At 37.6% G+C, this 144179-nt stretch overlaps 3 protein-coding genes and 1 non-coding gene across 38 annotated transcripts in view; 3 read left to right on the top strand and 1 right to left on the bottom strand.

Annotated features, from left to right (window-relative positions):
• NBEAL1 (neurobeachin like 1) overlaps positions 1-23477 on the top strand; it is a 179402-nt gene extending 155925 nt beyond the window's left edge. For all 3 annotated transcript variants that reach the window (XM_032404324.1, XM_032404314.1, XM_032404334.1), the window contains 8 exons: positions 3100-3209; positions 4679-4851; positions 7245-7339; positions 10781-10897; positions 11751-11912; positions 13467-13615; positions 15097-15232; positions 17965-23477. In XM_032404324.1, coding sequence (XP_032260215.1) covers positions 3100-3209; positions 4679-4851; positions 7245-7339; positions 10781-10897; positions 11751-11912; positions 13467-13615; positions 15097-15232; positions 17965-18066 — 1044 coding nt within the window. In that variant the 3' untranslated portion in view covers positions 18067-23477. The remainder of the gene's footprint in view (positions 1-3099; positions 3210-4678; positions 4852-7244; positions 7340-10780; positions 10898-11750; positions 11913-13466; positions 13616-15096; positions 15233-17964) is intronic.
• A 14291-nt stretch (positions 23478-37768) lies between these two features.
• LOC116637939 lies at positions 37769-37873 on the bottom strand. Its single transcript, XR_004300565.1, has one exon. It is a non-coding gene; the product is annotated as a U6 spliceosomal RNA (small nuclear RNA).
• Positions 37874-42605: 4732 nt separating this feature from the next.
• Positions 42606-117942, top strand: LOC116632343 (cytochrome P450 20A1). 7 transcript variants are annotated; one of them, XM_032404270.1, is made up of 15 exons: positions 42910-42999; positions 43396-43714; positions 51146-51195; positions 51972-51976; positions 52074-52138; positions 55212-55354; positions 77364-77531; positions 83983-84061; positions 96192-96307; positions 97094-97148; positions 99846-99966; positions 103772-103883; positions 105086-105150; positions 115290-115379; positions 115517-117942. In XM_032404270.1, the coding sequence occupies exons 6-15, from the start codon at positions 55229-55231 to the stop codon at positions 115665-115667; spliced, it is 1083 nt and encodes a 360-aa protein (XP_032260161.1). In that variant the 5' UTR covers positions 42910-42999; positions 43396-43714; positions 51146-51195; positions 51972-51976; positions 52074-52138; positions 55212-55228; the 3' UTR covers positions 115668-117942. The 7 variants fall into 7 exon arrangements, with proteins under 7 accessions (XP_032260143.1, XP_032260161.1, XP_032260152.1 ...); XM_032404261.1 differs by having other exon boundaries at positions 43396-43718; XM_032404292.1 differs by having other exon boundaries at positions 42912-42999; positions 43681-43714.
• A 20515-nt stretch (positions 117943-138457) lies between these two features.
• ABI2 (abl interactor 2) overlaps positions 138458-144179 on the top strand; it is a 123501-nt gene continuing 117779 nt past the window's right edge. For 11 of the 27 annotated variants that reach the window (XM_032404230.1, XM_032404221.1, XM_032404114.1 and 8 more), the window contains exon 1: positions 138460-138846. In XM_032404230.1, coding sequence (XP_032260121.1) covers positions 138730-138846 — 117 coding nt within the window. In that variant the 5' untranslated portion in view covers positions 138460-138729. Of the gene's footprint in view, positions 138847-144179 lie in introns of all 27 variants that reach the window. The other 16 variants (XM_032404213.1, XM_032404148.1, XM_032404204.1 and 13 more) reach the window with 3 other exon arrangements.

The following is a 144179-nucleotide window of genomic DNA, read 5'->3' as shown; positions in this document are numbered from 1 at the left end:
TTTTTTAAGTTTTCATTTAAATTCCAGTTAGTTAACATACAGTGTAATATTAGTTTCAGGTGTACAATATAGTGATTCAGCACTTCCATGTATCACCCGGTGCTCATCAGAGCAGGTGCACTCCTTAACCCCCTCCCCCACCCCCGGTCACCTGTTTAACCCATCTCCCCTCCCACCTCCCTTCTGGTAACCATCAGTTTGTTATCTATAATTAAGAGTCTGTTTCTTGGGCGCCTGGGTGGCTCAGTTGGTTGGGTGACTGCCTTCGGCTCAGGTCATGATCCTGGAGTCTTGGATCGAGTCCCGCATCGGGCTCCCTGCTCGGCGAGGAGCCTGCTTCTCCCTCTGACCCTTCCCCCTCTCATGTGCTTTCTCTCTCTCTCATTCTCTATCTCTCAAATAAATAAATAAAATCTTAAAAAAAAAAAAGAGTCTGTTTCCTGGTTTGCCACCCCCCCTTTTCCTCTTCGCTCCTTTGTTTTGTTTCTTAAATTCCACATATGAGTGAAATCATATGGTATTTGTTTTTGACTGACTTATTTTGCTTAGCATAATACTGTCTATCTCCATCCATGTCACTGCAAACAGCAAGATTTTATTCCTTCCTATGGCTGAGTAATATTCCATTATGTATAGATGGATGGATGGATGGATGGATGGATGGATAGACCGACAGACCACATCTTTATCCATTCATCAATTGATGGACACTTGGGCTGTTTTCCTAATTTGGCTATTGTAGTAATGCTGCTATAAATATTGGGATACACGTATCCCTTTAAATTAGTGCTGGTTATCAGTCTGTTCAAATTTTCTGTTTCTTCCTGTTTCAGCTTTGGCAATTTATGTGTTTCTAGGAATTTATCTGTTTCTTTCAGGTTGTACAGTTTGTTGGCATATAGTTTTTCATAATATTCTCTTATAATTGTGTTTCTGTGGTGTTGGTTGTTATTTTTCCTCTCTCATTTGTGATTTTATTTATTTGAGTCCTTTCTCTTTTTTTAAGATTTATTTATTATTTTAGAGAGAGCAAGCGAGCAGGGGGAGGGACAGAGGGAGAGGGAGACAATCTCCAGCAGACTCCTCACTGAGTGGGGAGCCAGATATGGGGCTTGATCTCACGACCCTGAGCCAAAATCAAGAGTTGGAAGTTTAACCAACTGAGCCACCCAGGCACACCTCTTTTCTTTTCAATTGAGTCTCTCTACAGGTTTATCAGTTGTATTATTTTTTTCAAATAACCAGCTCCTGGTTTCATTGATCTGTTGTATAATTTTTTTTAGCTTATCATTTATTTCTGCTCAAATCTGTTATTTCATTCCTTCTGCTCACTTTAGGCTTCATTTGTTCTTTTTCTAGCTCCTTTAGGTATAAGGTTAGATTGAGATTTTCCTTGCTTTTTGAGGTAGGCCTCTGTTGCTATATACTTCCCTCTTAGGACCACTTTTGCTGCATCCCCAAGGTTTTAGACCGTTGTGTTTTCATTTTCTTTTGTTTCCATATATTTTATTTCTTCTTTTATTTCCTGGTTGACCCATTCATTGTTTAAGAGCCTGCTATTTAACCCCCATGTATGTGTGGTCTATTCCAGATTTTTTTCTTGAGGTTGACTTCTAGTTTCATAGTGTTATTTAAGTAGTTAACTGTAATTCTAAAGTTTATTTGGAATAATAAATATCTGAAAATACCAGAAAATTTTGTACAAGAAAAATAGGATATAACATCATCTGTTACAATATATCATAAGGCAGTAAAAGAATGAAAATAAGAAATAATACAGAATTGATTAAGGTATACACTCAGGACTTGTTAGTGAGTGCTTTACGTGAATTTTGTAATTTAATCCATCTGACAATCCTGTGAGATAGGCACTATTATTATTTCCTTTGTACAGATGAGAAATTAAAACTCAGAAGTAATTAATTTGCTCATAGTTGCAGAGCTAGCAAGTAAGGGATCTGGGACCCAGGCACACAGACCAAACCTAGGTCTGTCTTATTCTCATTTTGTCATGTACAAATTATAACAATAGAGTATAGCACAGGGAACAGTAGAGATTCCAGAATTAAACCTCTTAGAAAAAAGGTCTAGAAAGATATATCCAAAAAAAAAGTGCCTTTCAATGGTAGAATTCTTGTGATTTTCACCTTTAATACCTGTATTTCTTTAAGTTATCTCTTTGGTAATCTTTTATAATCTATGAGGGGATCTTTTCATTTTTCAAAAGAATATTCACTGTAGGGGGCACCTGGGTGGCTCAGTTGGTTAAGCCTCTGACTCTTGATTTTGGCTCAGGTCATGATCTTAGGGTTGTGAGAGAAAGCCCTGCGTCAGGCTCCATGCTCAGAGGGGAGACTGCCTGGGATTCTCTCTCTCACTCTGCCCCTCCTCCCTGCACTCACTCGCTTGCTGTCTCTCAAATAAATAAATCTTTAAAAAAAAATGTTCACTATAACTGTCACTAAGAAGAGAGAGCTTCTTAATTTCTTTTAATGACTTTTAATGTCTTCTGACTGCCAACTAATAGATGCTAGTAAACTTTGAGAAATGAGGAAAATTATCTCACTAAAGAAAGATACAGAGGTGCCTGGGTGGCTCAGTCAGTTAAGCATCTGACAGTCTCAGGTCATGACCTTAGGATCCTGGGATTGAGCCCCACGTTGGGCTCTCCACTCAGTGGCGAGTCTGCTTGTCCCTCTCCCTTTGCCCCTCCCTCTGCTCATGCTCTTTCTCTCTCTGTCTCTCAAATAAATAAATAAAATCTTTAAAAAAAAGATACATTGGACAACTTTTCTTGCCACGAGATATAAGATAAACTAAAAATAAAGATAAAAATAAAGAGCTTTTGACTTTATGCAGGGTACCTGGCTGGCTCAGTCAGTAGAACATATGATTTCAGGGTTGTGAGTTTGAGCCCCACTTTGGGTGTAGAGATTACCTAAAAATCTCAAAAAAGAATTAATGAATTTTGTGCTTTAAGTACATAATCCCACATTATTCCTTAAATGATAAATGATAACATCATGTGAGCATTTGGTTATTTTGTGCTGCTTTCTTTAATCTTTTATTTCATTTTTGTCTTCATGTGTTCTTTTCCAGATAACAGTAAGCATGAATTACATTGTTGGAACCCATGGATGGCTGCCTTATGACAGAAACATTTCTAATTACTTTACATTCATCAAAGATCAAACTGTAACAAATCCAAAGTAAGTAAATGAACATTTAAAGCAAAACAGGTGCAGCTGGTACCTTATTGCCAGGAAAAACAACTAAATTGATTGGTGTCATCTTGAAAGTAATACAGTAGACCTGCAGATTTTCTTCCCTCTTTCCCTCTTCCTGACTTGAATACTGGCTTAAGGATAAAACAATTTCTATAATATCATTATAGAAACAGAAATTAGGGATACCTGGGTGACTCGGTTAAGTGTCTGCCTTTGGCTTGGGTCATGATCCCAGGGTCCTGGGATTGAGCCCTGCATCAGGCTCCTTGCTCAGCGGGAGGCCTGCTTTTCCCTCCACCTGCCGCTCCCCCTCTCCCCCTGCTTGTGCGCTCTCTCTCTGACAAATAAATAAAATCTGAAAAAAAAAAAAAAGAAACAAATTATTAGGAGTAGTTTTTAGGCTTGATTGTATTTTTGTTGTACAATGTTACTTATAAGTAAGCCTTGTGTGTTTTATATAAGAATTTATTATTTACCTTAGTTTATTTTTTAATTTTTAATTTTTTAAATTTTACTTTATTATTTTTTAAAGATTTTATTTATTTATTTATTTATTTATTTATTTATTTATTTATACCTTAGTTAATTGTTTAAATATCCAGAGGTTACATTTTAAATTAATGTTTCCCTTACTCTGAGTTGTTTTAGCTGTATGTTTATTAGGAGCAATGTCTTTTTTCCTTCGTATTCCCACATAGGCCTTAGTATTGTTGTGCTTGGCACAAAGCATACCTTCAGCAAATTAATATTGAATAATAAAATTCTAGAGCTGAACTGTCAGAATTGGCCCTCATTCTCTGTACACACACTGAAGCGCAATCACTTTTTGTTTTTTTATGTTCAATTAGCCAACATATAGTACATCATTAGTTTTTGATGTAGTGTTCAACAGTTCGTTAGTTGCATATGACTTCTTTGTGTCTTTTTGCAAAATCTAGATTGGCTGACCTCACGGGTATTTATTTAAGTGGAAAGCAGATAAAACCCATATGCTTGCTTTGGTTTGAGTGAAAAATGATCTTCATGAATATTGTTAGATACACATTTATCTGCCTGTGCAGTAGATTCCTGGTTTCAGTTGATTCCCAGCTTTCCTCATCCTGTCATATCCTTATCTTGTCCTTTATACTTTGATACTACCATTTACAGAATTGACAATCTTCCTAAGTTGGCTTTGAAAGGCAAGATTTAAATCTTCTCCACACCTTCACCAGTCTCAACTTCTTTAGCTTAACCCTTGAGACTATTTGTTATGTATCTTTTTATGTAATGAAAAATATGAATACGATTAATGTATTTTCTGAAAGTCGTTATCATTCATTAATGGACATTTCAAATTGAACAGTTGAACAGATTTATTTTTCTTTATTTTTCCGAGAGATTTAAAAAATAGTTGATACCAGTCTAAGTGGTCTTTTAAGGAAAAGTCTAATATTTAATTGTGTTTACAGAACTCAGCGTAGTATGAATGGTCCTTTTGCTCCAGGGCTGGAGATCACTTCTAAGCTATTCATAGTATCACATGATGCGAAGTTGCTTTTCAGTGCTGGACACTGGGATAATAGCATTCAAGTGATGTCACTTACAAAAGGCAAAATTATTTCACACAATATCAGACACATGGGTAAGTATTAACTTTTTTTCCCCAAAAAAGAAGTTTTCTCTGTTTCTTCTAACTACAGAAGTAGTACATGCTCCTTTAAGAGCATTAAAATTTACCTTCAGAGCTAAGTAAACTTTCTGATAGAGCAGTGTTATGAACATTATGCTTTCTTTATGAGTATTTAATGTATTTAGGTTATACTAAATACCATACAAATTAAATAGAGCTTCATAGTATCTGAACGATGTTAGGCTAAGTCTTTTTTTAAAAATTAGGTGATACAAGGTGCCTGGGTGGCTCAGGCAGTTGAGCATCCAACTCTTGATTTCTGCTCAGGTCATGATCCCAGGGTGGTGGGATGGAGCCCCACGTTGGTCTCCACAACTAGCAGGGAGTCTGCTTGAGATTCTCTTCCTCTCCCTTTACCCCCGCCTCTCTCTCAAGATAAATAAATCTTTAAAAAATAAAAATAAATAAAAATTGGTTGATACAAATAAGAATTTTAAGACAAAATGGTATAAAAAAAAATCTGTCGTAGTTGAATAAGACATCACCTGCCCTATTAGTTAACAGTTAATCATGAGGGAGGTAAATTACTGCATGTAGTTTAACCTGGTGCTCCTTAGTGTTTCAGCCTTCAATATAAGAATAGAACATTGTGGGAGTGCCTGGGTGGCTCAGTAGGTTAAGCATCCAACTCTTGATTTCAGCTCAGGTCATGATATCAGGGTTGTGAGATCAGCCCTCATCGGGCTCTGCACTGCGGGCTCCGTGCTGGGCATGGAATCTGTTTAAGATTCTATCTCTCTCTTTTTCTCTCTCTCCCTCTCCTCCTCTCCTTTGGTCCCTCCCTCCCCCCACACTCGCTGTCTCTAAAAACAAAATAAAACATCCATCTTCTTGATTTTCGCCTAGTAAACCTATTAAGAAAGGGAAATGGAATCTGCTCCTACTTCTATACTGGTGGCTCCTGAGATGCCACTTAGCTCAGGTTTTTACCGTTTAGCAAAAATGTTTTTCATATTGAGAATTTGTAGTGTATTTTGTACTATTTTGGTTAGGGGCACATATTCCACAGGATTGCGGTTCCTAATGGGAGTAGAACGTGAATGAAAATGAGAGAGTGAGAAAGCAGAGAAGCATATCAAAACTTCCTGGGGATCCATTCCAAGCCACCTAACCCACTGCCAGGACTCCAACAGACACTTCCCTGTCCCGTGTGTATTCTTCACTCTCAAAGCAGGGTGTCCTCAAAAAAAACTCTCCTACTTGAGTTTAATACTGCTTCTTTCCTGGGGCGCCTGGCTCAGGTGGTGGAGCATGTAACTCTTGATCTCAGGGTTGTTAAGTTTGAGCCCCACATTGGGTGTAGAGATTACTTAAAAATAAAATCTTTAACATATTTGTGGGTTTTTTTTAAGATTTTATTTATTTATTTTAGAGAGGGGGAAGGGTGGAGTGGCAGAGGGAGAGAGAGAATTCCAAGCATACCCCATGCTGAGCACAGAGCCCAACTCAGAGCCTGATCTCACAACTCTGAGATCACAACCTGAGCCAAAATTTGGGGTCGGGGCATGTACACCCAGGCGCCCTAAAAATAAAATCTTTAAAAAAAAAATACTGCTTCTTTCCTGTGTCACCCTTTTCCAGTGCTTTTTCCATTGCCATTTACATTTCTCCTGCTAAACAACTGATTGAGTAATAGAACATAAACTAAAATTGCCCTTATAGTTCTATTCCTGCAAAACCACACCATTTTCATTCTTTGTAATTCCTTTTTTCTTTTTTTCTTTTTTTTTTTATTGTTATGTTAATCCCAATACATTACATCATTAGTTTTAGATATAGTGTTCCATGATTCATTGTTTGTGCATAACACCCAGTGCTCCATGCAGAACGTGCCCTCCTCAATACCCATCACCAGGCTAACCCATCCTCCCAACCCCCTCCCCTCTAGAACCCTCAGTTTGTTTTTCAGAGTCCATCGTCTCTCATGGTTCTTCTCCCCCTCCGATTTCCCCCCCTTCATTCTTCCCCTCCTGCTACATTCTTCTTCTTCTTTTTTTCTTTCTTAACATATATTGCATTATTTGTTTCAGAGGTACAGATCTGAGATTCAACAGTCTTGCACAGTTCACAGCGCTTACCAGAACACATACCCTCCCCAGTGTCCATCACCCAGTCACCCCATCCCTCCCACCCCACCCCCCACTCCAGCAACCCTCAGTTTGTTTCCTGAGATTAAGAATTCCTCATATCAGTGAGGTCATATGATACATGTCTTTCTCTGTTTGACTTATTTCGCTCAGCATAATACCCTCCAGTTCCATCCACGTCGTTGCAAATGGCAAGATCTTATTCCTTTTGATGGCTGCATAATATTCCATTGTATTGTAATTCCTTTTTTCTTACAGATATTGTGACTTGTTTAGCTACAGATTACTGTGGAATACATTTGATTTCTGGTTCCAGAGACACTACATGTATGATATGGCAAATAACACAACAGGTAGTTACACATTGTCTTCCTTTCTGGTAGGACTACTAAAAATTACAGATTTATCATTTTTATCAACTGTATTGTACTCTCATTATAATGTTGCTTCAAGGAAGTGTCTTTTTTCTTTATGGCTTTTAGGTTTTCTACTTAGCTTAACAGGCTTTCTGCTCCTCCAAATTTATTAAAATAATTACCTAAAAATTTTCTTGTAATATTTTTCTTGCTTTATTTTTTTTACATTTTAATCTTTAATCCATTGGTAATTAACTTTTCTATAATTTTTAATATAGAATAAGTATTAGATATATACTATGTAGCTATATATGATAGAATATAGAGAGAGTATATAATATATATTTTATAATAATATAGAATATTAAAATATATGATTTTGTTTACTTCTGGGTGGAAAGTCATTTATGCAAGCATAAATGATTGCCCACTGGATTGGATCTTTTTCTAGATTCCCCATATTTTTACACTTACCTATTTCTATGGCAACAACAAGATGTTTTTATTTTAGTTAGGTTTAATATTTGGTAAAACTAATTTCTCACTGTGTTGCCTTATAAAAAATGTTCTCAGCTATCTTATATTAGTGTTTATTCTTCCATATGAACTTTAAAAATATTTCAACCATATCTTCCTCAAAAATTCCATTTTAGTCTTGATGAAATTATATTTAATTTATGTGTTAATTTGGTATGGGTTGACATTTTTATAATCATGCCTTTCCAGAAATAGAAAATGTCTTTCCATATTTATTTCAGTTCTCTTTTTAATGTTCTTCAGTAAAATCTTATAGTAATTTTTTTCTATTAGGTTCTGTACTTTTTAATGTTTATTTCTAATTATCATAATATTATTTTGGTGGGATTTTTTAAAATCATTTTTACTTCTAATTGATTATGGTTACTGTAAAAAAAAAAAAAACTATTGATTTCTATACAGTTATCTAATTGGTTTACCAAATCTTTTTATCCAGTTCTTACAATTATTAGTATTTCTTAGATTTTCCGAAAATAGATACACAATCTTATGATGAAAATAAAGGTGGATTTATCTTTTCCAGTATACTAATGATTTCATATTCTTATCTTGTTACATTATTAGCTAACGCAGTAGGGTAAAAAAATTATAGTGAGCATCCCTGTCTTATGTCTGATTCTGATGAAAGTGCCTTCACTGTTGTGCCATTTAGTGTAGCATTTGCTGTTGTATTGCACTGTACATTGTTGTTGGGTTGTGTTTTTTTATATTTAAGTAGTTAACTTCTGTTTTTTTTTTTCTTTGGTAGCTTTTTAGTAAAATTTCAGTACAAAAATACTACAGTTTTGCATTTGTGTTATTATTCTCTTCTGATGTCTTTCTCACAGCATCTTTTTTGGGGGGGGGAACAGTTTAAAAGTTGTAGGGGCACCTGGCTGGCTCAGTCAATAGAGCATGCAACTCTTGATCTTGGGGTTGTGAGTTGGAGCCCCACTTTGGGTATAGATTACTTAAAAATAAAATCTTAAAAAAAAAAAAGGTTGTAGATATTATGTTCTTTTACCCCTAAACACTTCAGTGTGTATTTTCTAAGAACAAGTCTTTTTTATATATAACCAGAGTTCAGTTATCAAAATCAGAGCACTTAACATTTATACAATATACAATACAAATTATCTAATCCACAGTTCATGTTCTGATTTTGTCAGTAGTTCCCATAATGTCCTTTTCAGCTATTTTTCAGTTTCTCTTCCTTTTTTTTATTCATAGCTTTTCTCTTTTTCTTAATGTATTATGTTGAAAAGTCTCCTAGGTTTGAACCAGTCTTGAATTCCTATAATAAACCCATATAATTCACGACATATTATATTTTACTACAGAATTATATTTGCTAGTACTGTATTTCTCTACTCATATGTGAAATAAATCTGTATTTGTTCTGTCTTTGCCATGTTTAGTGTAGGGATATGCAAACTTTATAAAATGATTTTGAGAAGGGTCCATCTTTCTCTGTAATTTGAAATCCTTAAATATTATAGGAATTACCTGATTTTTATAAATTAGAGTGCACGAAGCATTCAGACTGACAATCTTAGAGGAAGACAAATGTGTCCCAGATAGGAGTATTGATGGGAATTCATCTACATTATATAGCACAGGTAAATGTTATCTACCTATCCAGAGTTATCTAGGATAATTATAAACAAATACCATGGCAACTACTCATTCTATATCATAGAAAGTAATGTACAAACAAAACATGCTAAAAACAGGTGAAGACAACAACTCAAGTGTAGAGAGATTCCCTGCAATAAAATTGTGCTATTAGAAGAACATAAGAATATCAATTCAGTAAAACAGGCTTAAGGACCTCAAAGATGAAATTATATAGTGGCATAGTAAGATGAAAAGGAGAGGTGCCTGGGTGGCTCAGTTGGTTTAGCGTCTGCCTTCAGCTCAGGTCACAATCCCAGGATCCTCGGATTGAGCCCCGTGTCAGGATCCCTGCTCAGTGGAGAGTCTGCTTCTCCTTCTCCTTCTGCCCCTGCTCGTGCTCTCTCACTCACTCTCTCTCAAATAAAAAAAAAAAAAAAAAAAAAGATGAAAAGGAGTGTCACCTGGGTGGCTCAGTAGGCCAAGGGACTGACTCTTGATTTTGGCTCAGGTCGTGGTCTCTGGGTTGTGGGATGGAGCCCTGCGTCCATATCCACACTCAGTGGAGAGTCTGCTTCTCTCCCTCCTTCTGCCCCTCCCCCCCACTCGCTCATGCGTGTGTGCTCTCTTTCTCTCTGAAGTAAAAATAAATCTTAAGATGAAAAGAATGATTGCAGAAGAATCAAACCAGTATTAACACCAATACCATTATAAATATAATAAACTCAAAAGTAGAAACAGTAAGCAACAGATTTGATGTGGCTGAATATCAAATTATTAATATGAAATAAAGATTTAAAATAATTAAGTTCTATAAAATAAGTCACAGAAATACAGCATAGGGAACATAGCTAATATATTATAACAACATTGTATGGTGACAGATGATAACTACACTTACCGTGGTCAGCATCGCGTAATTTATAGAATTGTTGAGTCATTGTTGTATACCTGACATTGTATGTCAACCAAAAAAAAAAAAAAAGTATTCAGAGAAAGAATATGAAGTTTGTTTGTAGTAAAGGAAGAGCAAATCCGTAGATGAAAAGGGCAAATAATATACCTGTTAGAATTAATCCAAAGCAATCAACTTTGGAACTATTCAGATTAAGTTTTAGAGCTTCAGAAGACTGAGAATAATTTGAGAATCCAAGGAGGAACATAAGAATGAGTCCTGTTATGAATGGATGCTGTGGTAAGAACTAGTTGCAATGTTACTTTGTGATTAGACAATTTAAATATAGTATAAACCTTTTTGCAGAAAATAGCCTACTAGAAAATTAACCTTTGCTTCTCTTTTAACATTAGGGAGGTGTTCCTGTGGGCTTAGCATCTAAACCCTTTCAGATTCTGTATGGACACACTGATGAGGTATTGAGTGTTGGCATCAGCACTGAACTAGACATGGCAGTGTCAGGATCAAGGGTAAGATTTCACCTTTAAGAAATGCTAATTTTAAGGGTGCCTGGGTGGCTCAGTCGGTTAAGCATCCGACTCTTGATTTCGGCTCAGGTCGTGATCTCAGGGTCATGAGATTGAGCCCCACCTTGGGCTCCATGCTCAGCGGGGAGTCTGCTTGAGATTCTCTCTCTCCGTCCGCCCCTCTGCCCCCCACTCTCTCTCTCTCTAAATATAAATAAATAAATCTTTTAAAAAAATGCTGATTTTTTCTACAAATCGAGAAACAATATATTTAAATATTTTCATGCTTGCTTTGGAGGCACATGTGTTAAAATTAGAATGATAAATTTTTTTCTAGGGGCACTGGTAAAAGTATAGCAATTCTTTATTGTTTGTGTAGGACTTTGCAGAAGTAGCATAACACAGAAAGAAGAAACTTAAAGAGACTGGATTCTATTTTGGTATTTTACTGGTCTTATTAGTTAAGGAAAGAGGGCATCTTATGAAATAAAATACTATTTCAAGGGATGCCTGGATGGCTCAGTTGGTTAAGCATCTGCCTTTGGCTCAGGTCATGATCCCAGGGTCCTGGGATCAAGTCTTGCATCCAGCTCCTCGCTCAGTGGGGAGCCTGCTTCTCCGTCTGCATGCCGCTCCCCCTGCTTGTACTCTCTGTCTCTGACAAATAAATAGATGAAATCTTTAAGAACATAAAAATAAAATAGAATACTATTTCAGATTTCAAGGTTGGAATTTTTCCTAAGATACATGTGTCCTTGGTAGAATAATCATTTTCTGAGTTCCTTTCCCGTATTTATTTATCTGGCCGCCTTTTTTGTTGTTCTCTTTTTCATATTCTAATATTATCTCTGTGTAGGATGGCACTGTCATTATACATACCATTCAGAAAGGTCAATACATGAGGACTTTACGGCCACCTTGTGAGAGTTCTCTGCTCCTGACTATTCCTAATTTGGCTGTATCTTGGGAAGGACATATTGTCATCTATTCCAGCATTGAAGAAAAGACCAATCTCAAGGTATTATATATATAACAGTTACATGCAGTAGGGCTAGACTATAAGCCTGTCTTTTCCTTTCTATATTATACTGTATATGTGAGGCATTTTGATGAAGAACACCATTTTTTTGAAAAGGATATTTTCCTTTTATCTTTCAGTTTGTTAATTCCTTATCATTAAATGGACCCCTATCACAGTCTTGGCCTCCTGTTTATATTTTGTTTTAGGGATTTCTATTGACCTATATAATAAATGATTTCAAAAAGAATTTCTGGTTATGTGGGACTTCAGAAGCTTAAGTGGAAATTATAACCAAATTAAATTCTTCTTATACATGCTGTGTATAAATAAGGCATGAATTATGTTCTCTTTCTTTCCATGATAAAGCTTTTTAAAAATTAGAGCATCAGTGGGGCACCTGGGTGCTCAGTTGGTTAAGGTCATGATCCTGGGGTTCTGGGATTGAGCCCCAAGTTGGGCTTCCTACTGAGCAGGGAGTCTGCTTGTCCCTCTTCTTCTGCCCCTCACCCAGCTTATGCTCCCTCTGTCTTATCTCTCCCTCTCTAAAATAAATAAATAAAATCTTTAAAAAATTTTTTTAAATAAATAAAATAAAAATTAAAGAATTGGGGGGCCTGGGTGGCTCAGTCAGTTAAGCATCCGACTCTTGATTTTAGCTCAGGTCATGGTCTCAGGGTCGTGGGATTGAACCCTGCATTGGATTCCCTGCTGAGTGGGGAGTCTGCTTGGGATTCTCTCTGTCTTTCTCTCTTTGCCCCTCCCCCGCTTGCGTGCCCATGACACGCGCGTTCTCTCTCTCTCTCTCTCTCAAAAAAAATTAATCCTTAAAAAAAATTTAACGGAATCTTGGCTGGCTGAGTTGATAGAGCATGAGACTCTTGATCTCAGGGCTTGAGTTCAAGTCCCACATTGGGCATAGAGATAACTTAAAATAAATAAAAAATTTACAAAGAACTGTAGCTTTAAAAAAAGTTAAGAGAATCTTTTTGTTCTGTGTTAAGAATGTGGGGTTTAAAAAAATATATTGTGAGGTTTTTTAGACTGGATGAGATTTTCATTCTTTTGGAGAGATGAGAGTCCCTGTTTAGTATTTATTTACTTGGCAATTATTTATTTAAATATTTTCTTAAAATATATAATTACTTCTCATTTAAAATCACTTTAATAATATTGTCTACACACTTTCTCTTTAAACATAACTATAGGGGCGCCTGGGTGGCTCAGTCATTAAAGTGTCTGCCTTCGGCCCAGGTCATGATCCCAGCGTTCTGGGATCGAGCCCCGCATCGGGCTCCCTGCTCAGCAGGAAGCCTGCTTCTCCCTCTCCCACTCTCCCTGCTTGTGTTCCCTCTCTCGCTGTGTCTCTCTCTGTCAAATAAATAAATAAAATCTTAAAAAAATAATAAAAAATAAAAAAATAAACATAACTATATGTTTATTCCAAAATTTTAAATCCAGTATTTATTCTGTTATAGTCACAGTTTTAATTGTCAGTATTAAAACTCCATTTCCATTTGAGATCATTAAATTTTCTTCACCTAATCTTTACAGGATAAGAATGCATTACATCTGTTTTCCGTAAATGGCAAGTATCTAGGGTCCCAAGTCCTGACAGAACAAGTATCGGATATTTGTATCACTGGAGAACATATTATCATGGGCAGCTTACAAGGCTTCCTGTCCATAAGAGATCTCCACAGGTAAATAATAAGAATCATTGAAGTCTCACTTAAGAAAAGGTCGTAATAGGGGCACCTCATTGGCTCATTGAGTGGAGCATGCAACTCTTGGTCTTCAGCTGAGTAGAAATCAGCAATCAAAGATTTCTAATCTTTTGGTTTATCATTTATTATGAACATGTCATTTTTGGCAACTCTGAAAAAAATTTGGGAAGCTAAAGTATTTCTGGATAAGTAAATGAAATATAGATGTACATTTTAAAAATGTAGAAAATTTTATGTTATGTGTATTTTACCACAGTAAAATTTTAAAAGCCAGAAAAAGAATTTTCATGGTGCCAAACCTGGATTATGGATTTGGAAATTTGTTCAATTATAGTTTGAATTTTTACAAACTACAGTAAGGGCTTAAAACTTTTTTTAATTGTGGTAAAACAAACTAAAGTATTTTTAAGGCTAATGTATCTGTTCACGATTGTGTATATGTATTTGTAAAATTGGTGGGGAGTCTTGTTATTTAAACCAATGAAGGAAAAGGATGTTTAAGTAGTGGATATATTTTTAGGTTTTATATTATTCATATTTGCTAACTTATATACACAAAGCATTGTTATTCCTTGTATGCCCAAATACATTCTTTTCTTCCATTTTTAAAAAATTTATTGTGGTTTATGTTAATGCTTATATTCCTGAGACTATCTTGGCCCCTCCCAAACCTTTCTTATAAATCATTTCCTGATTCCAGGGTGTTCTCTCTTACCACATTCATATCAGAATCACTTCTCTACCAACATTCCTTTCCCTATTTTTGTATTTCTCTTCTCAATTTTGTCATTCTCCCCCAGTAAAGCACTGAGTCCCTATTTGAGTTATATCTTTCCAACATTTTCTTTTACGGTATTGTTAAGAGAATCCCAGATCAGTGGTAAGGAAAAAAAAAAAGAATGCCAGATTCTAAAAATGAATGAGATCTTTTAGCAGGTTAGTCCAAACATAGTGTGTACATCAGAGGATTCTTTGTTTTCTAATCCTAAAAGCCATGGACATTTTCCATAATTGAGTATTATGTCATGTTTTTATATCATATTTTTAAATATTTATTATGTTTTATATTATATATTTATATATTACATCTTCTAAGACAAGGCAGATAGAACAGTTTTATCAACCTTACCCCCCAACATGCACACACTTTTTGAACTTTTGCCCTTTTTGTCCTACTGTCACTTTTTAATCAACAAGGTAAAAATCATTTAGTGAGAGATCATATATATGGTTAGAAGAAAAACAGATGTTGAGAATAGAAAAAAAAAAATGTATTTTAAGTAATGCTATTATGTGGGCCCTTGTGTGAGGCATTCAGGCTTCCTGAATCTAAGTTACACATCTGTAAAATTAGAATGCGGAATCAGATGATCATTAGGTTATCTTCCAAGTACAAAATTCTCTGAATCTATTATGTATCCATGTAATTATGTGTGTGTGTTTTATTTCTCTTCTAGTTTGAATCTCAGCATGAACCCATTAGCCATGCGAATGCCTATCCACTGTGTGTGTGTAACCAAAGAATACAGCCATATTCTTGTAGGATTAGAAGATGGCAAGTTGATTGTAGTGGGTGTTGGCAAGCCAGCTGAGGTAAAACATAGCATCAAGAACTTCTTTTCCCATACTATTGGGGATTCCTTTGGTTCTCCTTTGTTCCAGCTGAATCAGAAGTCTCCATTATGGATGAACAAATTGAAAACCAGGTTTGATTTTTCAAAGGGCAGTAAATGAAAAGGGGATAAAGCTAGTATTCAAGAGTGATGTTTTTATTATGATATAATTGAAAGCACACATTTGGAGTTTCTATCACTCTATATGAATAAGAAAGTTCTTTTATTATCTATCTTTCCAAATCTAGATTCAAGACACTACTTGGATTTTTAATACATAAAAGCCTTTATAAAAAATGAAATACAGACTCAAACAATAAAACTATGTATTTTACTTTCAACAAAAATACCAGAATTAGCAGAACAAATATGCTAATTCTCAATGAGTTTCCTGTACTTACCATAGATTTGCCAATGGTTTATCAATTACTGAATATTCAGATAGCATAAATCTGATATTGTTCCTTCGAAAACTTAGTGGCTATATTCCAGGTAATTTAGTGATTCTTTTAGAAATTTCTTTTATTACATAGAGTCAAATTAAGCATTATAAAGTTGTATTGATACCATCAGTCTTTTCTGAGAAATCTAAAATACGGCATCTGTTGGAATTGTTTCCAGAGAAGACACTAGTGAATAACACACTGTCACTGGTTTTAATAAATCTACCAAGGAGATATTTTAAGATTTTGTTAGTTCTTATTCTCTTTTTCAAGATATTATTATAACACAAGAGAGGTCTTATTAAATTGATTGTGACATTTACCTTTAGTGTAATAGTCCCCCACACAATGTCAGCAAGTCCATATCTTGGTATTTCACTTATATTTAAAACATTTTAAGCATTTTTTCTCACTATGTTTCAGTTTTTTATTTTACTGATTTTTTTTTAAATGAAGTGACCATTATGTGCACACATTTTCTTCTAAAAATTGATTGGGAAAAAATGCCTAAAAAGCTTCATTTCTAGGCCTCAATGTTTTGTACTACTTACTAAAGATTTTTGTCTTCGCTGAAAGATTTATGTAGTCTACAACACATGGAATCTGAATTGTGTGTAGATTTTAAATAAAAGTATTTATCTTTTTACATCTTTGGATGTATCAGCTGGAAGTATGGATCTACTTTATTATATAATTGAATACTTAGAATCTTGCATAATTAAAATATAATTGTATATGACAGTATCAAAATTAAATCAAGATTTAGGTATGAAAAAATTTTTATTTCAATATCTGAATTTATCTAAAAGATCAAAATCTTGATTAACATGTATTTTAAGTCATGTATCAGTTTTATATATTACATTCTCAGTACAAAATTTGTATTTATAAATAAGATCGTAAAGTGGTAATAGATTAATGGAAATAATGTTTCCGGAAATACATCTGGAAATGAAAATGCATAACAAACATGCCAAAGTGTCTGTGCATGAGGCTTGATTTTTTTATCCCTTCAGTAAATGTACCCTAGAGAAGGGTAACCATTGAAAAAGGGTGGCAGACGAATTGCCATTAAAAAATAGATTGCTTGTGTTCCCTCTCTCTCTGTGTCTCTATCAAATAAATAAAAAATCTTTTTTTTTTTTTTTTTTTTTTTATAGGTAACATTGCTTCTTTTTTTTTTTTTTTTTTTTAATATTTTATTTATTTATTTGACAGAGAGACAGTGAGAGGGAACACAAGCAGGGGGAGTGGGAGAGGGAGAAGCAGGCTTCCTGCCGAGCAGAGAGCCCGATGTGGGGCTTGATCCCAGGACCCTGGGATCATGACCTGAGCCGAAGGCAGACGCTTAACGACTGAGCCACCCAGGCGCCCCAATAAAAAATCTTTAAAAAAAAAAAAAGTAGATTGCACTTGGGAGAGTAATTCTGACATCATAATCATATGCTTAGACTGAGAAATGTTTCCCACATGGGTTCTTTTTTTGCCCTGCCTAGAAGTGTAAGCACTTTTAGAGGGGCATTTATTCACCAATTGGATTAATATTTAATTAATAATTATTGTATGCTGAGAAGTGTGCTAGGTGGTATAAATTAATGGTGGACAAAATGTGATTCTTACCTTCAGAGACCTTAGGCTATTCTTGTTTTCTAAATTACATTTTATCATTCTATTGTTAAATATTATTTTTTGAAATTCTTATATCAAAATATCCTAAAATTTTTTTCTCTTCATCCGAACATAATTTTACTTTCTTCTTATCCTTGTGATAAGCATTAATATTATTTTAAATACAAGAGGAGAAAATCCTCAAACTTAAGTGTCTTATTAGCTAAAGTATAATTTCAGAAGATTATTTTAATGAAGTGAAATATATTTTTATTTTTTAACCTTTTTTTATGATGTTCAGTTGGCCAACATCATTAGTTTTTGATGTAGTGTTCAATGATTCATTAGTTGCATATAACACCCAGTTTTGTTAATTTATAAAGAAAGGGACTCTGGTAATTTGGACAAACTGGGACATTTAATTTTAAAATTAACACTTCAGCATTAGACCTTTCTCAATTGAAAGACAACCAACATAGAGAAGCCTTTCTTTAATTATTATTAATCAAGAATCACTAAAATGTTAATTATTCTGCTAACAAAATTTATATTCTGCATTCTACAAAATCAGTGTCTTGCATATCAATTTCACGTATTCTTTTTTTTCTTTCTTTTTTCTTAATAACATCTATTCTTCATTTCTCTGGATTACTTTAAACAGATGCGTTCAGGTCAGCTTTCTCGAAAATTGTGGGGATCTAGCAAGCGACTCAGCCAGATTTCAGCTGGAGAAACTGAATATAATACTCAAGATTCCAAGTGATTACTATTTCCATCTTTTGTCATGGATAAATGAAACTTGATTTATTGCTTTGTCACTTTAACCACATCTCTCAACTATCTGAAATATATCAGGGCTTTTATCACTGAAAATCATTTAGTGATTACCAAAATTCAGTGTGCTATGTGTGTATAAAGACACAGGTTGTATTATTATCCACTTTAAAAATTTCTGGTTAATAATGAATCCAGTCTTACTAGTTCTTGATCTACATCAAGGTGGATTTGAGAAAATACAATTGAATTAGATTTGTGGTTCATTCCTAAAGATCATTAGAGCCATTGGGGGAAGAAACTTCCAAAAATGAAGAAGTTGGATATAATTCCATTATTATTCTAAACAGCAAAATTTAAGGTATTTCTAAGAAGAGTACAGATGATGGGACAGTTGAGAGACATGGCTTTTAATGTATTCTTTAGTTAATCATTTTCCTATTTACTGACCACCATATTTAAAAATATATAAGCTTATTTATGGAACTCCTGATTGGGGTAATATTTTAAAGGTATCTGTTGCACACTTGGATTTTCAAAACTCAGTGTAAATTCCAGGTTTTCATGATAAGTTGAATATAAGACAGTTGAAACCGGTACATTGGGTCATTCCACTACTACTTAGCATATTACTAATGAGAACTTACTGAAATACATTATTATGCTTAAATAATAAAGGTTAAGTAGGAATAAGAGAAACTAGAGATACATTTTGCAGATGTATTTCATTAGTAGTATAATTAAGGAAAAATGCTGATTATGATTTTGACAGGTGGACCCTTTAAGTATTAGCATTTGCAACACAATTTATATCTGCAAAGTTCACATTTTCTTGGCTTATTCTTTACTAAGCAAATACTTTGTCTTTCCCCATAATTAGAAATGTTAGCAATGATACCCAAATACATTAACATTTTGACCTACAACTTCCATGTGATTGATAAATGAAAAGATATGCATCACTTAAACTAGTCATTTAGATATAGTAATTTTTAAAAACATTTCTATTTCATGTTATGTATAACTTTTAAGATAATAATTAATTTTATTATACATAGTTAAGTATTACATATGCTTAATGTTCAATATTTTAAAGTAAAAAGCTGATAGATTTATTTTGGAATTCAAAGAGATTGTTAAACCTAGTGCTTTTATAAGGTCATCTTTTGAGTTAGGTCAGAGAGCTTTTACAACTACAAGTGTCCTTAAACTGAGATTCCATGGGTTTGGGGGAATTTATGAATCCCCTGAAATTGTGTGGAAATTCCATGTGTTAACTGCATTTTTTTCAGAAGTGAGTGTGTGGCTTTCATAAAGGGGTCTGTGATCAGAAGGAAAAAAAAGACTTCTCACAGTAATAGTTTCTTATAAAATAATAATATTCCTTTTTATTCCACATAGATTTCCTTACATCTGGTTGTCTTCTCAATGGCATCTTTAAGAAACTTTCCCTCTGTAATTCTTCTCTTCAGTTGTCCACAGTATCCAATACCATTCTCTTTATAATCCTATGAGTGAGTAAAAAAAATTAAGAGAAGTACAGGGTTCAGTTTAGGGAAGCTTTTTGAATAGGTGTGATCTGTTTGAGTCAGGACTAATAACTTATAGAAGAATTTTCCTTCCAATTATTTAAAATCCCCTGTTTTGTTCAGTAAAAAAGAACCAAACAGTTATGTTTTAGGTAAATAACACTGAAATAAACTGGTGCAGCAAGTGTAAAATAGAGCATATGTAAATGTAAAGATTTCCTTTTTAAGGACTTCAGAAATTTGTGATGAAAATGTCTCAAAACAAGTCAATAGAGATAATTATGATTTATTGAGATTTGTTGCTTTTATTTATTTAATTCTATTTCTGTTTTTTATATTACATTTTTTAGGAGGTTTCAAGTCATCAGAACCAACATGATTGACTTTTGGTATTTTAAATGTTGATTTTTTTAAAAAACTTTCCTGAATCAAAATTTTGGAAATTTTTCTTTTGCTTACTTACCCAGAGATTTTGGTATAAGGATGCCTTATTTTTAAGGTTACTTAATACTGGCTTTGGAATTATTTTGGATGGATGCTTACAAATTACAAAGAAGTTTAACTTATCAGGGCAAAATTCCTAAATTTATGGTGTTTTACTTTGCTGCTCTTTAGATGGAAGAACTGAACAAGCAGTATTCATTTTAAATTTAGACTAATGTCACTAATGGAAATCTTTTAAATTTAAAGACCCTTTGTTCACAGTAAAATAAATATCCTACCTAGACTAACAGTAGATGCTCAGAACTGTGGAATTCTTCCTATATTACTTTTTCCAAAAAGTAAAAACCAAAAATGTAAGGTTTTCAGGAAAATCTGAGAATACTAGCATTAGTCTAGAGGAATGGAACTTGAGTTTATCTATTAAAGTAAGCAAATATAGTAGAACCATTAGCTGAAAAATATAAGCCTCTTTTAAACAGTGTAGCCCACTGAATTAAAAATGACTAGATAAAATCACTGGAAAGATATACTTTGGGGGATTCTGGTGTATTTAGATGTTATCCGTAGAAGATGTTTCTATTTATATAATGGGATAAATGAACAACAGTGTGATTAGAATGGAATAACAGGTGATTTCAGTTGATCAGTATAATAACTTAGTATAATAACTTAGCTGCTATGAAGTTTGTTATGTAAAGAAATTTTCATCTGCTTTTGTTTCTTGACACTGGTGATGATGGAAATAAAAAATCTGGTGATGGGGAGAGATTTATACTAGGATAATGATTTTGCTCTTACAAAGTGAGGTCTCAAGTATTAAAACATAACAATAGCTGTGTTCGTTTAGAGAATAAAGAACCAATTTTTCACTCTCCAATCAGTATTCTGTTATAATTAGATAGAATTGGAGGAGAGAAGAAAAAATAGATCAGGGCATGGAAATTAGAAAAGTATATGATGAAAATAAAGCTTGTCCAGTTGGCTTACAATCTTTTAAGCCTGTGAAGCTCGTGTCAGCTATTAATAAGTTTCTATCTATTAGTTTCCATTAGGTCACAGTGCTTTTTTTAGGTCACATCCTTTTTGTAGAGGAGAAAATGCCGGGTATTCATGTCATTAGCAAGGAATGTCAGTGAGGCTTCCTTTTTTACTCAATGTAAGGCATATAACAATTATCCTTAAAGAACTGGTATTGAAAATCAGTTTTATGCATCTGAAGGAGTAAGTGTATCCTCATAATTAATTAGAATTTAGATTTGAAAGTTGAATCTTAACCTAAGATTGTTTATATTTTACTTGAATAAGAGTAGGCAGAGAAAATTTTAACTTGAATACCAGATTTTTATTTAATGATGATAGACACATGGCCTTTGCCTTTAGGTATATTTTTATTGTTGTTACTAAAGAAATCACTAATGGAAATCTTTTAAATTTAAAGAGGTTAGCCCCTTTTATAAATATTTACATTTATAAAAATGAGTAGCATTGTTTTTATTACCCTTCCAATGAAAAGATGCAAGTGCATGAACTATATTAAATATAAATATTAAATAATATATATATAACATGTACTATCATAGGGTGTGTGTGTGAATGAGTGAAGGTTGGTCTCTTCAAATACATTAATACAATTGTCTTCCATAAATAAGTTCTTAAACCTGTCTGTGGGATAAAATTTTTGACTGATAAAAATGCATATATATTCTTTTTCTTTTCTAAATCGAATCTGTTGTTTTCCTCTATCACCCAGACTGCTAGCTTGTCCTAATTATTGTTCATCAGTTGACTGTTCTTTCCCAGTAAGTGGCCAATCTTAAATATTTTTATTACTCCCAACAAATATCCATTCTCAATATTCTTTTTAACCAAATTCCTTTATCATATATATGCAACATTTGTTTTGCTTTAAATTTAACCCCATCCAGAGCATTGTTCTAAAGAGCTTTCCTATATCAGAGTCCTGGTGGTGCTTTTTCTGATGACATTACTGCAACAACAAATATAATGTTATCACTCATCATTTCAATATTATTAAAATGTTGGCCACAACTTCTTTAATTTGAATCTAGCATTTCTAAGCCAGTGTTTCTTAAAATTGAGATTGCAGATCAGACTTGTCCATGAAGTTCTATAAATATACAGAAGTCTAGGCACTACTCTGGACTTTCTGAATTTCTTTACTTAGTATAAAAAAAATTGTCTCAGGATTCTTATATTAAGTCTTAAAATATTTTCCACTATGGAAATTATATCCATTTTTATAAATCAGATTGCTTATTCACAGACATATATGAAAATAGGTTTAATCATTATCCTTGGAGACATTTTTCTAAAATTTGCTTGGAATGGCTTTCTTTGTTTTGCTTGCCACTGAAACAACCAAATTTCCTTTTCAGTTGCATTATTATTATAACTTTCTTCAGACCTTTCACATTTGAATATTACAACTAACATTTGCTTCCAAAAAAGTGTGTTTGCTTTTATGACTTCCTAGTGAGTCAGTGAGTATTTGCATATTTGAATTAGGTAACATTTTAAAGTATTAATAAAAAGCATGAGTTACAAAATGCTAGGTTTAAAAATAGAATTAGGTCTTTCATAGCCTTGAAGGTAGTAATCAATAGAATTTTTCTAATTAAAAAGCATTGGATATATTCCCTAAGTACTTCTGATGACTTCTCAATATGGAAATAATCTTTAATTTTTTCATATAAAAAGTCCTAGTATTACAGAAAATAAAGGATTAACATTTAAAATATTTAGGCCTATATTGGAAATGATGTAATTTTCTATGTTAAAAATATAAAGCCATCCTACATATAGGAGTTATGTGATTTTCTTCAGTTTAAGAACCCTGTCTAAAAGTGGCTATATTATCATAAACTTTTGGGCTAGATTGTATAATTCATCAGACATATCTTAGATTATCTCACTGACATTTGTCACATGTGGGTGATTTCTAAACACATTACAAGATTTGGACTTATGAAGCTAATGGCTGTAGTGAAAAATAAAAGGACAGATATACAACTGTATTTACTTTTATCTTAATGCCTATAATCTTATAAACTGAAAATTCAAGGGAAAAGAACAAATAGAAAGTCACTAATCTAATATTCGTTTTTTGTGGTATAGATTTTTAATGTTTCCCTGGAAACTTATTTTGCAAATATTACCACAACAGCACAGTTCTGTCACTGAATTACCCATTCATTTTTCAAAGTTGACTGTTAGTGGAGTTTTGGGTGTATTTTTGTGTGTTTTTCCACTTATAATATGATGGCTGTCTCATTTAAAATTTAAACCTATTTTTGAATGTACAAATGATTAGTTACTTGTAATATTACAATGTAGCACTGTAATTTAAGAATAAAAAATTTAGGTAGGGTTGAAAAATAAAATTATATTTTTTTGATTAAAATACAAACTTTTTTAAAAAGTCTTACTCCAATTGGACCTTTTAAAATTTTATTTTGGTAATAATATATTTCAAAATAATAGGTATTAAAACCAGAGGTTCTCTGGTAGCCAGGGTACTAACTAGTTAATGTTAAAATGCTATTTTTGATGTTCCTTCCTTTGGAAACATTTCATACACTATCCAAACAATGTGTTTTAAGATTTAGTGGGCTCAACCTATACAACAAATGCCCGTCTTGAATTTTGAAGGAAAAAAATTTACCTGTGATTGGCATTATTTTGCTCTTCAGAATGTTAAAATTATATTAATCAATAAACACTTTAGAAGTGGTTCTGGTAAGGAGATATTGTCAGACCTAACTGAAAAAAAATCAACCTCTTAATTTCTTATATAGGGATTAAAGAAAATAACTTTATTTCTTGTTTGGGATTTTGATTGCTTTTAAAAGTATCATAGTTTCTACCTTCTTCTGAAATTATGACATATTACAGTAGATCTTGCTGTCAAAGATCTTTTACATTTTAGACTTTTTTTCCCCCTCTTCTAGCATTTTACTGCTCTCTGTGATTCAAAAATACTATCACCAAAAATATTTGTGGATACTGTTTATTTTATAATTAGCTTTCTGTAAGAAAAATTGTTAGCAAACTGTATGGCTGGTCTTTTCTCTTCAGAAACTCCTAAGGAGTATGGTTTTCCTTCCCCCAGTTGTTTGCTTTTATATACTTGGAGCAAAAAATTTAGCAAAAAATCAGAGATTTAGCTAGACATTTTCTATCAGGTGCATTGCTAGAGAAATGAATCCATTAAGACAGAAAAATATCAAACACACATGATTTGTCTCTTATGTCAGTTTTTCTGGGACCCAGATTAAATAGGAACATTTCAGTGTTATCATAGAGGGTGACAATGACTTGAATGCATGTGAACACACATAGAGGAGGATAGCTGAAAATTCAGAATTACTTGTTTAAAAAAAATACTTGCGAATTGTGCTGCTACTTAAATATTTAAGGAATTCAAAAGTAGTTATCATAAAACGTTCCTGCTCATTTATTCTGATGGAATTGACATGAAAAAGAGAATATTAAGCCTTATTTATATCTAATTATTGACTGTGCAAACTGTGACTCAATGAATATTTGTATGCCAAAAAAATGGTCTTAAAGTTGAGAAAATTTTAGATTTAATAAAGCTGTGTAAATAATTTTGATTAGTCTTCTCCTTATAATGAAGTTACTGTTAATTTGGTGCAATACATTCTTTCCTTCTTCATCTTTTTAAGATTAAATATATAAGATGTATGTTTTGTTTTATTACATTGGGTGTCTTAAAATTTTTCACTGTGTGTATATGAGCTAATATTTGATTTGTTTCTGTATAGCATGATCGAAGATAATTGAGAATTTTGCACTTTTTTTAGTCCTTTGGAAATTTGTATTCTAACAGTTTTGAAGAATGTACGTTTATTTTGTACATAATACATTAGCTTTGTATATGAAAATGGGTTTAAATCAAATAAAAAAATGACGTTACTTTCTTCAGTTGATTTGTAATTCTCACTTCATAGTCTGATTAGAATTTAGCCTTGGCTAAATTATTTGAGTAAGCAAGAGATTAAATACAGTTTTTGTTAAGCAGCAAATTGATCACTGCTTTCGTATGAGAACTTCTTCTGCAGCCCTGTGTGTACAAGACAAATGTTAGGTTAATTGACCAGTTTTTGTCATATTATATAACAACAGATATTAAGCCTTTGGTTTTAAAGCCACCTCAGAAACATGTTACATTTCTCCCCTCAGGAAATGATCGTAAGCCAGAGATATCCATTTGTAATTCACTGAATAATACATTAAGCTGGGCTTTTTTTTTTTTAAACTTTTCTTTCCTTTCACATAATTAAAATCTTTTATTCATCAACTTTTGACAGTCTAAATGTTGACCTAATCCTCGTGTGTTTGTTAAGGTTAATAAATCCTAATCCATAATAAAACAGAATCCAGGCTCTGTTCCAGGTTCTTTCTAAGTACTTTTGTCTAGATCCAGAGTAACAACACTGCAGAAATGAACATTAACCTTTTTCTAGCCTGATACCGTCTATATATGATGCTACACTTTTATTGAAGACAGTGCTAGAATTGGAAATTTCCTCATTAATTTCATCTGGTGAGATTTCACAATCACAGGACAAAGCCAGGTCAGTAAAAAGCTTAATTAAGACTGCCTTGCTAAAAAAAAAAAAAAAAAAAGACTGCCTTGCTTTTGTGAAACCCATCCATAACACCATACCAAGCAGTATATTAATTTCTAGTGGTTTTTTTTCTTAAGACAACCTTCATTCTTGGGGCGCTTGGGTGGCTCAGTTGGTTAAGCAGCTGCCTTTGGCTCAGGTCATGATCCCAGGGTCCTGGCATCGAGCCCCCCATCCAGCTCCCTGCTCGGTGGGGAACCTGCTTCTCCCTCTCCCTCTGCCTGCCGCTTGCCCTGCTTGTGCTCTCTGTCAAATAAATAAAATCTTTAAAAAAAAAAATCAGAACAAGGAAATGAGGGATCATTGCCCTGTGAGTGTAAATTGTAAGCCTGGCATATTGTTAATCAGAGCAGACATAGACAGTCATCTGAAGAATGATGGTTGTTAGGTAAGTTGTCATTCATAAGATCATAAACCAAAAATTTTTTTAAAAAGGAAATATACCAGGGGCGCCTGGGTGGCTCAATTGGATAAGCGACTGCCTTCGGCTCAGGTCATGATCTTGGGAGTCCTGGGATCGAGTCCCACATTGGGCTCCCTGCTCAGCGGGGGGTCTGCTTCTCGCTCTGACCCTCTTCCCTCTTGTGCTCTCTCATTCTCTCTCTCAAATAAATAAATAAAATCTTTAAAAAAAAGAAAAAGGAAATATACCATTGTAAAACACAATTTTAATTTCACTTTAATGAAAGGCCAATTGACATATTGGTTATAAGGATCCAGATTATTGCTACATATGTTTAAACGTTGGGTAACAAGTATGGGGTTCTTCATAAAAATGTACTAAAAGGTTAATAATAAATTATAAATTATTAAACAAGGGACTATGTGATACATATTATGCTATGGAAACAGAATTTAAAATACAGAGACAAATCTTATTCAAGGAGCTCAGTGCTTAGATTATCTTTCACAAGAAATCTCTATACTTGGCAAGGAATAATCTTAGTAAGAGGGGCAAAGTAAGTTTCTTTGAAGTGAATAGCTGATACCTTGAATCTAATTACTTTTACTATGAAATAGTATTTAACTGATGGATATTATTGATCACAACATTAGATAACTTGTCTCTTCTCCCTTTATGTCATTTCATTTAAAGGGCGATTATACCACATTCCTGTTGCTGCTGTAACAAATTTGCACAAATTTAGTGGTTTAAAATGACATAAATTCCCCCTTACAATTCTGGAGGTCAGAAATTCGAAATCAATTTCACTGAGCTAAGGTCTAAATGTCAGCAGGGCTGATTTCTGGAGGCTCTGTGGGGAAAATCCGTTTCCTTGTCTTTTTCAGCTTCTCGTGGTCATCTGTGTCCCTTGGTTTATGGTCACTTTCTCCATCTTGAAAGCGTATCACCTTAACCTCTGCTTCCATTCATCTCATTGCCCCCTTCTCTGCTTCTGACTCCTCCTGCATCCCTCCTATTAGGCCTATTGTGATTATATTGAGCTCACATGGATAAACCAAATTGATCTTCCCCATTTCAAGATTCTTAGCATAACTGCCTCTACAAAGTTGACTTTATTTTACCATGTAAGATAACATTCACAAATTCCAGAGATTAGGGTGTGGACATATTTGGGTACCATTATTCAGTCTGACACTGTAATGAACACAAAAAGCCAATAGTACATACCAGTTTGCATTCTTTCCTCTTTTGCTACCTGAGCCAAATCATTTCCTTACAAAATGATATAACTAGTTTAACTTTGCAATTAGTGTTCTTATGCAGTAAAATGGAGATTTGAAATGGGAATGTGTATCATTTATGAAACATTTTGTTTTTAGCTAGTAAGCCAGCAAGTTAACCAGCGTGAAAAGGTGTTTGTTAAAGAAAATCTGAGGGTTTTTTTAAAGATTTTATTTTTTTATTTATTTGGCAGAGAGAGAGCACAAGCAAAGGAAGCGACAGGCAGAGGGAGAGGGAGAACCAGGCTCCTGATGCGGGGATTGATTCCAGGACCCTGGGATCATGACCTGAGCCAAAGGCTGACACTTAACTGACTGAGCCACCCAGGCACCCCAGAAAATCTGAGTTCTATCAGTATCCAAAAGGCAGAATTTAATTTTGAGTATTTTAAAAGATATGAGCTATTTGGGATGCCTGGGTGGCTCAGTCGGTTAAGCATCCAACTCCTGGTTTTGGTTCAGGGTCATGATCTCATGGGTCATGAGATCAAGCCCCACATCAGGCTCCACACTCAGCAGGGAGTCTGCTTGAGGATTCTCTCCCTTTGCTCCTTCCCCCACTCTCGCTCCCTCTCTCTCACTCAAATCTTTAAAAAATATAAATGATATGAACTATTTTACTTCTAGGTTTTTGGAATCTGAAGTAAGTAAAATAGTGATCAACTACAAGGAGCTCTTACCATTTAACATTTGCCATAGTTGGTTCTGTTTGCACAGATCTTTGAAAAGACTACACACTTTAGGGATGATAGATTGAATATAAGTAACTGTATTTAGTTTTGCTCCATATTAAAATTCTCTCAGAACAATAGTAAAGGCATAAGCCAACAAGGGCAAAAAGAAAATAGAGAAGATAAGCAATAAATTTTGGCAAGTGGAGCCACTTGGCCAGCTCAGTTGGTGGAGCATGCAACTCTTGATTTCAGGGTTGTAAATTCAAGCCCCATGTTGGATGTAGATTGCTTAAAAATAAACTCTTTAAAAATATTTGGAAAGTAGAAAATTAACAGATGAATAATAAAGCAGACCCAAATGGATGAATCTGGATTACAGAGTGCCTAAGATAATGATAGGTATCCAAAATCCAAATCTCTCCACATGCTCTCCAAGAAACCATACAGTTAAACAAGAACAAATAAAACCTCAAAAAGCCCATGACTTCAAGATACTAGAAGACAGCACTACAAACTTCAAGTTCCTTAAAAATAGAAATTTAAAAAAAAATTTCAGCAGAGTCATCTCTTAAGTCTCTACAGTAATCCTTTGTGGAGAACAAAGAGTCCAGAAAAATTGAGAGAGAGTAGGTAATTAGAGGACCTAGGGTTGGGCTAAAAACAAGACTCCTGGAAAGGGCGCCTGGGTGGTTCAGTCGGTTAAGGGTCTGCCTTCGGCTCAGGTCCCAGGGTCCTGGGATCGAGTCCCACGTCGGGCTCCCCGCTCAGCAGGGAGTCTGCTTCTCCCTCTGCCTCTGCCTGCCACTCTGCCTTCTTGTGCTCTCTCTATCTCTCTGTCAAATAAATAAATAAAATCTTAAAAAAAAAAAAGACTCTCGGAAAGAGAAAGCTCATCCAAAGTGCAAAAATATTGAAAAAGAATTTCAGTGGATCAGAATACTGTATACAAAAAACTGGACTTTGTGTGAAAGTTGACGTAGCAACCTCAGAAGTTACTGCTTCTTGAGTATGAAAATGTGGTCACTCGGGAGATTGAATGGTGAAGGAAAAAAACAAAAGGGAAATTTAGGATTTAGGATCCTGCACGCAATAGAGAAATAAAAATATTGAAAGACATGTTATCCTACCCCCAACTCTCAGCCAACAAATAGAACAAAATATTTTAATTTTGAAACAAAATTTTTTAAATTTGTTCATTAGCTATCATGAACAAAATTTTTAAATTTGTTCATTAGCTATCATGAACAAAGACACAAAATTCCTTAAGAGAATATTAGATCAATTCTAGCAATGTGCAAAAAAGATAACATCCTCCCCAAGTGTGGTTCATCTCATGAATTTAAGATTGCACTAAGATTTAAAGTCGCCTGTTCAAAAATTCTCAGCAGACTAAATATAGGAAGGAACTTCTTAATGAAGTATTTATGAAAAAATATATAACATAATATTTAATGGTAAAAGACTGAATTATTTCTCCCTAAGATCAGGAACATGGCAAGAATACCCATTCTCACTACTTGTGTTCAACATTTTACTGGAGGTGCTAGCTACTGCAACAAGGTAGGAAAAAAGAAACAAAAAACAGTATATATTTTGGGAAGGAAACAGTAAAAGTATTCTCTTTTGCAGTTAACATAATGTATATGTATAAAAATCCTAAGATTTCTACACAAACTACTAGAATGATTGAGCCTAGCAAAGTCACAGGATACAAGGATGATATTAAAAAATGGGCTGTATTCCTATATAGTAATGAAGAATTAAAATTCAAAAAAGACAATTTACAATAGCATGGAAAGTATGACATACTTAGGGGTCAACGCAATAAAATATTTGTAGGACATGTACACTGAAACTATAAAATATGGCTGGAAAATTTGAAGAAAATTTAAATCAATGTAGATTTGAAGAAACTGAAAAACCTATTGTAAATTTTATAGGGAAATGCAAAGGACCCAGAATAGCCAAAACAATTTGAAAAAGGACAAAGTTGGAAGACTTATACTCTCTGATTTCAAGATTTACTATAGCACTATGGTAATCTAGACATTGTAGTATTAGCATAAATATAGACACATAGAGGGGCACCTGGGTGGCTCAGTTGGTTGAGTGGCCAACTCTTGATTTTGGCTCAGGTCATGATCTCAGGGTCCTGAGATCGAGCTCTGTGTCGGGCTCCACACTCAGTGGGGAGTCTGCTTGAGGATTCTTTCTCTCCCTCTACCCCTCCCCCCGCTCTCTCTCTAAAATAAATCTCTCTCTTTTTTTTAAGATTTTATTTATTTGACACAGAGAGAGTACAAGCAGGGGGAGTGGCAGAGGGAGAAGCAGGCTCCCCAGTGATCAAGGAGCCTGATGTGGGACTCGATCCCAAGACCCTGGGATCATGACCTGAGCTGAAGGCAGCCGCTTAACTGACTCAGCCACCCAGGCACCCATAAATAAATCTTAAAATAAAAAAAAACATGTAGATGAATGGAATAATATAGAAGCCCTTTAGATATATCCATATATAATATGATGAATTAGTTGTCTACAAATGTGTCAAAATAATTCAGTGGGGGGGGGGGGCGCCTGGGTGGCTCAGTCGTTAAGCATCTGCCTTGGGCTCAGGTCATGATCCCAGGGTCCTGGGATCGAGCCCCGCATCGGGCTCCCTGCTCGGCGGGAAGCCTGCTTCTCCCTCTGCCACTCCCCCTGCTTGTGTTCCCTCTCTCGCTGTGTCTCTCTCTTCAAATAAATAAATAAAATCTTTAAAAAATAATAATAATAATTCAGTGGGGAAAAGAAGTCTTTTCAACAGATGGTGCTGGAACTAGTTATCCATATAGAATAAAAAATCTCTCACCTTTACCTTACAAATTATCTTGAAGTGAATGATAGACCTAAATGTCAAACCTACAACTGTAAACTAGATGAAATCATAAGAATACATTTCACAATCTTATGTTACAGCTGAAGAATCTGAGTTTAGGAAAGTTGAATCTTTTGTAATGAGCTACAAGAAAACCTGTCTGACCTTTGCCCTGGAAGGAGACTTATACTGATAAGTAAGCAAACCTGCCTTCTATTCCGAAGGAAGACTATCTTTACCTTCTAATGTTGTTGCTGTACAAACATCATTGAAAAGATATGTCCAGAACAAAATGGCAGTTAATACCTTTCTTGTAAAGACTCAGTGTGCCGATACTACCCATCATCGATTTTAGGTCTTATTAGACCATCAGGTCTTAAGGACCACAGGGCAGAGGCAAGTTGCATGAGCAAGTAGCCTTGATCCCCAAAGTATCCACTACTGCAGTACCAGTGCCCCTTCCTCAGCTGACACATTTTATTTTATAGGTGATCCTGTATGACCAGATGGAGGAAGAATAAAAAGCCTAAGCCTGATTTACAGATGAGATGGCTCAGGATATGGGTAAAGCCAAAAATGGGTAGCAGGTGAATTGAAACCTTACTTATGGGTGGTCTTGAAAGACAATGGCAAGGGAAAACCATCTCAATGAACAGATCTTCAGTGGTGCACCTTGTCATTCACTTTGTGTAGAAAGAGAAGAGGCCTTAGGATTGAATAGATATGGAATCATGGGCAGCGATGAAAGGCCTGGTCAGCTGGTTAGAGGCATGAATGGGGAAAAATTTTAAGATTGAGGACAAAAATGTCTGCGTTAGAGGTATGTAGATGGACACATGGGAGTGGGAAAGAAGTGTTAAATCTTTGAGTCACATATTAACACTAAGAGCACACCCACCATGAAAGAGGCATTAAACAATCAAGTGGACAAAACAACCATTCCAGTTAAAGTCAGGTAGCCCGTGCATTGGCCACTCCAGCGTTGGCACAATGGGTACATGAAAGAAGTAGCCACAATGATAGAAATGGAGGCTATACATGGGTTCAACAGCATGAACTCTCCATTTACCAAGGCTGGTCTAGCTATTGCCACCACTGAATGTCCAACTTATCAGCAACAAAGATCAATGCTTAGCACTCAATATCATTCCTCAAAGAGCTCAATGAGCCACTTGCTGGCAAGTTAGTTATTTTAGGTCCTTTCAATTCTGGAAGAGCTACAGATGCATTCTCATAGGAACAGACATGTATTTTATATATTTTTACCTTTTCTGTCTACAGGACTTCAGCCAGCACCATTGTTTTAAGGGCCATGGAGTATGTGATTCCCTGGCAAGGGATCCCACATAACATCACCTTGGACCAAAGAACCCCCTTGGTTCTGGTGCTGGACACTTTGGTTTTTTTTTTTCCTTTTAATTTTGGTTTCCTTGTTTAGGGACTACCAGCCAAGGAGTCACTATCTTGTGAGGAGTAATTGATCCAGATCATTAGGAAAAGTTACAGCTGGTATTCCATAATGGGGACAAGAAGAAATATGTGTAGAATCCAGGTGATCTACTTGGGCATTACTTGGACTCCTTTGCTCAATTGTGACTGCAAATGGACAGAGAAATTATAGCCTGAAAAGTATATGGTTACCAGAGGCTCAGGCAGTTCAGAATAATTCAGTCATTCTTTAAGACTAACCACCAAGCATGGGAATGCAAACTAGTGCAGCCACTCTGGAAAACAGTATGGAGGTTCCTCAAAAAGTTAAAAATAGAACTACCTATGATCCAGCGATAACACTACTAGCAATCACATACTATTTACCAAAGAATACAAAAATACCAATTTAAAGCATTACATGTACCCCAGTGTTTATAGCAGTAGTATCTACAACAGCCAAATTATGGAAACAGCCCAAGTACCCATCAACTGATGAATGGATAAAGATGTCTTACATATATAATGGAATATTACATATATAATGGAATATATATATAGTGGAATATATATACAATGGAATATTACTCAGCCATTAAAAAGAATGAAATCTTGCCATTTGCAACAACATGGATGGAACTAGAGAGTATTATGCTAAGCGAAATAAGTCAGAGAAAGACAAATACTATATGATTTCACTCATACGTGGAATTTAAGAAACGAAACAAATGAGCAAAGAGAAAAAAAGAGAGAGGCAAACTAAGAATCATACTTTTTTTTAAGATTTATTTTTATTTATTTGAGAGAGAGAGAGAGAGCGCACGTGAGGGGAGAGGCAGAGAGAGTCCCAAGCAGACTCCATGCTGAGTGATGCAGAGCTCCATCCTACAACCCTGAGATCACGAACTGAGCCGAAACCAAGAGTTGGACACTTAACTGACTGTGCCACCCAGGAGCCCCAGAAACAGACTCTTAACTGTAGAGAACAAACTGATGGTTACCAGAGGGGAGGTGGGTGGGGGGATGAGTGAAATAGGTGATGGGGATTAAGGAGTGCACTTGCTGTGATGAGGACTGGGTGATGTATGTAAGGGTTGAATCACGATATTGTACACCTGAAACTAATATTGCACTGTATGTTAACTAACTGGAATTTAAATAAAAACTTAAAAAAAGGGGCGCCTGGGTGGCTCAGTCATTAAGCGTCTGCCTTCCGCTCAGGTCATGATCCCAGGGTCCTGGGATCGAGCCCCACGTTGGGCTCCCTGCTCAGCGGGAAGCCTGCTTCTCCCTCTGCCACTCTCCCTGCTTGTGTTCCCTCTCTCGCTGTGTCTCTCTCTGTCAAATAAACAAATAAAATCTTTAAAAAAAGAAAAAAAAAAGACTAACCACCACCAAGCAAGCCCCGGGACTTGGTAGCTGAGTAAAGGGAATCTAGCAGGGATAGAAGAGAAAGATTATGAGTATCAGTGGTGGCCCTGAGACAAACTGCAGAGGCTAACTTTTCCCTACTAAGTTTTCCCTCAGGAAGAGAGCAAGGTGGGTGCTTTAAAAAAGGCCCAGCAATATCTAACCCTCATGGGTAATTCTCATTCCAGAACTCCTCACTAGTTTGGCCAGGGAGTTGCTGGGCCTGCATCATAGTTCCATTTCCTTCCTGCATCTTAAACTCCATCCCAGAATCTGCTGATGCCATGTGCAACAACCCTATACCACTGGAACTCTAGAAACTTTATCAGTATGACAGACTCCTAAATAATTTTTGTGAGATTTATCTCCCACCTTCTGGCATGCATTATTTTACTTAGGCATCCAGGAAATTTCTACTTCATGCTCCCTAGGTCCCAACAGTATAATGTCATCAAAATAATGAACAAGATGTTGTATGGAATTTCATAATAAAAAGTAAGAAACTTTATTTTACTGTCACAGAGGAGGACTGACATAGCCCTAGGATAAAATACTAAAGGTATAATGCTATCTCTACTAGGTAAGGGCAAACTGTATCTGATTGCCCTTATTCATTAGAAATGAGAAAAAATTTTGCACCCACCCAACAGATAAGTTAATGGGGATAATAATTACCACGTGGATGAAAGTCCAAGCAGGAAAGAGATGACATACTGAAATTGAGTAATTTATTTTTTTTTTAAAGATTTATTTATTTTAGAGAGAGAGAGAGCAAGCGAGTGCATGGGGCAGAGGGAGAGGGGGAGCAGACTCCCCACTGAGTGCAGACTGCATCTCACAACCCTGAGATCATGACTGAGCTGAAAACAAGAGTCCCACACTTAACCAACTGTGCCATTCAGGCGCCCCCTGAAACTGAGTAATTTAAAGATTTATGAAGATGTGGGAAGGGTTTAAGGTATCAGTAGCAACAGAGGTGAGCTGTCACCAATCCTGGGCCTGAAGTGATAAGAGGAAGAACTCCAATTCCTAGAAAGGGTATCTACATGGAGAAGGCCTATGACAGGAGCGTGGCCAACAGTGAGTCCACAACATGAAAGCCAAGAGAATGAGTATCTTGAGTTTACTTTCCTGTCATCCTCTTATCTTATGCTACTATTTCTGATTGGCCAAACTTACCCAGAAGTCAGAGGGCTAGGGAACCCACTGAATATCCTTGTATATAGACAGTACTACCTGTAGACCAGAGCAAGGCAAGACCCACCTTGGGTGCCATGCTTGAAAAATATCCACATACCATGAATCCATTAAAAAAAAAAAAATATTGGGGCGCCTGGGTGGCTCAGTCGTTAAGCGTCTGCCTTCAGCTCAGGTCATGATCCTGGGGTCCTGGGATGCAGCCCTGTGTCTCGGGCTCCCTGCTCAGCAGGAAGCCTGCTTCCCCCTCTCCCACTCCCCCTGCTTGTGTTCCCTCTCTCGCTGTGTCTCTCTGTCAAATAAATAATCTTTTAAAAAATATTAAAGAACACATGGATAAATCAGGATTTGTGCTATCAGGATTTAGTGGTCAGGATTTAGTGGTCAGGATTTGTACAGTGAAACTAAACTTTCAACATCCACTCTCATAGTGAATACTGCTCAGGCTTTTGGGAAATACTTCACATCTCATGTCTCTTATCTTTGAAATAAAATGTGGGTGCATCTAAATGCTATCAAGTTTGTAGGTTGTGCTCCTGCTAAAGTTGGAGAAGAATTATGAGTGGAAAGAGGATTTGAGCAAGTAGATAAAATAGATAAATTAATTTGTCAAGTCTTTGTTCTCGGTAGCATAAACACAATAGATTCTTGCATAATGAAGTATCATTTCCCAGCAGTGTTGAGCAATCATTTTCCTCTTCTCTTCGGGTTCCAATTAATGAACTAGAAGCACTCAAGAATTATTGTGGTGACCACAATGATTACAACAGGCAGCTTAGGAACAATTTTCTATATTAAACTATTCTTACGTTTTAAATAGTATATATGCAGATCTAGACATAATATAAGCAAAATGTGGTACCAGTTCTCTATATTACTGCACAGATACAGTTATTGCTTTGAGAAATGGTGAAAAATCACAATGTAAGTGATACAACTGTTATGAAGAATTTAAACTATTTTATAATATTTCCTGAAATAAAAATATTACCATTTGCAATAATTCCATTACAGTCGAATACAGTAGGTAAAATTCATGGTTCATTTCTGAATCTAAATATTACTTTTAAAATTTTATTGATAGGGACACCTGGGTGGCTCAGTCGATTAAGCATCTGCCTTCAGCTCAGGTCATGATCTCCAGGTCCTGGGATCGAGCCCAATGTCAGGCTCCCAACTCAGTGAGGAGTCTGCTTCTCCCTCTCCCTCTGACTCTCCCCCCTTGTGCTCCCTCACACTCTCTCTCTCAAATGAATAAAATATTTTAAAAAATAAAATAAAATTTTATTGATAATTCCAGTTGCTATTGACTCAGCAGAGCAAAATTTCTCGAATTTAAAAGAATTAGGGGCACCTGGGTGGCTCAGTCGTTAACCGTCTGCCTTCAGCTCAGGTCATGATCCCAGGGTCCTGGGATCGAGTCCCGCATCGGGCTCCCTGCTCTGCGGGGAAGCCTGCTTCTCCCTCTTCCTCTGCCATTCCCCCGATTTATGCTCTCTGGCTCGCTCTCTGTCAAATAAATAAAAATTTAAAAATAAACAAATAAATAAACAAATGAATTTAAAAACTATCCTTTATATGAATTATGCCTCAATAAACCTGAAAAGATTATTTTAAAAAAATCTATCCAAGAAATACTATGACCCAAGGCAGGCTAATTTGGCATTAGTGCCAATAGAACATAAAAGATGTGAAAATCTTGATTATAAAAATAGGGATATTGCTGAAATGAAGGGAATAAAATTAATTTTATAGAATAAATAATTTATGAATTATTTGTCTATATGTGTCTATATTTTGTTTTTTGCCCAAACAAAATGAGTGTTTATAGAACACTCAGACATGTGGCAATAGTTAAGTTCAGCTGTTTTTGTTAGTTTATTGACTTTCAATCATAAAAACCATAGCTTTACATATGTTTTAATTTTGTCATTATGAAGGTATATTTTTAGGGCAGAAAGATAGAATATCATTTATGTAACAGTTTGTTAACTTCCTTTGTGAGTTGTAAGTATTTTGACATGTCAACAAAATCCATACCAACATCCCCATCTCCCTAAACCTGCAGACTTCTTTCCTCTACAGCAGGAGCCCATAAGCCTTTTCCTATAAAGGACCAGATAATAAATATTTTAGGCTTTGAGAGCCATATGGTCTCGGTCGCAACGACTCAGTTCTGCCATTGTAGCGTGAAAGCAGCCATAGACAATACATAAATAAATGAGCATAGTGTCTTCCCATAAAACTTGATTTAGAAAAATAGATGGGGCCCCACAATCCTTAGTTTGCTGACCCCTGTAAAACAGTATGCCAGGATACATCTGGCATCTCAACTAGAATGTCTTGGCCAGTACTGAATCCAGGCTTCAGTTAGCCAAATAAGCACATTCAGATCCAATATCAGGTGCTCAAGCTAACACTAAAATCTCAAATCCTGAATGAATGAAACTATATAAATATACTTGGCCCTTACTAGCCTTTATATTTTCTTTTTTTTTTTTTTAAGTTTTTACTTCAAAAAAACTTAAGATTACTTAAGTAATCTCTACACCCAATGTGGGGCTCGAACTCACGACCCTGAGATCAAGAGTTGCATGCTCTTCTGACTGAGCCAGTCAAATGCCCCTGTTTTATTCTTTTTAAACAGATATACCTAGAATCCATCCCAATACATGCTTCCTAGGTTCTCTCTGACACAAGATCTTACCCTTTGTTTGATGCATAAGCCAGTGTTCTGCCCCAGGTTCAGACAAAAGGGGGTGCACTGTGTGTAGACAATTTTATTTTATTATTTTTTTAAAATATGGAATACTTCACAAATTTGAGTGTCATCCTTGCTCAATGGCCATGTTAATTTTCTCTGTATCATTCCAATTTTAGTATAATGCTCCCGAAGCAAGCAAGCAAGTGTAGAGAATTTTAAAGCAATAATAAACCAACTAAATGTCTTCTGCTTTTTTTTTTTTTTTTAAGATTTTGTTTATTTATTCATGAGAGACAGAGAGAGAGAGGCAGAGGGAAAAGCAGGCTCCCAAAGAGCAGGGAGCCCCATGCGGGACTCGATCCCAGGACCCTGGGATCATGACCCGAGCCGAAGGCAGACGCTTAACCATCTGAGCCACCCAGGTGCCCTGTCTTCTGCTTTTTATTATCACAATGTGCTGGCAATTGTAAAAATGTCGGTAATAAATTCCTCCATTCTGCTGGGGGTGCTCCATCAGCAGCCTCTTTTTCTTGAAATGCCACTGTTAGGTTATTTCCTCTAGGAACTGAACAGGCATTTCTCTTCATGGGTCATGAGGAGTTTAATTTTCTTTATGGGCCTGGAGATAACGAGGGGAAATGGGAGTTCTTCTTCAGGATAATAGGCAGTCCCTTGTGATATAACTGACCCAAGAGAAGTTTCTGAAAGACTTTTCTGTGAGAAAAGGTAGCTTCCTCGACAAGAGGACAGATAGCGAGGTTCAGAGGAACTTGGGGTTTGGGCTCTGTCTTGCACTGACCAAATGTCCTGATCTCAGAGTTCTATTCCTTTTCCAACAGTGCTCTAACTTTAGAATAAGAGACTTTGACACTGTTGTGCTTTTAAGTAGGAATTGAAACTCTACAACCTGTACAATTAGATTTTGGGGACTTATATTCAGCCATATCAGTCCTGCAGCTGCACAAGATAAGAAATCCTTTTGAGAGCACCATAGAAGGTTTCCGGTTCTTCATCTCTATCTTATTTTGAGAATTCATGGCCTTAAGTTTATTTTTCCCCTTTCATAAGATCTGTAATGCAGTTAGAAATAGCCATCCACTTCACAGTCTTTTGTAATCCCTACTGTTGTCATCAAGAGTTATGTGACCACCCAAAGTTTTATCCCCTACCTGCATTCCATCCCATGCCACCATCAGTGATAATCTGAATAATCTTGTTGCCATTGCATTCCACAGACTATCAAGGGCGGATGTCTGTCATTCATGAGGTTGTCAGATATGTGTTTAACCTGGCCCAGGATTGATGTTTCAAGGGGCCATTCTTGTTTTGAAAACAGTATTTAACTCAGATGGTTCAAAAGATTTTAATGAAGGAACTATATACAGAGGTGTGAGCAAGGTTAAGAGACAACAAGGGATGCTGAAATATCCAGAGACTAGCAGCAGGGGAAACCATTATCAATCCTAGATCTGAAGGGTCAAGGAGAGAAAATAATAGTACTGTTGCTCAGAGAGGGCTGGAGGATCACAGGAGGAGACTACCTCAAAAGCTGTAGGCAGAGAGGGATATGGCGCCTGCGGGATAACATGGCTCAGAGCTGAGTGAGGAGCAAAAAGGAAGCTTCTAAACCTGCTTTCTTCTCAGCCTCAGCGTACTGATGCTTCTTATAGGTGGAACCCAACTGGAGGCAAGTTTATAAGGGAGACCAGTTGGTGTAGTCTGCAGGAATTAGCTCCAAGTCACAATACAGGGCAAAGAATGCAGAGAATGCTCTGAGGATATGTGGGAGGGTGGAGAGTGGCGAACAATCAGCCAAAAGATGTTTCCATTTCTAATTCTTTCTTTTCAGTAAAAGAGAAAGAGGACCTAATTGAGATGTGAAGGTGAGGTAACAGACCATTAAATATAATATAAACATGGGGCGCCTGGTTGGCTCAGTCGGTTAAGGGTCTGCCTTCGGCTCAGGTCATTATCTCGGAGTCCTGGGATCGAGCCCCACGCCAGGCTCCCTGCTCAGCTGGGAGTCTGCTTCTCCCTCTCTCTCTGCCTGCCATTCCCCCTGCTTATACTCTCTCTCTCTCTGTCAAATAAATAAATAAAATCTTAAAAATATATGTATATAAAATAAACATAGTCATATATACATAAAATTCTAGTTAATCTTATTTTTATATGATTTTTGGTCTGTCCAAAGTACTGCAAAAAAATAATGTTGCTATAAAACAAATAATGTTGCTATAAAAATGTCCCATCTTATTATTTTTGTGAAAAAGTTTTCTTAGGGCTTACATGTATTAAAACAAAAAACGGGAATAGTTGATATTGAATCATGGCTAATATTAGCAACAAACAATATTCACTCATAAATACACGAACTAATTGAAAAGGTGCCCATCCATCTGGAGAGATGCATTTCCAATAGAATTTTACTTACATTTACTACTTTATCAAATTTTGTTATTATTTTTTTTACCAATTGTCTAACAAAATTGTAATGACAGCTTGATCCTGAAGAAATATTTAAGAGTTTTAAGGGGTGCCTGGATGGCTCAGTTAAGAGTCTGTCTTAGGCTCAGGTGCATGATCCCAGGGTCCTGGGATCTCTGCTCAGTGGGGAGTCTGCTTCTCCCTCCCCTTCTGCCTGCAGCTCTGCCTGCTTGTGTTCTCTCTCTGTCAACTAAATAAATAAAATCTTAAAAAAAAAAAAGAGTTTTAAAATTTTAAATATTTTACATTTTAAAATATTTTATTCAAAACTTTAAATCTTTAAAAAGTATTTCCTTAGAGTTTTAAAACACAAGTTTAGGGGAGCCTGGGTGGCTTAGTTGGTTAAGCGACTGCCTTCGGCTCAGGTCATGATCCTGGAGTTCCGGGATCGAGTCCCACATCGGGCTCCCTGCTTAGCAGGGCGTCTGCTTCTCCCTCTGACCCTCCTCCCTCTCATGCTCTCTGTCTCTCATTCTCTCTCTCGCAAATAAATAAAATCTTAAAATAAAATAAAATAAAACACGAGTTTAAAGTCACAGAATTGAAATGTATTTTAAAATTCAAAATGTATACATGTTGAGAACTATGACTGGTGATGAAAAAATTACTTTAAAGAATAAACATACTTTAAGATAAAACTCTGTAGGATAAGTGAAATGGAAATAAGTTCAAAAAAAGGAACCATGGGGGGAAAAAATGAAAGAAAAAGGAGGCATGGAAAATTTCCAGCTCTTCACAAAGAATGTGTGTATTTAAAAAATGTTTGATGATAGTCATCACATCACTATAGTATTTAAATTCCTTTTTATACATTTAAAAGAGAGATATAATTTTAAAATGTGAATATTTATAATATACTGGAAATTTAATCCTTTAAAGTCAAGATAAAAATTTTAGATGTCAACACCAAAATGTGTGAAAGTATACACATGGTTTCACAAAATATTTTTAGGTAGTATCTGGGCAAAAGTTTGAACACAAGAGGAGGTAGTTGCATAATTTGAGAGACTCAATCTCTAAAATATTGTGTGTCCTGCTCAGCCTCTGTAATCTTTGTCTCTTTTCACAGACCCTCAAAGTTCAGAGGGTCTGTGGCAATATAAAGGTTAATTTAGAACCTAAAGGGGAGTCCAGATATCCTTGAATATTAGTGTCTAGGATTACTGTTACTTAACTCTACTAGGCACTTAAAAAATCTGATGTTTACTGTTTTGAAAACCTATTTGGAATATGATTTACACGGGAAATGTCTTTAAAATTCCAAAGAAGATACTTAAAAATGAACGATGGAAACACATCTGTACACAGGGAACTAGAGTTAAAAGTACAATTTCTGCCAAATGAAATATCACATAGCAACATTTTGTTCCATTTGCTATAGATGCCAAAAGAGTTGGCATTTTCAATGAGATATGTTTCATGCTTAAGCAGTAAGTCATTTATCATAGATGTTCTAAAATGCAATCTCGAATGATTTCTCTTACCGAATTGCTGCCTTTGTGTGTGAGACAGAGAGAGAGAGACAGACTTTATACCGTTAAAACTATATACCGTTAAAACTTTGTACCGTTAAAACTATAAAATCTGTACTTCTAGGAGCGTTCACTAAATGGAGCACCAGTAAGTAATGGGCCTTGCTTTACATTATCCATAATCAAAACTTGAATCCTGTGACAGAGAAGAGGGATCTTAGGGTATTTTTATGCTCAGAACAACTAGTGCTAAATACTAACGAGTATTTTGCCAGGAGCTGTGCTAAGTACTTTTCATAAAATATCCGATTTATTTCTGCGGGCAACTCTGTGTGGTATTATTTCCATTGTTTTACACGAAGGAGATGGAAGCTTAGAAATTTCAATTTCCTGCAACTCTAGCGGAAGTTACCCATCACTGAACAGTTCACTGCCTTCACTCGAGAAAAAGTGTCTAGGAATCACATTTATTAGCACATCAAATAAATTCTTTCGCGAAACAAGGAGCATCTAACAGCGCTTGACTCTGACATTTCCCAGCCCAGGTGAGCTTGGGTCAGTGGTTCTCACTAAGGTCAACAGCTTTGTTAAATAAAACACACACCCCTCTCGCTCCCAGAGTCCGAGTCCGTAGGTCTGGGATAGGGTAGGGAAATCAGCGTTTCTAGCAAGTTCCCCGGTGCTGCTATTGGTGCTGTTGTTCCGGGGGCCACACTGTGAGAATCTCTGGTTTACGGGTTTTTTGTTTTTTACAGATTTTATTTACTTATTTGAGAAAGAACATGGCGGGGGGGGGTCAAGGGAGAAGCAGACTCCCTGCTGAGCAGAAAAGCCCCACGCGGGACTCGATCCTGGTACTCCACGATCATGACCTGAGCCGGAGGCAGTCGCTTAACCGGCTGAGGCACCCAGGCGCCCCTGGTTTACGGGTTTTAATCTTAAATCCACTGGGAAAGTGTTGGTCCGGGCAGAGCGATGGTAACCGCTAACGTGTTTTAGGAGCCCGGACTCCGCTTTCCCCTGCGGCTCCGACCCCAAGGCCCGGGGACGCGCCGTGATGCCGCGTCGGCCGTCACCTCCGCCCTGGGGTGCGTCCCCAGCCTCGCCGCCCGCCCTCGGCGCTCCATTGCTCTCCCCGCCAGCCCCGCCTGTCCCGGCCCCGCCCCCGGCGGCCCATTGGCTCGCAGGTCCACCGGGCGCCTCCGCCCACACGCCCATTCCGCAGAACTGGCCAGGCTGAGGCGCTGCTCCCCGAGCGCGGGATCCGAGACGTGGCTCCCGGGCGGAAGAACCATGTTGGACTTCGCGATCTTCGCCGTTACCTTCCTGCTGGCGTTGGTGGCAGCGGTGCTCTACCTCTACCCGGTAACCGCCGTCTCGGCCTCTGGGGTTCTGGCCGCTGCCCCAGCCTTTGTGTTTCCCGCACCCACGTCGCTCTGCACGCAGTGGGCCGCAGGGGGTGGGCCGGAGGGGAGGATTCCCGCTCTCGCTCCGGCTCCCGCTGCGCGCGGGGGCAGCTCCCGAGCAAGTGACGCTTAGCGGGCGCGCGCGCGCGCGGGCAGCGCTGGGAAGCGCTGGGAAGCGAGCGGCGCGGGCTGCCCCACGACCCCTCAGGCGCCGCGAGCTCGGAGGCCGGTGGCCGCCTGGGTTCTTAGTGCCCGGCTCCCGGAATTGCCACGCTTCTGTTACAGCCTGCGCGAAATGTACTTTTGGGTGGTTTTTTTGGCAATAACTGTGCCAAACCCAAATTATATTTTCCAGTGTGTCTGGGAGGAAACTTGAGGATGCTCCTCTCCTTTGTCCTTTCCCGAGGATTCTTCCAGCATTTTTTTGCGGCTTCTGCCTTCCCATCCATCTTTTCATCTGTTTATGACCGAAATCCAAAGTCCTTAAGGTCCAGACCGGTCTTGCTCTTCGCAGGGCCTCAGAAGCAAATGGAGCCGTGGAATGAGCATTGCCGTGGGTTAGTGCGTGAGCTTGACGTAGCAGCTGGGCTTCAGCTCTGAATCTCGTTCTAGCCTCCTTTTCTCTGCTTGCCTTTGTCAGCCTCAGAGGGTGATTCTGAGAAAGAAAGGAGCTGGTAGGTGAGCAATCATCTCTTCGCCTGTCTACAAAACAAGGGGGTGTTTTTGTGGAAAAAGTTGTAAAGTAACTGAACACGCCAAAACATCACTGATAATGACCTAACACCTTCTTAAATGTCCTTTTCAGAGCTGGTAAATAGATCAGATTGGAATATTGCAACTACACAATCCGGAACATCCGGTATCTTTTTTTTTTCCTGAGAAACGAGACGTTTAATGGCTCCAGATCTTGAATTTTTTATAATCTTTAAGTGAGACTGTCCTTTGATTAGTTAATAGAAGGCAACACTGTTTATTTCAACCAAATACGTGTGCCGAGTATGGTTCCATGTACTGGGAGTACAGCAGTGACAGCCAGGCAGGAAATTCCTGACTGAATGTATATTCTGGTGAGAGGAAATAGGTAATCTAAACAAGAAACACAAATGGTATTTTAGTATTAAGCATTATGGAGCAAAATAAAGTTGGCAACAGGTAGGGTTGTTACTTTAAAGTAGGACGGTCAGTTTTTTTAAGGAGCTCCATACTGTTTTCCAGAGTGGCCACACTACCTTGCATTCCCACCAGCAGTGCCAAAGGGTTCCCTTTTCTCCACATCCTTGCCAACACTTCTTTCTTGTGTAGAACTACCCTGTGATCCAGTAATTGCACTACTGGGTATTTACTCCCAAAATGCAAAAACACTAGTTAAGGGGTGTACATGCATCTCTATTCTATAGCAGCATTATTTATAATAGCCAATTTATGGAAGCAGCACAGGTGTCTGTCAATAGATGAATAGATAAAGAGGATGTATATACACACAAATACTATTCAGCCACAAAAAAGAATGAAATCTTGCCATTTGCAATGACATGGATGGAGCTAGAGGGTATAATGCTAAGTGAAATAAGTCAGAGAAAGACCTACCATGTGATTTCACTCATATGTGGAATTTAAGAAACAAAGCAAAAAAAGAGAAAAGGAAAAGAGGAAGGCAAACTAAGAAACAGACTCTTAACTATAGAGAACAAACTGATAGTTACCAGAAGGGAGATGGGCAGGGGGATGGGTGAGATAGGTGATGGGGATTAAGGAGTGCACTTGTCTTGATGAGCACCAAGTGTTGTATGGAAGTGTTGAATCACTATATGGTATACCTGAAAATAATATTACACCGTAGGTTAATTATACTGGAGTTAAAAGAAAAAGTAGGATGGTCAAGAGATAAGGAGAAATTTGAGTGGAGACCTGAAGGGGATGAGGGAACAAGCCATTCAGGTATCTGAGAAAGCATTCCAGACAAAGGGAATAGCAAATGCACATCTTCAGGGGGAACCATACTAGTGTGTTCCAGGAAGACAAGAACGAGTGTGGCTGGAGTGGAGTGAGGAAGAGACTAGTCAGTTAAAATCAGAATGATGGGGAGGGAGGGCAGATTTTTGTGGCAGGCTGGTTTATGGACTTGGCTTTTATTCTGAGGTAAGCCACTGGAGGGTTTCAACAGAAGAGTGACATTTTAAATGTAAGGGAATTAAAATTTAGTTTTACTAGTTAAATTTTAAAAGAATCATTTTGACTGCTATGTTAAGAAGAGACTTAGGGGCCTGGGGCAAGGGTAGAAGTGGGCAGAGTAGTTTGGCTGTTATAATAATTTTGGTGAGATATGGAGCTGGCTTGGACCAAGGTAGGGGTAGCAGAGTGGTAACAGAGATAGAGGTAACAGAGGAGCAATGAGGGGAATGTTTCATTTGAAGCGTAGACAGTTCATCCACAGTAATAGGAAAGAGGGCGGAATATATGGGCACACATGTAGGCAGATGGTAGTGTGGTGTGGAAGTTATCTCCTGATTGCTTTCACTTTTTCAATGGAATAGAAGCAAGATTATCAGTTAATGGTGAGGATAGGGGATTTAAAGAGAGAGAAGGAGCAAAATAGCCATCTAGAAGATTATGGAGTGGACTAGGGAAGTGTATGACTTCCAGGCAGCTCACTTGAGGTTCATGAAATTAAAATAAGACTCTTCAGCGTGGTTGTGTTTTTTTCTTCAGCTCTGTGGGTTCAGGGGCAGTTGATCAAATGTTGGATTATAATTAGAATTGGTGTTTTGCTATGATACCAGGATACAGGGCAAAGTAATGTTTCTAATGACAGACCATGGAATCTGAGCTGGGTAAAGTGGAAAATGAATATATGAGTGGGTGATTTAAAAGTACTTTTGGGGTAAAAATAGTTTTTGGAGTGAAGATACTAAAAATAAAATAGTGAGAAGGAAAGATAGGAGGTGCTTGGAGATTTGGATGCTTGATGTTAAAACTCTGGAGATGTTGAAGTTTTTGGTCATGTCAACCCTGCACCCATCCTTTCTTCTTCTTTTTCTTTTTTTTTTTCCCTGAATGTACTTTTTCTTAAACTAAGATTGTAGAATTACAAAATCCCTTCAACCTTGGAACCTTAAGTAGGATGCCCTCAAATGGACTGATTTTAGTCCTTAGGGAGACAATGCGTGTTGCTGCCTGTTTAAATACAGTTCAGTTGGAGCCCCAAGAGTGTCAGTGTACTGCCTTGCTTTCCAGATGCCTCCTTCCTGAGCCACCGGGAGAAGTGGGCACCTGAGCAGGGACCTTCAGGTGACTTAATTTGGTTCACCATTGCCTACTCAGTTGAAGAACGAGTTTTCATTCTTGAAGAAACTCACGGAAGGGCATGTTTCTCACGGGTTCACATACCAATTTCTACAAAAATGTCCTTGGTGCAGCTTATGCCAAGTTATTATGGAGATTGTTCTTGAGTATTGCATGACGGCTACGAAGTTGGAACAGGCAAGCCACGAGCGTGAAAGTTTTAATTTATCTACCTCATTTATTTTTTATTTTTGTAGCCATAGTGTCTATTTTCCTATTTTCTGACCACTGAAGTTTTCTGATGTCTGTCTTAAACCTGAGTTGATGTGTGATGGGAGCAGCTGGACGTTTAAGATATTTTCGTGATTCTTTTTTTTTTTTTAAACTCCCCCCTTTTTGTATATGTAGTGCTGAAACGTGGTCTAATGGTTTAACAAGGAAGGAGAAAGAAGGACCTTAATTTCTGAATGGAGAAGTCTCTCTCTTTGTGGAAAAGTTGATCAAGACTGTTATCAAAAGTTTGTCTGTGTTATTGCATCTGACTTTAAGATCCAAAAAAAAATTTTTTTTTTTGCTACATTGTGCCTTTTCTCCTGGAATTGTAAGCGAACACAATGCTAGTACCTGTTTACACTGTGCAGTGGATATTGTTACAGAGAACACACCCGAGGCTTTCTCACTGTTAAGGAAATAATGCCCTTGTGAATGTATGCTCTATGGAGAAACCCCTGTAGTTTTACCTGCTGACGCTGTCTGTCTTGTTGAAGAATAAATTTTGGATGTTTTTTTCCTCCCCACCTCCAAAAAAAATCTAATGTATGACCATGGGAATGTTGCTGAGGTAAGGTAGAGGCTTGAGTAGGGGAGAGATGGATCAGGGAAAGAGGATAAACTTCTGTAGGAATAGGAGTGCGGGATGAGGGAAGACCTGGGGATGGTAGTCCTGGCCTTTGTGTGGTGTCTAATATAAATAAGGAAAAAGGTCATAATAACATTGTGGATGGTCTCAAGGCAGATGGTAGGGTGAGGCTATGAATTGGGGAGATTGAAGTTTTGCAGGGTCTTGTCCGGGTACATGCCAATTCTGGGATCCCTCTCATCGTTTTGGCTCTTTGGGAGATGTGGATGTAGTAAAGGGCAGGAGAGCATTTTACCTGGCATTCTGGGGTTCACTCTTCATTTTTGCTGATGAAGTGTAGATAGAGGTTGATCTAGGAGCCATTTTATCCAGAGTCTATACAGATTTCTAAGGCTCCCTCTTCCGGTTTGCTGATGGAGTTGTAGAAGGCAGTATTAGGCTAGCGGGGAAGGATTGTACTTAGTATTTCCACATTGTTAGAGTTTATTCACTCCTGCCTATCAGTAGTTTTTTTCCAAATATTTCAACATTTCTGTCATAACACTACTTTGTGAAGCTGTCCAAATATTCAAAGGCATCAGTTGCGTTTTCTTTCCCATGAACATATCCATTCTGGAGCTTTCCATCATCCTTTCCCAGTTGGTACTGGTTACAATCTCCTTCAGTTTAGCTCTTGTCCTTTCACTGTCATTGTGGGTATTCTCTTCACCTGTGTTGTATACCCTATTTCCTATTTCACTACTGTAGGTGCTGCAGCACATCAATTTCCAGAAGCTTCCTAAGGACGTGTGCATGGAAAATACATCTTATGAGACCTAGCTTGTTTGAAAATCTTTCTGTTCAAGCTTACACTTCAATACTAGTTTGGCTTGGTATAAAATTCTAGGTGGGAAATAATTTTCCCTTAGAATTATAGGGACTACCACCCTCCCATCCTGTTTTTCCTGAGTCTGGAATCTCGAAGTCTCCTTCTAGACAGTTGGTAATCACAGGAATGGAGAAAGACACCTAAGATGTCTCAGGGATCTGTACACCAACTTTTCAAGAATTGTTAGAGTCTATGTCTTGCCTTGTGTCTTACCCTGTCTTTTGGTTACTGAGAACAAATCTGATTGCTTTTTTGTAGGAATGCTCCTTTCTCCTCTGCAGACCCCCAGAGGAGGCCTCTCAACTATGTCAGTTAATCACTTCTCCAGCAGCTTAACACTTCCAAAAAAAGTGTTGAATTGTTCCTCTCCCATTCTCTTTATCCTTGTTTTCTCCTTTTTTATTTCTTCACTTTCATTTAGTGGGATTTCAGGAGGAAGAGATAGTTGATGAATGTTATCAGTCTATCATGTTTGAAGAGAAATCAAGAAGCTTGTTTTGTTTTGTTTTAAAGATTTTATTTATTTATTTGACAGAGAGAGACACAGCGAGAGAGGGAACACAAGCAGGGGGAACGGGAGAGGGAGAAACAGGCTTCCCGCCGAGCAGGGAGCCCGACGTGGGGCTCGATCCCAGGACCCTGGGACCATGACCTGAGCCGAAGGCAGACGCTTAACGACTGAGCCACCCAGGCACCCCAAGAAGCTTGTTATGTCATTAATAATTTTAGCCGGGGGGAAAAGTAGGATTTTTTTTTTTCTACCACTGACTTTATCTTTCTAATTATGGAGTTCCTTCCATCCTTTTCCCTACTATTTATAAAATTAAACTTGACAAGTTTCCGTCATTGATGAGACTGTAGGACAGAATACAGTGTAGATTTAATTATCAGTTAAATACAAGTTACACATACTGTTATCTAGATAGCATTCTTGTAGCATTTAACAGAAACAATAAAACTCTTCAGTTAGTACCATTCAATCTAGTATTTCTCTTTTGGCATACATACCCCAAAGGAGGAAAAAAGTAAAATTGTATAAAGATTTTTATAGTACTACTTATATTAATGAAAAAACAAAAGAAAGAAAATAAGTAGCCCATAATGATGTAATGTATGGTGATTAACATAACAATAAATTTTTTTTTTAAAATAGCCCAGATGTTTATAGCAGTATAGTAGGAAAATGATTAAGCAATTTCAGCTACATGATGGTACATAGTTTAGCCTTTAAATGTTCAAGTATGTTGAATCAGCAGCACCTGGGTGTAGCAGTTGGTTAAGTGTCTGACTATTGGTTTTGGCTCAGGTCATGATCTCAGGGTTGTGAGATCGAGCCCCACATCAGGCTGCATGCTCGGTGTGGAGTATGCTTGAGATTCTCTCTCTCCCTCCCTCTCCTCCTCTGTGTGCATGCATGCATGTGCCCTCTCTCTCAAAATAAATACATCTTTTAAAAAAAATATGTTGGAGCGCCTGGGTGGCTCAGTCGGTTAAGCGGCTACCTTCGGCTCGGGTAATGATCCCAGGGTCCTGGGATCGAGCCCCACGTCGGGCTCCTTGCTTAGTGGGGAGCCTGCTTCTCCCTCTCTCTCTCTCTGCCTCTGTCTCTCTGTGTCAAATAAAGAAATAAAATCTTTTAAATAAATAAATAAATAAATAAATAAATAAAAATATGTTGATTCACTATGTTGTACACATGAAACTAATATAACACTATGTTAACTGTACTGGAATTAAAATTTAAAAAAAGAAACATTTTCCTTTCATTAAGATATAAAAAAATAAAATGTTCAAATAAGGAAATACTTATTCATTTACTTATATAATGTTAATTAGGTAAAAAAGGGCAGAATGCCAGATAGGTAAACTCTGATTAGTATTAGTCAAAATTACTGACAAAATTCAGAATTGATTCTGGAGTAAATATTTTAGGTTATTTTCTCTGTAAATATTTAGTTTATTTAAAAATTATTTTCTAAAAATCCTATTATAAGAATAGTATGATTGTCATAAAGTTAAATAAAAAATAACATTGATCCCAAACACAGCAACTGTAAACCCAGTACAAAATTGTTAAATATTAAAATTCCCCAAACTTTTCCCCAGTTCATTTCTTTTTTTTTTTTTTAATTTTTATTTATTTGACAGAGAGAGAGACAGCGAGAGAGGGAACACAAGCAGGGGGAGTGGGAGAGGGAGAAGCAGGCTTCCCGCCGAGCAGGGAGCCCGATGCAGGGCTCGATCCCAGGACCCTGGGATCATGACCTGAGCTGAAGGCAGATGCTTAACGACTGAGCCACCCAGGCGCCCCTCCCCAGTTCATTTGTTAGAGGTTGTTACTTGAACAATTTGCTATGAATTATTTTGTTATTTGTTTGCATGCCACACACCTCCCTGACAATAATGACTACATTAAAGCAAAAGATGAGTATCATATTGTATTTTGGTAAATTCTTTGACTAGGAAGAGGAGAACTATTTTAGGAATGAATCTGTTGTAAGCATGACATTGATTTTTTTTTTAAATTTTATTTATTTATTTTTAAAGATTTTATTTATTTATTTGAGAGAGAGAATGAGAGAGAGAGAGTATGAGAGGGGCGAGGGTTAGAGGGAGAAGCAGACTCCCCGCTGAGCAGGGAGCCCGATGTGGGACTCGATCCCGGGACTCCAGGATCATGACCTGAGCCGAAGGCAGTCGCTTAACCAACTGAACCGCCCAGGCGCCCTGATTTTTTTTTTTTTTAAACTAAGACAGATGGGACCATTTATAGACTCAGAAAAACAATAAAAATGGTGCTTAATTATGTACTGGTTGATGTAGAATGGATGTTAAATTTTTCGGCTTGTTAATTGACACAGGAAGGGTATTAAGATTATTCTTTTATTATTCTTTTAAATACAACGAACCCAGTTTTTGTATTTTAATACAGAAAGCATTCTTGAGATTCAACGAAATTAGAAAGTCATCACTTAAGGTCCTGCAGATGTCTTGGCAAAACATATGATTTATGGGATATACGATTATGTATCATATACTAAATTATGTATTATATACTAAATCATTATACTAAACTATTTTTAAATTTCTCCCAAGGCTTCTAGACAAGCTGCAGGAATTCCGGGGATTACTCCAACTGAAGAAAAGTGAGTAGTTATTTTTTTGGGAATTCAGTAGAGTTAACTCTTAATTTTTGGGATTAAAACTAAAACCTATTTTTAGATTACAGAGGTTATTTAATTCCATTGTGTACTCTAAATTTATCTCTGGGCATACAGCCTGAACTTTGTTAAGAACAGAAAAGAGGGCTGTATAAATAAAAAAACTTTAATTGCTTTTGGGGTATCTGGCTGGTTCAGTCAGTAGAGCATCCAACTCTTGATCTCGGGGTCGTGAGTTTGAGCCCCAGGTTAGGTGTAGAGATTACTTATGAATAAATAAATAATAAAAGGTTAAAACACACACATAAATCTTGAAAAAGTTTAATTGTTTTCACTTTCTCTAGCCAGAGAGTATTAAAAATGGAAAAATAAGATAGAAGGAAAGAAGAAAAGAATGCCATAGCTGATCTGATATTTTAAATTAGCCTATGATGATGTTCATTGCTTTCTCAGAATGAGATGTTGCAAAAATTAGATCGTTTTCCATTGTCTGAGTCAGATGTTCCTTGTGTATCTTTCTTACTTGGCTTGAACTGTTATAAATCCTCAAAATATCAGACAAATCCATATCTGAATATAACCACAGAAACGAGAAGTCAAATTTAATTAAGTTTGGGATTTTGCAGTAATTTGTATTCCATGCACCTCTGCTCTCTTCTATTGACACAGTTAATTCAGAATCAACTATTGTTTTTCTGATTCTTCCAAGTTAAATTTCTTATTTTTCCAAGTTATTTTGTCAAATGTTGCTCTTTTCTCAGGGATGGTAATCTTCCAGATATTGTGAACAGTGGAAGTTTGCACGAGTTCCTGGTTAATTTGCATGAGAGATATGGGCCTGTGGTCTCTTTCTGGTTTGGCAGGCGCCTTGTGGTTAGTTTGGGCACCGTTGATGTACTAAAGCAGCATATCAACCCCAATAAGACATGTAAGTTTAATTATTTTTCTAATTAGCTGATCCTTATCTTTTAAGAATAAACATCTGGGGATGCCTGGGTGGCTCAGATGGTTAAGCATCTGCCTTCGGCTCAGGTCATGATCCCAGGGTCCTGGGATCGAGCCCCACATTGGGCTCTGTGCTCAGCAGGGAGCCTGCTTCTCCCTCTCCCTCTGCCTGCCTGTCTGCCTACTTGTGATCTCTCTCTCTCTCTCTCTCTCTGTCAAATAAATAAATAAAATCTTTAAAAAAAAAAAAAAAAGAATAAACGTCTGTTAGGAAGAGCCATACATTGTTCATGGGTAAGAATAGCTAACATTTGGGGCGCCTGGGTGGCTCAGTCGTTAAGCGTCTGCCTTCGGCTCAGGTCACGATCCCAGAGTCCTGGGATCGAGTCCCACATCGGGCTCCCTGCTCCGCGGGAAGCTTGCTTCTCCCTCTGCCACTCCCTGCCACTCTGCCTGCTTGTGATTCCTCTCTCTCTCTCTGTGTCAAATAAATAAATAAAATCTTTAAAAAAAAAAAAAAGAATAGCTAACATTTATTGAATGCTTTATATTATGTGCCAGGCATTATGCTAAGGTCTTTGTAATTATTACCTCATTTAAGGCACAGTATTGTAAAATGATTATTTTTTCCTTCAGTTTATAGGTATATTGTAATGTAAATTCCAACAATGTAAATTCCAACAGAATTTTTTTGGAAAAAATAGTTCCAGGGTGCTTCTGTAATAGTAAAGGTACTTGAGCAGTCAGGAAACATCTAGAAAAGAATATTAATGAGGGGAATACTTGTACCATCAGGTAGAGCAATGTGCTATAAATCTAGATTAATTTAAAGACTCTTGTACTGTGATAAGGCTAGACAGATTGATGGAATAGAGTAGATAATCCAGTTAGACAAACCAAGTATACATGATAAAGAGAGCATTTTATAATAAAGGGGAAAAGTAATACATGGTTTTGGAAAACTGGTTAGCTATTTGGAAAAAATAAATCTGCATCCCTGCCTTACTCTTTACATCAAAATAAATTCCAAATGATTAAAATTTGAAGTCATAAAAGTATTAGAAGAAAACATGGTTAAGTATTAAATTGGGGGTGGGTGTTGATAAACCTTTTCTTACCATAACTTGAGATCTAGGGGCCATCAAGCACAAGACAGGTAAAGCTGTCTACATAAAAATGAGAAATTTCGGTACAATAAAAAACACCTTGAAAAGGGATGAAAAAGAGAGAGGTGGGAAAGTGTTGGCCACATATTACTACACATGATGTGTAGTAGTTGATTACTGTATTTCTATAACATAAAGGTACCATGACAAAGTTTATAAGAGAAATGGGGAAATTATTTACTACCCATATATATAAAGTAAATAAAAACTAGTGAGAAAATAAAAATAAAATGCAGTTGTAGAAAAATGGGCAAAAACAAGTTAATTAAGAAAGAAGAAATAAAAATGCCCAGTAAGCAAATGAAGATTTCAACCTCATTAGTAATTAGTGGGATGCAAATAAAAATGAGAGTTTTACCTATCTGACTGGAAGAGATGGAAAATATTGGCAAAACTCATTGTTGATGAGGGAATGGAGAAACATGGGATGTAAATATTTTACAAACCTGGGAGAGAAGGTTGACAGGATCTTTGACTTAGCAGTGATATCATAAGGAAGTTATAAATTGATATTCATGTAAATGAGAAAAGACATATTAGTATTATTTACAATAAAAATTTGAAGCAAACTTAAATGTTTTTCAGTGGCTGAGTAAAAGAATATATTCAGGCTTTAATATGATGACATGGATTTATTTTGTTTATCAAATATGCCTACTGTATGCCAACGCTGTTATAAGCCATTTACACATATTAACTTATTTAATCCTTAGGACAACCTTATGAAATAGATATTAATGAAAACAGAGATACAAAGAGAGTAAGTCATTGGCCCAAGGTTACACAACTAATTAGTGATGGAGCTAGGACTTGAAGGTAGGCAGTCTGGCCTAAGTTTGTGCTCTTAATCACTAAGTTTTCCACAACATGGAAGGATGTCTCTGTCAGGAAATACAAAGATGAGTAAAACCAGACATGGTCTCTGCTTCTGTGGAGTTTATAGTGTAATTTGGGGAGTAAGGGAAGCATGTAAACATTATTTAAATGATCATGCTAATGAACTGGTAAAGTGCGCTGAAAGAAGGGATTGTATTCTTTGCAAGATTTGACATACGTTTTGTCTGTCTCTGTCTCTTAAGTAATGTTGACAGCTATAGAAAACAATCTTGAAAATGTTTAGCGGTATCTCTGTAGTGACATTTAGATGAATTTTATTTTCTTTGTATTTTACTGTTGTTTTAATTTTTTTTTTTTTTAAGATTTTGTTTATTTATTTGACAGAGAGATAGAGAGCAAGCACAAGCAGACAGAGCGGCAGGCAGGGGGAGAGGGAGAAGCAGGCTCTCTGCTGAGCAGGGAGCCCGATGTGGGGCTCCATCCCAGGACCCTGGGATCATGACCCGAGCCGAAGGCAGCCGCTTAACCGACTGAGCCACGCAGGCGCCCCAGTGTTGTTTTAATTGTTAATGTTAATTGTTAAATTGTTAATTTAATGACAATGTATTTTTTGTATGAAAACAATAGTCATTAAAGAAACACTTAAAAAATGGAAGAAGAAGAAAGAAGAAATTTCTGAACTCGGCTAAATAATTTTAACTGTAATACTTGACCATTACACACAAACAACAATTTTGCTTTAAAATCAGTGGAATGAGCTTTTTATAAAGTCAAAGATATGGTTGTCATGTAGGTAGAAAATTTATGTAAGTATTAATGATTTATAGTGGAATTACCAATCAGGATATTGTATTCTTGCCAATTTTTATTGCCTCTTGAACTGTTCATACATAGGAAAGATAGTGAGAGGAGTTGGGAAGAAAGTTGCCATGCTCTCAGCTGCAACCCCCTACCTCCCTGATCTGTTTTTCTGCTAGAGTTTTTATTGTTGTTGTTTTGTTTGTTTTCTGAGTGATTACTTTGACTCAGAAATGTTTAATTTGTCTGTTTCAGCGGACCCTTTTGAAACCATGCTTAAGTCATTATTAAGGTATCAATCTAGTGGTGCAAATGTGAGTGAAAACCACACAAGGAAAAAATTATATGAAAATGGTGTGACTAATTCTCTGCAGAGTAATTTTGCTCTCCTGCTGAAGGTAAGGTGATAAGTTTGGCCCAGAATTCTATAATACAGATAAGGGTATATCTTTGACTATTAGTGTATCTTGTCTTTGGTACTTTTTTTCTTACTTGTCTTTTTTTTTTTTTTAGATTTATTTATTTATTTTAGGGGGAGGAGCATGCATGTCAAGGGGGAGGGGTGGAGGGAGAGAATCTCAAGGAGACTCCTTGCAGAGCTTGGATTCCCACTGCCAGGCTTGATGACCTGAGCCTAAATCAAGAGTCAGATGCTCAACTGACTGAGCCACCCAGGCACCCCTCTTACTTGTCTTTCCAAGCTGATTTTTATTCTCCTGAAGTTCTGAAACAAAACAAACAACAACAGAAATCTTAACACCTATACTCCCTGTGTAAGTTGGAATGATGGGATTACTGGGCGTTTGCATAGACAAACTGAGTCATACTGCGAGAGGGACCTGACATTTTTAAGAAGTTCCACAAATTATATACAAAGATTGAGAACAATACTAATCCATACTATTTTCCTTTTGACCCTAAAGATCCGTGGCTGAGCCCTGTGTGCTACCTGACAGTTCTCTGTGTCCCAATAGGACTGTTCCAAACCTTCACCCTTATTTTAGTATTGCCAGTCCTAACCAACCCCTTTCCTTGTTATAGGTGGCCTTGCCTCCTGCTTTGCTGAGACCATAGAGTCCCTTACCTGTAAACTTCCCCACCAACAAACTCTATCCCTCTCAATCTTTTGTTCTTACTTCTCATTTTAAATCTTAAAGAATCCTTTCTTCTCTCCAAAACTAATCCATCCATTTGTGCCCTTTAAAAATAATGGAATTTATAAAATTAATACATGGTTGCTGTAGAAAACACGGAAAATCTAACTTTAAAGAAATCATCCATAATTTCACTATAGATGTATATATGGATGAAATCATACTGTATGTACAATTTTATATGCTTTTTCACTTTAAAACATATCATAGGGGCACCCGGGTGGCTCATTTGGTTAAGCAGCCGACTCTTGATTTCTGCTCAGGTCATGATCTCAGGGTCCTGGGATTGAGCCCTGCATTGGGCTCCACACTCAATGGGGAGTCTGCTTGAGGATTCTCCCCCTCCCTCTCCCTCTGCCCCTTCCCCTGCTCGTGCTCTCTCTCTCTCTTTCTTTCTCTAAAAATAAATATATCTTTTAAAAAATATATCAGAAACATTTTATCATGTCATTAAAACTTTTCCAAAAATAACTAAAATTATGCTTACTTTTTTTCTGATAGTCATTTATAAACTATGGAAAAATTAGGGAAGTCTTAAGGAAAAAATAAACATTTTTAATGCTATCTATTACTCAGTGATAACCATGTTTAACATTTTATTTTATTTTATTTTATTTAAGATTTATTTATTTGACAGAGAGAGACACAGCGAGAGAGGGAACACAAGCAGGGGGAGCGACAGAGGGAGAAGCAGACTCCATGCTGAGCAGGGAGCCCGATGCAGGGCTGGATCCCAGGATCCTGGAATCATGACCTGAGCCGAAGGCAGACACTTAACGATTGAGCCACCCAGGCGCCCCCATGTTTAACATTTTAAAATCCTTCCTATCATTTTAGTCTTTTATGTACACGTAGAATTTTGGTCAGCATCATACTATATGGATAGTTATAGACTCTGCACTTTTTTTTTTTTTAGATTTTATTTTTAAGTAATCTCTACACCCAACATGGGGCTTGAACTTACAACCCTGAGATCAAGAGTTACATGCTCCACCATCTGAGCCACCCAGGCGCCCCTATTCAATGCAGTTTTAAAGAACATTTGTGATTTAGCTTGCCTGCTTTTCCAGTCTCATTTCCCATTCTCGTTTGCTTATACTGTAGCCACACTGGTTTTCTTTTCTATACCTGTTCTTTCCCATCTCAAGACCTCTGTATATGCTGTTCCCATTACTTGGATTGCCAGTTCTAACCACCCACACACCTAGTAAATGCATGTTCATCTTTCAGCTCTTAGTTTGAATGTCACTTCCGCAGGGAAGCTGTCTCTGATCATTCCACTGTCCCTAGGTAGGTCCCCTTTTAGTTGCTGTCATAATAGTCTGTACTTACCCATCACAACACTTTTCGCTTGTTAATTACATTTTGTGTAATTCTTTGAATGTCTGTGCCCTAAATTGTATGCTCCATAAAAGGAGGGTCTATTTTAATTATGTCTGTATACTTGGCTCTTGGTGTAGAGTAGACCCTCAGTAAATATAAGTCTAGCTCTTTTCTTTCAAGAAACATTTTTCTCATCTTGCCTGGCTAACTCCTCCTCTAGTCCCCAGTTTAGTTACGTACCCTTCTCTATGCACCTTCTCTAAACTACAGTAACAACCTGAACATACTTATATGACAAAATTAAATGGATTTTTTTCTCTCTCTCTCCCTTCTTCGATTGTGTTTTCCACCTACTTTTTCCTAATGTATGTGCCTCACGCGAAGTTATTTATTTTGTTGTATGTTTAATGAAGTTCATTGGAAATAGCATTATTTTATAGTGTGAAGATTATGCTTGGGCACGAAGCTTTGAATTGAATCTTGCTTCTGCCATTTAGTGTCTGCATGATTGTGTGTTACTTAGCCTTTGTGAGCTTTCATTTCCTCATCTCAATAACATCTACATTACAAATTTGCTGTGGGGATTATGTGAGACGATGTAAAATACCTAACAACAGGTCTTAGGACACAATAGTTACTCAAGAAATACCTCTCCTTTTTTTTTCTTTTTTTTTTGCTTGAGAAGTAGATTTTCCTACCATTTGTTTGCTGTTCATCCTCCTCCCCAATTCTTCTGTTCTCTTAACATTTCTCCTTGCTTATGTTTTTCCTGCCTCTCTGAAACACTTCCTTTTTAATGTTTCCAACTTTCATAATGCATTCCCTCTTTTATGTGAGTTGTTTTTGTTTGTTTGTTTGTTTGTTTGTTTGTTTTAGTAAGCTCTATGCCCAACATGGGGCTTGAACTCATGACCCGAAGATTGGGGTTTTATAGTTGATGGGCCTATATCTGTCTCATTTGGAGGGTTATATAGAAGTCTTTTCTGTTCTGTAGAGTTTAAATCCACATTCACTCCCAAGAGCACAAACACACCCCACTTATTCTTGCATTACATAAAGTAAATCACTTTTAAAATCATGGAAAATTTAAAGGAATAACTGTAGAATAGTATAATGACCATCCATGTCCTTATCACCAAATTTTAATAGTTATCAAATTAGACTCAATCTTACTTTATCTCTGCCCGTACTTACCTCCCTTATCTTCTCTCTGGATTATTTTAAAGCAAATTCCAGACATCATACCAATGAGGACATGCTTTTTAAATGGCCTAGCAGTGTAACTTTTTTGAGTTATAGAATACCTGATAGTTGTTAAGAGAATGTATTATTGACTCTTAGCCACTTATTAAAAATAACATTTGATAAATGCTTAATGCCATTTTTTCCTTATCAGAGTTTTAATTGAAAATCACACTTCCTATTCAAGACTTGAGACTGGCTTGCTGAGTTTACTGGAAGCATTAATTAATACATTGGCTCCTCTCTGGAGAGTTTTCCTCCTAAAAACAGACCAAACAAGGCCTTTAACCATGGCTGGATATTGATTAGTCTCTCTCCTTCCAGTTCCTATTTCTTCAGGGCCCTCAAGAGATTTATATACCAAATCCCCACCCTCTCATTGTTCTCATTCCTGTTTGGTGTCTCAAGGTTCTATATTGGCCTGTGTTCACATCATGGTCTCTAAGCCTGTCCGGCTGCCTGCTTGGGTTGTCATGGCTCTTCTGTCATCCCTCATTGTCCTCCCTGGAAACAGTTATGTTGCCTTTCTCTAAGCATTCACCAGTCAGAATCTTCTTTTCTCTTCTGTTTAAACACCTAACATTTGTCAGTAAACAACATCTTTTTGTATTTAATTGTATATCTCCAAGGAGTTTTGCCCATTTCTCTTTTGCTTTCATTGATAGAAATACCTTTTTCTTTTTAGTAATATTTACTGTTAAGAGCTTTAATTATTCTTTCTTCTCTGCATCAAACTAAGTAATTCTAACTTTTTAATCTTTTATCATAAGCTCTATTTCCCAAGCTTTCACTCTTTTGTGTTGTTGCTCTGTATTCCAGATTTTTCTCCTCCTGCCCAATTAAAGGCAAATCAAGATAGAAAATTATTTCCCAATTTTCACATTTCTTGCCATCATATTTTTAAGTTTTGGTTCATAGATTGGGTCCAAATGTAAGAAATGTGTTTCAGGTTTATATTGTCAACCCCATAGTACAAGCCAACTGTTACTTAGCTTAGGCATTAGTCAGAAATACCAGCTAAATGTTGAATCAGGAAGAACATGATTGAATAGTGCTGCTCTCAGAGCACCTTCCTCCTCCCTACCGAGAGTTTTCTTTGAGAGAATAGTGCTGTTACCAGAGTTACCACCCCAAAATAAGTTGTACCCTTCATATTGACATGATAAACTTTTTGCCTTTTTTTGGTTTTTTATTCAGATCTGAGTTCTGTGTTCTGATTCTTCTCTAATCTTCTCAAACCTCGTCCTCTGACTTCTCGCTCCTTCCTGTCCTGGCCATCTCTGCTCCAAGGCTGTGTGTAAACCTCCACTTTAACTCTGTGAGTGTAACTTCTCTCTTCTCTATGCTAAAACCCCATATTCTCCTTTACTTCTGGGAAAAATTCTGATTTAACAAGTATTTCTGGATTTTAGGATTTAGGACTATTGTCCAGAATCCTCTTAATTGACAGCTTAGTAATAGTTAATAGCGAAAATTTTTGAGTTTGTTGGTTTAATAGCTTATATGGACTCATTTAAGCCTCACAACAATTTGTGAATAGGTATTGTTATTTGCCCCTTTTTACAGGTGGTTAAATTAACTAGTCCAGGGTCATACAGCTAGTAAAGAGTAGGACCAGGATACCATCCCAGTCTGGCACATTGTTTCTGTAGCTCGGTTCTGCTACCCTGGGATGTAGTTTTGCTTGGCTAGTTTTTTTCCTTTCTTTTTTCAAAATCTTTTTTAAGCTTGTGGTCACAATAATACCCTAGTGTAAGGTGGGAATTAAAAATCATTTGCTTTTGGAAGTTCTAATAAGTTCACAATAATTACCTAGGGGCACCTGGGTGGCTCAGTCATTAAGCGTATGCCTTCGGCTCAGGTCATGATCCCAGGGTCCTGGGATCGAGCCCCGCATCCGGCTCCCTGCTCCGCGGGAAGCCTGCTTCTCCCTCTGCCCCTCCCTCTGCTTGTGTTCCCTCTCTTGCTGTGTCTCTCTCTGTCAAATAAATAAATAAAATCTTTTAAAAAAAATTACCTAAAGATTTTTTTCAAAAAGAAAGTTTGTGTTCTTTCTGAACAGCTGATATAAACTCTAAAATCTTATCTCTTGAATTGTAAGTCTGCCTCCAGGTGCACTTTTTTTCAAGCCTTATTTTTCTGTAATATAATTAATTTTATGTTAGTTGAAATTGGCTTGATATTTTAATATGAATATTCTGAAGAAGTCTAAATTATATTGTATCCTTATTCATGACACATGATAAGATTGATAGTATACATTTTTCAGGTCTTTATAATAAGTTTGTATATCAAAGATATGTATATCATAGATAGTCTTTACAGCTTATGTATCATATAAATATAGTTGGTGAAAGAATAGTCTAGCATAGACACATTCCTGTCATTCAGCCACTGGGTAATTCTGTCGTACATGTAAATGCACATCTGCCACACATGAAAAAATTGGAAGGGATTGTCTAAAAAAAGCAGTCTATTAGGAATGAAAGGATTTATCACAGAGTTAGACATTACCAGCGGTAATAAGTCAGTATGTAACACTGAACTATCAAATGAAGCTCATCAACAGGTAGTTAGAATTTTCACCAAGTATAAACTGGTCAAGATTCACAAATTAGAAGAGATTCACATAATCCTCTAGCAGATGTACTAGATATGTGCCTAGAGAAAAATCCTGCATAAGTCTTTTGTAATATTTGCATTGTTTTATAGAGGACTGTGCAAACAAGTAGATGAAGCTATGGGCAAATCGCTATACAGTAATGTGATACAAGGGACAGTATTCATAACAAAATTTTTGTGGCTGAAAGAGAAAGGAAAAAAGAAAAAAAGACTTTACCACCACTTAATCTGTTAGTTATATAATCAGCAGTGATCTGATACTGTGGGGAGATAGTCACAATTCAAATCTCTGATAAGTAACACATTGTCTTAATAGGTTTGAGGATACCATTTGGGTCCCAAATTTGGTGTTCAGAAATACCATGTATAGCTGTTTTTTTCTTTAATGTGTAATGTCTCATATAAGAAGGCTCACCAGAAAACTGACTACCTATCACTCAAAACTGAGGAAAGATACACCCTGGATTTCATTTAAAAACCAGCTGTGTATAAAAGCTTTTATACACTATTAAGAAATATAAGCTCCAAAAGAAAAATGGCTGAAGAAGTGAACATGCAGTTCATTGAAGAAAACATGTAAACGGCCTTTAAATATTTGAAGCTTGTCTAAACCCTACCAATAATTAACAGAATAATCCAATTAAAGCAATGTTGAGATATTTTTACGTGTTAGGCTGACAGGTTTTTTAAAATGACAATAGCTGGTGCTATCAGAGGTATGGGAAATGGACACTTTGATATTGCTGATAAGACTATAAATTGATAAGTGCTTTCTGCAGGGCAGCATAGCAATATATATCAAAAGCTTAAAAAATGACTACTATTTAACTCAGCAATTTCATATCTAAGGGAAGCCAGTTGGAAATACATGTATGTACAAAGATGACTACTGAAGCATTGTTTATTAGCAGAAATTGGAAAATACTTAAATGTCCAATAGTAGAGGATTATTTAAATGATAGTGAATCCATAAAATGGATTGGAATAAAGACATTAAAAAGATGGCAGAGACATTTATTTATTAATTATTAATATAGGGGGATGATTTTAAGATGTTGTACTAGTTTGCTGGGGCTGGCATAACTAAGTATCTCAAACTTGGTGGCTTAAACAAGAGAAATTTATTGTCTCACAGTTCTGGAGGCTAGAAATCCAAGATCAAGGGGTCAGCAGGGCTGGTTCCTTCTGAGGGCTGTGAGGCAAAATCTGTTCCGTGCCAACTTCCTTGGTTTCTCGTGGTTTGCTGGCAATCTTTGGTGTTCCTTGGCTTGTAGATGTATCACTCCATTCTCTGCCTTCATGTTTGGAAGGAGGTCTGTGTGTGTGTGTTTGTGTGTGTGTGTGTCCGTCCCCTTTTTATAAGGACACAGTCATATTGGACTAAGGCCCACCCTAATGGATTCATTTTAACTTGATCATCTGTAAAGACCCCATTGCCCAAAAAGGTCACATTCACATGTACTGGGGCTTAAGACTGTAAGATCGTTTTTGGATAAATTTCAACCCATAACATAAGGGCAAGTGAAAAAACCAGCATACAAAACAGTTTGTATAGTATCATTACATTTTCCAAAATAGATCTATGTACACACATATATGCACACATAAAGATGGATATATGTACGTATAGAAAAACTAATGAAAAGCTATATACAAAAATGTTGTAAGTTATCTTGATCTGGGTTGAATTTAGGGTGATTTAAATTAATTTCTATATTTTCATTTATATTATTTGATTTTCTTTTCCATTGACCTGTATTACTGTACAATTCAAAAAAACTATGAACTACTCACCTGTCAGTTATAGTCTGAATATTTGAATTTTCATTAGGAACAACGCTTAGTAATCCATTGAATAATTAAAACCAAAACTCAGTTTATTGAATTTTCTCTAAGAACAAAGCCTTTTATTCATGGACTTTTTAGGACTATATGTTTGGTTTCTTTGATTCTTCTGGAAGCTGCTAATATGCAGTAATTGACTTGGGGAGAATTATGTTTCCTGCTGGTGTTACTGCATTGTTCAATATTTTTCATCAGATTTTTTTTTTCTTTTTGAAAAATCAAAAACTGTTCTTTGTTTTATAAAGTGAAAGATCTGATGTTCAATGACTTTCCATATGTGGTCATGACATACATTACTAGTAAGACAGAATTGAATGTTTAAAGAAGTATCTAATAACTTTTTTAAAAGATTTTTTAATTTATTCATTTGAGAGAGAGATTGAGAAAACGAGTGGGGTGAGGGGCAGAGGGAGAAGAAGACTCCCTGCTGAGCAGGGAGCCCAATGCGGGACTCGATCCCAGGACCCTGGGTTCGTGACCTGAGCTGAAGGCAGAGGCTTAACAGACTGAGCCACCCAAGTGCCCCAGTATCTAATAACTTTTGAGAGAGTTCTTACTCTGTCAGAAACATAACTTATTCTTTGTAGTAGAGACAGGACAGTCATTTTGAAAAAGAGAGTTGGTTATATTCACTAAATATTTATTGAGCACCTAAGATTTGCCGGATACTGCTAGGTGCTAAGATTACCAGTATAAAGAGCTGCCCTCACGAAGGTTAATGTCTAGGGGCGCCTGGGTGGCTCAGTCGTTAAGCGTCTGCCTTCGGCTCAGGTCATGATCCCAGGGTCCTGGGATCGAGCCCCGCATCGGGCTCCCTGCTCGGCGGGAAGCCTGCTTCTCCCTCTCCCCCTCCCCCTGCTTGTGTTCCCTCTCTCGCTGTCAAATAAATAAATAAAATCTTTAAAAAAAAAAAAAAAGGTTAATGTCTAGTGGTTATCAAGTACTGGGTCTTTAACTAATAATTAGTGATACTACATAAAAGCATTCCTTTTGTTAAATGTTGGAACCAGTCTCAAACTCTGAGTCTCTGACAGCAAACTTTTTACCACTTTGTATTTGTCTTACTACTAAATCTACTCTTGGCCCACATCCTGACCCTTAATCTCAGAAAAACCTTCTTCTTTTTTTTTTTTTTTAAGATTTTATTTATTTAGGGCACCTGGGTGGCTCAGTTGTTAAGCGTCTGCCTTCGGCTCAGGTCATGATCCCAGGGTCCTGGGATTGAGTCCCACATCGGGCTCCCTGCTCAGGAGGAAGCCTTGTTCTCCCACTCCCCCTGCTTGGGTTCCCTCTCTCACCGTCTCTCTCTCTCTGTCAAAAAATAAAAATAAATCTAAAAAAAAAAAAATTTATTTATTTATTTGAGAGAGAAAGAGCATGAGCAGGGGAAAGGGTAGAGGGAGAGGGACAAGCAGACTCCCCACTGAGCATGGATCCCAACTTGGGGCTCAGTTCCAGGACCCCAAGATCATGACTGAGCTAAAGTCAGACGCTTAACCAACTGAGACACCCTTTTTTTTAAAGATTTATTTATTTGAGAGAGAGAGAGTGCACCTTGGGGGAGGGACAAGGAGAGACAGAATCTTAAGCAGACTCCCCACTGAGTGCAGAGCCCGATGCTGGGCTCACTCTTACCACCCTGAGATCATGACCTGAGCCAAAATCAGGAGTCCCAACACTTAACCCACTGAACCACCCAGGTGCCCCACACCTTCTGTTTTTGAATTTCACCAATCTTGTGGTTTTAGTTTCCCTCTTACCTAACAAGAACATAGTTGGTTACTCTATGGATATATTTTCTTACCTTTTTTACTTACATAGAGGCATAGTGGTTGAGAGCACGGGCTCTTCATCAGACAGCCTGGGTTAGAATAGGAATTCTTTGATTTTTGTTGTGTAGCCTTGGGCATCTTATTTTTTTTCTGACACATTTCCTCATTTGTAAAATGAGGATAATAATGATTACTTGTCGGGCGCCTGGGTGGCTCAGATGGTTAAGCGTCTGCCTTCGGCTCAGGTCATGATCCCAGCGTCCTGGGATCAAGTCCTGCATCGGGCTCCCTGCTCCTTGGGAGCCTGCTTCTCTCTCTTTCTCTCTCTCTCTATCTCTCATGAATAAATAAATAAAATCTTTAAAAAAAAATAATGGTTACTTGTCTCGTAGTATTAAGGATTAAATGAATTCATACATTAGAAGATGCTTCTGGGGTGCCTGAGTGGCTCAGTTGGTTGAGCATCTGACTCTTGGTTTCAGCTGGGGTTGTGATATCATGGGTTGTGGGATTGAGCCCCACATTAGGCTGTATGTTCAGCAGGGAGTCTGCTTGGGATTCTCTCTCTCCCTCTCCCTCTGTCCCCCCCAACCCCCATGCACATGTGTGCTTGCTCACTCTCTAAAATAAATAAATAAATCATAAAAAAAAAAAAGATGCCTCCAAATAGTTTTTCAGAGTGGTTTTACCATTTACAATCTAACAGCAGTGTGTAAGAGTTCCACTTTTTCTGCATCTTCACTGTTCTTTGGTATTGGTAGATGTATAGAGGTTTCTCACTGTGATTTTAATTTGTATTTTCCTGATGGCTAATAAAAATGAACATTCTTTTCATTTGTTGGATATTCACTTTGATGTAGCATTATTTCAAGTCTTTTGCCTATTTTTCTTTGGGGTTTTCTCTATTGTTTTTTATTTTTAAGAGGTTTTTAAAATTTCCAAATTTGAGAACTTCATTGGCTATATTAATTATCTTCCTCTGTGGCTTGGCTTTATATGCTCTTAAACTTATGTTTTGATGAACAGATATTAATTTTAGTGTAGTTCAACTTATTATTGTTTTGCCTTTATGGTTACTGCATTTGTGTCCTATGTAAGATATCTTTATTTATTCTAATGTTATGAAGATATTTAAGTTTTGTTTGAGACTTGTTCTGAGAATCATCCTTCTTCTATTGTGCTGTAATGTTACCTTTATCATAAACCAGGTGATTGTGTACGTCACTTGATTTATGTAAAGTTATCTTCATGTATAATGGAAACTTATAAGTGTCCCTCCCACTTATTTTGGTCTTTAGTTTTTCTTAATAATAATTTTTTTTTGTTTTCAGTGTAAAGGTCTTGTACATCTTTAATTAAATTTACTTCTAGATATTTGGTGGGGTTTTGATGCTATCATAAATGATAATGTTTTTAAATTTCATTTTTTGTTTTTTGCAGATATATACAATTGATTTTTACATATTGACCTGGTAGTCATTAACCTTGCTAGATTTCCTTCTTAACTCTAATGGTTTATCCTAGTGTCTGAGATTAATGGACAGTTTTTATTTCTTTTCCAATTCTAATACCTTTTCTCTTCTTGTTTTATTGCCAAACATTCTGTTATATTTTTAATGTCTTTAGGCTCTGGAGTACCTTCCCCAAGAAAAACTTGGTTAGTGTTTCTAAAGGTCTTTATCATTATGGGTCCAATCAGGAGAGAGAAAGCGCATAATTACTTAAATAGGGAAAGTTTAATATAAAGAATTATTGGGACGCCTGGGTGGCTCAATTGGTTAAGCATATGCCTTTGGCTCAGGTCATGATCCTGGGGTCCTGGGATCGAGTCCCACATCGGGATCCCTGCTCAGCAGGGAGTCTGCTTCTCTCTCTGCCTGCTTCTCCCTCTGCCTACCACTCCCCCTGCTTGTGCTCTCTCTCTCTCCGACAAATAAATAAATAAAATTAAAAAATATATATATATATATATAAAGAATTATTAAGTATAACGGGATTGGAGAGTGAGAGATTGACTAGTCAGAAGTAAAGAGAAGGAGAGAAGGAATAGCAGGTATAAGGAGCAGTCATCAGTTCTAGGGCTGAGAGGGCCCAAGAAAGATCCCATGTCCTCAGGACTGAGATTCAGACTGTTGGAGGGGGCACAGCTGTGGATGGCAACTCTTGAAATCAGATTCTTTATCGTTCTCAGAGTTTGTTCTTGCTATTTGTTGTGGCATATCGATGCTTGCTTATTTAATGTCTTTCCTGAACTGTTTTTGTAAGGTCTGTATTCTCATGTGTGGCCACTGAAGCATGTTTTGTTAGATTAATGGTCAGCTGGTGTTTTGACAGATTTACCTTAAACACTTGACAAAAGAAAAGTAAAAAGAAAAAAATACTCTTCTACTATTTGTAGATTGGCTTTGCCTTTGGGCCTTCCTTTAACACTTGTCTGGGCCTTTTATAAATCCACCTTAGCTTTTACTTCCTACTTCTTTGGAGCCAAAAGACCTGTCATATGTGAAAGTTTATTCTTCTCAGGCCTTCTCTGAGCATGTATCCTGCTCTTTGGTATGTGTGTGGCTTTCTTAATTCCCTGGTATATGGAGAAACTTTAAAAAGATTCCCACATTTATCTCTTTTCCTAATCTCTTCCTTTCCAGGCTTCTTGGCCTGTTTATTGCTTGTTCTAAGTGTTGTTTCTTGCCCCAGCTGCTGTGGCCAATATCTGTGCCTTTAAACGTTTTTGGCAGAAGCCACCCAAGACGTGTCCTGGGAACACTCTGGGAATGTTGGGTTATGCAAAACAAAGGGAGGCCTTTGCACCAGTCCGTGATGGGAGCTGCCAGGCAGGTTGAGACTCATAACTACAATTCTTGGAGAATAATGTCTTTATTTCTTCCTAGCACTCTGCCTCAGGAATATGGACTGCTATTCTCACAGCTGCTGCCTACCTGGCCTTTGGGGATGGTAGGCAGGTTGTTTAAAATGCCACAGTGCTTACTTGCCACAAAGTAGCAGCACCTTTCTTCTTCAGGCTTTCCCCTGGCTGTTGTAAGTTTTTTACTGCATTATAGAGTTTGTTGGAAGCTGATTCTGACAACTTTAGCCAGCTCATTACTTGCTTTTGGGGAAGGAGAGAGCCTTGGGATTCTCTACTCCATTTTCAGTGACCGTTTTGGTGACCAGTGGTGATGAAGCTTTTAATAACACTCGAAAGATGTCCGGTTTCTGCAATGCTGTTGGCTTTTGGCCACCATACTACTACTCAGCTGGGGAGAGAAGAGAGCTGGAAATAACCTTGAGTTAAAACATCACAGACTCCACTGTTTTACCGAGGTTCAATTGCTGTTGAATAGACACTTCTCAGTGGGCACTGGGTTTTGGTTAACTGCCAACATGTTACAACATGTTTGGTTGGTTTGCATGTGTTTGCATTATTTTATTTTATTTATTTTATTTTTTTAAAGATTTTTATTTATTTGAGAGAGAGAATGAGAGAGAGAGCATGAGAGAGGGGAGGGTCAGAGGGAGAAGCAGACTCCCTGCGGAGCAGGAAGCCCGATCTGGGACTTGATCCCGGGACTCCAGGATCATGACCTGAGCCGAAGGCAGTTGCCTAACCAATTGAGCCACCCAGGTTCCCCTGTGTGCATTATTTTAGAGGGAGAGCAATATCACTAAGGCCCTCACTCCACCATTCTGGAAGTCAGTCTCTCTTCTGGAACATTTTGAAAGAGAATAGTAGGAGGAGTTAAGATGGCAGAGTAGTAAGGGACCCTAGGCTTGCCTTGTCCCTCAAACATAGTTAGATAAATACCAAATCATTTTGAACACCCAAGAAATTGATCTGAGGACTGAGACAGCAAAACTGCACAACTGGAGGTAGAAAAAACCACCATATCATGTAAGGTAGGAGTTGTGGAGAGTTGGTTTGAGGGAGGGAAGAGCTGCAGGTACTGCAAAGCAGAGGGAGCCCTGATCATGGAGAGAGGAACAAGAGAGAAAGGACAGAGAGAAAGTGAAAGCACATGCAGGGAATTGCACAAGAGAAACTCTTTCCTCAAAACCATTGACTGGGAAAGAGAAAGGGGCTGAACACTGCAAGTTTTATAGACAGTGAAGCGCAGAGTCTGACATTCAGAGGTCTGGCCATCATTACCAAGGGCACGCCTGGTGGGCTTAGCAGTGCTAAGAATACACTAGAGACTCCCTTACTGCAGAGATAAAAGAACTAAAAACTAGTCAGGCCGAAATAAAAAATGCTATAACCAAGATGCAAAACTGACTGAACGTAGTGATAACAAGCATGGATGAAGCAGATGAACAAATCAGTGATATGGAAGATAAAATTATGGAAAGTAACAAAGCTGAAAAAAAGAGGGAAAGAAAGGTATTGTATCAAGAATGTAGACTTAGGGAACTCAGCAACTCCTTAAAGTGTAATAACATTCATATCATAGGAGTCCCAGGAGAAAGAAGAAGAAGCAGAAGGTTTATTTGGGGAAATTATAGCTGAAAGCTTCCCTAATCTGAGGAAGGAAACAGACGTTGAAATCCAAGAAGCACAGAGAACTCCCATTAAATTCAACAAAAGCCAGCCATCGCCAAGACATACCATAGTCAAATTCATAAAATACACAGACAAAGGAAAGAATCCTGAAAGCAGCAAGGGAAAAAAAGTCCTTAACCTCTAAGGGAAGACAGATCAGGTTCACAGCATATCTCTCCACAGAAACTTGGCAGGCCAGATGAAAGTGGCATGATATATTCAACATGCTGAATGGGGAAAATATGCAGCCAAGACTACTTTCTCCAGCAAGGCTATCATTCAGAAGAGAAGGAGAGAGAGTTTCCCAGAGAAAAAATACTAAAGGAGTTCGTAACCACTACACCAGTCCTGCAAGAAATATTAAAGGGGACTCGGGGGGGAAAAAAAGACCAAAAGCAACAAAGACTAGAAATGAACAGAGAACATCACCACAAACACCAACCTTACAGGTAACACGATGGTGTTAAATTCATATCTTTCAGTAATCACTCTGTAAAAGGACTAATGCTCCAATCAAAAGACATAGGGTATCAGAATGGATTTAAAAAAAAGACCCATCTATATGCTGCCTATAAGAGACTCATTTTAGACCTAAAGACATCTGCAGATTGAAAGTGAGGAGATAGAGAACCATTTATCATGCTAATGGATGCTGAAAGAAAACCAGAGTAGCCATATTTATATCAGACAAAGTAGATTTTAAACCAAAGACTGTAACAAGAGATGGAGAAGGGTATTATATAGTAATTAAGGGGTCTATCCATCAGGAAGATCTAACAATTGTAAATATTTATGTCCCCAACTTGGGAGCACCCAAATATATAAATCAGTTACAAACAAAGAAACTCATTGATAGGGGCACCTGGATGGCTCAGTCAGTTAAGCATCTGCCTTCAGCTCAGGTCATGATCCCACATCAGGCTCCTTGCTCAGCGAGGAGCCTGCTTCTCCCTCTCCCTCTGCCTGCCACTCCTCTTACTTGTGTTCTCTCTCTCTCTTTCTGTCAAATAAATAAATAAAATCTGGATAATAATACAATAATACTAGGGGACTTTAACACCCCACTTACAGCAATGGACAGATCATCTAAGTAGAAAATCAACAAGGAAAAATGGCTTTGAATGATACACTGGACCACATGGACTTAACATATATTCATAACATTTCATCCTAAAGTGGAATACACATTCTTTTCAAGTGCACATGGAACATTCTCCAGAATAGAGCACATACTGGATCACAGATCAGCCCTTAAGAAGTACAAAAAGATTGAGATCATACCATGCATATTTTCAGACCACAATGCTATGAAACTTGAAGTCAACCACAAGAAAAAATTTGGAAGGACCACAAATACATGGAGATTAAAGAACATCCTACTGGAGAATGAATTGGTTAATTAGAAATTAAAGAAGAAATACAAAAATACATGGAAGCAAATGAAAATGAAAACAGGACAGTCTGAAACCTTTGGGATACTGCAAAGGCAGTCCAAGGAGGGGAGTATATTGCAATACAGAGCTAACTCAAGAAGCAAGAAAAGTCTCAAATATATAGCCTAACCTTACACCTTAAGGAGCTAGAAAAGGAACAGCAAATAAAGCCTAAAGCCAGCAGAAGAAGGGAAATAATAAAGATTAGAACAAAATTCAATGATATAGAAATCAAAAAACCAGTAGAACAGATCAACAAAACTAAGTGTTGGTTTTTTGAAAGAGTTAATAAAATTGATAACCCCCTAGCCAGACTTATTAAAAAGAGAGAGAGAGAGAGAGGACCCAAATAAAAAATCATGAATGAAAGAGATACAACCAACACCATAGAAATACAAATAATCAAAAGAGAATATTGTGGAAAATTATAGGCCAAAAAACTGGGCAATTTGGAACTACCAAAACTGAAACAGAAATAGAAAATTTGAATAGACCCATAACCAGCAGAGAAATGGAATCAGTAATCAAAAATCTCCCAACAAACAAAAGTCCAGGGCCAGATGACTTCCCAGGGGAATTCTACCAGACATTTAAAGAAGAGTTAAAACCTATTCTTCTCAGGTGCCTGGGTGGCTCAGTCGTTAAGCATCTGCCTTCGTCTCAGGTCATGGTCCCAGGGTCCTGGGATTGAGTCCCACATCAGGCTCCCTGCTCGGCGGGAAGCCTGCTTCTCCCTCTCCCACTCCCCCTGCTTGTGTTCCCTCTCTCGCTGTGTCTCTCTCTGTCAAATAAATAAAATCTTAAAAAAAAAAACAACCCTATTCTTCTCAAACTTTTTCAAAAAATAGAAATAGAAGGAAAACTTCCAAACTCATTCTGAGGCCAGCATTATTTTGATTCCAAAACCAGACAAAGACCCCAGTAAAAAGGAGAATTGCTGGCCAATATCCCTGATGAACATGCATGCAAAAATTCTCAACAAGATACTAACAAATAAAATCCAATAGTACATTAGAAGAATTATTCATCACCACCAAGTGGGATTTATTCCTGGGCTGCTAGGGTGGTTCAGTATTTGTGAATCAATCAACGTGATACACCACATTAATGAAAGAAAGGGTAAGAACCACATGATCTCCTCAGTAGATGCAGAAAAACTTGACAAATAGAGCATCTATTCTTTTTTTTTTTTTTTAAGATTTTATTTATTTATTCATTTGAGAGCATGAGAATGAGAGAGAGAGAGAGCACATGGCGGGGGGAGGGTCAAAGGGAGAAGCAGACTCCCTACTGAGCAGGGAGCCCAGTGCGGGACTCGATCCCAGGACTCCAGGATCATGACCTGAGCCGAAGGCAGTCACCCAACCATCTGAGCCACCCACGCGCCCTACAGCATCTATTCTTGATAAAAACCCTCAACAAGTATGGAACATACCTCAACATCATAAAAGCCATATATGAAAGACCCACATCAAATATCCTCAATGGGGAAAAACTGAGAGCTCTTTCTTTATCGTCAGGAACTATACAGGGATTTCCACTCTCACCATTACTATTCACCTTAGTACTGGAAGTCTTAGCCTCAGTAGTCAGACAACAAAAAGAAATAAGAGGCATTCAGATCAGTAAGGAAGAAGTCAAATTTTCACTGTTTGCAGATGACATGATACTGTGTGGAGAAAACCTGAAAGACTCCACCAGAAAATTGCTAGAACTAATACATGAATTCAGCAGAGTCACAAGATATAAAATCAATGTACTGAAATCTGTTGCATTTCTATACACCAATAATGAAGCAGCAGAAAAAGAAATCAAGGAATTAATTCCATTTACAATTGCACCAAAAACAATAAGATACCTAGGAATAAACCTAACCAAAGAGGTAAAAGATCTGTACTCTGAAAAGTATAGAACATTTATGAAAGAAATGGAAGCGCTCAGAAAGAAATGGGAAAAAATTCCATGCTCATGAATTGGAAGAACAAACATTGCTAAAATGTCTATACTACCCAAAGCAATCTACACATTCAGTGCAATCCCTATCAAAATACCACCAACATTTTTCACAGAGCTAGAACAAACAATCGTAAAGTTTGTTTGGAACCACAAAAGACCCCCAATAGCCAAAGCAGTCCTGAAAAAGAAAAGCAAAGTGGGAAGCATCAGGATTCCAGACTTCAAGCTATATTACAAAGCTGTAATCAACAAGAGAGTATGATACTGGCAGAAAAACAGATAAATAGATCAATGGGACAGAATAGAAAACCCAGAAATGGACTCACAACTATATGGTCAACTAATTTTTTTTTTTTTTTTAAAGATTGCATTTATTTATTTGACAGAGAGAGACACAGTGAGAGAGGGAACACAAGCAGGGGGAGTGGGAGAGGGAGAAGCAGGCTTCCCGCTGATCAGGGAACCTGATGCGGGGCTCGATCCCAGGACACTGGGATCATGACCTGAGCCAAAGGCAGGCGCCTAATGACTGAGCCACCCAGGCGCCCATAAACTAATCTTTGACAAAGCAGGAAAAAATATCCAATGGGAGAAAGAATGTCTCTTTAATAAATAGTGTTGGAAAAACTGGACAGCAACATGCAGAAGAATGAAACTGGACCACTTTCCTACACCATACACAAAAATAAATTAAAAATGGTTAAGAGACCTAATTGTGAGACAGGAATCCATCAAAATCCTAGAGGAGGGGTGCCTGGGTGGCTCAGTCGTTAAGCGTCTGCCTTCGGCTCAGGTCATGGTCCCAGGGTCCTGGGATCGAGCCCCGCATCAGGTCTCTGCTCAGCGGAAAGCCTGCTTCTCCCTCTCCCACTCCCCCTGCTTGTGTTCCTTCTCTTGCTGTCTCTCTCTCTGTCAAATAAATAAAATCTTAAAAAAAAAAAAAATCCTAGAGGAGAACACAGGCAGCAACCTCTTTAACTTTGGCTGTACCAACTTCCTATAAGACACGCCATTGGAGGCAAGGGAAATAAAAGCAGAAATCAACTATTGGGACTTCATCAGGATAAAAAGCTTCTGCCCAGCGAAGGAAACAGTCATCAAAACTAAAAGGCTGCCTATAGAATGGGAGAAGATATTTGCAAATGACATATCTGATAATGGGTTAATATCCAAAATCTATAACGAACTCATCAAACTCAACACCCAAAAAACAAGTAATCCAGTTAAGAAATGGGCAGAAGACATAAATAGACATTCTTCCAAAGAAGACATCCAGATGGCTAACAGACACATGAAAAAATGCTAAACATCACTCATCATCAGGAAATACAAATCAAAACCACAATGAGATACCACCTCACACCTGTCAGAATGGCTAAAATTAACAACACAGTAAAAAACATGTTGGTGAGGATGTGGAGAAAGGGGACCCCTCTTACACTGTTGGTGGGAATGCAAACTGGTGCAGCCATTCTGGAAAACAATATGGAGGTTCCTCAAAAAGTTAGAAATAGAAGTACCCTACGATCCAGCAATTACACTTCTAGATATTTACCCAAAGGATACAAAAACAAAGATTTGAAGGGGTACATGCATCCTGACGCTTATAGCAGCAATATCAATGATAGCCAAATTATGGAAAGAGCCGAAATGCCCATTGACTGATGAATGGATAAAAAAGAAGTGGTATATACACACACACACACACACACACACACACACACACACACACACACTGGAATATTACAAAGCCATTAAAAAATGAAATCTTGCCATTTGCAGCAACATGGTTGGAGCTAGAGTGTATTATTCTAAGTGGAATAAGTCAGAGAAAGACAAATACCATATGATTTCACTCATGTGGAATTTAGGAAACAAAACAGATGAACATGTGGGAAGGGTGGAAAAAGAGGAGGAGGAGGGAGGCAAAGCATAAGAGACATTTTTTTAAAGAGAGAGCATGAGCTGGGGCCGGGGGCAGCAGGAGAAGGAGAGGGAGAGAAGCAGACTCCCCACTGAGCGTGGAGCCTGACTTGGATTGATCTCACGACCCTGAGGTTATGACCTGAGCCGAATTCAAGAGTCAGATACTTAACCAACGGAGCAACCCAGGCACCCCAAGAGACTCTTAGCAATAAAGAACAAACTGAGGGTTGATGGAGGGAGGTGGATGGAGGATGGGCTAAATAGGTGACAGGTATTAAGAAGGGAACTTGTTATGATAAGCACTGGGTGTTAATGTAAGTGATGAATCACTAAATTCTATTGCTGAAACCAATATTACACCATATGTTAATTAACTAGAATTTAAATAGAAATTTGGAAGAAACAAAAAAGAAAGAGAATGTAATAGGATGCATAAACATAACAATAAATTTTCAGAGTTGTGATAGTGGCATGTGTAGTCAACAAAATAGATAATGTCCAGAAAAAATCCCAGGTTCTTATGGGAATCCGTGTGTGATGAGTGGCATTTCAAATCAGTGGAAAAAAGACATGTACTTAAGTGTGAGACAACAATGTAAGCATTTTGAAAATTAAGTGAACAAATAAATCAATGGAATGCACACTTTATACCAAAGTAAATTCTCCTTTAAATGTAAGGATCAAGGTAAAGGCTTGGCATTGACATGTGATACTTGGAATAAATTCAAAAAAATGGCTCAACACTAAGATCATAAATTATGAGTGTGTAGCTTTGTCACATGGTGTTTGGCCTGACAACTTACTTAAAAAGGATTAGATATTCAGGAATAGACTGAGTGATGAAGAAGGTAAGGTCTGGCACTTTAGTATCTTAGTGGGTGAACACTTAACACTCAGTTGGGTTTCCCAGTTCTATGCTGGAATCTGAGATGGTTGCAAGTTACATACTTTTCCTAGAGTTTTGAGATAAAATCCCATGTTTATTAAGGAAAATAATGTTTTCTGAAGCAAAAGAACTTTGATATGTGACAAAGGAAATCTTACGGGTTTATTTTATATCTATTAATATGTTTTATTTTTTCTTACAAGAAAGCTTGTTTACTGCCAATATTTACCTTCCACATTTGGAACTTACATGGTTATCTATATTCAAACTTAAATTGGCTCTTCTAATTTTGCCAAGAAATAGCCTCACTTTAATGGTTTGCTTCCAAAATCTTTTTTCACCTTTTAGTATAAAGTTATGTGAACTTCAGTAATAACTATAGAATTCTAAGTTTTTAAAGTATCTGGGATTATTTTGTTCATAACATGAAAGTAATTTTAAATTATGTAATTATGTTCTGTTTTAATCATTATCTTCCTGTTTTCTTCATACTTCACCCATCTCAAAGAGTTTCCTTAAGGTATATTAACTGGTTCAGTGGCGCTTGGGTGGCTCAGTCAGTTAAGCGTCTGCCTTCGGCTCAGGTCGTGCGATCCCAGGGTCCTGGGATCAAGCCCCACATCAGGCTCCCAGCTCAGCAGCGAACCTGCTTCTTCCTGTAGCTCCCCCTGCTTGTGCTCTCTCTTTCTCTGTCAAATGAATAAATAAAATTTTTAAAATAAAATAAAAAAGTATATTAACTGGTTCAACTCATTAATCTTGATACTATGGAATTATTAAAACTTCTCTTTCTCAAAAAAAAAAGTATTCCAGATACGTCACTTTAAATTGGTATAAACCTATGTAGTGAGATTCTTTTCATTTTGAACATTTATTTTCTGAATCATAACACTTAATTTTAATCCTTTATACTGTGACAAAACTTCCATGGATTTGATATGGGAAAGGAACTTAAATTTAAGTAGATTACCTCACAAAACCTTTCCTCCATATATGACATGGGTATAATTATCCCTATCACCCCAGCCACACAAAGTAGATGTCATCTGCTTTTACCTGTTGAGACACCTGAACCTTGGAAGAGTCAGGCAAATTGCTCAAAGTCACATTGCTTCTGAGTGACAGAGCTAGAAGGAAAACCAAGGGTTTTCTGACTCCAAAGCTTTTGATCTCTTTACTACCCATTGTTTTTATTCCATAAGGAATTTAATAAATATTTGTTGAATGAAGGAATGACAGAGACTGAGAGGTTTCTGTCATTGAAGCATGTGTAAGGTTTTACATACTCATGTTTATTGATTACCGTATCACAGGCACTGTGATGAATCTTTTTTTTTATTTATTATTTATTATTTATTATATATATATTTAAATTTTAGAACCTTTTTTATTTTTAATTAGAGACTAAGATTTTAGTCTCTTAATTTCTTTTAGGTTTAAGGTTTTTCCAGCTCTTGAACTTTTAATTTATCTTTTTTGTTTTTATTATTGTGGTAGTTGTTTTGTTTTGCAAATCAACCCTTTGATAGAATCTGAACCAGAACCATTGAGGGTGTAACTATACGCGAAGCCAGTGTTAGCCAGACAAATTAAGTAAACACCTGATTGTTTACTTTGATTAGAGTTGAACTGTGAAATTAATCTGCTTGCTGAATTTTTCCAAGATTTAGCAAGAGGAAATAATAAATCATTGTGATTTTCTGTTCTCTTTCAGCTTTCAGAAAAATTATTAGATAAATGGCTCTCCTACCCAGAGTCCCAGCATGTACCCCTCGGCCAGCATATGCTTGGTTTTGCTATGAAGTCTGTTACACAGATGGTAATGGGTAGTACATTTGAAGATGACCAGGAAGTCATTCACTTCCAGAAGAATCATGGCACGGTAAGTCTTGGGACAAGTTTAAAATTATTCTTTCATCAAATTGGATAGTTTAATAATGTAGACTTTACCTTTCAAGAAGAAGGTTTAGGATCTTGTAGTGTAGAATTTCCTTGTTTTGGGCTAAAATAGCAGTGCAAGCAAAGATAATTGTATTTCTAAAAAATGTAAGAATTACTTTTTTTAAGCAATTTTTGAAATTTAAAAAGCATCTAAATTTCCTAAAGAAATTTCCCTTTAATACTTACCAAGTATGTTATAAAATAATACTGAATTCTAGAATAAAGAGAAAAACTTTAATAGAACTAGGCTATGTCCCATATAGAAAGAAGTTAAAGCCAGTGGAACATTAAAATGTTAATGAAATGAATATGATTTGAAGAAAGCCTAATTCAGTCTAAAATTGATTTACTTTTTTTTCTAGATTCACATATGGAATTTATTTTATTCTCTATTTTTATCAGTTTCAGTATTAATTTACTTAATCCCAATATTAATTTATTTGGTTCAAATAATACTTGGGTCATTTTGCTGCATTTTGGGTCTCTGAGAAATTATTTCCTACTTTATTCAAATCTACAAAAACATTTTGGTTAAATAATCAAGATAATGTGTTTAGAACAAAAATCACTAGAAACTGTGGCTTAACACTCTGTTATTGTTTAATATACTTTTCCCCATTAAAATGGTTTATTTACATATGTCTGATGATTACAAAATATATGTTTCTTTTTTTTTTTTTTTTTTTAAGATTTTATTTATTTATTTGACAGAGAGAGACAGTGAGAGAGGGAACACAAGCAGGGGGAGTGGGAGAGGGAGAAGCAGGCTTCCCGCCAAGCAGGGAGCCCGATGCGGGGCTCGATCCCAGGACCTGGAATCATGACCTGAGTCGAAGGCAGACACTTAACAACTGAGCCACCCAGGCACCCCCAAAATACATGTTTCTTATCAACATATTCAGGAGTGTAAAAATAAAGGTGGAAAAATCACTCTAAAATGAAGAGAAAGAAAATACCAGCATAAAAACATACAGAGTAGGTCATCCTGGAAATAATACTGGATGTCTTTTTTCTAAAAAAATGCTATCTTGGGACGCCTGAGTGGCATTCACTTCCTAGACTAAACTAGTCAATGTACCCAGGCAAAATAAATTGGTTAAGGAATTCCTAAAATGTCTTCATATTTTAACGAAGAATCAACTTTTGACTCAGTTATTGTTGTCTGATTTTTTTTGCATGTTGACAAGATAGCATTTTTTTAAAAGATTTTATATTTACTTGTCAGAGAGAGAGAGCACAAAGCAGGGGGAGCGGCAGGCAGAGGGAGAAGCAGGTTCCCCACTGAGCAGGGAGCCCAATGTGGGACTCGATCCCAGGCCCCTGGGATCATGACCTGAGCCGAAGGCAGACGCTTAACTGACTGAGCCACTCAGGCATCCCAAGATAGCATTTTTTAAAAAAGACATCCAGTATTATTTCCAGGATGACCTATTCTATATGTTTTTATGCTGGTATTTTCTTTCTCTTCATTTTTCATTCTTTCCTTAGAACTGCAAAATAGAAATAATTTCAAACTTAGAGAAAAGTTGCAACTAGTATAAGGAACTCCCATATATCTTTTACCCAAGTTCATCAGTTGTTTACATTTTGCCCCCTTTGCTTTTGTCATTCATTATCTACCTCTTTATCTGTCTGTCTTTTCATTGCTCCCACCCTTACCTGAACCATTTGAGAGAGAAGTAGACATTTTGCCTTTTTTCCACCTAAATACTTCAGTCTGTATTTCCTAAAAACAAGGGTATTCTTTTTTTTTTTTTTTTAAGATTTTATTTATTTATTTGACAGAGAGAGACACAGCGAGAGAGGGAACAGAAGCAGGGGGAGTGGGAGAGGGAGAAGCAGGCCTCCCTCAGAGCAGGGAGCCCGATGCGGGACTCGATCCCAGGACCCTGGGATCATGACCTGAGCCGAAGGCAGATGCTTAACAGTTGATCCACCCAGGCGCCCCAACAAGGGTATTATCTTATATAGTGACAACACAGTTTTCAAACTTGGGAAATTGAACATTCATACAATACTGTTATCCACAGCCCATATTCAGATTTCTTCACTTTCAGTGGTCAGACCTCTTTAATGTGGAATAGTTCCTCAGTTTTTCTTTGTTTTTTGACCTTGACATTTTTCAGAAAACACAGGCCGGTTATTTTGTGCAGTGTCTCTCAATTTGGGTTTGAGTAGATTCAAATTATGTATTTTTGGAATCTGGTATTCTCTTAACAATACTAGAAGTTGTCAAAGGGAAGTTTCCAGACCATAAACATGACTTAAATTCCTTCTTCAAATGATGTTTTACTGTCTGAAGCACCACAGCGTTGCTGTTGTCCTATCATGCCACCAGGAATAATAACCAGTTTATGCATGCAGAGACAATGACAACTGCATCGTGACTGCTGCTTGGTTGACAACAGTTGAGATGCCATCACTTGTAGGACGTATACTGATTTCACAGGTGTCAAACTGAAAAACGTACTCCTCACATATAGTTGTATACTCTGTTTCTGAAATGCGCTCCGAAAACTTGTCCCAGTTATTTTCCCACCAACATTAGTGTGCTCGTTCCCTGACATTTAGAGTTATTGGTCCTTTAAATATTTGCCTATATAATAAGTCAAAAATTGTATTTCATGATTATAATTTTTATTTTTTATTGTTTACAAGGTTAAACATCATTTAATATTTTTATCGAACATTTGTATTTCAATTTGTGTTATGTGGGATACTTTCATATGTTCTTTGCCATATTTCTATTGATGTGTTTTTTACTAATCAGAAAGAGCTCTTTATTTTTTTTTGATTTTGTCTTTATTTTTTAAAGTAACCTGTACACCCAACGTGGGGCTTGAACTCATGACCCGAGATCAAGAGTTGCATGCTCTACGGACTAAGCCAGCCAGATGCCCTAAGAGCTCTTTATTTTTATCTCAGTTTTCATTTATAGGGCTTTAAAAAAAGAAAGGCTTTATTTTTAACAGCAGTTTTGGGTTTATAATAAAATTGAGAGGAAAGGGGCGCCTGGGTGGCTCAGTTGGTTAAGCATCCAACTCTTGATTTCAGCTCAGGTCAGGGTTGTGAGATTGAGCCCCATATTGGGCTCCATGTTGAGTGTGGAGCCTGCTTAGAATTCTCTTTCTCCCTTTCCCTCAAAAAAAAAAAAAAGGGAAGGAGGAAGATACAGAGATTTCATATACCCCTTTTATTTACCCTGTGCTTCCACAAATGCATAGCCTTCACCATTATTGACATCACTTACCAAAATTGTGCATTTTTTTCCAAGGATAAACCTATATTGACATATCATAATTATCCCAAGGGTTCACAGTTGGTATTGTACATTCAGTGGGTTTGGACAAATGTATAATAACATATATCTATCATTATAATATCATACAAAGGATTTTCACTGCCCTAAAAATCCTCTGTCTATTCATCTCCTGCCTCCTCTTTCTGGCAAGCACTGACCTTTTTTAAAGTTCTTTTTTTGAAGATTTTATTTATTTATTTGACAGAGAGAGAGATAGCGAGAGCAGGAACACAAGCAGGGGGAGTGGGAGAGGGAGAAGCAGGCTTCCCACCGAGCAGGGAGCCTGATGTGGGGCTCAATCCCAGAACGCTGGGATCATGACCTGAGCTGAAGGCAGACCCTTAACGACTGAGCCACCCAGGTGCCCAAGCACTGACCTTTTTATTGTATCCTTAGTTTTGCCTTTTCTAGAATGTCATATAGTTGGAATCATTCAGTATGTAAACTTCTCAGATTGGTTTATTTTTCACTTATATTTAAGCTTCATCCGTGTCTTTTCATGGCTTGATAGCTCATTTCTTTTAGCACTGAATAGTATTGCATTGTCTGGATGTACCACAGCTCATCCATTCATCTACTAAAGGACATCTTGGTTGCTTCCCAGTTTTGGCAGTTATGAACAAAGCTGCAGTGAACAGCTGTGTGCAGGTTTTTGTGTGGATATAAGTTTCCAACTCCTTTGAGTAAATACCAAGAGGTGTGATTGCTGGTAAGAGTATGTTTAATTTTGTAAGAAACGGTTTTTGAGGATTCTATTGATGTATCCTCTGGCTCAGAGGTTCTTTACTAAGCTGTGACCAGTGTACTAATAAGCCTATGAAAGGCATTCATTTCTGCTACAGTGTTTTTTATCTCTAACATTTCTTTCTGGTGGTTAGGGTTTCCATCTCTCTGCCTACATTGCCTATCTGTTCTTGCATGCTGTGTACTTTATCCTTTACCTAAGGATCCTTTAGAACCCTTAGCAGCATATTAAGCAGAGTTGTTTTAAATTCCTGGGGGCACCTGGGTGGCTTAGTCAGTTGGGCATCTGACTCTTGGTATTGGCTCGGGTCATGGTCTTGGGTTGTGAGAGCAAGCCCCATGTCGGGCTCCATGCTGGACGTGGAGCCTGCTTGAGGTTCTCTTTCTCCCTCTGCCCCTCCTCCCACCTTCCCCCCCCACCCCCTCTCGCATGCTCTAAATTAATTAATTAATTAGTTCTTCATCTGATAATTCCAGTGTCCCCTCCATATATTGTTCTAATGCTTGCTCTGTTTCTTCAAATTGTATTTTTTACCTTTTGGTATCCCTTGTAATTTTTTTATTGATCCCTGGACAAACTGGGTAAAAGAAACTGGTGTAAATACGCCTTTAGTAATGTGATGGTGAGGTGTGAGGAAAGGGGAAGCATCCCACAGTCCTATGATTAGGTGTCAGTCTTTTAGTGAGCCTGTGCCTCTGGATCGTGAACTTCATAAGTGTTTCTCAGTTTTTTTTTTCCCCTCCCCTTTTGGGTGGGACAGGATGGCTTCCTTCTTCCTTCTTCCACATGAAACGCTAGCCCTGACTGGAGTTGGATATTTCCCTTCTCCTAGGCAGTTAGGCTCTGACAAAACCCCAGCGGGTTAGGCTCTGAGGGCAGGCCTTGTTAAGAAGAACAGAGTGCTCTGGTTTATTTCAAATTAGGTCCTTTTTCAAGGAAATTTTTTTCAAGCTTCCCTGCTAGAAGCCCAAGGGGGAGTTTCTTCATTATTTACTGTGGGAACCTGGTTGAGCTCTTAAAGGTAAATCTCACAATATTTTTTTGGGGCGGGTTGGGACTATGATTGGGTCTCCCTGGAGTTTTTAATTCTCAGAGTTGTGTATAATGAACCTCCAGCTATTTGTTAATTACAGTTCAGGTTTTCCTACCCCAGGACTGGTTCCTGAGGTGGTTTCTGCTTGTGGGTCTCTGCTTCGGTAAGAGGTAACTCCCTGATGTCACCTGTCTCTTTAATCTTGGGCCCTTTCCGTCTTCCTGTTTTCCCTAGTTTCTTTAGACCCTGGGTCCTCTCCTGTCTTAGGGTCCAAGAAGAGTTGTTGGTTTTTCAGTCTGTTTAGCTTTTTTTCATTGGAATGGAGTTGCTAAATGAATTCAGCTTTCTCATCATTAATTTGTGCCCTCTGCTCTGTGTCATGCTTAGAAACTCCTTTCCCGGGGCTCCTGGGTGGCTTAGTCAGTTAAGCGTCTGCACAGGTAATGATCTTGGGGTCCTGGGATTGAGCCCCACATTGGACTCCCTGCTCAGTGGGGTGGTCTGCTTCTCCCTCACCCCCTGCCCCTCCCCCCCACTCATGCGCACTCGCTCGCTCTCTCAGATAAATAAATAAAATCTTAAAAAAAAAAAGAAACTCCTTTCCTGTTTTAGGGGTATTCCTAATATAAACATTTACTATACATTTTCACAGTACTTTTAATAGTTTAATTTTTCACATTTAAAAAATGTATAAGGTATCTTTGTAAGGTAAGAGTTAAGGGCTCTTACTATTAATAATTATTCAAATATTTAGCATTGATTAATGAGTGTTACATTCTTTCCCTACGTTTTTTCACAACTTTTAAATAAGCTAAAGTTTTTTTCAGGGGCTAATTATCCAGTTTTGAAACAACTGGAAGCCTGTTTTATTGTTTACTATCTCTAAACCCTGGACTAATTTTTAACCTTTTTTCTGGTTCTCAGCCAGTGCTTATCAGTATCGCAGGTGAAGTAAAAATTTGGATTTCCCTATGAATTTTATTCATCCACTGGTGCTGTTATAGTAAAAAATTGAAAATTGACTCTACTGCCACGTCCTTTTCTTCCCCATTCCTACATCTTTTAAAGAAAAGAAACTTTTGACTTTCTAGTTATAATTAGTTTTAAAGTGCCCTGACTGAAATTATTAAAATATATTTGCACTCTGTCCTCCGAGACTATGGAGTAAATCATTATGCAGCCCACTTAAAAGGGAGAACTTAATTATCAGATCTGTTGGTAAGATAGAAATTTCTCAATTATTGGCTTAGATTGCTTGGTATTACTTAGAAAATCTACTTTACTAGATAATAAGTATGTTTTCCTATTTTCAGGTTTGGTCTGAGATTGGCAAAGGCTTTTTAGATGGATCGCTTGATAAAAGTACAACTCGGAAAAAACAATATGAAGATGGTAAGTTTTGCTACTCTTAAATTATAGTAAGGATATGTGCCCCAATTTTAATAAGGTCATCTGTGAATCATGAGATTATAGGTCATGTATATTTTCTATCTTTATGTTTTTCTCCTACATTTCCTATAATAAAGGTTTTTCTTAAAAGAGAGGAAAAAGCAGTAAATCAATAAATGAAACTCTAGTACTCACTATAGAATGAGGCTGGTATAGCCTACAGGAAAATGTAAGGGTGCAATCCTGGGAAAGCAATTTGATAACACATATTAAGAGTCATAAATAATGGGGGTGCCTGGGTGGCTCAGTCCGTTGAGCGGCTGCCTTCAGCTCAGGTCATGATCCCAGGGTCCTGGGATCAAGCCCCACATCGGGCTCCCTGTGGGCAGCCTGCTTCTCCCTCTCCACCATTTGTGCTCTCTTTTGTTCTATCTCTCTCGCTCTCAAATAAATAATTTTTTTAAAAGAATGCTTTAAAAAAAAGAGTCATAAATAATGGATAAAATTATCTAAGAGAAGAAAAAAATCATGAATATTTTTTGTAGTGCTATTTCTATAAATAGAAAATCAGGGCGCCTGGGTGGCTCAGTTGGTTAAGTGACTGCCTTTGGCTCAGGTCATGGTCCCGGAGTCCTGGGATCAAGCCCCACATCGGGCTCCTGGCTCAGTGGGAAGCCTGCTTCTCCCTCTGACCCTTTCCCCTCTCATGCTGTTTCTCTCTCTCTCTCTCTCAAATAAAAAAAAAAAAAATCTTTAAAAAAAAAAAAAGAAAAAAAGAAAATCAGAAGCAATCTAAATGTCCAACAATATGGGAATTGCTAAATCATACCAGCTTAAATATTGTATAGATATTTGTAAAAAATGTAGGAACATAAAAATTCTTGCTATTATAACATTGAGTAAAAATATTCTCTGGTGCCTGGGTGGCTCAGTTGGTTAAGTGTCTGCCTTCTGCTCAGGTCATGATCCCAGAGTCCTGGGATTGAGCCCCACATCAGGCTCCCTATTCAGCAGGGAGCCTGCTTCTCCCTCTCCCTGTTTCTCTGTGCTCTCTCTGTCTCTGTCTCTCTCTCAAATGAATAAATAAAATATTTGAAAACATATTTTCAGGGGCACCTGGGTGGCTCAGCTATTAAGCGTCTGCCTTTGGCTCAGGTCATGATCCCACGGTCCTGGGATCGAGCCCCGCATTGGGCTCCCTGCTTGGCGGGAAGCCTGCTTCTCCCTCTCCCACTCCCCCTGCTTGTGTTCCCTCTCTCACTGTGTCTCTCTCTGTCAAATAAATAAATAAAATCTTAAAAAAACACGCAACATATATTTTCAAAATTTGCGGGCATTGGTTACAACTTTATAAAATCTACACAGAAAAATAGCAATTTTAGTTTAAGATAGCTCCACAGAATTATTCTTTCTTTTTTTTTGGTTGTGTATCTTCTGTCAGTAACTTAATGATTATAATGCTTTAATACCTTTATTTTGAGCTGCTTCAATTCTTTTTTTGGAAGTAGGGTAAATTAAAATACCTGGGCTGTGTTGAAACAGTGGATTATTTTCCATATATAATAGTGTTGCTTCCTATTACTGTCATCCTTCATTCTTTAAATAAATGTTTGTGGCCTCTATGTGCTAGGCACTATTTTATTTTGTGTGCAGGAGACAAAATTCCCTGCCCTCATGGGGCTTACAATTCTAGTGATTCCCTTGATGTCCAACATAAGTCCAAAAAAGCCAATGCACTCTGGTTTTTATTGCCATTGTGATTATCTTGATGGATGCATTAGGACTAACTCCCCTTAATAAAAAATGTATTTCACAAATATTGGTTCAATTAATCCAAAATGAAAATTAATAATTTATGTTCTGTGATTCTAAATAAAAGTAGATTATCTAACACAATATGTTTCTCGGGTTGTAACATTGGCTAAATCAAATTTTTATTGAAAATGATTCTTTTTTCGTATTTATGTGACTAGGAAGCCATGGCTGGATCAGTGCATCCTTTGTTTACATGAGTCATTCTTAACCTGGTCTGTACATTAAAGTCACCTTCAGAACTTAAAACAAAAAAAACTGAAGATCAGGCCCCACCGTAAACCAGTTTATTCAGAGTCTAAGAGAGAGGCGCCCTGGGCATCAGATATTTCTATGAAAGCTGTGCAGATTATTCTGATGTACTTATAGGGTTGAGAATGTATAGCAATAGTTACCAAGCTTTGCTACACACTGAATCTTTTAAGAAATATGGGGGTGCCTGGCTGGTGCAGTCAGAAGAGCATGTGACTCTTGATCTCAGGGTCATGAGTTCCAGTCCCATGCTGGGTGTAGAGATTACTAAAAAAAATTAAACTATAAAAAAATAATAAATATTGACATCAGGCTTCCATTCCTAAACATTTGGATTTAATTTGTATGAGGTGTGACTCATACTTTATTTTATTTTATTTTTTTGAGAGCAAAAGTGCGGGGCGGGGCAGAAGGAGAGAAAGAGAATCTTAAGCAGACTCCATGCCCAGTGTGGAGCCCAGTGCGGGGCTGGATCTCACAACCCTCAGATCATGACCCAAGCTGAAATCAAGAGTCAGATGCGTAACTGGCTGAGCCATCCAGGTGCCCCTACTTTACAATTTCTTTAAAAAAGCTTCCTAGGTGATTCTAATCTGTAGCAAAATTGGGAACCACTGCATCACAGTGTTAATAATTTTTCATTTTAATCACTAATGTGTTACATTCATGCAATTCTATAACTAGTGAGTATCTATAATATTCTGGTATGTTTTTGGTGCTGGGGAGATGTCGATAAACAAAACAAAGAAAAATTATAGTGGGAAGCAGCAGACAATAAATAAGTAAACCGAATAGTGTTTTTTTGTTTTTTTTTTTAAAGATTTTATTCATTCATTTGCCAGAGAGAGAGAGAGGGAGAGTACAAGCAGGGGGAGTGGCAGGCAGAGGGAGAAGCAGCCTCCTTGCTAAGCAAGGAGCCTGATGTGAGACTCGATCCAGGATCCTGAGATCATGACCCGAGCTGAAGGCAGACGCCCAACCATCTGAGCCACCCAGGCACCCCCGAATAGTGTTTTAAAAGATGGAAAGTGCCTATGGAGAAAATTAAATCAGGAAGAGAGATAGGGTGTGCTAGGGATGGGGAGGTTGCAATTTTGAATAAGGTTATTAGGAAGGGCCTCACTAAGATTAGGTGACTTATGAGATAACACTTGCAAGAGATAAGGAAATCATTCAGTGCAGATCATGTGTCTATCCACATGTCCAAAGGAAGAAGATTCTGTGTAGAGGGAAAGTAATTGCAAAGTCCTGGAGGTGGGAACTTTTTTGCAGGAGTGGTCAGTCAGAAGAGGAATAGAAGAGATGAGGCCAGAAAGACTGGGGAGGAGGGACAGATTTTGTCTGGCTTGTATCTCATTGTATGACTAGGTTGTTACTATGAGATAGGAAGCCACTGGAAGATTTTAGCAGTTATAATCTGAGTTATTTATTTTTTTTAAGATTTTATTTTTAAGTAATTTCTACATCCAATGTGGGGCTCAAACTTACAACCCTGAGATCAAGACTTGCATGCTCTACTGACTGAGCCAGCCAGGCACCCCAATCTGAGTTACGTTTTTAATGGGTCACTCTGGCTGCTGTGATAGATTATAGGCACCTAGAGCAGAACAGTGAGACTAATTTAGGGGCTGTTGCAATGAACCAGGCAAGAGAAAAAATGTGACTTGGACTAGGTGGTAGGCAGCAGAAAATAGAGAATGAAAAAAAAAAAGGAAGAGTAATTTTGTATTTTGAAGTTAGAACACAGACATTAGCTGACAGGTTAGTTGTATGGTATAAGAGAGAAGGAGACACGAAGGTTTCAGGCCTGAGTATTTGGAAAATGAGGTTGTTAGGGAGATAGGGCAGACTTGGGAAAATCCAGTTTTGCTGGTGAAGATCAAGAGTTCATTTGTAGATATGTTTAATAGACTTCAGACGTCTAAGTGGAGATGCTAAATTGGTTGTTAGATATATGAATCTGGAGTTCAGGGGAAAGTCCCAACTGGAAATATAAATGTGGAGTGTTTAGTCCATAGATTGTATTTAAAGCCTTGAGACTAGTGACCATCAAAGTAATGAATATAAATAGAAAAAGAAAAGAGGTCCAGCGGGGGAGAAGCAAGATGGGGGAGGAGTAGGAGACCTAAATTTCGTCTGGTCCCAGGAATTCAGCTAGATAGGGATCAAACCATTCTGAACACCTACAAACTCAACAGGAGATTGAAGGAAAGAATAGCAGCAACTCTCTGAACAGAAAAGCGACCACTTTCTGGAAGGTAGGATGTGCGGAGAAGTGAATCTGAGGCAATATTCGGGAAGATAGATGGTGGGGGAGGGGGTCTCCATCAGCTGCTACAGGCAAGTGATAGAGCAGCAGAGCACAAAATTGGAAATTTTGGTAGTCGACTCTGCTGAGGGATGTTGCTCCAGTGGCTAAGTGGGGGGTGGAACCCTCGCTGGGACAGTGTGGTCTCAGGACCCTCGGGATCACAGAAAATCCGGGGGTGCCTGAGTGCAGCAGAGCTCCCAGGTATCGGAGCAGGGAAGCCAGCTGCAGAGACAGAGCCGAGGAGTGGGCCCTCAGCTCGGGGTTGCCATAAACTGTGATCCGCGGCACAGTCGGGCCACTGCTCTTCCAGCAGGGACCCAACAAGCGGCAGATCCGGGGAGACTCCCCTACCTCCCCCGGGAGGAGCGGCGCAGGAGTGCACCACAGGGATCTGCTGGGTTTGGAGACTCCAAACGGGGTCGTGTGTCAGAGATAGAAACGCTTGGTCACAGGCGGGTGAGCATGGAGTGTGGCCAGAGACCGGGGAGACAGGAGTGATTGACTGCTTTTCTCTGGGGGCGCACTGAGGAGTGGGGCCCCAAGTTCTCGGCTCCTCCGGGTCGGAGATTGGGAGGCCTCCATTTTCACTCTCGTCCTCCAAAGCTGTACGGAAAGCTTGCAGGGAACAAAAGCTCCCGAGAGCAAACCCGAGCAGATTACTTACCCGGACCGGCAAGGGCGGGGCAATTCCGCCTCTGGCAAAGACATCTGAGAACCACCACAACTGGCCCCTCGCCCAGAAGATCAGCAAGAACAACCAGCCAAGACCAAGTCTACCGATCAATGAGAACGGCAGAACTCCAGCGCTAGGGGAATACAGCACATAGAATTCATGGCTTTTTTTCCATGATTCTTTAGTCTTTCAAAGTTAATTTTTTTAATTTTCTTTTTTTACTTTTTCTTTTTTTTTTTTAATTTTTCTTTTTCCTTTTGTTAACCAACATCTTATCAATCCCTTTTTTAAAATATCTTTTTTATTTTTCATTTTTAGAGTCATATTCTATCCCTTCATAGTAGTTAACCTTATTTTTGGTGTATATATATAAGTTGTTCTCTCTTTAAAATTTTGGGATACAGTTTCTTCTAACAGACCAAAATATACCCTAAATCTCTAGTGAATGGCTTTATTCTAGTCTCCTGCCTGATCACATTCTCCCCCGCCTTTTTTTTTTAAATCCTCTTCTTTCTTTTTTCAACCAACTTCTTATCAATTCCTTTTATAAAATCTTTCCTAATTTTCATCTTTACAATCATATTCTATCCTTCGTCGTATTTACCCTTATTTTTGTACATATATAACTTTTTCTTTCTTTAAAATTTTGGGAGGCACTTTCTTCTAACAGACCAAAATACACCCAAAATCTAGTGTGTGGCACTGATCTGTGCACCAGCCTGATCATATTTGGTCATATTCTGGTTTTTTTGTTTGTTTGTTTTTATCTTTTTCTATTTCTTTTTTCTTTCTTTCCCTTTCTTTTCCCCTGGTTTCAGGTCTCTTCTGAATTGTTTAGTGTATATTTTTCTGGGTTCATTGTTACCCTGTTAGCATTTTATTCTCTCATTAATCTACTCTGGACAAAATGACAAGACGGAAAAAATCACCTCAAAAAAAGAACAAAAGGCAGTACCGACTGCCAGGGACCTAATCAATACGGACATTAGTATGATGTGGGAACTAGAGTTCAGAATGACGATTTTAAAGATAGCTGGGCTTGAAAAAAGTATGGAAGATATTAGAGAAACCCCTTCTGGAGAAATAAAAGAACTAAAACCTAACCAAGTCGAAATCAAAAAGGCTATTAATGAGGTGCAATCACAAATGGGGGCTCTAACTGCTAGGATAAATGAGGCAGAAGAGAGAATTAGTCATATAGAAGACCAAATGATGGAAAATAAAGAAGCTGAGAAAAAGAGAGATAAACAACTACTGGATCACGAGGGCAGCATTCGAGAAATAAGTGATACCATAAGACAAAACAACATTAGAATAATTGGGATCCCAGAAGAAGAAGAAAGAGGAGAGGGGCAGAAGGTGTATTGGAACAAATTATAGCAGAGAACTTCCCTAATTTGGGGAAAGAAACAGGCATCAAAATCCAGGAGGCACAGAGAACCCCCCTCAAAATCAATAAAAATAGGTCAACACCCCGACATCTAATAGTAAAACTTACGAGTCTCAGAGACAAAGAGAAAATCCTGAAAGCAGCTCGGGAGAAGAGATCTGTAACCTACAATGGTAGAAACATTAGATTGGCAACAGACCTGGCAGGCCAGAAAGGACTGGCATGATATATTCAGAGCACTAAATGAGAAAAATATGCAGCCAAGAATACTATATCCAGCTAGGCTGTCACTGAAAATAGAAGGAGAGATAAAAAGCTTCCAGGACAAACAAAAACTAAAGGAATTTGCAAACACAAAACCAGCCCTGCAAGAAATATTGAAAGGGGTCCTCTAAGCAAAGAAAGAGCCTAAAAGTAACATACACCAGAAAGGAACACAGACAATATACAGTAACAGTCACCTTACAGGCAATACAGTGGTACTAAATTCATAACTTTCAATAGTTACCCTCAATGTAAATGGGCTAAATGCCCCAATCAAAAGACACAGGGTATCAGGTTGGATAAAAAAAACAAGACCCATTGATATGCTGTCTGCAAGAGACTCATTTTAGGCCCAAAGACACCCCCAGATTGAAAGTGAGGGGGAGGAAAACCATTTACCATGCTAATAGACACCAAAAGAAAGCTGGGGTGTCAATCCTTATAATTTTTTTTTTTTTTTTTTTTTTTTTTTTATTTATTTGAGAGAGAGAATGAGACAGAGAGAGAGCATGAGATGGGGGAGGATCAGAGGGAGAAGCAGACTCCCTGTCGAGCAGGGAGCCTGATGCGGGACTCGATCCCGGGACTCCAGGATCATGACCTGAGCCGAAGGCAGTCGCTTAACCAACTGAGCCACCCAGGCGCCCCTGGGGTGTCAATCCTTATATCAGACAAATTAGATTTTAAACCAAAGACTATAATAAGAAACGAGGAAGGACACTATATCATACTTACAGGGTCTATCCAACAAGAAGATCTAACAATTGTAACTATCTATGCCCCTAACTTGGGAGCAGCCACTTATATAAGCTAATTAATAACAAGAGCAAAGAAACACATCAACAGCAATATGATTATAGTGGGGGACTTTAACACCCCCCTCACTGACATGGACAGATCATCTAAGCAAAAGATCAACAAGGAAATAAAGACTTTAAATGACACCCGGGACCAAATGGACTTCACAGATATATTCAGAACATTCCATCCCAAAGCAACAGAATACACATTCTTCTCTAGTGCCCATGGAACATTCTCCAGAACAGATAACATCCTAGGTCACAAATCAGGTCTCAACCTGTACCAAAAGATTGGGGTCATTCCCTGCATATTTTCAGACCACAATGCTTTGAAACTAGAACTCAATCACAAGAGGAAAGTTGGAAAGAACTCAAGTACATGGAGGCTAAAGAGCATCCTACTAAAGAATGAATGGGTCGACCAGGAAATTAAAGAAGAATTTAAAAACTTCATGGAAACAAATGAAAATGAAAACACAACTATTCAAAATCTTTGGGATGCAGCAACGGCAGTCCTAAGAGGAAAGTATATAGCAATACAAGCCTTTCTCAAGAAACAAGAAAGGTCTCAAATACACAACCTAACCCTACACCTAAAGGACCTGGAGAAAGAACAGCAAATAAAGCCTAAACCCAGCAGGAGAAGAGAAATAATAAAGATCAGAGCAGAAATCAATCAAATAGAAACCAAAGAACAGTAGAACAGATCAACGAAACTAGGAGCTGGTTCTTTGAAAGAATTAACAAGATTGATAAACCCCTGGCCAGACTTATCAAAAAGAAAAGAGAAAGGATCCAAATAAACAAAATCATGAATGAAAGAGAGATCACAACCAACACGAAAGAAATACAAACAATTATAAGAACATATTATGAGCAACTCTATGCCAGCAAATTAGATAATCTGGAAGAAATGGATGCATTCCTAGAGATGTATAAACTAACAAAACTAAACCAGGAGGAAATAGAAAACCTGAACAGACCTATAACCACTAAGGAAATTGAAGCAGTCATCAAAAATCTCCCAACAAACAAAAGCCCAGGGCCAGATGGCTTCCCAGGGGAATTCTACTAAACATTTCAAGAAGAATTAATACCTATTCTTCTGAAACTGTTCCAAAAAAACAGAAATGGAAGGAAAACTTCCAAACTCGTTTTATGAGGCCACCATTACCTTGATCCCCAAACCAGACAAAGACCCCATCAAAAAGGAGAATTACAGACCAATATCCTTGATGAACATGGATGCAAAAATTCTCACCAAAATACTAGCCAATAGGATCCAACAGTACATTAAAAGGATTATTCACCACGACCAAGTGGGATTTATCCCTGGGCTGCAAGGTTGGTTCAACATCTGCAAATCAATCAATGTGATACAATACATTAATAAAAGAAAGGATAAGAACCATATGATCCTCTCAATAGATGTGGAAAAAGCATTTGACAAAGTACAGCATCCTTTCTTGATGAAAACGTCTCAGAGTATAGGGATAGAGGGTACATACCTCAATATCATAAAAGCCATCTATGAAAAACCCACAGCGAATATCATTCTCAATGGGGAAAAACTGAGAGCTTTCCCCCTAAGGTCAGGAACACGTCAGGGATGTCCCCTATCACCACTGCTATTCAACATAGTATTAGAAGTCCTAGCCACAGCAATCAGACAACAGAAAGAAATAAAAGGCTTCCAAATTGGCAAAGAAGAAGTCAAACTCTCACTCTTTGTAGATGATATGATACTTTATGTGGAAAACCCAAAGGACTCCACTCCAAAACTGCTAGAACTCATACAGGAATTCAGTAAAGTGGCAGGATATAAAATCAATGCACAGAAGTCAGTGGCATTCCTATACACCAACAACAAGACAGTAGAAAGAGAAATTAAGGAGTCGATCCCATTTACAATCGCACCCAAAACCATAAGATACCTAGGAATAAATCTAACCAAAGAGGCAAAGGATCTGTACTCAGAAAACTATAAAATACTCATGAAAGAAATTAAGGAAGACACAAAGAAATGGAAAAATGTTCCATTCTCATGGACTGGAAGAACAAATATTGTGAAGATGTCAATGCTACCTAGAGCAGTCTACACATTTAATGCAATCCCTATCAAAATACCATCCACTTTTTTCAAAGAAATGGAACAAATAATCCTAAAATTTGTATGGAACCAGAAAAGACCCCAAATAGCCAGAGGAATGTTTAAAAAGAAAAGCAAAGCTGGTGGCATCACAATTCCGGACTTCAAGCTCTATTACAAAGCTGTCATCATCAAGACAGTATGGTACTGGCACAAAAACAGACACATAGACCAGTGGAACAGAATAGAGAGCCCAGAAATGGACCCTCAACTCTATGGTCAACTAATCTTCAACAAAGCAAGAAAGAATGTCCAGTGGAAAAAAGACAGTCTCTTCAACAAATGGTGTTGGGAAAATTGGACCGCCACATGCAGAAAAATGAAACTGGACCATTTCCTTACACCACACACAAAAATAGACTCAAAATGGTTGAAAGACCTAAATGTGAGACAGGAGTCCATCAAAATCCTAGAGGAGAACACGGGCAGCAACCTCTTTGACCTCAGCCGCAGCAACTTTTTCCTAGAAACATTGCCAAAGGCAAGGGAAGCAAGGGCAAAAATGATTGGGACTTGATCAAGATAAAAAGCTTTTGTACAGCAAAAGAAACAGTCAACAAAACCAAAAGACAACTGACAGAATGGGAGAAGATATTTGCAAATGACATATCAGATAAAGGGCTAGTATCCAAAATCTGTAAAGAACTTATCAAACTCAACACCCAAAGAACAAATGATCCAATCAAGAAATGGGCAGAAGACATGAACAGACATTTTTTCCAAAGAAGACATCCAAATGGCCAACAGACACATGAAAAAGTGCTCAGCATCGCTCGGCATCAGGGAAATCCAAATCAAAACCTCAATGAGATACCATCTCACACCAGTCAGAATGTCTAAAATGAACAAGTCAGGAAACAATAGATGTTGGTGGGGATGTGGAGAAAGGGGAACCCTCCTACACTGTTGGTGGGAATGCAAGCTGGTACAGCCACTCTGGAAAACAGGATGGAGGTTCCTCAAAAAGTTGAAAGTAGAGCTATCATATGACCCAGCAATGTCACTACTGGGTATTTACCCCAAAGATACAAATGTAGGGATCCAAAGGGGTATGTGTACCCTGATGTTTATAGCAGCAATGTCCATAATAGCCAAACTATGGAAAGCGCCAAGATGTCCATCGACAGATAAATGGATAAAGGAGATGTGGTATATATATACAATGGAATATTATGCAGCCATCAGAAGGAATGAAATCTTGCCATTTGCAATGACATGGATGGAACTGGAGGGTATTATGCTGAGCGAAATAAGTCAATCAGAGAAAGACATGTATCATATGATCTCACTGATGTGAGGAATTCTTAACCTCAGGATAGAAACTAAGGGTTGCTGGAGTGGTGGAGTGTGGGAGGGATGGGGTGGCTGGGTGATAGACATTGGGGAGGGTATGTGCTATGGTGAGCGCTGTGAATTGTGTAAGACTGATGAATCACAGACCTGTACCTCTGAAACAAAATGCAATATCTGTTAAAAAAAAAAAAAAAGAAGAAGTTAGCTGGAAGGGAAAAATGAAGGGGGGGAAGTCAGAGGGGGAGAAGAACCATGAGAGACTATGGACTCTGAGAAACAAACTGAGGGTTCTAGATGGGAGGGGGGTGGGGGGATGGGTTAGCCTGGTGATGGGTATTAAAGAGGGCACGTATTGAATGGAGCACTGGGTGTTATACGCAAACAATGAATCATGGAACATCACATCAAAAACTAATGATGTAATGTATGGTGATTAACATAATATAATAATAAAAAAAAGAATAGTGCATCAGCAAAAAAAAAAGGAAAAAAGAAAAGAGGTCCAAAAACTGACTCCTGACCTTAGGCATTCTGTCATTAAGATATTTGAGAGATGAGAAGGAATCATCGAAAGGAGACTGAGAATGAGCAGGCAGGAAAGTGGGGGAAAGTATGGGGTCCAAGAGGGCATGGAATCCCAAGATCTAAATGAAAATCTTAACACCTGGATAGTGTTTGATCAGGGTCCTGAGATCGAGCCCCACATCGGCCTCCCTGCTCTGCGGGAAGCCTGCTTCTCCCTCTCCACTCCTTGTGCTCTCTCGCATTCTCTGTCTCTCTCTCACATAATAAATAAATAAAATCTTAAAAAAAAAAAAAGAGGACGGACTTTAGAAGGGAAGTAGGTAGTATCAGGGGAGACGTTTATGTGTGTGGAGGCCTTCAAGGTGCTGGCGTTAGTTCCCGTTCTTGACCTGGGTGGTGATATTATGGGTCTTTGCTTTATAATTATTCCTTAAATTGTACATAGATGGTATTTGCAGCTTTTTGTATGTGAAATTTAGCAAAAAAGAAGGAAAATAAAATTGATGAATTTAAACATAAATTAGCTTTGAAAAATTGTTGGTTACAACTCTTTTTTTTGGAAAGTTTTATTTTGCACATAGCAACATTGTACAGAAATATTAAAAAATGTTCAATTTTTACAAATGCTTATATTCTAAAATCTTTTTTGTATTTCTTCTCTTAGCCCTTAGACAACTGGAATCTATTTTAAAGAAAATCATAAAAGAACGAAAAGGAGGAAACTTCAGTCAACATATTTTCATTGACTCCTTAGTACATGGGAAACTTAATGACCAACAGGTGATGTAATTGTTAAATGTTTATCAAGTAAACAATAATCACAAATGTATAGTGTGCTTTGTATTCACTTTAACCCAGATGCACTCCCAAAATTCAATGGCTTCTGTTTTATTGTACATCATCTGTAAATAGTACAAGTATTTAGTCTCTTGTTATTTAGCTCTTTGAAGCAGCTGTATATTATTTAATACTGTGTAAGCAAATGTTGAATCAAAATTCTCTGATCATAAAAGAGGAGGACTTACCTGACTAGGTTGGCAGCTTGGCTTGTTCCCAAAGCGCTCTGTTAGCCCCAGCATACCACTGTGTTTGCGGTGTTGTCAGGCAAAGGACAAGAGTGGAGCCATTATTACCACATCTGTGGTTCATTATAGGAACCTTCTGCCCACTCTGCACATGTGAGTCTTCATAGACAGAATGGGTTTCTGGATGTGTATAGGTGCAGAATTGAATAAGGCTCCAAGGATAGTGGCAGCCTCTTCTCCACTGTTCCTGAGGCTTTGTTGCCGCACCAGGCCAAGCCAGAAAGATAGCACTGAGGCAGTTTGTTTGCAAAAACAAAGCATGAGCCAGTGAGAACTACCAATAAATGTTTATTGCATCAAAAAGGCAATGCAGTATTTAGGTTGGTTTTTACATTCGATTTTTTTAAGTGAAAACATTATAAAGAAATAATATTCATTTTTCCTTTCCTTGACCCTAATTCTATACTATAGGTTATTTTGATAGGGTCTAATACAGGCCACCTTATATTTTACACTTTCTAAACTTAGTTTTCTCTCCTAGATCCTTGAAGACAGTATGATATTTTCTCTGGCCAGTTGTGTAATAACTGCAAAATGTAAGTATAATTGATTTCTTTTTGAGATAGATTATAAAATATACATGGTTAAAATAAAGGAAACATTGTTTGCAAGACCTCTTTATAATTTCCCTTCTCTTTTCTTTTTTATTCTTGTTTGAAAGGCTTGATTCACACAGCTACCGTTTTTTTTTTTTTTTCTTAACCCCAGGTGCTCTATGCCACCTCTGAACATTGCCATAAATTTCTTGACACGGTTTATGGATTGTGAATTCTAGTTAGTGCCTTTAAAATGAACTGTTATTGACACCTTTCCAACCAGAGCAGTGAGCTTTTCAATTTCCTGCTGCGGCTTTTCACTTTGATTCCAATCCAGTTTGCTATTATTAAGGTCTACCAACAGAGGATATAGGCCACAGAAATCACGATTTAAAAGAACTCCTCTCTTGGTGGAATTGAAGGTGATTTTTATTTAAAATTCTAAAATGTGTGATATGTTTCTAAGTTTCCTTACTGCTTTTTAGTTTAGCAGAGTACCATTCATTCATATGGTATTTATAAAAACTTGTGTATGTTTATAAAAATATACTAATATAAAATGCTAAAGGAAGTATCAAAACATCAGTTTGAAATAGAAGAAATTTATGATCATTTGAAGGATTTCATTTACAACTCTTTCTGTTTAAAAACAGCAATTAAAAATGTAAACTTCCCATAAGTTTTTCTTCTTTATAAAATTTTTGACATCTAGAGATGTCCAGGTATTATAGGTTAAATGGGATCTGGGTGTGTATGTGTCAAAAATAATGTATTGAACTTCTTTAAAGAGTGCTTACCTTGTTTTTTTAAAAATTTACTACATTATTAAACTATATCTTTGCTAAAGACCTTCAAAAAATCTGAAGCAGTTGTGCTCTGGATACAGAGCAAAAAAGTGACCATTTCCAAAGTTGGGTTAATATTTTAATATTATTGCAGCTTTTAGGGAGGATTTCAGACTATCACTGTTTCTTTGCATATGGGTTGGTTATTTTTTAAGGTACCTCTGAATTTTTTGGAGAGTCAAGATAGGCAGGAAACTTTAATCCTCTGCTACTTATTAGCCTTGAGCAAGATATTTGCCTCTGCATTTTTTTCCTTTTCTAAAATAACAGTTTAGGTCTAGACGACCTCCAAGGTATTCTCAAATCTGCAGTTGTGTCTTTGGTTCAGTATCATGATTAAAGAACGTTCATGACTTAAAATATTATTTTTAAGCTATGTTCAGTCATACTTCAGAGTTCTACAAAAGCACCAATGTTTGAGATTATTAAACCATATAGTTATATTAATTTTAAGTGATAATATGGTGAAGCAGGGTTTATGAGTGCCTACTGTGTGCATATCCTTGTAGTAAATCTTTCAATATTGTATATTACTGTATTTTGTAATATTACAAACATGTACATATTGTACACTGTCTGCACAAGTTTTCATATCACTTGTGAAGCAGAAATTCTATAGTTCATTCAAAAGCCCTAATAAAGAAGTATACGTAGGAAAAAGTTAAGGACAGGCAGTTACTCGTGTGCCTTTTTATAAACTCTGAATATGAATAAATTATAAAAAAAAGTTGAGTACCAGGTAGGTATTAATTTTATTGATAATAACATTTAGTACAGAAAATGAATTATGTCCTTTCTAGGCATAAGAATTGGATACGTGAATTAGGCAAACATTAAAAAAAAAGTGAGACAAATTTAAGTCAGCCCTTAGTTCAAGAAGGAGATCATTAATAAGTAGAAGTAGAAATTACTAAATACATTTTTAAAAGTGGTTGACACAGAAGAAAGTAGTATAGATAGAGTCATCTCAAGCATAATCTAGGGTAAGAGGTACTAGTATCTGGAAGGTATCTGGATAGTTCCATTCTTTGAATAATTATAATCCCAGTGGATTTCTACAGGAAATATAACTTCTCTTATTTTCTCTGTTTTATGTTCATCATGTAATTTTCTTACCTTTTCATTTCCTCAGTGAGTATAATCTATAAGCCATTTTAAGCAAAAGTACGCCTGTAAGTTCAGTGATCTTCCAATCTTGGTGTTCATCAAAATAATTGTGGTATTTGTTGGAAGTACAGATGCCTGGACTCCACCCTAAACCTATTGAATCAGAGTCTGTGAATGTGGGGTTGTGCCATCAACCAATTCCCAGGTGATTTTAGAGAACTATTGTCCTAAGCAATAACCGATACCAATTCCTGAACCAGTGTATCTACCATTACAAGTAAAAATTTAGAATATTGATTTATAGGTAAATCTCCTGCTACTCTGATTTGTATGAATCATTTCATTAGGTCTCCTGAAGGAACTAATAAATCAGTATTTTTATTACACAGGGTTGGGTGAACTAGACAATCCATTACAGTTACCACCATTTAACACTCCTTCAGATAATGAAGTTTATTTATTATCATTACTATTTAACCGAAAATAAAATGCATTTTTGTCTTCAGTTACTTGCCAGTTTTAAGAAAGCAATTGCAGATCTCTTTAGTATTCTATAAATATTCATGTTATGTTCAATGAGGTACAAATCCTGTGAATAATCGTGGTATTTTTTTGGTAGCATTTATGTGTCTTCCATATCAGAAGAGAAGGAAAACACAAGAAAAAAATAGTATGTTTTATCTTATTCTGCATCCAAACTATCAATTAGCTATTTTCATTGTTATGAATGTAAATTTTTACTTAGTGTGCACCTGGGCAATCTGTTTTTTAACCACCTCTGAAGAGGTTCAGAAAAAACTTTATGAAGAGATAGACCAAGTTTTTGGGAAGGATCCTATTACTCCAGAGAAAATCGAGCGGCTCAGGTAAGAATACAATAAAAAGAAGAGGATATCATTAACAGGTAAAATTGAGTTGGTTTAACTATCTTATTTAAAGCTAATGATAGGGCGCCTGGGTGGCTCAGTTGGTTAAGCAACTGCCTTCAGCTCAGGTCATGATCCTGGAGTCCCTGGATCGAGTCCCGCATCGGGCTCCCTGCTCGGCAGGGAGTCTGCTTCTCCCTCTGACCCTCCCCCCTCTCATGTGCTCTCTCTCATTCTCTCTCTCTCAAATAAATAAATAAAATCTTTAAAAAAATAAAATAAAATAAAATAAAGCTAATGATAATATCTAGGAAAGGTATATATTTTTAAAGGACTTAAAATGTTTACATACAGATTTTATTAGATAATTTAATTTGCTCTTTAAAATCATAAGGTAGTTGGTTAAACATCTGCCTTTGGCTCAGGTTGGGATGGGGCCCCTCATCGGGCTCCTTGCTTAGCGGGGAACCTGCTTCTCCCTCTCCATCTGCCATTCCCCCTGCTTGTGCTCTCTCTCTGTGTCAGATAAATAAGTAAAATAATAAGGTAGTTTTGGGAAACCTTTATATTAGACTATATAAAATAGTATCAGTGATGTTCAAGTAAGTAAAGCACTCATATCTTGTTGATGGAAATGCAAAATTGTACAGACCTGTTGGAAAACAGTGTGGCAGCTAAACATACACTTGCCATACAACCCAGAAATTCTCCAAGGCATTTACCCAAGAGAAGCGAAAAAATATGTCCACACAGAGACCTTTATGCAAATGTTCATAGCAATATTATTCATGATAGCAAAAAGCTGGAAACAGCCCAGATGTTCATCAGCTGGTGAACAGATAAACCAGTTGTGTTATATCTGTACCATGGAATATTATCAAGTGGTAAAAGATAATATCTTATCAATATATACAACAATGTGGTTAAATGTCATTATGTTAAGTGAAAGAAGTCAAACACAAAGACTGCATACAATATAATTTCCTTAAGGTGAAATTCTAGAAGAGGCAAAACTGTTGTGGTAGAAAGGGGATCAGTGGTTGTCTGGGACCAGAAATGGGGAGGGGATCAACTAGCAGGGAGAATGAGAAAAGTTTTTAGGGTGAGGGAACTGTTCTGTATCTTGATGGTGGTTGTGGTAACACAGTTACACACAATTACTAAAATTCATCACATTATACAAGTAAAATAGATGAATTTTTATATGTAGATAATAACCTTAATTAAAAAGATTTTTTTCTCTTTATTTTTTTAAAAGATTTTATTGATTTATTTGAACAGAGAGAGAAAGAGAGAGCAGGGGAGGGAGAGGGAGAAGCAGATTCCCTGCTGAGCAGGGAGCCTGATGCGCAGGACTTGATCCCAGGACCCCGGGATCATGACATGAGCCAGACGCTTAACCGACCGAGCCACCCAGGCACTCTAAAAGGATTTTTTAAAATAACAACTGTGACTGCTTAGGGTGTTGGAAGTCTGCGCCTGGACAGCAGGCAACCAACCCTACCTTGGAGCCTCTTTTAATTATAGAAAAGAAGATAAGGAGACTTCTGTTACAAATTCTTCAAAACCTTGGAAGTTTTGTTTATTACCTTGAATATAACTATTTTTCATTTTAAAAGTAATACTTGTCCTTTGAAGTTTTTATAATACAGAAGTGTATGAAGTAGAAGGTGAAGGTTTTTTGTAAATATATCCTAAAGAGATGACAGTTGTTAACTATCTTTACTATTTTTCCAGATTTTTTCTATGCCTATATACATATATATTCAAAGTAAAAAATTTCAAATGTTCTAAAATATAAAAAAAATATAATTCTTCTGTAAATTCCATCTTTTCTCTAAATATTTTGTGGACAGTATTCTTATATGTGTAACTCTACTACACTCAGTGATTAAGTTCTGTTGATTTGACTTTCCAAATAACTTTTAGTTGGAAGTTTGTTGTTGTTTTTAAAGGTTTTATTTATTTGTCAGAGAAAGAGAGAGAGAGAGGGCACAAGCAGGGGGAGACGCAGGCAGAGGGAGAAGCAGGCTCCCCGCCGTGCAGGGAGCCTGATGCAGGACTCGATCCCAGGACCCTGGGATCATGACCTGAGCCGAAGGCAGATGCTTAAACGACTGAGCCACCCAGGCGTCCCTGGAAGTTTAATTTTAGTTCTTTTTATTGTCCCCACTATTCAGACCATCAGCTTGCCTGGGATATTTCAGCAGCCTTGGATCTTGCAGCCCTCTAATCCAGTCTTCAAATTGCTACTGGAGCCTATGACTGCACACAGTAAACACTTTGGGTGTTTTAACCATAAAGATAACCGAGGACCAATTCCAAATCAATAGTCTTTGGGCATCAGAAGTTTTCAAAAGCTTCATAGATGATTCCAATGTGCTCTAATTCTAATGTTGAGAATCACTGTACTAGTAATCTTTCTATACCTGAGGAGTCAACATCTGGGCAGATGACTCCCCAATTTAAAATCTTTCAGTGATCTCTGGTTGCCCTTAAGTTAAAATTTAAACTCACCAACATGGCTTAGGAGGCATTTCAAGAGCTGGGCCTTATATTCCTTTCCCACCTTATCACTTGTTATTTGTGCCTCTTCATACCTTAGTTTTAGCTATACTGAAATTCTTTTGTTTCTTCAAAGCTATAGTACTCTTTCTCATCTCTTGGCTTTTGCAGACTACTCCTTTGTCTAGATTCTTCCTTTCTCTTCTACCTAGCTCCAGTTTTTTCTGCAGGTCTCAGCCTAAAGTGCTTATTTCTCTGCAAAATCCTTTCTTTAGTTATGTGCTCCTGCCGTATGTTCTCCAAAATCCTGACCTGCCTTTATCATAACACTTACTGTGCTTTTTAAATTGTTACCCTTGCTGTCCCTACCTCTCTCGCTTTCCCTGCCAAGTAGACCTTGAATCCCTTTGTGGGTATCTGTCTTATTCACTGTTGTAGTTCAGTATCTAACACGGTGCGTCTAATGTAGTAGGTACCCAATAAATAGTGGTTCAAAGAGGAAAGGAAGGATTTTCCTTTTTTGGTTTTGTTGTTTTTAAAATATTATAAACAGTCAACAGTCCTATGCTTGGCATTTTTAAAATATTTCCAGTTGTTGCTATTAATAAAGTCCTAGAAATGGGATTGTTATTTAATGATATATACAATAGTTTAGTATTTATGATTACGGGCTATGGAGTAAGGTAGACCTGGGTTTGAATCCTGTTGATACCACTTCCCTGCTATGTGATCTTAAACAATTGCCTTATTTCTAAAAATCTATAAAATTAGAATAATAATAGCATCCCTGAGGTTCTTATAAGGATTAAATGAGATACTACCTAGAAAGTATTTAATAGAACTGGCTTTTGGTAAGATTTCAATACATTTTAGCTTTTATTCTTATTGTGATGTACACCTAATATTTTTCTAAATATGCAAAAAAAAATTTCCATGGTTGGATTACGTGTATTTTTCTTTATGGTTTCTGTCATTGTGTCGGTATTTTTATAATTTTTGAGTAGGAAAGTTCTTTATTAAAATTTTTTAAATTTATTAATAATAAAGGACTTTTCTACTTAAAAATTATACAAATACTGTTTTGAGTTTTCTTCTGGTACTTTTAAAGTTGTTTTTATTTGTTTAAATTTATACCTACGTGGACTTTATATACCTCTAATATATAACCTATTTTCAAGCAAATTAGAATTATGATGTGACTATTTCCAATTAGAAAGGTTATTAAAGTTGTTAAAAATGTATGTACATTTCAAACTGCCTTTCTCAGAGTTAAGAACTGTAAAAAAACTTTTTAAAACAGATATTGTCGGCAAGTACTTTGTGAAACTGTTCGGACTGCCAGACTGACCCCAGTTTCTGCCCGTCTTCAAGATATTGAAGGAAAGATTGACAAATTTATTATTCCTAGAGAGGTAGGAAACATTCGGTATACTTAACTCATTCAGTTATTCTTTTCAACTCTTTTAGCGTGTGGTTTTGAATTGTATTGTCTAAAATGTCTAATAAATGATACCTATTATTAAATCAAAGACATAGTTATTTTAAATGAGAATAATATATGCTGTTTTAGGGTATAAGCAATATAAAAGAAAGGCTCCCTTCCTCGCATGTACTACTGTTAATACTTTACTGTGTATTTTTATAGGTCTTTTTCTATGTATATATATTACTCTGTATGTGTATATACACATGTGTATTTTAAAAACTGAATTTATATGTGAAAAGTTGCTTTTCATGTATCATTCATTAATTTGCTTTTTTCATTAGGTGTGGTTATTACTTATTAGTACAACTAGTACTTGATACAGATCCAACTCATTTTTTTTTCCAACTCATTATTTTTAATGGATATATAGTATTCCATCGCATGAGTGTGTTACAGTTTATTTAAGCAGTCTCCATTGATGGAAATTTAGATTACATTAATTTTTTTGTTATTACAAATTATATACTTGTATAGGTATTGAGTAGAGCCTTAGAAATAGAATTTTGGGGTCAAAGTGCTATTTATGTTAAATTTAAATTGCCCTCTAAGAGGCAGTTTATATTTTCAGCGACAGTGTAGGAGAATGCTATTTCTCTCCATATTCTCACTACTTCTGGATTTATGATTTTTTATATATTTCTTATATGAAATACTGTCTCATTATTTTAATTTGCTTTTCCCTGATCATTGGAGAGATTGAGCAGCTTTTCGTACATATTTATCAGTTTGTATTTCTTCTTTTTGTGAATTATGTGCTTGTAACTCACTTCTTTCTAGTGAGCTTATACATCTTTTTGTATATTGTACATACTAACGGTCAGTTATATGGAAAATATATTTTTCCTATTATTTATCTTTTACTGGTGATTTTGGTGTGTTTTGTTTTTACTGGATGCAGGTTTTAAATTTTCATAGTTAAGTCTGTTATTCCTTTATGACTGCCAGATTTTGACATGCTTAGGGAGGCCTTCTCCGCTGTAATATCATCAAAATAATGACCTGTGTATTATTATTTCCTGTTTTTATTTTATTCTCACCTATATTAAAAGAGCATTTAGGATAAGTTGGCTTTTTGGCAGTCATTTTGTCTCTGTTAGGCCTTGACTAACTAGAGTAATTTTTTTGCAGACCCTTGTTCTTTATGCTCTTGGTGTGGTACTTCAGGATCCCAGTACTTGGCCATCACCACACAAGTATGAAATATCTATCTTTATCTTTGTGATTATTGATTTGTATGTGTTTGTGTGTTTTGCATTCCTTTTCTAAGTTTTGAGGAGAAAATTTAATATGTGACAATGATATAAGCAAGCCACTACCTTCCCTTTGGTATCTTCTGTTCACTACTCTTTCTTTCATGAATCTGCTATCTGCTACTCTTTGTCTCTTCTATTATCACTTCTATCCTAAGATCTATTTAATCTCTACAACTATTCTTTAATTTCAATAGAATTTTAGAATTCTTTTGTTGGTAATTGGGTTTTCTTTTGGAATTTCTTTGTTTTCCTGCCGTTGGTCTTGATTATTAATCTCTTTAGTCAAATTCAGAAAGTATATGTTGTCTCTATATGTGTTATATGTGAGAATGGCAGGGGAAGGAAAAGGTGAAGAACAAAGCTGCTACTGTTTGCCTAGAAGATAGGCATCAAGTAAAATTCACCTTAAAGAAATAGGTTCAGATTTATTGCCCTGGTAGAAGGTTATATATTGAGTTGATTGGGGTTAAGACAGGTGTGTAGGGGTGCCTGGCTGGCTCAGTCACTGGAACATGCAGCTCTTGATCTTGGGGTTGTAGGTTTGAGCCACACGTTGGGTGTTGAATTTACTTAAAAATAAAATCTTTAAAAAAGATACAGCTGTGTGAAGTGCAGTGGGACAGGGTTGGTGGCGTGGTTGAAGTATTTGTACCTATTTCTGGAGTATAATGAGGGGTTTATTAAGTGTTCTTATCATTTCAGTTTTTAATATTATAATGATACTAAAAGAAATCTATTAATAAATGAAATAGCAATCCTTCAAAATTTGCTATAAGTAAAAAGTAAATTTTATATTTCAGATGACTTATAACAAAATTGAAGATATACATTGGTAGAAAAATTTATGCTTATAATTTAGAAAAACTAATATTTCCAATTTTAAAATTGTTAAAAAAATTAGCATGTGGAAAATGCCAAATTTTTTATAAATTTGAAATGTAATGTGAAAAATATAAGAAATTTGCTGGAACTTTTGACACTATTCCTTCCTTCAAAACAGAGAATCTAGGTTACAAATTGAAAATATTAAAAAAATATATATGCTAAAATGTGGAAATAATTTTCAGGAATCAAATATAATCAGATTTAGGAAATGTTAGTCATAATGTTTTGTCATAATGAAAAACTTTCTGAAATGGGCACCTCCCCCTTGAGAGACAATTCACACTAACAAAAATGTACGTAAACTGAGATAGTTAGACCCTGTAGAGACAATTGATTAATTACTGTTTAAATATAACCGTCACACAGACAAGGATGACAAGATTAACTTTTTTCACTAAACTAAATGCTCTTGAGGTCAACATAGTATGATTCATACCATTTTATAGCTGCATAGTATTCTATTAATATGGATATACCAGGGTTTTTCAACCTTTCACCCACTGGAGAACATTTGGGTTGTTTTGGTAATGAAGCTGCTATGAACATTCATGTAAGGGTTTTTGTGTGAACATAGGATTTCCTTTTCTTTCTTTTTTTTTTTTTTTTTTTTAAGATTTTATTTATTTATTTGACAGAGACACAGTGAGAGCAGGAACACTAGCAGGGGGAGTGGGAGAGGGAGAAGCAGGCTTCTTGGTGAGCAGGGAGCCTGATGTAGGGCTCGATCCCAGGACTGTGGTATCATGACCTGAGCCGAAGGCAGACGCTTAACAACTGAGCCACCCAGGTGCCCCAGGATTTCATTTCTTTGTAATAAATGCCCAAGGATGCAATTGCTGGGTTATATGGTTAGTGCGTGTTTAGTTTTGCAAGAAATTGCCAGGCTGTTTTTCAGAGATTCTCACCAGCAGTGTTTGAGAGATTCATCTTCTCTGCAGCCTCATTAGCACTGACTACTATCAGTTTTTTATTTTAGTTCTAATAGATATGTGGTGGTATTTCGTTAACGGTTTTTAGAAGTTTTCTTTTTGAGTGAGTAACTGACATTAACTATTAACTATAGGTATTCTCCCTATAGAAAAAATGTCTGGATATGATTTATTTATAAAGAAATGATAGAGGGGCTCCTGGGTGGCTCAGTCGGTTAAGTGTCCAACTCTTGAAGTTGGTTCAAGTTATGATCTCAGGGTCGTGAGTTTGAGCCCTGTTTCAGGCTCCGCACTCAGTGGGTTGTCTGCTTGAAATTCTCTCCCTCTCCCTTTGCCCCTCCCCCTGCTCACACTCTCTCTCTTTCTCTCTCTCTCTCAAATAAATAAATTTAAAAAAAAAAGAAATGATAGAAATACATTATAACTATTACCATATTGTCTGTGTTTCAGAGCAAGAAAACCTGGGTCAAGTTCTATGATTTAAATACACAATAATGTAAATTTTACTCTAAATTATGAAATATTATCAACTTTAAAAACCAGACTAATACAAAATTCTCCACTGAAAAGGAGGAGGGCAAATATCAAAAACCTCAGAATGGACTGGGACCAAGATGGTGACATAGCAGCCTCCTGAATTTCCCTCCTCTCCTGGGCACACTCAGTGTTGCTATGCATGGAGCAGTTCCCTCTGAGAGAAATCCAGAAACTAGCTGAGTGACTTCTACACATTGGGAAAATAAGAAAATACTCACTCTTACAATAAACCCGCTCCCAGCGCAGTGCCATATAATCAGGAGGGAACCCCCAACTGCCAGCTTCTCCCTGAGAATTGAAGAGTTTGGACTGCACAGTTACTGCCCCAGATTGAAGACTCCCACTGAAGATACGGATTTGCAAAACACTTAGTTCTGAAAGCCACCAGGGCATGTGTTCATGAGTCCCACAGGCTTATAGAAAACAAAGAAGTAGTTCTTAATAGTGTATGATGGGAACACAAACATTTCCTCTGGCTTTTCTCCCAGGGCTCAGCAAAGAGGTAGCACGCAAAGACTCTTTTCCTGGAAGGAGGTTGACTGCATATTTTAGAAGGTGCTGCCTGAGGGTCCAGCTTCTAGTAAGCACACATCTCCATGTAATGGCCATGATCCTCCCTGAAGCCTGCAGGAGCCAGTGGGCATGACCTGCACCCAATTCACTCCAACAATAAAACCAAGCCATAGGCCTCTCCCTTGTGTACACATCTAGTGCCTCAATTTTATAGCTGCTATCTGAGGGACATGCCCCAAATTACCTAACTCTGATAGCCAGGGGGTCTTGTATTCATAAGTACCATAGGACAATAGCAAACAAAGAAGTACTTGTTAATAAGCATGCAGGTATTTACTGTGGCTAGCCGCCAAGGTTAATCCCAAGGGTGCAGGCAAATGCCCATCTTCTAGTCTTTCTCAGGAAGGGATTTGACTGCTTCCACATTAACGAAGTACAATCCCTATCAAAATACCAATGGTATTTTACACAGAACTAGAACAGATAATCCTAAGATTTGTATGATATGATAAAAGACCTCAAATAGCCAAACAACATAACTCAACATAATAAAGGCCATATATGACAAACCCACAGCCAACATCATCCTCAGTGGTGAAGAGCTGAAACTTTCCCTCTAAGATCAAGAACAAGACAGAGATGTTCAGTCTCATCACTTTTATTCAACATAGTACTGGAAGTCCTAGCCACAGCAATCAGATAAGAAAAAGAAATAAAAGGCATCCAAATTGGTAAGGAAGAAGTAAAATTGTCACTATTTGCACATGACGTGATATATATGGAAAACCCTAAACACTCCATCAAAGAACTATTAGAACTAATAAATGAATTCAGTAAAGTTTCAGGATACAAAATTATTATACAGAAATCTGTAGCATTTCTGTATACTAATAACAAACTAGGAGAAAGAGAAATTAAGAAAACAGTCCCATTTAAAATTACACAAAAAACCTCCAAAACCTAGGAATAAATTTAACTGAGTAAAGGACCTATAGTCTGAAAACCATAAGACACTGATGAAAGAAATTGAGGGTGACAAATATAAATAGAAAGGTATACCAGGCTGCCTGGGTGGCTTCGTTGGTTAAGTGGCGGGCTTTTGATTTCCGCTCAGGTTCATCCATGTTGTGCAAATATCAGGATTTCCTTCTTTTTTAGGGCCCAATAATACTGCAATAAACATGAGAGTACAGGTATCTCTTCAAGATAATGACACTGTTTCCTTTGAATATATATGCAGAAGTGGCATTGTTGGATCATACGGTAATTTCGTTTTTAATTTCTTGAGGAATCTCCATACTATTTTCCCTTGTGGCTGTACCAATTTACATTCAGACCAGTAGTATACAAGAGTTCCCTTTTTTTAAAAAATTTTATTTTATTATGTTATGTTAATCACCATACATTACATCATTAGTTTTTGATGTAGTGTTCCATGATTCATTGTTTGCGTATAACACCCAGTGCTCCATTCAATACGTGCCCTCTTTAATACCCATCACCAGGTTAACCCATCTCCCCACCCCCTCCCCTCTAGAACCTTCAGTTTGTTTCTCAGAGTCCATAGTCTCTCATGGTTCATCTGATGTCCCCCCCTTCATTTTTCCTTTCCTATTATCTTCTTTTTTTTTTTTTTTTAACATATAATGTATTATTTGTTTCAGAGGTACAGGTCTGTGATTCATCAGTCTTACACAATTCACAGCTCTCACCATAGCACACACCCTCCCCCATGTCTATCACCCAGCCACCCCATCCCTCCCATCCCCCACCACTCCAGCAACCCTCAGTTTGTTTCCTGAGATTAAGAATTCCTCATATCAGTGAGATCATATGATACATGTCTTTATCTGATTGACTTATTTCGCTTAGCATAATACCCTCTAGTTCCATCCACGTCGTTGCAAATGGCAAGATTTTGGTTTTTTTGATGGATGCATAATATTCCATTGTGTATATATGTACACCACATCTTCTTTGTCCATTCATCTGTTGATGGACATCTTGGCTCTTTCCATAGTTTGGTTATTGTGGACATTGCTGCTATAAACATCGGGGTGCACGTACCCCTTCGGATCACTACATTTGTATCTTTGGGGTAAATACCCAGTAGTGACATTGCTGGGTCATACGGTAGCTCTATTTTCAACTTTTTGAGGAACCTCCATCCTGTTTTCCAGAGTGGCTGCACCAGCTTGCATTCCCACCAACAGAGTAGGAGGGTTCCCCTTTCTCCGCATCCCCGCCAACATCTGTTGTTTCCTGACTTGTTCATTTTAGCCCTTCTGACTGGTGTGAGGTGGTATCTCATTGAGGTTTTGATTTGGATTTCCCTGATGCCGAGCGATGCTGAGCACTTTTTCATGTGTCTGTTGGCCATTTGGATGTCTTCTTTGGAAAAATGTCTGTTCATGTCTTCTGCCCATTTCTTGATTGGATCATTTGTTCTTTGGGTGTTGAGTTTGATAAGTTCTTTATAGATTTTGGATACTAGCCCTTTATCTGATATGTCATTTGCAAATATCTTCTCCCATTCTGTCAGTTGTCTTTTGGTTTTGTTGACTGTTTCCTTTGCTGTGCAAAAGCTTTTAATCTTGATCAAATCCCAATAGTTCATTTTTGCCCTTGCTTCCCTTGCCTTTGGCAATGTTTCTAGGAAGAAGTTGCTGCGGCTGAGGTCGAAGAGGTTGCTGCCTGTGTTCTCCTCTAGGATTTTGATGGACTCCTGTCTCACATTTAGGTCTTTCATCCATTTTGAGTCTCTTTTTGTGTGTGGTGTAAGGAAATGGTCCAGTTTCATTCTTCTGCATGTGGCTGTCCAATTTTCCCAACACCATTTGTTGAAGAGACTGTCTTTTTTCCACTGGACATTCTTTCCTGCTTTGTTGAAGATTAGTTGACCGTAGAGTGGAGGGTCCATTTCTGGGCTCTCTATTCTGTTCCATTGGTCTATGTGTCTATTTTTGTGCCAGTACCATACTGTCTTGATGATGACAGCTTTGTAATAGAGCTTGAGGTCTGGAATTGTGATGCTACCAGCTTTGCTTTTCTTTTTCAACATTCCTCTGTCTATTCAGGGTCTTTTCTGGTTCCATACAAATTTTAGGATTATTTGTTCCATTTCTTTGAAAAAAGTTGATGGTATTTTGATAGAGACTGCATCAAATGTGTAGATTGCTTTATCCACATCCTTGCCAGCATTTGTCATCTCTTGTCTTTTTTTTTTTTTTTTTTAGGACACAAAGTTTGCTTTAAATATTTTTTGGGGGGAAAGGACACCACACTTCTACTCAATTAAGAGAAACATTTTTACAGTCTTGAGGTCTTTTATTTTCTTTACATTTATCATGCTATGAATTCATAGGGAATGGGTTCCAGCACGGGCTCCTTTCCATTGGTTCTCACCAAGTGTGCTTCTCTGGGTGGGGCAGGCTGGTGCTTCAGTTGAACCCAGGTACCTTTCTCTTTGGCTTCCTTCTTTTTCTGATCATTTTCCTTCACGCTTCAGGAAGCTCTCTCCGCCCTTGAGTGTTTAGTATGCTCAATGCGTACATTAATTCTCTTGGCAAGAATCTTGCCCTTAACTTGTTTGTTTACAACAATACCAACAGCATGCTGAGTAACATTGTTGACTCTTCCAGTTTTGCCATGGTAGCATTTGTGGGGCATTCCTTTTTGAACAGTGCCCAGTCCCTTGATGTCCACAATATCATCTTTCTTATAGATTCGCATGTATGTGGCCAAAGGAACAACTCCATGTTTTCTAAAAGGCCTAGAGAACATATAGCGGGTACCTCTCCTCTTTCCCTTTGCGTTGGTCATTTTGGCAAATTACTGGAAGATGGCGGTTCCGGCCGAAAGGCTGTCATCTCTTGTCCTTTTGATAATAGATGTCCCAACAGGTGTTAAACGGATAAAGAAGTGAATATTCCACTATATGTGTGTGTGTGTGTGTGTGTGTGTGTGTCTGTGTGTGTGTATCTATATACATATACATATATCTATATCATCTATCTATCTACCTATCTGTCTATATAGTGGAATATTATTGAACCATAAAAAAGAAGGAAATCCTACTATTTGCACAACATGGGAGAGCATTATGCTAAGTGAAAAGAGCCAGACAGAGAACTGCATTGTAGCACTTATATTTGTAATCTGGGAGAAGAAAAAAAAAGTCAAACACATAGAAACAGAGAGTAGAATGGTCCTTGCCAGGGCTGGGGGTAGGGGTAGGGGGAATAGGGAGCTGCTAGTAAAAGCATACAAATTTTCAATTATAAGATGAGTAAGGTCAGTGGATCTCATGTATAATATGGTGACCATGTGTGCTAATACTGTATTGCATAACTGAGATTTGCTAAGAGAGTAGAAATTAAGTGTTCTCATCACACAGACACAAAATAATAACTCTATAATGTGGTAGATGTGCTAATTAACTTGAGAGTGGATCCTTTCACAATGTGTATGTATATCAAATCATCCTATTGTATACTTTAAATATATTACAATTTTATTTGTCAAATATACTTAGTAAAGCTGAAAAAACAAAATCCCTCAGTATTTAGGATGAAACTGTTTTTAGTTTGGCTTTCATTTTATTCTTAATCCTTAAAATTGTGAGGTTTTTTGTGGGATTTTTGTTGTTGTTGTTGTTTTTAAAGATCTTATTTAGGGATGCCTAGGTGGCTCAGTCAGTTAAATGTCTGCCTTCGGCTGAGATCATGATCCCGGGGTCCTGGGATCAAGTTCAGCATCGGGCTTCCTGCTCTGTGGGGAGACTGCTTTTCCTCTGTCCCTCCCCCCACTCGTGCTCGCTCTCTCATTCTCGCTCTCTCTCTTTCTCTCTCAAGTAAATAAATAAAATCTTAAAAAATATATCTTATTTATTTGAGGTAGGGAGGGGCTGGAGGGGAGGGAAGAAGAATCTGCACTCAGCACAGAGCCCAACATGGAACCTGAAGCAGACCGCACACTGAACATAGAGCCCAACATGAGGCTCAATCCAATGACCAGGAGATCATGACCTGAGTCAAAACCAAGAGTCAGACACTTAACCAACTGGCCACCCAGGCACCCCAATTGTGAGGTGTTTTACAAAATAATTGGAAAAATTAAGTTTCATTCTTTTTTTTTTTTAAGATTTCATTTATTTATTTGAAAGAGAGAGAACAAGCAGGGGGAGTGGCAGGGAAATGGGGAGGAAGAAGCAGGCTCCCTGCTAAGCAGGGAGCCTGGTGTAGGGCCTGATCCTAGGACCCTGAGATTATGACCTAAGCTGAAGGCAGATGCTTAACCAACTGCACCACCCAGGCACCCCAAGTTTGATTCTTGTTCAATCTAAAAATACATAGATATCTTTGGGTAAAATTTAGGGTCTCATTTTCAAGATAGTTGATAAAAGGAAAAGCTGATTGGGGCGCCTGGCTGGCTCAGTCAGAAGAACGTGTGACTCTTGATCTTAGGGTTGTGAGCTTAAGCCCCACTTTGGGTGTAGCGATTACTTAATTTTTTTTTTTGAAGATTTATTTATTTAGGGGCGCCTGGGTGGCTCAGTCAGTTGGGCATCTGCCTTCGGCTAGGGTCATGATCTCAGGGTCCTGGGATCGAGCCGCACATCAGGCTCTCTGCTCAGCGGCGAGTCTGCTGAACTCTCTTCCTCTGTGATCGCTTTTGCTCTCTCTCAAATAAGTAAATAAAATCTTAAAAAAAAAAAAAAAAAGGTGTTTTTTTTTGTGGGAGAGAAAGACTCCCAAGCAGACTCCCTGCTGAGCGTGGAGCCCGACACAGGACCCGATCTCAGGAACCCTGAGATCATGACCTGAGCTGAAACCAAGAGTTGGATGCTCAACCAACTGAGCCACCCAGGAGCCCCAGGATTATTTAATTTTTAAAAATCTTATTTTATTTACTTTATTTTAAGTAAGCTCTACTTGCAACGTGGGCCTTGAACTCATGACCTTGAGATCATGCTCCGCCAGATGAGCCAGCCAGGTGCCCCAGAGATGACTTAAATAAATAAATAAAAACTTAAAAGGAAAATTATTTGATACAATTTTTTGTGGACTATAATGTGAGTCTAGTATATTCCAGTAGTAAAAGGTAATTTACACTTTTTCAAAAGAAAATGAAGTAGAATTCCTTTTTTTTTCTCATAGCATGGTTTAGGTCTTTTAACATTTGTTTGGTTTTTTTTTAAGATTTTATTTATTTATTTGTCAGAGAGAGAATGGGAGAGAACGGCAGGCAGAGGGAGAAGCAGGCTCCCCACTGAGTCCCGATTCGGGACTTGATCCCAGGACCCTGGGATCATGACCTGAGCCAGAGGGAGATGCTTAACTGACTGAGCCACCCAAGCGTCCCTAACATTTTTTTTGAGAGGAATTTTTATGTTCCATAGTGGGTGCGTTTTTGGTTGTTTCTATATATCCCATTTCACCAGTGACTTTTTACAGAATGAAATTCTGTACAATAAGAAAAACCCTCTTAGCCTCTTCATTTCCCTCACTTACTAGTAAGTCTGGATATAATATAATTGATGAATATAATTTTAAGTCTGGTATATCCAGTTTTAGGAAATACATTTTAATTGAAGAGGCAGTATAAAACGCTTTGCATATTGATGAGATGGTCTCATGTAACAGATATTTTGAGCACTCTTAAATTTAAATATTCATTATGTGATTTTTTATGATTTATCCTTATATCTCATAAAATGATGCACACCCATGTTACAGTTTCATTCCTTACTGGTTCCAGAGAAATGTATTCTGTATCTATTGTTTAGAAATAATACATCTAGTGAAAGAAACTAAATATATGTTTAATAGTTTGAGAACATAATAGGTAAAATTTATTAAAGATTTTTATTTATTTATTTTAGAGAGAGAATGTGTGTGCCTGTGCCAGGACTGTGCCCTGTCCCTCAGGGCAGAGGGAAAGGGAGGGAGAGGATCTCAAGCCGACCACTACTGGGCACAGAGCCTAAGGCAGGGCTCAGTCCCATGACCCTGAGATCATGACCTGAGCCTAAATCAAGAGTCAGACGCTTTTACCAACTGAGCTGCCCCTAATAGGTGAAATTAAATATAATTGTGACAGCAGTTTTTATTTTCAGTACTTTTCAGACTTTATTATATACCTATGTTTTTATAGTACAAATAGACAAAATGCCAGTGGAGCTCTGTTGTGATTTGCCCCAAACCTTCTTTTTAGATTTGATCCAGACCGGTTTGATGATGAATCGATGATGAAAACTTTCTCCTTGCTTGGATTCTCAGGCACACAGGAATGCCCAGAATTGAGGTGAGTGATAGAGAAAGGAAAGATGCCAGACTTTATACTTAGAATTTTGATGATGACTGCTGATGAGAATGAGCAGTCTATATAATTAAAACATAATTGTTAATCTTTAGTAACCAGTCAACTTTCTTCCTGACTAGGTTTGCATATATGGTGACCACAGTACTTCTGAGTGTATTGGTGAGGAGGCTGCACCTACTTTCTGTGGAGGGACAACTTATTGAAACCAAGTATGAACTGGTAACATCACCCAAGGAAGAAGCTTGGATCACTGTTTCAAAGAGATATTAAAATTTTATACATTTAACTTTCTTGAGGATATTGATGGTTTAAAAAGTCTGTATTGAATCCTTTTATAAATCAAGTAATACTATGGAATATAAATACCTACTAGTACTTCATTATGTAAATTTGGGTTTTTGCATATCAGACTTTCTTAATGCATGAAATACATTCATACTTATTGCATCAGTATAATGATAATTTTAACAGGAAGCTCTCTGTTTTAATTTTTGTTTTATCACGTTCTTTTTTTGTTGTATTTTGGTTTTTGTTTTGTTTTATCACTTTCTATGCCATTATCTTCATATTATTTTTCTTAGTTTGATCTCTAATATTCTTGAAGAGAGACATTATTTTCCACACTTTGGGGAATCATGTTTTCTGAATATTCATAAAAGGGAAACATAATCCTAACTTCTTTTCATACTTTAAATCACTTCAAAGGGGGAAAACAAGGACTTCCCATAATTTTATTTCTTGGGTAATTTTATTTCTTGGACTAATATTTTTATTTTCTAAATATAAATTAGCTTATGTTTAATCATTGTTATTAGGTTGAATAACCCACCTTGTATTTGCTTACTTTGATGCCTCCCAGATAATAGTGTTCATTTCATGACTTATACAAGGCTCATCATTTTAAATGGTTCTGAGTCATTTGGAAATGACTGAATGTGTTTTGAAGTGCTCCTTCTAAGTAACAAACTAAGATTGAGGCTTGTCTTTCCTTCTGTTTTGCTGCAAATTTTAGTAGCACTGTATTACTTCATCAATTCTCATTTGTGGGACAAACTGAATTCCTAATTTGTTACTATTATGTCATATTATGTCACATAATGAACTTAATGATTAAGAAATAAGAAAGCACTAACCACAAACCAAAACCAATTTAAAAAAAAAAATTGCAAAATATATGACAAGGATAATATCTATATGATATATAAATAGTTTGAATAAATTGGTAAGAAAACATAATAGATAAATGGCCAAAAGACATGAATAAACAACTTTTAGAAGGGGAAATAGCTATTCAACTTTTAGAAAAAAGGGTCAGCCTCACTAATAAGCAAAGAAATATTGGGGCTATTTAAAAAATATTTTTAACTGTCTTTGAAAATTTACACTGAGTACTGATAAGTTTTATATTTAATACTTTTTTATTGATAGCACTGTAGTTTAGTTCACTTTTTTTGGTTACATTGTTCTTGAAAAAAAATTTTTTTTTAAGACAACAACTGGAGGAAATATGCCAAGTGCAGATAGAGAGGAAAGGAAGAAAAATGATAGGAAGAAAGGAAGAAAAATGAACTGTTTGCAAGTGGGTTTATTTTTGACACTGCTGAATTCCTCTTGTAATTTTAGTTTCAAGGGCTCTTCCACACTTTGTACCCTAGTTATTGAGTTATTTTATGCTGTGTTTATGGTCAGATAGCTAACATTTTAGAACTAGTTAGGAGTGATTAAGATAGAATTTAAGTAATTAGATGCAGCTTTTATTTCTGACAAAAATATTTAATTTATGGAATAATTTAAATTCTAAAACTGTAAGAAATGTATTCTTAGTTCCCAGCATCACGTTGTTTCCAAAAAGGCACACTGTTAAATTCCCTCCCATCATTTTGTATGGTTTTGTGGATCTAGAGCATCTTCCTTTGTTATCCAAGTACCTTAACTGGTTTGGAAACTGGCAGTGGAAAGTTAGGAGTAGGCACTTGATATGTAAACCAAGTGTCAGTAAAATCAGATGAGATAGTGGAATTTTAAAGCAAGTGAGACCTGATCAGGAATGATCAAGGCAAAAACAGGGCAGCTGAGCCAGAGAGTGAGAGAATTGGCATATTGCCAATATATGAGCCAAGGTATAATTACTAATAATGATTTGAATTGAGGAAAATAAGAGAATCCGCTAAATAAGCACGTTTTATCCATGGTTACGTGACCAACTTAAAACATTACACATAAATTATCTTCTAGAGGATTTTTTAAAAATAAAAATACTGTCAGTCCATTCACTGTTGTTCTTACTTGGCCCTTTGTATTTATCAAATGACTGGAATTGAAGTAGCCTCAGTGTCACTAATGGCTTGTAGCTTGACTGTAAGCAGGACTCTTAAATTCTGTAGCTTTTTGGGTTTTTTAAAACTATTTCTTACCTGATTTTGATCTGCATTCTTTTCAACTGTTGAAAAGTTTACTGTTAAAAACACCAGCACAGGGCACCTGGGTGGCTCAGGCGGTTAAGTGTTTGGCTCTTGATTTCAGCTCAGCTTGTGATCTCAGGGTTATGAGATTGAGCCCTGGGTCAGGCTCTGCGCCAGGTGTGGAGCCTGCTTAAGATTCTCTCTCTCCCTTTCCTCCTCCCCCCTTCCCATCTCTTAAAAAAAAACAAACACATTTTTTTATGGAAAGAAAGGGCTCTTCCACACTTTGTGCTAATAAAATTCAAGGCAGAATTGATTCTGTGCATGTGTTTGGGAAAAATGAAAAACTCATGTGCTGTTTTTTTTTTTTGTTTTATTTTGTTTTTTTTTTTTAAAGATTTTATTTATTTATTTGAGAGAGAGAATGAGATAGAGAGAGCATGAGAGGGGGGAGGGTCAGAGGGAGAAGCAGGCTCCCTGTTCAACAGGGAGCCCGATGCGGGACTCGATCCCGGGACTCCAGGATCATGACCTGAGCCGAAGGCAGTCGCTTAACCAACTGAGCCACCCAGGCGCCCCTCATGTGCTGTTTTATCTGGCCCATAAATGTGCAGTTCCATTTTCTTATATAAGTAGATTCTATCTTATTTATAGACCCTATGTAAAAATTTGTTTGTCTTCTTTATCTTAAAATAGTTTATATTTTAAAAACAAAATGTTCTATTTTTTTGTCATGAAAATTATATAGGCTTGCTATAGAAAAATCTTGGAAATACAGAAACACAGAAATAGGAAATTCGGTCACCTGTAGTCCCACTACTTGGAGTTAGTCGTAAACTTCTGGGGTAGATGCTTCTACTCTCTTTTATATCCACTTGTAATTTTTACAGACATACTATATATAATATTCTCTTCATGTAATATCTGATGAACTAGTAGTGTTTTCTACAATTGAAACATTAATATTCTCACTCAGAACGTAAGACAGATTTTCATCATTCTTTTTCTCTCCTCTTTCCCTTTGTGGGTATTGTTATTCTTTTCAACTTTAAGATTTTATTTATTTATTTATCTGTCAGAGAGAGAGCGAGCACAAGCAGGGGAGCGGCAGGTAGAGGGAGAAGCAGGCTCCCTGCTGAGCAAGGGCCCTGACGTGGGACTTGATGGGAATCATGACCTGAGCTGGAAGCAGACGTTTAACCGACTGAGCCACCCAGGCATCCCTATTCTTTTCAACTTTAAAAATGGCTTTACTTCTTCCTCCATTTATCAAAACAGTAATTTATATGTTTGTACATCTGAGTTGCTAAAGCCATAGACTAGCCTATGGTGTTGCAATGAGCGTTTAAAAAATGAAATTATTCTTCTATCCTAAGAAAAATATAATTTAATTCAGATTGAGGTGGCGTTTCAACTTTTAAGAGGAAATCTTAAGAATTTCTATTTTTTTTTTAACTCTGGGGCAAATAGATTAAGATTCTTCCCTTGAAGCCATCTTCATTTTTTTTCCTCCAGATCCATGAAAAGTGCAGTTAACCCATAAAGTGTGCTTTTTCACATGTGGTTATGTTGACAGATTGAAAACTGCCTAAACACAATTCTCCTGAGTCTATAAAAGTGAGGACGTGACCAGTAAACATCAGGGAGTAGGTTTAGTAGCCCTGAGAGGATAGCTTGTAAGAGAAATGGACACTGTTTTCAAGGGCAGGTTTATATAATATCAACAAATTGATACGAGTGACCTTATTTCTCTTCTTAGCCAGTCCTTTGCCTGTTTTCTAAGTTACTAAGACCAATTATTAAGGTAGAAGGGGAGGGCAGAGGGGGGCCGGTAGGACAACAAAGCAGTTACTGTTACTACAGAAGTCAGAGGAAATCAGCACAGCCAGAAAGGCTTCGTACAATGTTGCTTTGAGGCACCCGGAGTGACCTCCACTGACACAAAGGAATGAGACTGGAAGTTGCAGCAAGAGTTAAGTTCAAAGTGGAAAGGGGAGTGGAAGGAGTGTTTGTTATAAACCAAACACTTTATATACCTATCTCATTTAGTCTTTTAGAGCTTGACAGTAGGTTCAGTGACAAGCTAAAATAGTTCTTCATTCCTGCTGGAAGAAATACTATAAATGAATACAGGCATATATTTGCTAAGAAATAGAAAGTAAAAGATCTAAATTTCAAATTATCTTAGTATCTTCAGTGGGGTTTATTGGTGTATTTTGTTATTTAAGAGGGAATCAAGCAATAGTTTCAAATGATACAGTGTTCATAATAACTAAAGAAAATGACTAAAAAGGGTATTGTAAGAGCAGTATTAAAAGAAATCTTAAAGAAAACTAATGCTACCAACTCAACCGTAGCTGTATAACTGATTAAATTTTTTCCTATTTCTACATATGTATATTTTCACACATTGCAATCGTAACTATATGGTTTGCTTAGTGAGTTTTCAACATTTTCCTTTGTTACTTTTATAAGGGCTTTGGGGAAATGATTTTGGGGGGTGGGATGGGAATAGATTTGAAAATCTGTAAATCAAACACTACATTTATTTTGATGACACCGAGTGAATGGATAATTGTAAAATTGGAGTTGGGAGCCGTTTTGTAAAACATCCAGGCGATAAACCAAAGGACAGGAAATGACATTCCTCTTCCAGTTCCACTCCCTTGTTGAATCTAGAGACTGGGAATGGATCTTGTTATATAGCAGGTGATAAGACGGCATGAGCAAATAATATCCTGCTTGGTAATTTTATTTTTTAATTTTTGTGTTTGGTAATTTAAAAAAAAACCCACAAATTTATTTATATCTAAAAGACTTGCAAATTCTTGTTACAATTTTTAACACAGAAGAGTAGGAAATAAAACTGTGTACTTGACCATTGTAACTATGTTCTGAAGTTGTAAAGTGCCTGTCTCCAATAAGACAATCAATAAATGTTTTTAAATAAATGAATGAGATCTTCATTGAGGTTTTCTGTGCATGGAGAATAAAGGTGATTATTTAATAGTTCAAAAAGTTTTCCAGGTAGCCAAACTACCTCTAAGGCTAATAATACTTTGTTGATATGCTAAGTATCCCATTACTAGAAGTATTTAAGATGTTATGTGTACGTCTTTCAGTGATGCCGGTATCAGGTGTGAACATAGATTTAGAATAGGCTGTAGTTGTACAAAATATCAACCAAAATATTGGTAAGCGAGTAGTCCTTTCTCCCTTCTGTATCTATCACCAGATATCATTAAACCAGGAAATGTTTAAGGAACACAGTTTTGTTTAATCAGGTTAGCGAGAGCATTATTTCCCAAAGTGTGTTTCATGAAACACTGTCCTGTGAGATACTCGGAGGAAAAGTTTACTTGATCATATTCACTCTCAGATTCTTGATACTATATTCTTTCCCAGATATTTAAAAGACATATTAATATATTGGGAGTGCTGAGAAGTTCAACTGTAAAGAAACCTATTTTAACTTGATAGAATAACCCTAATTGTTCCTAATGTATTTGATGTAGGTTCCCCTCTTTTCAGTTACACCTTTTATCCTGTAAACCCACTGTTTTCATGGAAGGAGTCTTCTATAGAACAGACCCCATTTTATCCAACATGACCTAGAGACAAATAGGAGTCCCAAGGAACATCTGTCTTGGCTAGTTCCTTAAACTATGCGTGGTCCAGAGTTTCTCTAGACTAGGAACAACTATAGTCTTAGAACCAAGCCACCTGAATTCCATATTCTCTCACTCCTTTATCTCTACCTTTTTTCCCTGTGAGAGCACAGCACCCTGTAGCTCTACTGATTCTCCCTTATGCTCCTGTCCTGACTTACATTCCTATCCAAAGAAATGGGACTTACTTAGTCCAGCAACAGTTTTTTACTGAGCATGCCAGATCTTATGTGAGGCACTGGGAATGTAGCAATGAACAAAACAGACATGACATTATAACTGTGTTCTCTCTCTTCTGAGCTCTATACCAGGAGAGAGAAACCTAAGTCTTAACATTCCAAAGTTTAACCTTCTAGCACTCAACTCTCTAGGCCCTGGGTTTGGAAGTAGCTCAAGAATCCTTTAGGTTAGTGGCTGAAAGGGACATAGGGAAGAACTTATAGATGATTACATGACAACATGAAAGGCTTCAGTTATAGGCTGTAGTGAAGGAAGAAGCACAAGGAACAGTTAGAGGGCAAACCATTATTTTTGCTATTTTTAGTGCATGAAGAGAAGAATCTAGGGGTCTTATCAAGGAAAACTGTCAACACTAATGCCAAAAAGCAATACTGTAGAACTTTCAGAGTGAGATGAAACAGTACTAAGAATTGGTCTGAGTAGGTTAAGAAACAATATTTACTGTAGTCATTTGTATGAATTGTTGCGTAATTATCCGGCAGCCCTAGGTATGTTCAACTTTCATGATTTGTTGCTTGTGTTGCAAGGTCATCAGCTAATACAGAATTGATCTTTAGAGCTTCAAAGGGCCTTGTAGAGATTATACGGCATGGCCTGCTCACAATTTTAAATTTTAGAGGGAGAAGCCTAGGGCTTCTGGAACTAGTAAGATTATCGGTCTTTTACTTTGGATTTTTCGCATATTCTTCTGAAAATATGTGTTTAAGTATGCTGCTATTATATTCGTAGGATTTTGTTAAGCTTTCAAGGAGGTGTAGCTTCAGAAGGAATTAAAAATTAAAAAAAAACATTCTTGATACAGAACCGTTGGGGGAGATGCAAATGTGTTTTGAATGTTAAATTTACTTAGATTTAAAAATACATATCTTCAAGCAAAGTTGCCATGACAACCTTTCTTAATGTGTGTATGAATTTTATGTCTGTCTCTTGGAGGTTTTCATCTTTCCCAGTATAGGGTTTAATCATAAGAGTTGGGCACTGTGGTGTATTTCTATCTTCATGGTGCCCTGTGGGAATTCTGTAATTTTGGAAAATGCGAATCAAGCAATAGGGCAGTTCTGTAGCCCAGCAGTCCCACCAAGAGAAATGTCGTCTTGTTCTCTCCATGATCAGAAATTGATCTGGTTTCAAACCCAAGGTGAAATTTTGGATTGAAGTAGAACCATGAGTCTGTTACGAGTTTCTGTTTTTTTCTTATTTTGAAGATTTACAGGAGGGCCCCAGGAAGTTTGGGAAATTCTGGACCGAATCTCTTGGTTAACCCCAAAACTGATCCAGTCTCCCTGAGATCATCTAAATCTAAACCACAGTTGATATCATAGGTCAACTCAGAACCACAAGAGACTTCTCTACAATGGCCAGGCATGTGTGCAGAGACACCTCAGAAGCTCCTTCTGGCTTGAACTCCAGTCCAGCACTGCTAGACAGGTACCACTAACAGACCTTGTCACTTCCTTTTACCCCACTTCAGATACTCTTGTCTATCAAGCTCTATGTTGCACATCAGGGGCCAGGAAAAGAATAGCAGGATTGTGGCGAACCAAAGTTTAGGAGGAAGGAATTCTCACCCTGAATTTTGAAAATGTGAATTTATTAAGCAATAGAATAAGGGGGTAGTTACCAGTACCTTTTCATAACAGTAACTATGACTTTTACTTAAGAACTCTTAATCTTAACATGGATGCCTGAAATTTTGAGATGCTTGCTAAGAAGAGCTGTTTGTATTGTAGTTCCTCCGTGATGCAGTTTTAAAAAATTAATGTTTATAGTAATTTAAGAATCCCTGAAGACAGTTAATTAACTAAACTGAGCTCAGAAGTATGATTTATTAATTTGTTAGCTTTGATGCTTTGATTCACTTTAGTCTTTAATAGGCTTTATATTACTATGTTACATTTAAGAGAATCCATAGAAATTTTCGAATCCGATCCCCATATGGAAGGGGGAAATTTAAACTGGGAGAGGTTACTATATGGGAATATGCTCAGGCATAAGCTTTTTTTTTTCTCTAACATGTTTAGATTTCCTTTTTGTTTCATCTTATTCTCTAAAGGAAGAATTTTTTATTTTTTATTTTTATTTTTATTTTTTAAATTTTATTATGTTATTGAAGAATTTTTTTAAAAAGAAGAGAAAAAGAAAAGGCCCCTAAGCAAAAAGAACTGGCTATTTTAGTGTACTATGTATTGATAACTGAGAGATAGGATAATAGTCTCCTTACAACAAACAACACTTGAAAAGAGATGTCCCACAGTCCGTGCTACGGTGGTTTTTTTTTTTTTTAAGATTTATTTATTTGAGAGAGAGAGAATGTGCGTGCGTGAGTGGGGGCAGGGGCAGAGGGAGAGGGAGAGAATCTCAAGCAAACTCCCCACTGAGCGCAGAGCCCGACTTTGGGCTTGATCTCAGGACCCTGAGATCATGAGCTGAGCCAAAATCAAGAGTCAGATGCTTCACCCACTGAGCCACCCAGCTGTCCCCATGCTGTTTATAAAGATTTTTTAGTTTATCTTGATTGTAAGAGGCATAAATTCGGGCTGACTACATAATTTGTGGGGCCCAGTGCAAAATGAAAATATGGGGCCTTGGCTGGGGACGAAGTCAATCTCCCCTCCCATGGGCCTGCTCTTTTCAAACTATGGTGGGTGAATAATCCTTAAGGGATTCCCTAAGGGACTGAAATCTCCGCTCCAGGACTCATTACTTACCTGGATCCGGGGTAGGCCATAGAGCCCTGACCAATCAATGAACATGCTGTGGTGTGGCCAGCCCAAGGCAGGGCTGACTGCTTGCCCTGCCTCAAGATGCTCCAGACAAACCACTTGTGGAAAGCCAGACCTCCCCATGGAGGGTGCACCCAGGCCCCCCTGGAGGATGACCATTGCAGAAAGTGGGCCTCCCTCACCAACTGCCCTGCTAATGCAATCCTATTGCTGCCCTGGGCAAAAGGCAGCAGTGCTCACTGGCAGGATTAGGGAGATGGAGGTCAGGTGGGGCCCAGGGCACCAGGGAGCAGGGAGCTAGTCACTGAGAACCTGTCAGGGGAGGCAAGAAAGTAGTCTCCAAGCCCCCAGTGCATGCTGCATGGTCCCATTGACTCCACTTATAAAACACAAATTCAAAAATAAAATTTTTAAGAATTCACTACAGTGCCCTCAAAGCATTATACCCCAAGCATAGGGCCCTTCTGAGCAGTGGGCTTCTGTGGGCCCGCACTGGTTGCAGCCCATGAGGCCAGCCCTAAACACATCCGACCTTACATGGCATGGTGCTGTGACTTGGTAGTTATGAGTGCTATATTTCCTGGTTGTATGCCAGTTTTCCTTGCAAATACCCATAAATGTTTTATTTATTATTTATCATTAAGTGGTTTAAACTTCTGTAGGATGTCTTAGAATTATATGCACAATAAGTAATACGTAAATGCCAAACCTTAAAAAAAAAGCAGTTTCATAGTACACATGTATATTGAAATTGCAAAAGTGTTCTAGTACAGTAAAAATCTTATCTATATTGCAGTTGCAAAAGTGTTCTAGTACAGTAAAAATCTCATCTTGAACCCCCATTTCACTGATGGAACTTTTACTTTTCCTGTATTTTAATCATAACTGCCAAAGATTTTTCAGATGAAAGGTAAAATGGAAATTTTCTGTGAAATATCATCATAAAAACCCTGTGAAATATTTCAGTGATATGAGTCATTCACTTATTCATAGGGGAAGACATTTAGATAATAGAAGTAGCTAACAGAAATCTGTGAGAAATATATTGTTAATTCCTGTGGAGGAGGAAGGCAGAAATCCTACTGAAGTATTTTTAAGTGTAGTTAAATTCAGTGTTCCCTGCCATTTCAAAATATCAAAATTATTCTGTTCTCCTTTCTTCCCAAGAGGCTACATAAAATTACTTTGACAAAATCATGAATCATTTTTTTGCCATTAACCTCTTCTACATTCCATTTCATGAACATAGCAATCAGTGGTCAAGAATATCCTTATTTTTATCAACCTTGTATTGATATGTAACACTTATTACCATGCACTGTGGTATTTAGTTGGCAATTTTGTCAAAGTATAACCTCTTTGTTTGCAATATTACTGAAACTGACAAACAGACTGTAATAAATAAAAGTTAGCAAGTGTTGGAAATCATACATGCTGTAGGTCAGCTAATAGCATACAGATTCTAATGGTTTTAAGGCATAATCAACTGGCACATTTCAAACCGTTAGCAGTTCGTGTTATTAAATGGTCAGCACTGTATAGTTTTCAGTAATAAAAACCCAGTACATTTTGAGGCTTGAAGTTTTATAAAATCTTTAACATAATTTAAACAAAAGTGTGAACAAAAGTAGCTAATTTTAGAAATCAGTTTTTGTGAACTGATTTGTAATCTGTCTGCTGTGAGGAAACTATTATCTGTTTTACATTTTATCTCTGAAATTCAGTATTTTTCATGTGGAAAGGATACATAAAGCCAATTTTAGGAGGAACTAAAGAACTAAAGAATTTTTATTCTTCAAAAACATATACATTTCAAGATAAATTGTCTACACCATTGATGAACCTATACAGAGATATATTACCATGAACAATTCCAAGTTTATATTGCCTACTCTCATAGTTTAATGGAAAACATTTTTTTCTCCTTAGCTATAGAGAACAAAGTGATGGTTATCAGAGGGGAGGTGGGTGGGGGGGATGGGTGAAATAGGTGATGGTGATTACAGAGTACACTTGTGGTAAACACCAAGTAATTAAAATAAAAACTTAAATTTTTTTCTTTTTATCTTTCATAAGGAAAGAAGCTATTTTGTTGTCTCTAAAAGAAAACTATTATAGATTACTAAGTATTTAAATAAAATCTCTCCAGGTTGTATTCTGGATATATAATATTTCCTCTCTTTATTAGAGTAATTTCTTCTTGAAAAATGTTTTTCATTGGGTCTTGGATAGTATGAGAGGATTATTGCTGTCTTTGTTCTATGTGCTAACAATATTGTGGTTATGTAGCAAAATGTTTTTTACAGATAGATACTAAAGTATTTAGGGGTTAAATGTCATGTTTATATGCTTAAAGTTCTTTAGTAAAGAATACTACGGGAAGATAAGGTAAAATAGAAGCTATTGTTATTCTAATTAATGGGTATTTATGTATTTATCATACCATTCTCCATACTGTATGTTTATAATTTCCATACTAAAGAGACAAAAAATACGACTTTCAATAAAAATGAAACAAAAAAATGTATGACATTGTGGGCTATATAGCTACTGACTTTCTAAAGATAAGGAGGCGCCTGGGTGGCTCAGATGGTTAAGCGTCTGCCTTCGGCTCAGGTCATGATCTCAGGGTCCTGGGATCGAACCCCACATCGGGCTCCCTGCTTGGTGGGGAGCCTGCTTCTCCCTCTCCCTCTACTGTTCCCCCTGCTTGTGCTCTCTCGCTCTGTCAAATAAATAAATAAAAAATCTTTAAAAAAAAAAAAGATAAGTTGTTATTTCTTTTTACAAACTAATTTTGGAGGATGTGTTCTTCAATAATTTTAAACTTATTTCATAAAATGTATATTCATACAGTTATAAAGCACAGAATGCTCTATTGCATAGTAAGCTTTTCTTGAAAAAAATGCTTTAGAACATTTTCAACATTTAAATAAATATCCCTAAAATTGAGACCAAAGTTTTTATCACTATCACAAAGTTTCAGATGATAAAGCTTACCTAAAAATGTAAAGCTTACGGGCTCCTGACTGTAGGTCAGTGGAGCATATGACTTTCCATCTCTCGGTCATGAGTTCAAGCCCCATGTTGGGCATGGAGCCTACTTATATAAAAAAAAAAAAACAAACAGTAAAGTTTAGATTCCAGTCATTTATCTTTTGATCACATACAGAACATTTGTTTCAAAGATTTACTATGTCCAAATTTTATGCACTTGGTATTAAAATTTCCTGGGTATCTTAAATATGATTAAAACCCAAAATGTGTATAAATACTGTGAACATATTAATCACTGATAATTATTTTTCTTGTTTGGGAGTGAGAATGGGAAATCAATTAATTGTGTCATTACTTGAATAAAAAATTCTGCTTGCAGAAAAAGCATTTGACAAAGTACAACATCCATTCATGATAAAAACCCTCAACAAAGTAGGTTTAGGGAACATACCTCAACATAATAAAGGCCATACATGAAAAACCCACAGCTAATATTATCTTCAGTGGGGAAAAGTTGAGAGTTTTTCCTCTACAGTCAGGAACAAGACAGGGATGTTCACTTTCACCACTTTTATTCAAATAGTACTGGAAGCCATGGCAATCAGAAACGAAAAGAAATAAAAGGCATCCATATCAGCAAGGAAGAAGTAAAACTTTGACTATTTGCAGATGGCATGATACTACATGTTGAAAACCCTCAAGTCTCCACCAAAAAACTACTAGAACTGATAAACGAATTCAGTCAAGTTGCAGGATACAAATCAACGTACAGAAATCTGTTGCATTTCTACATACCAATAATGAAGCAGAAGAAAGAGAAATTAAGGAAACAATCCCATTTACAATTGCACCCAAACCAGTAAGATACCTAGGAATAAACCTAACCAAAGAGATGAAAGACCTGTACTCTGAAAAGTCTAAAATACTGATGAAAGAACAAACATTGTTAATCTACATATTTAATGCACTCCCTAGCTAAACACCAGTAGCATTTTTCACAGAGCTAGAACAAATAATCCTAAAATTTATGTGGAACCACAAAACACTCTGAATAGCCAAAGCTATTTTCTGTGTGGTTTTTTTTTTTAAGATTTTACTTATTTATTTGAGAGAGAGATAGCAAGAGAGCAGAGCAGGAGGGAGGGGCAGAGAGAGAAGCAGGCTTCCTGCTGAGCAGGGAGCTGGACGGACAATGTGGGGCTCCATCCCAGGACCTTGGAATCATGACTTGAGCCGAAGGCAGATGCTTAACCAACTGAGCCACCCAGGTGTCCCGCCAAAGCTATTTTCAAACCTTGAAAATAAAAACAAAGCTAGAGGCATCACAATTCTGGACTTCAATTTATATTAGAAAGCAGTAGTAATCAAAAAGAGTATGGTACTTGCACAAAAATAGACACAGGTCAATGGAACAGAATAAAAAACACAAAAATGGACCCACAATTAATATTCTTCAACAAAGCAGGAAAGAATGTCCAATGGGAAAAAGAATGTCTCTTCAGCAAATGGTGCTGGGAAAACTGGACCACTCTCTTACACCTTACACAAAAATAAATTCAAAACGGATTAAAGACCTAAATGTGAGACCTGAAACCATAAAAATCCTAGAAGAGAACATAGTAACTTCTTTAACATTGGCCATAGCAACTTTTTTTTTTTTTTTAAGATTTTATTTATTTATTTGACAGAGACATAGCGAGAGCAGGAACACAAGCAGGGGGAGTGGGAGAGGGAGAAGCAGGCTTCCCGCTGAGCAGGGAGCCCGATGCAGGGCTCGATGCAGGGCTCGATCCCAGGACCCTGGGATCATGACCTGAGCCGAAGGCAGACACTTAACGACTGAGCCACCCAGGTGCCCTGGCCATAGCAACTTCTTTCTAGATATGTTTCCTGAGGCAAGGAAAACAAAAGCAAAAATAAACTATTGGGACTACATCAAAATAAAAAGCTTCTTCACAGTGAAGGAAACAACAAAATGAAAAGGCAACCTACGGAATGGGAGAAGATATTTGCCAATGACATATCTGTTAAAGGGTTAGTATCCAAAATATGTAAAGAATTTATAAAACAACACCCAAGGGGCACCTGGGTAGCTTAGTTGGTTAAATGTCTGACTCTTGATTTTGGCTCAGGTCATGATCTTAGGGTTGTGGGATTGAGCCCCTCGTTGGCTCCACACTGGGCATAGAGCCTGCTTAAGATTCTCTTTTTCCCTCTCCCTCTGCCCCTCCCGCAACCTCCCCCACCCTCCTTGTGCGTGCACACTTTCTCTAAAAAAATAAATCAATAGGGATGCCTGGGTGGTTCAGTTAGTTAAGTGTCTGCCTTTGGCTCAGGTCATGATCTCAGGTCCTGGGATCGAGCCCCACACCAGGCTCCCAGCTCAGTGGGGCGTCTGCTTGTCCCTCTCCCTCTGCCCCTCCCCCCCCGCTCATGCTCTCTTTCTCTCACTCTGCTCTCTCTGTTAAATAAATAAAATCTTTAAAAAATAATAACAAATCAGGGACACCTGAGTGGCTCAGTTAGTTAAGCATCTGCCTTCGGCTCAGGTCATGATCCCAGGGCCCTGAGATCAAGTCCCACATTGGGCTCCTTGCTCAGCGGGGAGCCTGCTTCTCCAACTCTGCCTGCCGCTTGCCCTGCTTGTGTTCTCTCTCTCTCTCTGACAAATAAATAAAATATTTTTTTAAAATAATAACAATAAATAACTCAACACCCCCAAAATTAATAATCCAATTAAAAAATGGGCAGAAGACATGAATAGACATTTTTCCAAAAAAGACATACAGACGACCAACAGACACATGAAAAGATGCTTACCATCCCTTATCAGAGAAATGCAAAACAAAGCTACAAAGAGATACCACCTCACACTTGTCAGAATGGCTAATATCAACAATACAAGAAACAACGTGCTGTGGTAAAGTTGTGAAAAAAAAAGGAACCCTCTTGCACTGTTGGTGGGAATGCAAACTGGTGCAGCCACTCTGGAAAACAGTATGGAGTTTCCTCAAAAAGTTAAAAATAAAAGCTAAGGGGCGCCTGGGTGGCTCAGTCGTTGAGTGTCTGCCTTCGGCTCAGGTCATGATTCCAGAGTCCTGGGATCAAGCCCCGCGTCGGGCTCCCCGCTCCATGGGAAGCCTGCTTCTCCCTCTCCCACTCCCCCTGCTTCTGTTCCCTCTCTAGCTGTGTCTCTCTCTGTCAAATAAATAAATAAAATCTTTAAAAAAATAAATAAAATAAACAAATAAATAGAAGCTAAAAGTTAAAATGATCCAGCAATCCCACTACTGGGTATTACCCAAACAATACAAAAACACTAATTTAAAGGGATACATGTACCCTGATTTTATAGTAGCATTATTTACAATAGCCAAATTAGGGAAACAGCTCAAGTGTCCATCAATTGATGAATGGATAAAGAAGATGGGGTATCTGTATATATATATATTAATATATGATATTAATATAATACAGTTAATATAATATAATAACATATATATGTATAATGGAACGTTACTCAGCCATAAAAAAGAATAAAATCTTGATATTTGCAATGACATGGATGGAGCTAGGAGTATTATGCTAAGTGAAATAAGTCAGTCTGAGAAAGACGAGTACCATATGATTTCACTCATAAGTGGAATTTAAGACACAACAAATGAGCAAAGGGGGAAAAAAAAAGAGGCAAACCAAGAAACAGACTCTTAACTATAGACAACAAATTGGTGGTTACCAAAGGGAGGTGGGTGGAGGGATGGGTGAAATAGGTGATGGGGATTAAGGAGTGCACTTGATGTGGTGAGCACTGGGTAAGGTATGAAAGTGTTGAATCACTATACTGTACGCCTGAAATATTACACTATATGTTAACTAACTGGAATTTAAATAAAAGCTTAAAAAAAACCGTCTGCTTGCATTTCTAAGTACTGTGTAATATCTCTAACAGGAAACATAATTGCACAAAAAGGAATTCTTTTAAATTTCATTGAAATATATATATTCTTCGTTGAAATATTTACTATATATATAAAATATGTACACATGTATATCCAACTTGGTATTATCTGATAAAATAGCAGCCAGAAAACTAGTTTTGAAATTCTCAAGGTAAAAAAGTTAAACTACACAAAATATCTTCATGAAGAAGGAAGACATTCTTATTTGTTTCCAAGCATTTAATGTAAAATGAGGAAAAGGCATAATATTACAGGAAATACTTTTGTGCAGATATGAAACAGCTGGTTTTATTCTTTAGGTCCCATAGATGCTACTCTTTAATAGATTTTTAAAATATATGAGAAAATCCAGTTGCACTAAATACTGATTGACACTCTTAATAATGTTAAGGATACTAAAGCTGATAGGTTGATGCCATTTAAGAGAGAAAATTTGGGGCGCCTGGGTGGCTCAATCGTTAAGTGTCTGCCCTCGGCTCAGGTCATGATTCCAGGGTCCTGGGTTCAAGCCCCGCATGAGGCTCCCTGCTCCGCGGGAAGCCTGGTTCTCCCTCTCCCACTCCCCCCGCTTGTGTTCCCTCTCTCACTGTGTCTGTGTCAAATAAATAAAATCTTAAAAAAAGAGAGAGAGAGAAAATTTGGGGACAAAGAGTTAATAGCGAAAAGAATGATTATGGTTGATTAGCATGTCAATGGTGTGCAGAAAATCTGAGTGGAAAGTCTGGAGTAAATGGGTATGTCTTTTTTTTTTTTTTTTAAGATTTTATTTATTTATTTGACAGAAAGAAAGAGCATGAGCAGGGGGAGTGGCAGGCAGAAGGAGAGGGAGAAGCAGGCTTCCCACTGAGTAAGGGAGCCTGACTTGGGGCTCGATCCCGGGACCCTAGGATTATGACCTGAGCCAAAGGCAGGTGCGTAACTGACTGAGCCACCCAGACGCCCCTGAATGGGTATGTCTTATAAATGTTATAAGGCGTGTGATGTAAACAGTTTTGTTAAGCAACATTTATTTCATTAGAGCCCACACAGTCAGGCATTGTATATGAACTTTACCTTAATTTTTTCACTTAAGGATACAGTTAGTAGAGGGTGCCTGGGTGGCTCAGTCGGTTGAGCATCTGCCTTCAGCTCAGGTCATGATCTCAGGGTCCTGGGATGGAGCCCTGCATTGGGCTCCCTGCTCAGCATGGAGTTGGCTTCTCTCTCTCCCTCTGCCCCTCCCCCGTGCTTGTGTGCACGCACGCGCGCGCGCTCTCTCTCCCTCTCCCACGCTCTCTCTCTGTCTCAAATAAATAAATAAAATCTTAAAAAAAAAAGGATACAGTTAGTAGGATGATACACTTTAGAGGAATTCCACAGACATAATGTATCTTTATTCCAGTGAAAGGATTTGACACTTTTTCATCAGTCTTATGACTACAATGATGAAATGTTGAATAATTGTGACTCCTTTCAGGTCCATTCAAAACTGCCCAAATTTGGGGCGTCTGGGTGGCTCAGTCAGTTGAGTGTCCAACTCTTGGTTTCAGCTCAGGTCATAATCTCCTGGGTTGTGGGGTCCAGTCCTGTGTTGGGCTCCTTGCTCAGCAGGGAGTCTGCTTGAAAGATTTTCTCCCTCTGTCCCTTCCCCTGCTTGTGTGCTCACACGCACACACTTTCTCTTTCTAAAAATAAATTGGGGTGCCTGGGTGGCTCAGTCATTAAGTGTCTGCTTTCGGCTCAGGTCATGATCCCAGAGTCCTGGGATGGAGCCCCACATCAGGCTCTCTGCTCAGTGGGAAGCCTTCTTCTCCCTCTCCCACTCCCCCTGCTTCTGTTCCCTCTCTCACTGTCTCTTTCTGTCAAATAAATAAATAAAATCTTAAAAAAATAATAAAAATAAAAATAAATAAACCAGTCTTTAAAAAAAAACTGGCCAAATTTAAGGTTACAGTGGTTTCGCCTATCCACAGTTTCACTTTCTGTGGTTTCAGTTACCTGCCATCAACTGCGGTCGGGAAGGAGATGCTTAACACTTCATCACAATGCCTACCTCATGGGGCCCCTGGGTGCCTTAGTCGGTAAAGCATCTGCCTTTGGCTCAGGTCATGATCTCAGGGTCCTGGGATCGAGCCCCACATTGGGCTGCCTGCTCAGCGGGAGGTCTGCTTCTCTTTCTCCCTCTGCCTCCTCAACCCTGCTCATGCTCTCGGTCTCTCTCTCACTCTCAAATAAATAAAATCTTTTAAAAAACAAAACAATGCCTACCTCACTCACACATTCAATCTAGGTGTCATCTCACACCATCATAAGAAGGGTGAGTATAGTAAAATAAAATATTTTAAGAGAGACCACATTCATTTAACTTTAATTACAGTATAATTGTTCCATTGTTACTTATTCTTGTTAATCTCTTACTGGGCCTAATTTGTAAAATAAACTTTATCCTAGTTATGTGTGTATAGGAGAAAACAGTACATATAGGGCCCAGTAGTAGCCAAGGTTTCAGGCATCCACTGGGGGTCCTGGAATGTATTCCCCAAGGGGAAGGGGGTACTACTGTATATTGATAGTGGTCTGAACAACTAAGTGAGATTTTTTTTTTTTTAAGATTTTGTTTATTTGTTTGACACGGAGAGAGACAGCGAGAGAGGGAACACAAGCAGGGTGAGTGGGAGAGGGAGAAGCAGGCCTCCCGCTGAGCAGGGAGCCCAATGCGGGGCTCGATCCCAGGACTCTGGGATCATGACCTGAGCCAAGGCAGATGCTCAACGACTGAGCCACCCAGGCGCCCTTAAGTGAGATTTATAAGGGCAAGCCAAGAGGCTCTCTTCTTTGCCTTGACTTACTCAACATAAGGCTATGATGAACCCCAAAATCTTGCCGATCAGATCTGTAGATGATGTGAAACAAGATTATTTATTTCAAGAGATGGTAATGAGGATTAAAATTTGGGTCAAAGCCAAGGTATATCTTATTGGTTATAAAGAACTGCAATTTGATTTTTAAAAGAATCAGCTGTACTTGACATGAGTGGGTTAATATGTAAAAAAATCTAGGAATGTTTAATGCTTACTTTGAATCAAGCTGATGATAAAATTGCTTTAAAAATGTTACCTTGGGCAGTATTTTTTTTTTTTTAAGATTTTATTTATTTATTTGACACATAGAGACAGCGGGAGAGGGAACACAAGCAGGGGGAGTGGGAGAGGGAGAAGCAGGCTTCCTGCGGAGCAGGGAGCCCAATGTGAGGCTCTACCCTAGGGCCCTGGGATCATGACCTGAGCCGAAGGCAGACGCTTAACCACTGAGCCACACAGGTGCCCCAACCTTTGGCAGTATTAATAAAAATATTTGCTCTGATTTTGGGAGATAATAGTTTCACTGGACTCTTAGAAAAATAATCCATGTTTAGGGTGCCTGGGTGGCTCAGTTGGTTGAGCGTCCAACTTTTGATTTTGGCTCAGGTCATGATCTCGGGGTCCTCGGATCGAACCCCATGTGGGGCTCTGCACTCAGCTGGTAGTCTGCTTGAGATTCTCTCTCTCCTCCCTCTGTCCCTCCTCTCTCTCAAATAATTTTAAAAGATTTATTTATTTATTTGAGAGAGAGAGGGAGAGAGAGTGTGCATGGGGGGGAGAGGCAGAGGGAGAAAGAAACTTAAGCAGACTCTGCTCTGTCTGAGCCCAGAGCCTGATATGGGGCTCAATCCCATGACCCCGAGATCACGACCTGAGCTGAAACCAAGAGCTGGATGCCTGACCGACTCCACCACTCAGGTGCTCTAAAAAATGAATCTTAAAAAAAAAAAAATTCATGTTCATTTTAGGAAAACGATGATCAAAACCAAAAAACCCTACAACCCCACCACTCAGATAATATACACACACGGTACATGTACTTTTTTTTTTAAAGATTTTATTTATTTGAGAGAGAGAGAATGAGAGACAGAGAGCATGAGAGGGAGGAGGGTCAGAGGGAGAAGCAGACTCCTTGCTGAGCAGGGAGCCCTGATGTGGGACTCGATCCCGGGACTCCAGGATCATGATCTGAGCCTAACCAACTGAGCCACCCAGCTGCCCCATGGTACATGTACTTTTATAGAACTTGTGGTTGTTTTCCTTTTTGCTTAAATTATGTTTGTGGCAGCAGATGTATCTCTAAATCCTTGGATCCTTAGATTCCGCTGAGTGTTTTTTTGTTTTTGTTTTTAAAGTTTTTATTTTAATTCCAGTTAGTTAACATACAGTGTTTTATTAGTTTCAGGTGTATAATATAGTGATTCAGCACTTCCATACCACACTGGGTGCTCATCACAATAAGTGTCCTCCTTAATCCCCATCACCTATTTAACCCATCCCCCTACCCACTTCCCCTCTGGTAACCATCATTTTGTTCTCTATAATTTAAAGAGTCTATTTCTTGGTTTGTCTTTTTTTTTTCCCTTTGCTCGTTTGTTTTGTTTCTTAAATTCCACACATGAGTGAAATCATATGGTATTTGTCCTTCTCTGACTTATTTCACTTAGCATTATATACTCTAGCTCTAGCTATGTCTTTGCAAATGGCAAGATTTCATTCTTTTTTATGGCTGAATAATATCCCATTATATATATATATCAAATATATTACATCTTTATCCATTCATCAATTGATAGACACTTGGGCTACTTCCATACCTTGGCTATTGCAAATAATATGCTATAAACATCGGGGTGCATGTATCCCTTCGAATCAGTATTTTTGTATTCTTTGGGTAAATACCCAGTAGTGCGATTGCCGGATCTTGGGGTAGTTCTATTTTTAAATTTTTGAGAAACTTCCATGTTTTCCAGAGTGGCTCACCAGTTTGCATGGCCACCAACAGTGCAATAGGGTTCCTTTTCTCCACAACTTCACCAACACCTGTTGTTTCTTGTGTTGTTGATTTTAGCCATTCTAACAAGTGTGAGGTGATATCTCATTCTACCTTCCCAGTGTTAAAAGCTCCTTGCTTAGTGGTGATTCTCAGCTGCCAGAAATTATAATCATAGACCTTCAGAGCCAGAAGGGCAGTTTCATCAGTATCACGTGGGAACTTGTTACAACTATAAATTGGGAAAGACCAAATGGATCAGAAACTCTGGGGGTGGGAACTAGCAATTTTGTGTTTTAATAAGCCCTCCAGGTGATTCCACTCCACACTGAAATTTAAGAACGACTGACCTGAGTTAAACCCTTTGAGTTTTTCAGATAGAGAAGCTAAGATCCAAAGAGGTTGTCACAAGTCAATTTAAGAAAGCAGCAGAATCATCAGGCAGTGATTCCTAGGATGACCATCATGCCTCAGGGAGATCTGTTTACTGGGCTAACTGCTAAACAGTATTTGAAAGAATGCTAGCTGGAAATAAGTGTAATGGGGGAAGAGTCTGTTTACCACTTAACTCACCTGGTGGGCTTGTTACAGTTCAGCAGTAGCCTTTTAATTCACTGAAGTTTAGTCTGAAAGAAAAGTTTCATCTAATTTGTTTTATTCACTTGATTATTCATACGTATTTTATTCCCTGAAGCAAGTTTATATATCATTTAAGTAACTACCCCATTCTGTCACTACTGCCCTCTAAGGAATCTCTAGTGTGACCCTACAGCTTTCATTTTTAACAAGCTCCTTACACTTAAGTTTGAGAACAACTAATACAGATGTTTGAAGTTAAGAAAAAACCAGATGGACTGGACTAACATTTTCAATATATATTTTTTTAAGATTTTATTTATTTATTTGACAGAGAGAGAGACAGCGAGGGAGGGAACACAAGCAGGGGCAGAGGGAGAGGGAGAAGCAGGCTTCCTGCTGATGCAGGGCTCCATTCCAGGACTCTGGGATCATGATCTGAGCCGAAGGCAGAAGCTTAACGACTGAGCCACCCAGGTGCCCCATTTTCAATATTCTTTAATTTGGGTTCCACATTGAAAATTCCAAATAATTTGCTAATGTGTTTATCATACAGCCAATATAACAACACCAGAGATTGCTCCAGAAATTTGTAATGGCATAGCATTCAAATGATTTTTTGAAAAAGTATAATACAGTTTTTTCATTATCTGGGGAAGAAAAAGGTGGGGGGGGGATCACTGTAGGAGGGCCAAGACATCACAAAACCAAGAACAAGAGTTTAAATAATGCATCCTGTTCTGAACTACAAATGTAGTCAACCCTGACTTTGCATGGCATAAATTAAGGTCACCGACAACTCAGCAGTTGTCTGAAACTTTAGTTTAAGATTACATTGTGTGGAGTAGTCAAGATTTAGGAAAACAGATACAGTATCTGGGAACAAGAACAGAATAACTGCAAAATCAAAACGGTCTACCTTGAATTTTTGTAGCATTTTAACGTTTTTCAAAGTACTTTCACATAAACTTTTATTTTATCCATGTAACAACGCTGTGAGGAGGGAAATTAGCATCAGCAAAACCGTTTTCGAAACTATAAATACTGGATCTAGGAAGAAAAAAGGCGAGGAAGCTGACAGAAGCAAAGAAATGACAGAAAAGGATGTCATTGAGGAAGCGAATCACAGAGAGGGCAAGCACAAAAAGCTGAGAGCCAGAGGACGGGGAATTGAGAGCAGAACGGAGACTAACCTGGCGGGGGGTCGGTGGGCAACTGCTTTAGCGGGCAAATAAGTGCAAAAAAGCCCGGGTGCAGGAAATTTGGGATTAGGAAACTTGAATTTACTTATCTGTACCAAAGAGAATGGATGAGGTCAAAGAAAAGAAAAATGGAAAGCAAGGAGGCACTTAAAGCTGCACGGAAGTTTTGTGGGCTCCTACTCTACAGTCCAATGACCACGGGGTTCGGCCTCAGGTTGAGAATAACGCGGAGGGGAGTCGCGCAGGACTCAGGCGGGAAGACAGCAGAGCCCGGCAGCGCGTTCACTCGGACCAACAAAGGCCGCCGGGGACATTTCCCGAGCCACGCAACTTGCGGGGGCCGAAGGGTTAACGGCGCGCACGACTCCCGCGCGCTTCCCGGCCCCCACTCCCGCCGTCGCTAGGAAACGCCGAGAGTGGGGGAGGGGCGGGCGGCGCGGCCGAGGGTGGGAATCTTTTTCGGGCGTCCGGGGGCGGAGGGAGGGGAGCGCGCGTGCGCGCGCCCGGCCGTCCGTCGCCGCGGTGACCGTCCTCGGAGTCCGTCGGCTCGCGCCCCGCCCCCGTTCTGCTGCCCCCTCCCCTGTGGCGCTCGGGGGGTGTTTCTCGCTCCTCCCGAGTTGCCGCCGCCGCCGCCGCAGTCGCCGCTGCTCCTCCTCTCCCAGTCTTGGGTTTCCCAGGCGCTGCTGCCGCCGCTACCTCTGCGGTCTGTATGAGGAGGAGGAGGATGTGAAGATGGCGGAGCTGCAGATGCTGCTGGAGGAGGAAATCCCGGGGGGCCGCCGGGCCCTCTTCGACAGTTACACGAATCTGGAACGGGTGGCAGATTACTGCGAGAACAACTACATCCAGGTGCGAAGCATGTGCCGGCCTGGGCGCTTTGGGCCTCTGGCTGGTGGACCCCGCGTGGGGGATCCCCGGGCCGGGGGCCGCGCGCCTGGGGGCGTAGGGCGCGCGGGGCCGAGGCCGCGGCGGGGACCCAGCCCAGCTAAGCCCCCGAGGGCGAGGGATTGGGGGGGGTAGGGTGGGAGCTGGGGCTGGTGAATTGGTGAGAAACCTGCGGCTGGAGGACATTGTAGCTTTAAAGCATTTTTAAAAAGCCATGAATCAGTCCTCGGTGCGTTGTGTGTGTGTGTGTGTGTATGTGTGTGTGTGTGTGTGTGTGTGTGTTGTGTCCCCGCCTTTTCGCTTCTCCCCCTCGGCCGCCCCCGCACTCGGTACCCGTCAGTGTTCGGGATGGCGGAGGAGGCGGAGAGTGGCTTTTTCTATTTGACAGAATCCTGCTCCCCGATATGGCAGGGGTGTGGGGGGATTGATGGATCACCCCCATCCCCCAAGCTCTGGAGGATTTTTAAGGGGCTATGTTGCTGCAAAGTAAAGTGCCTTAGTTTTATATTCATATAAATGCCTCAAGAGACTGGTAATTTTGCTTATTTTTGTAGTTTCTAACCGGGGATGCAGTAGAAGAGCAGTTGTCTCTTTTTGGAAGTTATTGCCATTTTCCTCCCTGTGGAGAATGAGAAACTGCATGATAACGAGCACTCCCCCCTCCCCATTCCCGTTAGAATAGTTATTTTTCCTGTGGGAAAAAGAATTGTGAGTATTTTTCAGCAGGGATTAGGAAATGATCCTCATGGTTTAATTTTTCCCGAGATGGTTGGTTTGGCACGGAGACTCATAGTGGTAACGTTGTGTGTATGTATATGGAGGTGGGGTATATTGGGTGAGATGAGATCCAGCTGCGCCTGCACGAAGCAAAAGATTCTGTGGATTAAAAAAAAAATCCTTCTTAAAAATTATTTGAAAGGATAGGTTAAAACACTGCAAATTCAGCATCTTTTGTTTTCTCTATGGCTTATTCTGAATCACAGGTTCTACCTCCATTTTTTTCCCTTCCCATTTAAATTCTCTTGGGATAAAGGTGGAAATGGAAGAAGTATGTTAAATTGTTCTTTCACTATGGTCTTTTTCTTTTTCTTTTTCCTCCCTTACTCCCACTTCCATCTCTCCCGGCATCCTTCTTAATATCAGCTATGTTGGGAAGCATTCTCCAGTCTTAGTATAAACTAAAAAAAAAAAAAAAAAGGTGTTAGAATTTATAGGCTCATAAATTTTGTAAGGATCGCATAGTTAATCAAGGATGTTATTGTGAGATTTTACTTGATTGGATATATACTGAACTCTGTATTATCTTGTAGGGACTATTTGTTTTGGGGAAGGAACCAGACCTACTCCAAGGCTTTTCCCTCCAAAGAAGCAGTTGAAAGTATGGCTAATAGAAACAGAAAAAAATGTGTCTTGGGTCAAAGATTCATACAAAAAATACAGTGGTCCATATTTGGAGGGTGCTTTTACTGAGTGGGATAGGAAAGAGTCAAATGTTTAGTTGCTCAGTTTTCAACTGAATATTATTCAAAAGTCTTCTATAGCCTGGCACAGTGTAAGGGTTGATGATACACACCTAATGTCTACAGAATTTTATAGTGTAGTTAATAGGAGAGGCTGATCTGTGAACAAATGAATAATGTAGTGTGTCAGTTTATACTCTGTAAGGGACTGAAGGTGGGAAGAAGGACTGGAGGAAGCTGTGCTATTTTCAGGGAATTCACAGTCTGTAGGAGAGGCAAATCTAAAGGACTGAGTGGTAATTCCATTGCCTCCTGCAACATATTATGGGATTATAGGTCAGAAGAGACATTGAGAGTGGAAAAGTGACTTGGTAGCAGTTATTACCAGGAGTAAAAAATGAGAAACAGATTTGTCTCTCTTTAGAAAATAATTTTTATTTTGATTTGAAGGTATAGTTTTTCTTAGATTACAATTGATACATAAAGGTAAAGTATATGGATTAATAAAGCTGAGAGGTTAAAGGGGTTAGGGATTGTCCTCTTTTTAAATATTTTATACATTTCTTCTAGTTGAGAGAAGAAGAATATTACTGCCACCATTATCTGTTTGTTTTAGCAATAGGATTAAAAATTTAGTGTGGTGGCATTTTAAAATTCATAGTATAGATATTAAAAGAAATGGATTTAAAAATATTTTTTCAACTTAGCATCTAAAATAGATTTTATACTTTAGATTTTACCGCCTAGGTTATCATCTGTTTCGTGATCCAGTGGGTATATTATTGGTGTTTTTCTCTTCCCAGATGACAGCTCTTTGCATGATTTGTTTGTAGTAAAGTTGATAAATAGAACATGCTGATTGTAGATTTCTGCTGACCCAGCTGTACATTTGACCCAACTGGCTCTCTTTGTGACCAGAGAACTGACCAGCAGTGGTTTTGATGCTGCCTCTTACCCTGCAAAGTTAATTGGTTGTCAGTTTAGCCTTGTTATAACATCATGCCCTAACCACTAGCTCAAGTTAACCAACCTAACATTCATTTTATTTTGTGGAAATGAAATTTTTGCCAGTAAAAGAGAAAAAGATAAATCTGTTGATTATATGTAACAAAGGGTAAGGTTCTTTGTTCAGTGTTCTTAAATAGCTGGTTTTAACCATAGGAATATCCAAATAATTATGTTAAATAAGAATATTCTAAATGTGGATTATATTTAGTGTGGATATTGAGCAAAGGAAGGAAAAATGATTGTGCTGTCCTTCTGAAAACAACTGTACTGTGTTTAAATTGTTTCTAATAAAAACATCCTTCAGATATATTTCTGGCATTAAGAGTGACTAGGTATTGGGGCGCCTGGGTGGCTCAGTTGTTAAGTGTCTGCCTTTGGCTCAGGTCATGATCCCAGGGCCTGGGATTGAGCCCCGCATCGGGCTCCCTGCTCCACGGGAAGCCTGCTTCCCCCTCTTCCACTCCCCCAGCTTGTGTTCCCTCTCTCGCTATGTCTCTCTCTGTCAAATAAATAAATAAAATCTTAAAAAAAAGGGGCGCCTGGGTGGCTCAGTTGGTTAAGCGACTGCCTTCGGCTCAGGTCATGATCCTGGAGTCCCGGGATCGAGTCCCACATCGGGCTCCCTGCTCGGCAGGGGGTCTGCTTCTCCCTCTGACCCTCCCCCCCTCTCATGTGCTCTCTCTCTCTCCTCTCATCCTCTCTCTCAAATAAATTAAAAAAAAAAAAAAAAAAATCTTAAAAAAAAAAAAAGAGTGACTAGATATTGCCTGTGTTAACACACACACATACAAAATCTACAGGTACAGCAGTGTTGTAAGTAGTAGTTTTCCAGGTTACTAATGCAGCTAACGTTAAAAATTTAAAAATAATTTTTAGTAAAAATTTAGATGGTTTTCTTTTATTATTTCAACCTCTAGAAAGAGTGATAGTAAAAGTATTTTTTTTCTAAAATGTGATGATAAAAAGTTACAACTAACATTTGCTGATATTTACCTGATTGATTTTATTTCTTCTCTGTAAAAAAGGCCTTAGTAATTGTTAAGGGTTTTTTAAGATACGTGTAAGACCTGTGTTTCTTTTTTTCTTTTATTAATATAAACATTGATACATTTATTAATATAAACATTGACACCTAATCTAAGAAGTATCCAGAAATTTTAAACAGTATTTTGATTGACTTGGAATCTACATTTTTACAAATAGAAGAATTTTATGATAATATGAGTTGCTTTAATGTTTTGGTAGATGAAATAAATTTATTGTTGTTACTTTCTAGAGTAAATCTGGAAAACTAACTTTAAAAAAAAAAATATTTTATTTATTTATTTGTCAGAGAGCACAGCAGGGGGAGTGGCAGGCAGAGGGAAAAGCAGGCTCCCCACTGAGCAAGGAGCCCAATGCGGGACTTGATCACAGGACCCTGGGATCATGACCTGAGCCAAAGGCAGATAAACAACTGAGCCATCCAGGCATCCGAAAACTAACTTATACTTAGTTACATTTTTCCTTTTTTAAAAAGATTTATTTGAGAGAGAGAAAGACCAACACATGCGCCAACACATGAGTGGGAGGGGCAGAGGGAGAGGGAGACAAGCAGACTCCTCGCTGAGTGGAGAGCCCCACTTGGGGCTTGATCCTAAGATCCTGAGATCATGACCTGAGCTGCAAATGAGAGTTGGACGCTTGACTGAGCCACTTAGGCACCCCTGCCTTTTTTCCCTTTGTTAGATAAAATAGTTACTTTTTGTGAGTGATAATTCACATTAGATAAATAGTAAAATTGCATTGTCCATGGTTTGGAGTAAGAGCAAAATCATCCAGTAACATGGATTTGCTCAGAAGAACAGAAATTCAAAATGTTTCTTAAGGGGAGCCTGGCTGCCTCAGTCTGTAAAGCATGCAACTCTTGATCTTAAGGTCATGAGTTAAAGCCCCATGTTGGGCATAGAACTTACTTAAAAGATAATAAAATAAAAAATACTTTATAAAAATTTTTTCAAAAACTGTACCTTAAATTTTATTTGAAACATATCTATATATTTTTGCTTTTGAATAATAGAAGAGATGTCATTAGTGGCTTCCCTTTTTTGTCTTTATCAACAAGGATACTCCCAGAATTCATTAAAAATTGCATGAAGGAGCTAATAAGAATCATGGAGCTAGGGCGCCTGGGTGGCTCAGTTGATTAAGCGACTGCCTTCAGCTCAGGTCATGATCCTGGAGTCCCGGGATCGAGTCCCGCATCGGGCTCCCTGCTCAGCAGGGAGTCTCCTTCTCCCTCTGACCCTCCCCCCTCTCATGCGCGCTCTCTCTCTCTCTCTCTCTCAAATAAGTAAATAAAATCTTAAAAAAAAAAAAAATCATGGCGCTAATAGAATCATGGAGCTAATAGAATCATGGCTTGTTACCAGATTCATAAAAAAAGTCATTACTAAAACAATGTAAAGGTTTAAAATTCTTATTTAATAAAAACTATTTGAATACATGCTCACTGTTGAAAATTATTAGTAAAAATTATTAAGGAAGAAACTTAAAATTGCCCATTTTGAATATACATCTGGTATTTATACTTTTAAATATTTTTGCTATACACAACTACATATCAAAAATGGGTTCATGTTGTTTATTACCTCTATACCTTGCTTTAAAAAGAAACTTTATTGCTATTATTATTTTTTAAAAGATTTTATTTTTAAGTAATCTCGCCACCCATTGTGGGGCTCTACTTAAAACCCGGAGATCAAGAGTCCGTTGAGCCAGCCAGGTGCCCCTAACAAGAAACTTTTAATGGTGTTGGTTTGACTTTGTTTTTTTAATAGATGTCACAGA

The sequence above is a fragment of the Phoca vitulina genome, unplaced genomic scaffold (assembly GCF_004348235.1).
Source record: "Phoca vitulina isolate PV1807 unplaced genomic scaffold, GSC_HSeal_1.0 scaffold1, whole genome shotgun sequence".
NCBI classification, from domain to species: Eukaryota; Metazoa; Chordata; class Mammalia; order Carnivora; family Phocidae; genus Phoca; species Phoca vitulina.
This window is presented reverse-complemented; position numbering and strand designations above follow the sequence as displayed.

Excerpts from the sequence above, each read along its gene's own strand:
- LOC116632343 (XM_032404252.1), top strand. The coding sequence starts at position 42,928 with ATGTTGGACTTCGCGATCTTCGCCGTTACCTTCCTGCTGGCGTTGGTG. Across the intron at positions 96,308-97,093 it reads GGAAACTTAATGACCAACAG|ATCCTTGAAGACAGTATGAT; the intron begins GTGATGTAATTG and ends TTTCTCTCCTAG. Across the intron at positions 99,967-103,771 it reads GAGAAAATCGAGCGGCTCAG|ATATTGTCGGCAAGTACTTT; the intron begins GTAAGAATACAA and ends TTTTTAAAACAG.